General features: G+C 43.1%; 5 protein-coding genes, 1 long non-coding RNA gene and 1 pseudogene across 13 annotated transcripts in view; 3 read left to right on the top strand and 4 right to left on the bottom strand.

Moving 5' to 3' along the window:
* LOC139565767 (acyl-CoA synthetase short-chain family member 3, mitochondrial-like) overlaps positions 1 to 23,946 on the bottom strand; it is a 44,045-nt gene extending 20,099 nt beyond the window's left edge. The window contains exons 1-9 of one of the 3 annotated variants that reach the window (XM_071386304.1): positions 23,329 to 23,946; positions 21,960 to 22,104; positions 21,001 to 21,189; positions 20,046 to 20,180; positions 18,580 to 18,720; positions 17,659 to 17,739; positions 17,441 to 17,536; positions 16,103 to 16,254; positions 3,724 to 3,827 (exon numbers count right to left, since the gene is read on the bottom strand). In XM_071386304.1, the coding sequence (XP_071242405.1) occupies positions 3,724 to 3,827; positions 16,103 to 16,254; positions 17,441 to 17,536; positions 17,659 to 17,739; positions 18,580 to 18,720; positions 20,046 to 20,180; positions 21,001 to 21,189; positions 21,960 to 22,104; positions 23,329 to 23,726 (1,441 nt within the window). In that variant the 5' untranslated portion in view covers positions 23,727 to 23,946. Of the gene's footprint in view, positions 1 to 3,723; positions 3,828 to 16,102; positions 16,255 to 17,440; positions 17,537 to 17,658; positions 17,740 to 18,579; positions 18,721 to 20,045; positions 20,181 to 21,000; positions 21,190 to 21,335; positions 21,580 to 21,959; positions 22,105 to 23,315 lie in introns of those variants that run through there. The other 2 variants (XM_071386305.1, XM_071386306.1) reach the window with 2 other exon arrangements.
* A 7,947-nt stretch (positions 23,947 to 31,893) lies between these two features.
* Positions 31,894 to 77,442, top strand: LOC139565741 (protein lin-7 homolog A). 3 transcript variants are annotated; one of them, XM_071386257.1, is made up of 6 exons: positions 31,894 to 32,024; positions 42,261 to 42,379; positions 47,893 to 47,964; positions 52,326 to 52,535; positions 61,160 to 61,375; positions 75,624 to 77,442. In XM_071386257.1, exons 1-5 carry the CDS (start codon positions 31,988 to 31,990, stop codon positions 61,373 to 61,375), a joined length of 654 nt encoding a protein of 217 aa, XP_071242358.1. In that variant the 5' UTR covers positions 31,894 to 31,987; the 3' UTR covers positions 75,624 to 77,442. The 3 variants fall into 3 exon arrangements, with proteins under 3 accessions (XP_071242358.1, XP_071242356.1, XP_071242357.1); XM_071386255.1 differs by lacking the exon at positions 75,624 to 77,442 and adding an exon at positions 65,568 to 67,030 and having other exon boundaries at positions 61,160 to 61,371; XM_071386256.1 differs by lacking the exon at positions 75,624 to 77,442 and adding an exon at positions 65,568 to 67,030.
* A 918-nt stretch (positions 77,443 to 78,360) lies between these two features.
* Positions 78,361 to 81,034, bottom strand: LOC139565890 (myogenic factor 5-like). The gene is made up of 3 exons (XM_071386518.1): positions 80,482 to 81,034; positions 79,208 to 79,283; positions 78,361 to 78,866 (listed from the first exon to the last, which is right to left on the bottom strand). Exons 1-3 carry the CDS (start codon positions 80,929 to 80,931, stop codon positions 78,673 to 78,675), a joined length of 720 nt encoding a protein of 239 aa, XP_071242619.1. The 5' UTR covers positions 80,932 to 81,034; the 3' UTR covers positions 78,361 to 78,672.
* A 6,524-nt stretch (positions 81,035 to 87,558) lies between these two features.
* LOC139565675 (myogenic factor 6-like) lies at positions 87,559 to 89,032 on the bottom strand. The gene is made up of 3 exons (XM_071386172.1): positions 88,456 to 89,032; positions 88,164 to 88,257; positions 87,559 to 88,066 (listed from the first exon to the last, which is right to left on the bottom strand). Exons 1-3 carry the CDS (start codon positions 88,966 to 88,968, stop codon positions 87,957 to 87,959), a joined length of 717 nt encoding a protein of 238 aa, XP_071242273.1. The 5' UTR covers positions 88,969 to 89,032; the 3' UTR covers positions 87,559 to 87,956.
* A 16,108-nt stretch (positions 89,033 to 105,140) lies between these two features.
* LOC139565883 (uncharacterized) lies at positions 105,141 to 109,358 on the top strand. The gene is made up of 3 exons (XR_011672998.1): positions 105,141 to 105,600; positions 105,778 to 106,552; positions 107,152 to 109,358. It is a non-coding gene; the product is annotated as an uncharacterized lncRNA (long non-coding RNA).
* A 4,736-nt stretch (positions 109,359 to 114,094) lies between these two features.
* On the bottom strand, positions 114,095 to 121,997 carry LOC139565780 (small ribosomal subunit protein uS9). 4 transcript variants are annotated; one of them, XM_071386333.1, is made up of 6 exons: positions 121,572 to 121,997; positions 118,864 to 118,915; positions 117,861 to 117,962; positions 114,688 to 114,784; positions 114,502 to 114,549; positions 114,095 to 114,283 (listed from the first exon to the last, which is right to left on the bottom strand). In XM_071386333.1, the coding sequence occupies exons 1-6, from the start codon at positions 121,592 to 121,594 to the stop codon at positions 114,138 to 114,140; spliced, it is 468 nt and encodes a 155-aa protein (XP_071242434.1). In that variant the 5' UTR covers positions 121,595 to 121,997; the 3' UTR covers positions 114,095 to 114,137. The 4 variants fall into 4 exon arrangements, with proteins under 4 accessions (XP_071242434.1, XP_071242437.1, XP_071242436.1 ...); XM_071386336.1 differs by having other exon boundaries at positions 121,833 to 121,993; XM_071386335.1 differs by lacking the exon at positions 121,572 to 121,997 and adding an exon at positions 120,702 to 120,931.
* Positions 121,998 to 142,692: 20,695 nt separating this feature from the next.
* LOC139565866 (troponin T, cardiac muscle isoforms pseudogene) lies at positions 142,693 to 143,984 on the top strand (annotated as a pseudogene).
* Positions 143,985 to 144,179: the final 195 nt, after the last annotated feature.

Here is a 144,179-nt window from a genome sequence, read left to right as displayed (position 1 = left end):
CATAGGCCTATATGTTTTAATAAGGTTAGTATCACACCTCATGTAGCCTAGCCCATAGACCTATATGTTTTAATAAGGTTAGTATCACACCTCATGTAGCCTAGCCCATAGACCTATATGTTTTAATAAGGTTAGTATCACACCTCATGTAGCCTAGCCCATAGACCCATAGATGTTTTAAAAAGGATTGTATCACAACTAAAGTGGCCAAATAACTTCTTAAAGTGAAGCTCGATAATCCGCTTTACAACGGGTGTAGAGCTTAACTGACAACATACGCAGCACGTGAGTTTCAAGTTTGCGGAATAACATTTTCACTATAAAAATGCACCTTTATAATAAAAGCATTACATGCATAAAACGCATTTGTAGTCAAATGCCATTTTGAGAATGGTATTTTCCCCCTAATGAAACATTCGCGCTCAAAGCCTACTGCCGTGTGCGCATTACTGAGCTCATAATGTGAAGAAATAGCCTAATAGTTTATCAACATTTTAAGCTAAACATTTGTTGTGTCAAGCTCATTACGTAAAACAGTTTTTGTTGATGCTAGTGGTTGTATTAATTTGGGATCTATCGCATCCCACAATTGTCCCAGACTATGTTTGGAATATTTATTTATTGCACAGAATAGGTCAACTTTTGTACTATGGGTGATAGTAGATTGACATAGGCTAGTGCTTTTGCTGTTCGTTAGTCCTACTCATGTTGGCTGACGAAAAGTAAATGTAGGCAGTTCTTCCAATATCTTCAATATGGTCCTCGGAATTGGATAAGGTCATGCGCAGTTGCGTCCCCGATGTGTCTGTCTTCACTTGTAGCAAGTAAGAAAGACCCGATCACATTATAGCCATGTGAGTGAGAGGTGCTTCGGCACGCAGCCGGGAGAAGGGAATTATAATTATTATATTCAGCCCAAGGGCACAATGGCTATTGGCCACAAAAGGCATGGATCTTTTTAGGCGGCATTACGGCCACACAAAGGGGATGCAGCTGGGAAATTCAAGGCCTTATCAAGTGCTTGTCAAATTGTGAATGAGAGACTGATGAAGTGTGTATAGCCTGCGCAAAAAAACAAAGCAGAGTTCATGCCTTCCATGCAACTTTTTTGAAATCATCATTAGTCGCGTCATGCAGTGTTAGAACGTATTAAAAATCAGAACCTATAGCACAATAGTTGTATCACAACTAAAGTTACATAAATAACTCTAAATTAAGCATATAGAAGTACCTGTTTCTTTGTTAACCACGCAGCACAGAATAGCCACATATGCGTCCTCCCTCAAATTGTTTGGAGAAAATATCCTTTCTAATTTATTCAGTTTTGTTCAATTGTATTCTTTATACTATGGAATAATGTCACAGAATTCTAAGCAAATCTTGTCTTCTAAATGAACTAGTGTAGCCCACAAGCCATATGGCATAGCCAGATCAGGACCTAACAAAGACAACTTAGAGTATGATATTCTGTTCTTCTGAAATAGACTACATTTTCTTAATATCGTGTTTCTTTAGACCGGTCTAAAATAAATAATGGATTTATTGTGAAGGTGTAGGCTATATTAAATGGATTTGTTGAACTTTTTTAAAATGTAGATGTTCCAAAGGTCTACATCAGTGACTTGTAGTCTATGCATGGAAGCCAGGAGATGCTAAATGTGTTTATGTCACAGCGTATCTGTTTCACCTGTCTTTGTGATTGTCCCCACCCCCCTCCAGGTGTCGCCCATCTTCCCCATTATCCCCAGTGTACTTATACCGGTGTTCTCCATTTGTCTGTTGCCAGTTAGTTTTGTTTTGTCAAGCCTACCAGCTTTTTTTCCCGTGCTCCTGTTTGTCTCTAGTTCCTGTTTTCCAGCTTTCCCGGTTTTTGACCATTCTGCCTGCCTTGACCCTGAGCCTGCCTGTCGTTCTGTACCTTGTTATACCACCCTGGATTACTGACCTCTGCCTGCCCTGACCCTGATGCCTGCCTGCCGTTCTGTACCTTTCAGACTCTGCTTTGGACTACTGACCTCTGCCTGCCCTTGACCTGTCGTTTGCCTGCCCCCCTGTTTTTGTAATAAACTTCTGTTACTTCGAAACTGTCTGCATCTGGGTCTTCTCCTGAGCCTTGACAATTTACGTTAATTAACGGTCAATTACCGTGAGACCGGCAGTTATTTGCTTGACAATCACCGGTTGACAAAATTGAATGACCGCCACAGCTTAGGTGCAACTCAATGTTTGGAAGGTATTCCTAATGTTTGGTATACTCAGTGTATATATAGGCTTTTGAGAAAACCAAAGCAACATAATGGTCATCTGAAAAGACGAAGGAAGGCTCATACTGTATATTGTATCAACTGGAGCTGTTGCACTGTAGCACATTGGCTCAAGACAACTAACAGTGGATGATTCAGTAAAACACCAAAAGCCCCGTTTTGCGTGGTAACTCCTGTAGGTTACTGCTACTGAGTTAACAACACCCATTTCCAGGGAGGTCTGGAAGAGAAAGAGCCATCTCCCCAAACATGCTAATCTTGGCTGAGATCCAAGACAGTGTTAGGTGGATTCTCTCTCACCCGTACATTCTCAAGGTCCATGTCTTTTTTTTATTGCATATTTAACACAGAGATGTCTGCTCTTCCCCGATTAATTCCCTGTCAGGCACACAGAATAGTAAAAAAAAAAACGTCCATGGCATTCAATGCCTTTCTCGGGCCGCCTTCTCTATCACATGTAATACTGATTCGTGGGACTGGGGGTAATCGAGCCGAGGGAGAGAGGGATATTTGTACGATGGCTCGCTGCCTGGAACATGGGCTGGAATCACCCACCAAGTGGCTAATAGGGTCTTAGCGACTCTAAAGTCATTCGAATGTGACAGTGGAAACAGGGGGAAACAATGCAGTATAGCCTTGCACTCAAGACCCCAATTACACATCTCATCACCAATATAGACAACAGTGATGATGGATGATGGGTCAATTGGGAGGTATTATATACAAAATGAATCACACACTTTCACCAACAAGAAGAACTTCCCCTCCTTATCCATTGTAAAGCTACTAGACCACAGCACATGGTCTATGCATGATGAACTGTGAACTGCTTTGAAAGGACTAGTATTAATGAGGTTAGATTGAGAAGCTGATTATGTTAATTGGGTGGCTGTGGGAGCATAGTGAAAGCCTTAGGGCACTCTAGGACCATTGCAGAGCAGCCCCAAATCCTTGTGGGCTAATTCCTCTTCTTAGCACGGCACTTAGTGAAAGAAATGCCCTTTCCTCTGGTGCTCCGTATAGTAGTATAAGTGCGAAGGATGATTTAAACCAGGAGCATAGTCTATGCACTTAATCCCTGCAAGGGGCTTTCAAGGAAGAGTTCTACTGTGGAGATATAGCTATTTGTTATGCCTTTTCAAGGCCGAATTAATGTCAATGGGCTGATAAAATACTACCAAGACTGTAACAACAATTCACTCACACTGACAATTTCAGAGTACACCCCTAAAATAGAGTAAAACTATAATACATTAACATTCTCAAAAGGTGCTCAGAGAATAGAGTCCTGCATTTATAATTTGTTACAACTATTCTTTCATTCTGAGCCTTTAAATGAGATATAGGAGAGATGTTGTGTCAGATGTATTACCACAGCCGGTATCAAGAAAACTAACTATTGTCCTAGTGTAACATGTAGTGTCCATTATGATGTTCCAGTAGCGAATGAAAGTATTACCAGTCTGCCACCAGTGGTCCAGTACAGGCACTCCAAAGCTCCTTTTGGCCCAGTTCAGAGTCTCCACGTCACAGCGCTCTCCAGCCAAGAAAAGGCTCTTCAATCTGGAGGAGCAGAGAGAACAGTCAGGCTCTATAGGCCAGAACAGTGTAATAGAGTAGTGGCAGATTTATAAGGAAGCAATAAGGCCTGAGGGGGGTGTGGTATATGGCCAATATACCATGGCTAAGGGCTGTTCTTACATACGACGCAACACGGAGTGCCTGGATAAAGCCCTTAGCCGTGGTATATTGGCCATATACCACAAACTCCTGAGGTGCCTTACTGCTAATATAAACGGGTTACCAATGTAATTAGAACAGTAAAAATACATGTTTTTTGATACCCATGGTATACTTCAGCCAATCAGCATTCACAGTTCGAACCACCCAGTTCATAAAAAAACAATATAACAGCCAAGGAATGTTACGGCTAAGTGTTTTCAAGTTATAGAAAAGTGAGCTGTGCCAGTAGCAGGGTGAATAGAACAATAAACTGGAGTTTTACCAGTAGACTATAATTGCCTTACGAGTCTCAGACAAACTTGCATAAAAACGTGTACACAAAACAGCACATATTGTTCCTGTTGATCTGAGTAAAAATCCCCCTCTAGCTGTGGTTATACAGATACAGCCATGCTAATCTTCACTCAGGGACCTTGACATGGTCTGATAAAGCAGAGAAGACTTCATTTGCTGTCAAAACGTCTGAGGCCATACAGTTTCCATGGCCTCCTGCCACACATAACTCAAGGAATTCTAATTTGTATAGGCCTCAGAGGAGGCTGGTGGGCGGAGCTATAGGAGGACGGGCTCATTGTAATGGCTGGAATGGAATCAATAGGACGGCATCAAACATATGGAAACCGTTACATACTGTATATTCTCTTCCAGTCATTACAATGAGCCTGTCCTCCTATAGCTCCTTCCACCATCCTCCTCTGATTGGTCTGTTATCTGGGTTAGGGTGAGGGTCTTGGTACAATCTGAATGAGAATGGGTAGAAGAAGCAGGGTCACAGAACTCTACAGAACATCCAGAGAATCACTCTGCTGCTCTTTGCTCCGTATTCTACACAGCACGCCATTTAAATGTAAATCTCACCCGTGACACCTTGCACTCTGTTCCCTGCCCCTACTCTGGAACAATCTGACTACAGATGTTGGGAGGAGAGGGGAGAGACAGGCAGCCATGGACGGTTGGATCTGTGTGTAATTCATGCAATTCATGTAATTCTCCATATCTTCAGAGGCCCAGATTCAGCCTTGGACAGAAAACAATAGTCCCACAGTACTATACCTAACATAGTCCCACAGTACTATACCTAACATAGTCCCACAGTACTATACCTAACATAGTCCCACAGTACTATACCTAACATAGTCCCATAGTACTATACCTAACATAGTCCCACAGTACTATACCTAACATAGTCCCACAGTACTATAACTAACATAGTCCCACAGTACTATACCTAACATAGTCCCACAGTAGTATAACTAACATAGTCCCACAGTACTATACCTAACATAGTCCCACAGTACTATACCTAACATAGTCCCACAGTACTATACCTAACATAGTCCCACAGTACTATAACTAACATAGTCCCACAGTACTATACCTAACATAGTCCCACAGTACTATACCTAACATAGTCCCACAGTACTATACCTAACATAGTCCCACAGTACTATACCTAACATAGTCCCACAGTACTATACCTAACATAGTCCCACAGTACTATACCTAACATAGTCCCACAGTACTATACCTAACATAGTCCCACAGTACTATACCTAACATAGTCCCACAGTACTATACCTAACATAGTCCCACAGTACTATACCTCCCACAGTACTATACCTAACATAGTCCCACAGTCCTATACCTAACATAGTCCCACAGTACTATACCTAACATAGTCCCACAGTACTATAACTAACATAGTCCCACAGTACTATACCTAACATAGTCCCACAGTACTATACCTAACATAGTCCCACAGTACTATAACTAACATAGTCCCACAGTACTATACCTAACATAGTCCCACTGTACTATACCTAACATAGTCCCACAGTACTATACCTAACATAGTCCCACAGTACTATAACTAACATAGTCCCACAGTACTATACCTAACATAGTCCCACAGTACTATACCTAACATAGTCCCACAGTACTATACCTAACATAGTCCCACAGTACTATACCTCCCACAGTACTATACCTAACATAGTCCCACAGTACTATACCTCCCACAGTACTATACCTAACATAGTCCCACAGTACTATACCTCCCACAGTACTATACCTAACATAGTCCCACAGTACTATACCGAACATAGTCCCACAGTACTATACCTCCCACAGTACTATACCTAACATAGTCCCACAGTACTATACCGAACATAGTCCCACTGTACTATAGCTAACATAGTCCCACAGTACTATACCTCCCACAGTACTATACCTAACATAGTCCCACAGTACTATACCTAACATAGTCCCACAGTACTATACCTAACATAGTCCCACAGTACTATACCTAACATAGTCCCACAGTACTATACCTAACATAGTCCCATAGTACTATACCTAACATAGTCCCACAGTACTATACCTAACATAGTCCCACAGTACTATAACTAACATAGTCCCACAGTACTATACCTAACATAGTCCCACAGTAGTATAACTAACATAGTCCCACAGTACTATACCTAACATAGTCCCACAGTACTATACCTAACATAGTCCCACAGTACTATACCTAACATAGTCCCACAGTACTATAACTAACATAGTCCCACAGTACTATACTGTAGTAACCTGGTATATTTATGTTTACCAATAGATGGCAGTATTGACTCAAGACGGGGGTTTGCTTTCCGCTATCCGTAGCTATTTCCTATGTCTGCCTATTTAACTATGATTAAGAAAGCTTCAGGTAGTTTAAGCCAGGTGCATAAGATAATGTAAAATCTAAGTTACAATTAAATACTAAACCGTACGTAAGTCTCATGAGTCGTAATTCTAAGAAGCCTTTAAGGATACTACATATTTGGCGATGAGGATAACTATGGAGAACTGCGTTGGATTTTTTTTGCCACGAAGTTAACGGAGTGTTTGGCGTGCGACGCGGGAGGTGAGACTCAAGTGAACGGTGGAAGATTCTGAAGGATTGATTCCCTGGATACGGGTAGGACAAATTATTGACTGTGTGAGGGGAGAAACAATCGGAAAAGATGGCTTTGGCAACAATAGGCTCGCTACCACCATTTGATCCTAAAAATCAGGAATGGGAGGAGTACTGTGAAATAATGGAACATTTCTTTGCTACTAATGAAATAACTGATGCCGCTAAACAGAAATCCATACTCATAAGCGTTGTCGGTGCACAGACGTACAGCTTAATGAGAAACCTGTTGAGCCCAGATAAACCAGGAGAAAAGTCATTCATAGATTTAGTCGAACTATTAAAAAATCACTTCAACCCCAAACCCAGTGAGATAGTACAAAGATTCAAGTTTGATTCACGCATGAGAAAACCTATCGAATCAGTGGGGGAATATGTGGCTGAGTTGAGAAAACTAGCATTGGACTGTAACTATGGGAATACATTATCGCAAATGCTACGCGATCGGCTGGTGTGTGGGATTAATGATGACAGGATACAAATACGATTGTTATCAGAGCCTAATCTCACGTTTGAGAATGCACTCAAACTGGCCCAGTCCATGGAGTCCGCAAATAGAAATGCACTGGATTTGCAGGCAAGGGGCGCAACTGTGTGTCACACAGTAAAAGAGAGCAACGCTGAGCGCGTAGAATTTCAAAGAACAGAAAGCCGTGGTGCAGCAGCCAATAGAGACTGTTATCGTTGCAAAGGCAAACACGCAGCGTTTGACTGTAAATTCAAACACGGAAAGTGTTATGCATGTGGGATAATAGGCCACATTGCGAGGGCGTGCCGCAATAAAAAAAAGCCACGGGCTGCAGAAAAGAGGACGGACAGAAAACCGAATACCTCCAGACGCTCTCGCTACCGCTCTAATCAAGTGAGAGAAAGTGAAAGTGAGTGCGCAGATGCAGAGCAAGCATTCTCAATGTACAGTGTACAGGGGTCGAATATGAAGAAGGTGGAGCCTTTCATTGTGGAAATGGGAATAAATGGATTGAAGGTACCGTTTGAACTAGACACAGGATGTAGTGTCACTCTGATGAACAGGTCCCAATTCTATAGGAAGTGGAAAACCGTTGAAGTGCCTAAACTGAGAGACACCCCCATTAAACTCAAAACGTACACAGGGGAGAAGATCACTGTGATTGGAGTTGCTGATGTTCAAGTGGAATATCAAGGACAAAAGAAAAATCTGCCTCTCTTAGTAGTGGAAGGTACTGGCCCCAGCTTACTAGGAAGAGGGTGGTTGGAGGAAATAAAATTTAACTGGGATGAAATCAAACATGTCACCACAGAGACATTGACACTACAGCAGGTGCTTTCAAAGCATGAGTGTGTTTTCAAAGAAGAGCTAGGGACATTAAAAGGGGTCCAAGCTACCATTCATGTTGCTGCTGATGCTACTCCCAGATTCTATAGGCCAAGATCAGTTCCATATGCCATGAAGCCTAAAGTGGATGTGGAAATTGACAGACTCTTAGCAGAGGATATAATTGTACCTGTCAAGTTTTCTGAGTGGGCAGCACCAGTTGTTCCCATTCTAAAACCAGATGGTTCAATCAGATTATGCGGTGACTATAAGCTGACTGTAAATAGAGTTTCCTCTCTGGAGCAGTACCCAATACCCAAAGTGGAGGATTTGCTTTCAACGTTAACCGGAGGGCAACAGTTTACAAAACTGGACATGAGTCACGCATATCAGCAAGTGCTAATGGATAAAGCTTCACAGAAGTACCTGACCATAAACACCCACAGAGGGATGTTTACCTATAAACGCTTACCTTTCGGGGTGTCTTCTGCACCAGCTATCTTCCAAAGAACTATGGAGGGAATTCTGCAGGGGATACCCAAGGTAGCAGTTTACCTCGACGACATTCTTGTCACGGGAGTCACGAAGGAGGAACATCTCAGAAACTTAGGTGAAGTTTTGAGGAGGATGGAGGACGCCGGTCTCCGGCTGAAGAGGAGCAAGTGTACACTGTTAGCTGATGAAGTGCAGTACCTGGGTCACAAGGTGGATGCCAAGGGGTTACACACTGTCAAAGCTAAAGTGAGGGCTGTTGTGGAAGCTCCAGCTCCGACAAACGTTACAGAGCTGAAAGCCTATCTAGGCTTACTGAATTATTATAATCGCTTCCTCCCGAACCTCTCTACCCTCTTAGCTCCTCTACATCAACTGCTAAGGAAGGATGTGGCCTGGAAATGGTCAGAAAGACTGCAAAAGCTTCTTCCTAAGTCAAAGGTGTTACTGCAATCAGCTGAAGTGCTAGTGCACTACTCAGCAGACAGAGATCTTATCTTATCGTGTGATGCCTCAGCGTATGGTGTGGGGGCGGTGCTATCCCACCGGATGGAGAATGGTGCAGAGAAACCTATCGGGTTCATGTCAAGAACGTTGTCGCCAGCGGAGAAAAAGTACTCTCAGCTGGACAAGGAAGGACTGGCTGTCATATTCGGAATACAGAGATTCCACAAGTACTTGTACGGGAGAACATTCACTATTGTGACGGATCATAAACCTCTGATCTCGCTGTTCCATGAACAAAAGCCAGTACCACAAATGGTCTCTCCAAGAGTTCAACGTTGGAATGTGTGGCTCAGGGCCTACGAGTACAGAATCATTTACAAACCAGGTAGATACCATGGGAATGCTGATGCTCTGAGTAGGCTGCCTGTTCCAGAAATCATCAGTCAGGAAGAAGAAAATGACCAGGTTTTGATGATCGACGTGTTGGATGATACACCAGTGAACACAGCACAAATCAGGCAATGGACTTCAAAGGATGTGACGTTATCACAAGTGCATGAATTTATCCTGAAAGGATGGCCTACAGTGACAGAGCCTCAGATCATGCCTTACTACACTCGCCGCTTGGCATTGAGTGTTCGAGATGGATGTGTTCTGTGGGGTTCAAGAGTAGTTATCCCACCACAAGGGCGGGGGTTGCTACTGAAGTTGTTGCATCAGTCGCATCCAGGTATGTCGAGAATGAAAGGCCTAGCGAGGTCATATGTCTGGTGGCCAAAGATGGACCACGATGTGGAAAATGAGGTTAGCCGGTGTGAAGATTGTCAGAGTAACAGGAAGTCACCACCCACCGCGCCATTACATCCATGGGAATGGCCAGAAAAACCATGGACACGACTACATGTGGACTACGCTGGACCTTTCCTAGGAAAAATGTTCCTTGTGCTGATTGATTCTCATTCAAAGTGGATGGATGTTTACCCCATGAACACGTCAACATCGTACGCTACGATTGAGAAGTTGAGACAAAGCTTCAGTGTTATGGGATTGCCTCAAATGTTGGTTAGTGACAATGCTACTTGTTTTACAAGCACTGAATTCACAAGTTTCATGAAACAAAATGGAATTCAGCATGTAACGTCGGCCCCTTTTCACCCATCTTCAAACGGATTAGCAGAACGTGCGGTTCAGACCTTGAAGGAGGGGATGAGGAAGATGCAAGGGCCCAGCATTGAAACAAAGGTGTCAAGATTCTTGTTTAGCTACAGGATTACTCCTCAAGCTACGACTGGGTTGTCACCTGCAGAGATGTTGATGTCAAGGAGGTTAAGGTCAACCTTGGATCTCATCAGACCAGACCTGAAAATGAAAATACAACAAAAGCAATGGAATCAAAAATGGAATCATGATACCCGAGCCAAACTCAGAAGTTTCTCAACTGGAGATGATGTCTATACAAGAAACTATGGGTTTGGTCCTAAATGGATTCCAGCTACCATTGAGGATTGCTCAGGACCAGTATCTTATACTGTGATCATCGGAAGTGGACAAAGACTAAGGAGACACGTGGATCAGATCCGAGCTCGAATTCCAGTTCCATCCGGAGATCTGGATCAATTCTTAAACGAGCAGGACAGGACATTGGAACGTTCCCCAGAGTTGCAGTTGGACAAACCACCTGAGACCAACAATGCTCAACTTCCTGAGACCACCAGTCTGGGACGACCTCCTCCTGTGAAGTCTCCACAAAAGGACTTTGTTTCACCATCAAGGGGTGAAGATCTGGTGGCACCAGCTACACCACCTCTGAGACGCTCTATTAGAGAGAGACGTCCGCCAGACTTTTTCAGATCCTAAAGGAGATCATTTTTGAAAAAATGTACATAAGAATATAGCATAGCTCAGAAAGAAATTAAATTGGGTTATTAGCTTTAAAGGGGGGGAATGTAGTAACCTGGTATATTTATGTTTACCAATAGATGGCAGTATTGACTCAAGACGGGGGTTTGCTTTCCGCTATCCGTAGCTATTTCCTATGTCTGCCTATTTAACTATGATTAAGAAAGCTTCAGGTAGTTTAAGCCAGGTGCATAAGATAATGTAAAATCTAAGTTACAATTAAATACTAAACCGTACGTAAGTCTCATGAGTCGTAATTCTAAGAAGCCTTTAAGGATACTACATATACCTAACATAGGTATAGTACTGTGGGACTATGTTAGGTATAGTACTGTGGGACTATGTTAGGTATAGTACTGTGGGACTATGTTAGGTATAGTACTGTGGGACTATGTTAGGTATAGTACTGTGGGACTATGTTAGGTATAGTACTGTGGGACTATGTTAGGTATAGTACTGTGGGACTAACATAGTCCCACAGTACTATACCTAACATAGTCCCACAGTACTATACCTAACATAGTCCCACAGTACTATACCTAACATAGTCCCACAGTACTATACCTAACATAGTCCCACAGTACTATACCTCCCACAGTACTATACCTAACATAGTCCCACAGTCCTATACCTAACATAGTCCCACAGTACTATACCTAACATAGTCCCACAGTACTATACCTAACATAGTCCCACAGTACTATACCTAACATAGTCCCACAGTACTATACCTAACATAGTCCCACAGTACTATACCTAACATAGTCCCACTGTACTATACCTAACATAGTCCCACTGTACTATACCTAACATAGTCCCACTGTACTATACCTAACATAGTCCCACAGTACTATACCTAACATAGTCCCACAGTACTATACCTAACATAGTCCCACAGTACTATACCTAACATAGTCCCACAGTACTATACCTAACATAGTCCCACAGTACTATAACTAACATAGTCCCACAGTACTATACCTAACATAGTCCCACAGTACTATACCTAACATAGTCCCACAGTACTATACCTCCCACAGTACTATACCTAACATAGTCCCACAGTACTATACCTCCCACAGTACTATACCTAACATAGTCCCACAGTACTATACCTCCCACAGTACTATACCTAACATAGTCCCACAGTACTATACCTCCCACAGTACTATACCTAACATAGTCCCACAGTACTATACCTAACATAGTCCCACAGTACTATACCTAACATAGTCCCACAGTACTATACCTCCCACTGTACTATACCTAACATAGTCCCACAGTACTATACCTAACATAGTCCCACTGTACTATACCTAACATAGTCCCACAGTACTATACCGAACATAGTCCCACTGTACTATACCTAACATAGTCCCACAGTACTACACCTAACATAGTCCCACTGTACTATACCGAACATAGTCCCACAGTACTACACCTAACATAGTCCCACAGTACTATACCTCCCACAGTACTATACCTAACATAGTCCCACAGTACTATACCTCCCACAGTACTATACCTAACATAGTCCCACAGTACTATACCTCCCACAGTACTATACCTAACATAGTCCCACAGTACTATACCTCCCACAGTACTATACCTAACATAGTCCCACAGTACTATACCTCCCACAGTACTATACCTAACATAGTCCCACAGTACTATACCTCCCACAGTACTATACCTAACATAGTCCCACAGTACTATACCTCCCACAGTACTATACCTAACATAGTCCCCCAGTCCTATACCTAACATAGTCCCACAGTACTATACCTCCCACAGTACTATACCTAACATAGTCCCACAGTACTATACCTCCCACAGTACTATACCTAACATAGTCCCACTGGGGAAGTTTGTGTCTCATTAACGAGAGAGGAAACATTCACCCCCATAATTGCATTTAGTGTGCATGTGCTTGTGTGTGTGCGCTTGTGTGTGTCTGTGTATGTGCACCTTGTACGTGTCACCTTGCAATGCGAAGGTATATCAATGGCACATATATTCCTTGAAAGATGGCACATGACATCCCAGATAATGCATGATATAAATCCTGCAAATGTTAAGCAAACAGGCAGAGTCAGTCACAAGCCAAGCTTCCTGGTTGCCACAAGCTGGAAATTGTTATTGACTGAAATCATGAACTTTGTCACCCAATAAGTAAGAGTCTGCTCTGCCTGTGAGCATTGAGTTAGTGCTCCGGGCTATGTTAATAAGGGCTATGAAATGGTGCTTGCTCCATTGTGCTGTGATTGTTCCTCTGTGTGGGTTGAACGGTAAAGCTAGACGCGACTCCTACTCCAGAGAGCTCCAAACCCGCTTTTCTATTACTTTTCTGACATCTGGGGTGATGAGTGAAATTGCTCAAGCTCGCTGATAATGCTCCAAGGCCATTACAGTGCAGAGCCATTCCACGGAAGCAACTCATGTGTTGTAATAACAATAGTCATCGTGAAGTACTCAGCGAGAATGAAATACTGGGCTGAAAATGGCAATTTTGTGGTTTTGGCAAGTCTGTACCTTTCAACACTTGGAAAGTGCTACACAGGCAAATAAGATTTTCTGAAAATCAGCACACAGGAAAGTGCATCTATAATGACTTTGTGGCACTGGAGGAGGCAAGCCCTCTTACCGTGCCTTTCCAGCGCCGCTGCCTTCTTCTTTAAAAGATGTTTGCGAATCGCAACCAAATGACAGGTGCATACACCGCTACCTACTCTACTGGCGTGTGAGGCCGGTCACGAACTATCTATCCTTCCAGTGCCTTTTCAGTACTTTCTGTGTTGGGAGGCTAATGGATAATAAGTCACGTGTGTGATTGGCTGGACAATCAGCCCCAACGGGTGATTAGGCTGCTGCTGCTCACATTGGAGGGAGAGGACTAGAGATATAGTAGCAGCAGACAGTTTGAGGCTGAAAGGTAATCTTAAACTGAGAGGCTTTGTTATTTGAAGTTATACTTTAAGTGTCTTATTTGTAAGCATTTCTGTTGGTAAGTGATGTAATAAAACCTAATTTCTGTTGGTAAGTGATGTAATAAAGCCTGATTGCTGTTGGTAAGTGATGTAATAAAGCCTGATTTCTGTTGGTAAGTGATGTAATAAAGCCTAATTTCTGTTGGTAAGTGATGTAATAAAACCTCATTTCTGTTGGTAAGTGATGTAATAAAGCCTGATTGCTGTTGGTAAGTGATGTAATAAAACCTAATTTCTGTTGGTAAGTGATGTAATAAAGCCTCATTTCTGTTGGTAAGTGATGTAATAAAGCCTACGTTTGAAGCATTCACTCTGCCTCACTGACCCTCTGTACCCGGAGACCCTCTTAGCTTTGGTCCATGGCAGTGGCTTCTCCCCAGGCTCTGTCACGGGCGGCAATAGTTGTTATGGGCTCTGTGGTATATTTTAGCACAGAAATCAGTGCAATTAGCTACGCATGTGGTGTAACTGAGCTAGGAGCTGAGAAGAGGCTACTGCAGTGAGCTAATCAGAGAGAGAGCGTGATGAATATTTCATATGCTATCCACCCACATCATATTACTACCAAACTGCCTACCGATAACGGTGCCATACACTGAGGAGATACCAGCAACAACCCGTTCATAGGAGCAACCATCCACACGTGAACGAAGGCGTTTTAGTGACTTAATGCTTAATGAAGTGTTCTCAAAACGCTTGGCTTTCAAACTACTAGTTTATAATCAATTCATGAGAAAGAGGGGAAATAGAGTTGACGTTTTAATTGACATGAATTGCTATTGTATTCAACTTTACTGGATTGCGTTCTTTTTACATTCACTGAGAACATCCAATTTCCTGAGCTGTAAAACAGCTAGTGTCTGCTACACGTCTAGTGTCTGCTTCTTGACCGTTAATAACGCTGCTACTTGTTTGGTAGTAGAGGAGGGAGAAGAATATATTTGATGGTTGTCTGTTTTGTCTCCAGGCAAGGAAACACAAAGGTCAACCGGATATTCGACTACTGTCTGAGTCTGTCTGGATTCTGGAAACATCATACATTGCGGTTGTTGTGTTTGTGCATCAATTCTCTCTCAGTGAATTGCTGTAGTCTTTCACTAACCTGCTCCCTCTGGGAGAAAGACAGTCATGGAAAGATGCTGCATGGCACATGACTAAACCAACAACTGAAGCATAGTCCATCATAACAACTAGCAGAAACAATGTCATGTTATAGTCCAGGGAAAACAATTAATTCAATACCTTTGGGATTTGTGTCTCAGGACTGCCTGCAGCAGTCGAGGCAAAACACTGTTCACCAACAGCACACAAAATACCTTCAAATTCTCCACATGCAGATTATTAAATGGCAAACTATGACCCAATATGAAAACCCCTGCTTTATGACTTTGTGCAACAGGTGTGGAGAAAAATCAAAATAAGTTACCACCACTTCCCCTCTATTTTCACATTATACCTGATTGACTGATACTGTTTCAAAATATTAAGGAACCAAAACGGTATTTTCAACAGATTTATTACCAATTTAAATGATGAAATTTCCTATGGGGATAACAATCACTTCAGTCCCTTGAACCAGGCACCATCAAAGATGGCATTGCCTGGGGCTCTCTACAGCACTCAGTGATTCCCTGTGTGTTTAGCAGCGTGGCAGCAGCACAGTATTACGTAATAGGAATGAATGCCCTGCCGCTGTTTTATCCATCCTGATTAAACCTCAATCAGGTGTAAATGGGAACACAGGTTGTGAGTGATGAGCCTGGGCCTGGCAGGAAACTGCTCCAGCAGATGGACAGAGACTAACAAGAGAGTGGGCAGGCAGCGCCAAAACCTTCAGCCAGTGGGGGACAACACTGGATATGAATGTAAGGTACCCAGTCCCTGGACGTTGATAGGACTAAAGGGTAGCCCTACTTCAAGTGGGCAGAAAAGGTACAAAACAGAGCTAGCCACGACAGTTGTTGAATGGTCCATCTCTGCAGTGTTATGCCAATATGTGGGGATTGGGTGGTGAGGGTACCTGGTGAGGGGGTACTGAGCCCCTATTGCGGAATGGGTGTCCTGCTGGCGGATGGCTCGGATGGCAGTGGGCGCGGTGAACATGGAGGAACAACCATGCTCTGACAGCACGCGGAAGAACGCCCCGGCATCCGGCGTCCCAACAGGCTTGCCCTGCATAGAGAGAGAAAGAGATCCGTTACAAACCCAAACAGCCTGAGGACATAAGCCTACATGAACACGCCAATTGGGTATTGAAGTGTAGCGGTACATTCAGAGCATGCTGTTTTTAGAGGCTTGCGGTAGTAATGACTCAGCCAGCCACCTATCAAACAGAAGAACAGAACCAAGGCCATAAAGTTTTGTTCCTATTGACGTTCCACAACATTAACACTTCCACTGTGCCGAACAGAATGAATATTCATGGGAATATCTGCTGAAATGGAGACAAAATTATATTTGGAGCCCAGACAGATGGGCTGAAACTGATGAATAGAAACAAGATTACTCAATTGGGAAAGTATTGTGCACCAACAAAAGTCGCAGTGAGGAAGAGCCTACGGGCGAGCGGAAACGATATTCATTCTCTAAAGGTTCAGTCGGCGAGATTTCTCATACAGTAAGGAGACAGAGATGAGGCGTGAGAGAGACGAGGCGTGAGAGAGAGAGAGAGAGACAGATTAAAATGAGCTGTGAAATCAACAACAACAGACTCGAGGGACTTAATTTCCTCCCAGTGTGAATATCTATGACTGTGTATTGATCAGTGAGAAGACAGAAGGTCTTGTGTGGAGCAGGGTAGACAGGAGCAGTGCATTCCACAAGGCAAACGCAGCCACAGACAACAGCCTCTGCTTAAAGCCAGGCTGATGATTTCAACACCCACCTCCAATCCTCCAGCAGCCACAGAGACCAAAAGGCTAATGAGGCGGATAGCCTCCATGAGCAGTCCTACCTCCCCACCCCTCTCTCCCAACCCCTGGGGTCATTTCCCAGGGCCCAAACACAGCAGAATCACCAGCAGCTCTTCATACAAATAACTTCCACAAACCAACCTAACTGGGCCTTTTCGAGACAGTGAATATTGGTTTAATGAGGCCGGGGTAAATTTGCAATGATGATCATGTGCATGAATATCAAGAGGCCGGTTGTCTGAAACCACATATAATCATACGTCATTAGGAGTCTATTTTTCTTGTGCTCATTATCTTTATATAGAGTAATCTGCAAAGCATTTGGAATCACTGAGTGAAAGTGACAAGTCCTTGAGAAAGTTGAGTTTGTTTTTCTGGAGTTAATTGACCAATAGTGACCCGTTCACAGGTCATTATAATAGGCCTATGTAGGCTACGGTACATACCTCGTATAGAATGGTGGTGTTGCCGTGGAGGAGAGGGGCGTAGCAGATGTAGGAGTGGCCCACTACCCAGCCCAGGTCAGACGCTGCCCACCATACCTAGTAGAGAGTAGGCAGAGAAAGAAGAGAGAATCCATACTGTACTATGTTTGTGCATGCATATGGTGTCTGTTCTGTAATACAATGATAAAGAACACTGGAGATGTTTCACATGGACTTACTTCACCAGGCTTGAGGCCATAAATGTTTGCCATGGTCCACGTCAACATCACAGCGTACCCAGCAGTATCCCTGACAACGCCCTGAGGGGAAGATATAGAAAAGAGGCGAATGTTGATGCAAGACGAATGCAACAAGCTCTCAACAGGTTCATTTTTATTTTTTTATTTTACATCAAACCCTTGTATAAATCTTTCTTTTTCAATTCAACTATTTCGTGAGGCCATCTTTACGATGTATGGTAACATAACCTGTAGGAGTTCAGCTGTTTCCTCCATAGATCTCACTGGTGACTACGAGTCTGAGAACAGCAGGCCAGCGGGTGGATATTTCATATTACCTGGGCGCCAAAGACAAAGGGAGCTATCTGGAGCTGTGTTTTTCCAATTTAGAGCCACCTCCGGGCAATTTTTCAACCTCCTGCATGGTTCACCTCATATTCAGTACTACCTGTTCTGGTTTAAACCTTGTCTCATCTATCTCATGGTGGTAAAGTTTAGAAAGAACTTGAATCACATTTGCAGAGCCATGGAAAGTCTACTGCAGTATATGATACTCATCTCTTCCATTAAACTGTGAAATTGACTGGCTTCCTTATGATAAAAGTCGTCAGACCCCACTGGGCAAAAACTGTTGAATCAACGTTGTTTCCATGTCATTTCAACCAAAAAATGCAATGTGATGACGTTGAATCAACATGGAAAATGGATTGGAAAAATGTAATCATCGTAAGCGAGTGTCTTCTGCTTATTCACCCAACTTTCAACCTAAATCCAATGAAATGGTGACATTTTTTGTTGATTTCACGTTGACAACTCAACCAAATGTCAATCAAACCTAGACGTTGAACTGATGTCTGTTCCCAGTGGGACTTTACACCCCTTCCTGTAATGAACGTGTTGTGTCTAGTCAGAGTGCTGTACCTTAGGAGTTCCGGTGGTCCCAGACGTGTAGAGGACGTATAGAGGATGGCTGGCAGGGAGAGACACACAGTCATGAGGACGTGCAGTGGACATCTCCTCCTCCCAGTCCAGACTGAGGTCAGGGTGCATGGACAACTTCTCCTGTTGCAGACAATCAACCAGGAGAGATGCATTTATTTCCATGACATATTCAAGAGACACACATTCAATCATTTTTACCACGTGGACACGAAAGACAGATTAAAACAGATCCATTAGTTGTGCACAACTCAACAAGGCTTTTCCGACCACCAATGTCATACTGTTCAAGAAAAGTTTTTTTATAGTCGTCACAACTTGGGTTTTCAATTGTGCATTTTTCGATAAGTGAGCTTTCATGATGCACAACATGCAGAATTCCAACTGCCCAAAGGCCGAGGGAAAGGAGAGAAGACCCCCAAAACCTTGAGCTGCTTTGAATTGTTCTCTTCCAACAGAATAGAATCCAGTAGCAGGACCCTTCTCTGATTAATGCAGGCCTTATGGGTGGGTTTTGAATTCCACTTCTCTGGAACCACTCGCTGCCTTTTCTTAGTGATTACTAGAGTGGTTTAACATTCACAAGAGCAGCAATTTACCAACAACTTTTTTTTTTAAAGGGGGGGGGGCATCTCATATTCTCCAAAAGGGGAGGATCAGTGATTTGCTCAGACAGTTTCCATGACAACATACAACATATCACCTTAAAAGTATCCTCCCTGTGTTGCATAATCAAAAATAGCTACTAGGGTAACTGAGCATAAAGGTAACACAGCAGCAATCAGGGTGCAAAGCCCCAGTCATTGTGATACATTCCAAACATAGGTGGTACTAATAAAATAGGTGTGAAAGATTGCCTGAGCAGAGTGATTACAATATTTTGCAAAGCATTTTTAGAATGATTTCCCTGAGCACAGATTTGGCTGTTTTTATGAACGGGTTGAGAGGAAACTCATTTCAGTTTCCTGGAGTGCCAACACATTACTGGAAGTGGCTGCAGGCTGTTTTGTGGGAAATTGACTGTCTTCTATTCTACCGGTTCTGGCTGGTTTCACTCTGACCCTGTGCCAGGCTTCCCACCACAGCCTAGGGGCACATCTCAGCGTTGAGTGTGTTGCGTGATTCAGTCCCTCACGCGCAACGTTTCGCTCTCCCACCTTTGTTTCAACAGGCCGTTTAGGAGCGACAGATCTGTCGAACCATCCATAACTCCATACAAGCTCAGGGCTGAAATAATCGGATTTATATATACACTGGAACCGGATTCGTGGTCCATTCAGGAAGTAATAGCATTAGGTAAGAAATAGAGAGGATAATGTAAAACTATTGCATGTCAGCAGAGTTATTGTCTTTGGGACATGACAGGCATCTCTCTGAGAGTTGAAGTTAGTGAGTTAGGCCTTACCACAGAATAACATACTACAGTATTCTATCTCTATGGACCTCACCATGCCGGGCCGGTTGTAGATGAGGACCTTGGAGGGACTGTGAGAGCTGAGCTCCAGGGCTTTCTCCACCAGGGGGATGTACTCCACTCTCCTGCCAGGCTCAATGCCAAAGGAGGCCGTCACTATCATCTTGGGCTGGAAGACACAGCATTCACACAGTGTGTTAGTGGTGCCTCTTAAAAGAAACAAGACTTAAGAGATGTGATACAACACAGCTCAACAAATGCATTAGTCTGAAATGGACTTTAGAACATTCTGAAAGTATTGTACTATCAATATGACCGATATTACCTCTCAATTACTATCTGCACACCATGATACCTTCCTCGGGTTACTGATCAAATTTAATAAGGGATCTGAAATTACTGTCTCATTCCACATAGAATGAGTGTCACTAATATGTCCTTCATTCTAATATAATATAAAACTCAACTCTACCCAAATGCTTGAGGAGGAATCTTCAGCAATAGTGGAGGTGCTCCTCTCTGAATGTTATATAGGCCTGGAACTTAAAAGGCTTTAAGGTCTGGCTTAAATAGCTTAAAAGGATTTCAGTATATGCAATTCACCGTCAGAGTCGCATACTGGCTAATATCCCTGCCGCTTTGATGAAATCCCTCCAACAAAGTGCTTCACTTGGCTTCAGTGAGACCTTTATCTACTGCAATATTACTGTCTCTGTGACTGTGAAAGTGGGCCATCAACTCTTCTATAAACAGTCCTATAAATGTGGCATGTACATTTCACATTTAACCATTAAAACAGATCTGACAGTGGAGAAAATACCAAATAGCAAAATATATTTGAGTGCATGGTCCATTTCAAACTAAATTGAGAGAACAAAGATGTGTCATCCAGCACATCAAACTAAAGAGACACAATGTGAAGCGATGATGGTGTCATCCAGCACATCAAACTAAAGAGACACAATGTGAAGCGATGATGGTCGGCTGACCTTGGCATGGTCGATGCGGACAGACAGCTCCTTGGAGGCGAATCCCCCAAAAATGAGGCTGTGCGGGGCTCCGATCCTGGCACAGGCTAGCATGGTGAACATGGCCTGGGGCACCATGGGCATGTAGATGACCACCAGGTCGCCCTTCCACACCCCGTGTTTCACCAGGACCCCAGCCAGCCTGGACACCTGGGCAGAGAGGAGGGGAAAGGGTTCAAGCTGCTTAGGGGAGGCTATGCTATGTTACAACATACGGGTGAAAATGTATATTTAGAGGGATGTCCTACAGTCTAAATTAATATCTACAGTGTGAAGAGGTTTGTTAAGATCCTTACCTGTTCCTGTAGTTCTCTAAAAGTGGTTGAGATCCTTACCTGTTCCTGTAGTTCTCTAAAAGTGGTTGAGATCCTTACCTGTTCCTGTAGTTCTCTAAAAGTGGTTGAGATCCTTACCTGTTCCTGTAGTTCTCTAAAAGTGGTTGAGATCCTTACCTGTTCCTGTAGTTCTCTAAAAGTGGTTGAGATCCTTACCTGTTCCTGTAGTTCTCTAAAAGTGGTTGAGATCCTTACCTGTTCCTGTAGTTCTCTAAAAGTGGTTGAGATACTTACCTGTTCCTGTAGTTCTCTAAAAGTGGTTGAGATACTTACCTGTTCCTGTAGTTCTCTAAAAGTGGTTGAGATACTTACCTGTTCCTGTAGTTCTCTAAAAGTGGTTGAGATCCTTACCTGTTCCTGTAGTTCTCTAAAAGTGGTTGAGATCCTTACCTGTTCCTGTAGTTCTCTAAAAGTGGTTGAGATCCTTACCTGTTCCTGTAGTTCTCTAAAAGTGGTTGAGATCCTTACCTGTTCCTGTAGTTCTCTAAAAGTGGTTGAGATCCTTACCTGTTCCTGTAGTTCTCTAAAAGTGGTTGAGATACTTACCTGTTCCTGTAGTTCTCTAAAAGTGGTTGAGATCCTTACCTGTTCCTGTAGTTCTCTAAAAGTGATGGTCTGCTTAGTTCCAGTCACTGGGCTGTCATAAATGATGGCCGGTTGATCTCCTCGTCCGCTCTCGACATGGCGATCCACCGCATTGTGGCAAACATTCAACTCCCCCCCGGCGTACCTTACAAAGAGAAAGCCCCACATTAGAGGTAGCATATTGTCATTAAGAGCCAATAAATAACTACTGTAATACTTTCACTATAGATCTGTCAATGTTATGAAATAACATAAAGATAACAGTAAGCACAGTAGCTTAGTCTGCAATTAGAGAATGTGTATGATAAGATGAACAGTCAAAAATGACCGTTTTTCCTGCAACGTACAGGATCTATGTACAACCCCAGATCTTTTGATGAAATGGGACTCTCAACTCATTATGAGCTCTGTTGAGGTACTGAGGTGCTGAGACAAGCAGATGGTGTCTGGATTCCTGTTGTTTTAAATATGCACGCACACAGAAAGATGAGACATCATGCACAGTCGCTCTCTAGCCATATGCCTTTGGTTTTAAAACTATTACAACACTGAGGTCAATCTAGAGAGCATATGGGATTTTTACCATGCAGAATTTAAGGTTCATCTTGTGAGGTCTGCCATCAAATACTTTGGACAGCTATACATGGTTTAATGTGACCTTGGTGCACAAAATTAATTCTGACAACCATTACAAAATATGTAACAATTAAGCACAACTGCATTATATTTCACAATTGGATAGTCATAGACTACTAACTGTATGTACAGTGTACATAACGTCCACACATATAATGCTTTCAAGTAGTAGGAAAAATTCTATAGCGCCAAAGTGGTAGGTGGAGGTAGTGCTCAGATAACGTCATCGGGTCTAAAGGTTGTCTCGCGCCGAACTGCGCATGTCTCAAAGCATGTCCTTCAATATATTGATGTTTTTGACGAAAATGAAAACGTTTGTCACTTTCACAAGGTTGGGAGTAGTAATATGTTCAACTAGTTAGGTAGGACATTTGCTGAAATCTACGTTGTGCCTTTAGATTTCGAAAAAATTAACAACTAAGGAAGAGTTTTTCACCTCTTTCATTGACATCTCAAACCCAGGACTGGTCTGCTTTGCAAGCGTTCCCGGAAGTCTCGCCACTGGGTTTACACTCTGTGACCCAAGTGTGACTGACTGAGCGAATTGGACGTTACACCGAAACGACTTGCATGATAATGCCCATGTAGTTAATAGTAGCTTTTACCATTATTTTGTCGTTCACCAGCGGTTGTAAAATGACTAGTATTTACCATTATGCAACAAACCCGTATTTGGCGTTCACCTCATTGGTATCGATGCACTGAAACTTAGCAACATACAGTAAATTGTTACCACTTTGGAAATATGGCGTCCCCATTGTCCATTGTTCGGCTCCATGGCTCAAACCAGGTTACATTCTGTGCTGCTTCACTCCAAAACTGTTCAGGGTCATCCCTCGCTGTTCTGAAAGCTTCGTCGTATGCGTTGTTATTTGTTGTTAATGTTCTGTTACATTGTTGCTTGTTAGTTGTTGACAAAGATGAGAGAACTCTCAACTCACGCTGTGCAGTCGCTGTCCAGGAATTATTGAAATTTAACGGTCCCAAAGTTAGCCTTCTCTCGCTCCTGGTATTTGGAATGGCAAGGAAAGTGCAGTAACCTTTACAAGCAATACCATTCTCTGGTCTGACTTTTGCGATAATGACATTTTTTAAAGTCATACTTAATCTTGTTGGCCGAAAAAGACGCATCTCTATAGTGTTGGTAAACTAGGCTCCTGAATGTGTTTTCCTGGTTAAATCTAGTTTAGACGCGTGCTGCCAAAGCGAAAGAGGGAGCCCTTGATCTCATCCGCAGATGTATCAAGGTGTTTGTTACTTCTTCAGACGCGATAGTGGCTACAGCGTCATCAGAGGCCACTTCAATGGAAATGCAGTAATCTCAAGGATAACGAACTGGATGTGGGAAGTTGATTCAGGGGTAGTGCTGTTCTCAAGGTTAGTCAATCTTGGCAAGATTCCCTTCATATTAGTAGTGAGTGCTTGCACAAGAGAACATGCATGCACTTCTTGTTGATTTAGTCGATTTTAAGAATGAGGTAATAGGTGAAATTTGAGACAACTTCTGCAAGTTGCAACTATGCCCATAGAAATTCACAATCATTTTTATACGTTTTTCCATCAGTTCTTAGCCTACTAATAATTGATTTGGTACATTTAAGCAACAACAACATGCTCAGCTAACTTCCTGTATTTCAACACATTTTGCCATGGTGCAGAAAGAAAAATGTGCAGTTTTATAATTCTACTCTACATATTTTGTCGTGAGGCTAAGAGAACATGTTGCAGTTTTAAAGCTAATTTCCTGCAATTCTAAACGTTTTGCCATGGGTTGGGGCGCGTGCCCTGAGCTTGACCCTGCATACCTGTTTGTAATCCGGCCCTGGCTATTATGCAGGAACATCTACAAAGTATAGGCCTAATAAGAACATCGGGAGTGGTTGTAAAGTGTTACCCAGATTTTTATTTGTGAGCTTTATCAAAGGTTTCCTAATAGGTACTTTAAAGATGCGTATCTAGATTGCCTTCATAATAAGCAGTTTATAAAATACCTTGAACCATCAAAATAAATGATTTTAGTTTAACTTGAATGTTGTGAAGCCAAGAAATACATTATTCTATTATATCGTATGCTGTTCTGATACAAAATACTTAAGTACATGAACAGGGTGAAGGCATTGCAAATTCATGGAGCATTGGGCACATACAAATATTGTTAATATTAGTCTTATATTCCATATAAAAATGAGTTGCTAATGTCATGTTGCTGAATCCTCAGCTCACCAACAGATCTGAAGACAATTTGTCTGTGTACAATAGTATAACAACAACAAAAAATGTTCAGCCATTGGTGTGTTGAATGGTGTTCAGTGAGCAGAGTTTGCTGCACACTGTGTACCCTGCTTCAGGCACCTTACCAAAATGACCTTGTTTGTTTATTTGAAACACTCGGAAGTCCTGAGGTCCTTTAGGGTAAAGTTGATCTTAAATGATCTATGGAGGACTCGGATTAATGGCAAATATTGTAGTTAGCAGCTCCTTGGAAAAGCCCTGAGGGTATTTGTAAAATGGCCATATGGAGAGCAATTAAGGGAAATGATGGATGTTCCAGAAGTCAAGTCCTGTCTCCTCAAGCGCAAGAGTGAACACACTGAATGTACTTTATTATTGATCATGATTTTGTCTCACTTCCCATAGCATTTGCAGCCCCTATAGACCTACTAGAGTGAAGAGCAATGCAATGTGGGAAGTCTTGCAAACATGTTGATTGAAGTGCTTACACAAGACTTGCTTGTGCACACCTTTATCTCGTCACACTGCCTGTGTATTTCGTTCATTGACTGCTGTCGGCTCAGATGTTGTTGCCCACGTCCCCTGCACTTCATCAATGTCATCAGCGAGTCTCTGGTAATTACCCACAATGCTGCTTACTCCCCAGAAAAATACCTATCTTGAGTTGACTCTGGTACCTGGAAACAATGATTGAGCAACTCATCAATCTGGCTGGCGTTTCGGTCCAATGTGATTTACAAATGCCCTGACTAATGTTTTCCATTTGGGTTTCTCAGGCATCAATCAATACTAAACACGTAAATCTTAGACACAGCCTTTGTGGCAACCTGCAAGTAAATGAGTTCATATATCAATTCAATGAAATGTAATGAAATGCCTGGTGTCAGTTGATTCAGTTTGCATTGGCAGAACTCTATCAACAACCTGTATTTCACAGAAAAAGATCCAGAATCCAAGTAGTGGATTATAAGAGGATAAATGCATTTAAATTCAATCACTTTTGACAGAATCCCTTTCGATTTGAATGAAACCTTCCATACATATATGATCATTTTAGAAGTGCTCAGAAAGTGACTTTTTGGATCTGAATGTCAAAACATTCAAGAGATAAAGGTGCTCGAAGTTGGCACATTTTGCATACCCCACCATACCACAAGATATCCATGACCTTCCATCACTGGAAAAGATAACCAACGGTTGTGATTGATATCATTTAAATGCTAACAACAGGGTTGTCAAACTATTTTATAATTTCTGGAAAAACACGTTTTTTTTAATAAAGATAATGCTTTAACCTTTAACATCAATTATCCAAAAACGTGTGAACTAAAACATAATTCACACACAGTATGTTGTAGTTTAGAGCCTATTATACACCATCTAAGGTTTTGTGTTGTGCACGCAATCGGATGAGACACAACATGCTCTTGAAGACAGAGTGGGTGTCATGTTTTGGCTGATAAATGGGAATAAATAGACATGTTAACATTCAAACATATCAACAATATCAACAATTCCTTCTGGGAAAGTCTGGAGGATATTTCTAAGGATAACCACACAAAATGTTATGAATGCAGATGCTGTGTGGGAAGAGCCTGTCTTTTGGGAAATGGCTGTTAAAGACAAGTACACTAAATTTAGACTACCAAACGCCAAACCCCTGTTTAGACCCAATTACCATCTATTAAAAGTAAGTTACTAAATATAGTCCAGTTTGTAACATTCTCTATGAAATGGCCTTTAAATGGTGTAATTTAATATAGTGAGCTGAGCTTAGCAGTTATTGATGTATGTCCAATTTAAGGTGGTTAAATTCATTCAAATGTTGATGACAGTGGTATTACAAATACACATTTTAATCCATTTTTTTCCAAATGTTGTGTTTACTTTTTGAAAATACTAATATTAATGGACCAATATACCAACAAATCTCAAAATTGATAGTTAGATGCAAAAATGGCATTTCAGCTTGTGGTGCCTGGCCTTAGTGCAGTAAACTCTCCGTAGCTGGTTTGTCTGCATGACTCAACATGATAATGGATTTGTACAGGTTTCTGATCAGCCACTGGGATCTGCACCTCGACTGTTCTCTGCTTGCTTCTCATTAATGAATTACTGCCATGTCATCAAATGGGAGATTGTGTTTTCATGTACAGGACGGGAGTCTTTGACTACATTCAAAACCTTGGATCGTCAAAGGCTGTCAATTCTCCCAGTGGTTTAATTTGTCCAACCTGAAGCGCTCTGTAAATCCCAGTACCCAGCGATAAAGCAATACTTCTTCCTATAGTAGCGCACCTGCTGCTAGCAGGACATGTTTCATTTTCATTCTGTGTCTGGCACGGGGCATGGACGTGCAGTGGACACTCAATAATCTCCTGTAAACAGGGGCTGCACTGGGTTTAATCATAAGGGCTCTTCCATTCACCTCTCTCCCTCTCTGTTAGATATGAGGAGTCAGTGTGAGCTTGTATGGGACCGAAACGCACTCTCCACCCACTGGCTACTCATTAAGGGCAGGTTGAAGCCTATGTAAAAGTCTATATAATTATTATTTTATCGTACTGTGATTGATTTAAAACCCAATGTTACAATATGCCAGCATAAAAGTGGATTTATGAGATGATATTTGTTGTAATTACAGTGATTGTCATTTTATACCTCACTGTGTGACTGGGTTTAATGTAGCAGCGCAGTAGATGTTTAGTTTCATTAATCTAAGTGATTTGTCAGAAGTCATTTTGAAGTAGCTACTTCTGAACCATTTCCTTACAGTTTCAATCACATGACTGACTTGCTGTGACTAGGTTGGATGGTTGCCAGTTTATCCTGACACATTTTGGCTTCTCAGAGATCAGAAATACAAACTAGTTGGCTACATTTGACATTTTTAAATGTTAGTCATTTAGCAGACCCTCTTAACCAGAGTGACTTCCAGGAGCAATTAAGGTTAAGTGCTTTGCTCAAGTCTTGCAAGTCCTGCATGTTGGAGCTCGAAGCCAGGGATTCTAATCAATGACCTTTTGGTTACTGGCCGAACGATCTTAACCTCTAGTACTAGATCACGTTTGATTTATTCTCATTTGACACTTGGACGTGTTGCCTGCCTTTTCTGCCGAGACCAGGCTAGTTGAATGAAAGTTGTTGAATGCATAAGGTAAATGTCTCGTGTGTCTGTCATAGTACCACTATACAGGATATGTAGATGGCATTTCCCTCCCTCTCCATAGGGAATAGGATATGTTTTCCAGAAGAGCTGACATGCAGTGCCAGCATAACACTCACATGTTGACACTGATTTCCTCACTGCTCTCTTTGATCAGCTGTCAACAGCTGCCTGTTGGATGGATTTGAACAGTCTGGAACACCGCGATGGCAAAGCAGAATGTCAAATGAAATGTTTTATTTGTCACATGCGCCAAATACAACAGGTGTAGTCCTTACCGTGAAATGCTTACTTACAAGCCCTTAACCAACAATGCAGTTTTAAGAAAAACAAGAGTTAAGAAAATATTTATTAAATAAACTAAAGTTTTTTTTAAAGTAACACAATAACGAGGCAATATACAGGGGGTACTGGTACCGAGTCAATGTGCGGCGGTACAGGCTAATTGAGGTAATATGTACTGTACATGTAGGTAGGGGTAAAGTGACTATGCATAGATAATAAACAGCGAGGAGCAGCAGCATAAAAGGGGGGTCAATACAAATAGTCTGGGTGGCCATTTGATTAACTGTTCAGCAGTCTTATGGCTTGGGGGTAGAAGCTGTTTAGAAGCCTTCTGGACCCAGACTTAGTGCTCCGGTACCGCTTGCCATCACAAACGTAGCCAGAGCCGACCAAAAACAATGTAGTTCACCCAAAAAAAGCTACTTGCCAATGTTTCCCTGGTGCTTGTGTGTGTGCGACATGTCACAGATACTTGTGAATACAGCAACAATATTAGAAGGTGTCCTCTTGTCAAATTGATAACTCTGCTGCTTTTAATAACTAATAAGAAATTCTTGCCTGGACAGGAGTCAGGAGATCCATGCATCCATCTACTGGATCAATTCTCCCCGTATCCCTGTTGCAGATTATAGCAGGAGGAGGATGGCATCCTGGCAACCAGCTTCAGTGTATTGTGTTGTCACTGATGTTGTTACCTGCTGATTTCAGCCTCAACAACCCCAATAGCAATGTATCATTCCTTGGAAATGGGGCTTGATCAGATCATCTCTGCAACCCTGAGCCTTTTACCTCTTGGATGGTGCAGTCTGCACATAAGCAATGGCATTTGTTTGTTCCTGACTTCCTTAAGTGCTCTCTCTTTCTTTCTTTCTCTCTCTATCACCTGAAGTAGAAAGTGTCATCAATTCACATTCAGTTGCAGGGTCTTAAGAGCACTGCAGTCTAATCCCCTCCTCTTTTTAAAAACAGAAATGTTTTCCAAACGCTAGCGCAGCAGCCCATATGGATGTGAGTGCATAATCTTCCTGTGTCCTTTTTCTCACTGGCCTTAAGCCCTCCCTCCATCTCACCACTTACCACTCGTATACAATTTGCATCTGCATGCAGCTGGGTGGAGCTGCTGTGCGGTTGTGATTCGCCAGCACATATGGTCTGTGTGGAGTTGATTACAAGTGCAAGTCGAAAAGCACTTTAAGATGAAGGATACAGTATGGAATGGGTTGCTGAAATGCAATCTTGAAAAATGGCACAGCGGTACACAGTAGGCTGCAGAGTCATATTCTCTTCCCTTGTTACACTTTCCCACATTAGAATGGAAATCTACCTGAAAGTGAGATCATTGATTTTCCAATGTATACGTAGACTTCACTGAGAGTAGCCTAGACATAATTAAAAAAGAAATGGAATAATTTGAAACTTAAACATTGTTGTTTACTTTATAACTAATTGTGCACCGAAAAGTAATCCGGCTAAATACAGTTGAAGTCAGAAGTTTACATACACTAAGTTGACTGTGCCTCTAAACAGCTTGGAAAATTCCAGAAAATGATGTCATGGCTTTAGAAGCTTCTGATATGCTAATTGACATCATTTGAGTCAATTGGAGGTGTACCTGTGGATGTATTTCAAGGCCAACCTTCAAACTCGGTGCCTCTTTGCTTGACATCATGGGAAAATCAAAAGAAATCAGCCAAGACCTCAGAAAAAAAATTGTAGACCCCCACAAGTCTGGTTCGTCCTTGGGAGAAATTTCCAAATGCCTGAAGGTACCACGTTCATCTGTACAAACAATAGTACGCAAGTATAAACAGCATGGGACCACGCAGCCGTCATACCGCTCAGGAAGGAGACGCTTTCTGTCTCCTAGAGATGAACATACTTTGCTGCGAAAAGTGCAAATCAATCCCAGAACAACAGCAAAGGACCTTGTGAAGATGCTGGAGGAAACAAGTACAAAAGTATCTATATCCACGGTTAAACAAGTCCTATATCGACATAACCTGAAAGGCCGCTCAGCAAGGAAGAAGCCACTGCTCCAAAACTACCATAAAAAAGCCAGACTACGGTTTGAAACTGCACATGGGGACAAAGATTGCACTTTTTGGAGAAATATCCTCTGGTCTGATGAAACAAAAATAGAACTGTTTGGCCATAATGACCATCGTTATGTTTGTAGGAAAAAGGGGGAGGCTTGCTAGCCGAAGAACACCATCCCAGTTGTGAAGCACAGGGGTTGTAGCATCATGTTCTGGGGGTGCTTTGCTGCAGGAGGGACTGGTGCACTTCACAAAATAGATGGCATCATGAGGTAGCAAAATTATGTGGATATATTGAAGCAACATCTCAAGACATCAGTCAGGAAGTTAAAGCTTGGTCGCAAATTAGTCTTCCAAATGGACAATGACCCCAAGCATACTTCCAAAGTTGTGGCAAAATGGATTAAGGACAACAAAGTCAAGGTATTTAAGTGGCCATCACAAAGCCCTGACTTCAATCCCATAGAAAATGTGTTTGCAGAACTGAAGAAGTGTGTGCGAGCAAGGAGACCTACAAACCTGACTCAGTTACACCAGCTCTGTCAGGAGGAATGGGCCAAAATTCACCCAACTTATTGTGGGAAGATTGTGGAAGGCTACCCAAAAAGTTTGTCCCAAATTTAACAATTAAAAGGCAATGCTACCGATACTAATTGAGTGTATGTTAACCTCTGGCCCACTGGGAATGTGATGAAAGAAATAAAAATTGAAATAAATCATTCTCTCTACTATTATTCTGACATTTCACATTCTTAAAATAAAGTAGTGATCCTAACTGACCTAAGACAGGGAATTTTTCTAGGATTAAATGTCAGGAATTGTGAAGAACTGAGTTTAAATGTATTTGGCTAAGGTGTATGTAAACTTCCGACTTCAACTGTCCATCTTGAAAAATGTTCCTCATTTGCTTTAAATCTATAATAGCATTTACAACTGAAAATGTACAGGCCTATGAAATGCTGTAGCCTACAGTGTGATATGTCATCTTGTTTCAGTCCTGCTTCCTCCATTGTAGAGGATGTACCCATGGGCATGGGATTGAGCACAACCTCTATGGGGAGGGCGGTATTCCATTTTCCTTGGTTTTTGGCCACACTGCTACAGGTCATACAGTAGATTTGCCAAAGCTTTAAGCTGTAGCTGCAACAGGCATTAGTAAAGGCAACAGATATACAGAGAGAGCCCAGAGCCAGTTCCTGTCTATGCATGGGTCTCTTTTCTACAGTACTATAAACACGGGGATCAATCTATAAACCCTTTCATCATATGCAGTTCCACGCCATCATTGAAACCTGTTTATCACTTTGTGGTTACTGTAGACTACTATATCAGCCTGAGGCTGCAGGACAACAAAAATCCCCTGCCATCACCCCTGCCTATGAAATTGTCCGTGAATAATTCAATATCAAAATGTTCATATCAGCTATTCAATTGGGCTATATGTCAATCCAGTCCCATCCACTCTCAATTATTTGCATAAAGATATTTATCCCGCGGTTGTTCGGTTTGACAGGATCATTGTGTCAGTCCGATGGAGCAGCGGCGCGGGAGGTAATCCCCTCCCTTCCAGCCACTCCCACAGACGAGCTCTGTGCTCTCACTCGCCCGTTTAGCTTGAGTTGCTTCAGATGCTGCAGCTACCGTAGTCGCTCTATCTCCCCATAACAGCAGTCATGGCGACAGAGGTCCAACCGCTCACTCTGGATCGAGGTAAGACGCACAACCGTCGGATTCGCTTTCTTGTTGAATTATTTATGGTTCCCGAAACTTGAGCGAACGATGCATTGGCGGACCACATTTAAGTTGAAACTACTATATGCTATTATTTCAATTTTACATTCGTCAGCTTATATTTCTCTCTCGCTGGATACCGTTATTTGCTGGGAATAAAATGCCTGGACCGTTTGATGCGCACTCTGCAAAATTGGATAAAACGGCTTAATTAAATAATGCTGTTCAGCAATATTATAACAACTGTGTTATCAACGCACAGTATTACATCCCACTGCATATGAATAGAGTGCATTTATCTCTGTTATGTAACATTCAGTAGAATATTATCTCGCTGTATTCTTCACTTCGTGATTGGGAGAAATAATTTACTGGGCGCAGGAATCCAATCACGCGTAAATCCTTACTTCTCTGGATATCCGACAACTTTTGGATGGGTAGGCGTAAGAATAGATAACAAACAGCTTTTTAATTGGTTTATATTTTTCTTGAATCCAATGGTAACTTGGACAGTAATAAAGAGGTACAGGTCTTCACCCCATAGCATACCTGTTGTCGGCAGTGAAAAATGAATTCACCTGCGGCATTATTCTAAAAGGAAGGATGAGTCCACAATGTAGTCTACCTATAGCCTACGTCATATTTTGAGTAGTAATAGGCCTACTTGCACGCGGACTTCAGGTGATATTGCTTTCCTACAGTAGCCTGCCTGTCCAATGATAACAGATGTGTCACAGCATGATTGCAGGTCATGTGATAAAATATGATTTCATGAGCGCATCATTCAGATGTCACCATTCAACCACCACCGAGATTTCCATTGGTTCCATGTAGCCTACCTATTCTATCTGATAGCTCCTGGCTATTCTGCTATCTGATAGCTCCTGGCTATTCTTTCATTTTGATATTCAAAATGGGGACTATGGGGAAATCAGATTAAATGTGTAGCCTACGTTTTAGTCTGTAAATATGTAGCCTATAGAGTGCTTAAAACGAATCCGGTGGTGAAATGCATTAGTGTGGCTGCATGACACAAACGAAAGGGGGTGGTGTTAAAAATAGAGAAAGAGGATACATCTGGGAAAAGTAATGGGTACTTTGAATGATGGCCACAACCTTCAGTGACAGTGACAGTAGGAACAACTGTAAACGCCTTTGAATAAACAACTCACAGGAATGTAGAAGGCAAGAGGATATAAACATCTGTCTAAATTGGAAAATTACAAATGGTGACCTCTCTACGTTGTGATGAACACAGCATTGCGCATGAGTAATCGAACCTGGTTGTTATCATGAAGGATGGAATGGATGTAAACCGACCGAGGATCATCAGCGAGTGACATGTCTTTATACCCAAGCAATAATGGATAATATAACGGTTTTATTCCCATTTTATAAAAATTGTCTCATTTTGAATGATTTACAGTTAATTCAATGCTCAGTGGCAATTGGATTCATTATTGCGTGACTGCAGCAACTGAAAGGGGCTCTATATGAGTCAAACGTCTTCAGTATACTGTATATGAGCTGTGTGTGCAAGGGCATAAACATGGTACAGGGCAAAATGATAAACAAGAAGCTCTGCTCAGTTTCCTCCCACCATCATCAGTTCAAAGAATTCAGTAATTAGGGGAAGGAACATTTCTGGCATTGAGATTCTATTGATAAACAGGTCATTCATTATATGACACATTGGGGAAGTTTTTTTCTCCCCAGTTAAACTGAAATATAAATGCCAGTATAGGTTACTCAACCTTTTCCATTTTGTTTGCATAGGTAGACTAGTGAGTCAGAGCCCCTATCATTTCAGAGAGAACATTCAGGTGACTGCTGTATCCACATGCTCTGCACAGTAACATTAAGTGCAGTGATCATGTAGGGGATCATAATGATAGCTTTACAGGAGCTGTCATTGTTTTTGCACAGTCCTTTGTCGCTGCTGCCAATAGTGAAGAAACACTCATTTATATTGAAAAGAAGCCTGTTTTCTTTGTTGAAAGCAGGATGTGTTAGGAATTTGTCACAAACACACAAAGAGGCGGGAAACTCAGTGTGCTTTGAGGTCATGAATGCACTTCCTGCTTTTGTCTCAGGAAATGACTCAAACACCACTGTCCTGTGGAGAAACAGCCTGTGTTGGAACCTCCCTGCTCATGGCACCAAAGTTCTCCTTCGACGATTGATTCTCATTCAAACACTAACCGGCTCCAGGCATGCCAAGACTATTGATATTGATAGAGATACTGAGAGAGTTCTCATCAACTGTGTGCCATGAAGTCCTAATAATATCAGTCAGGCTGAGGCTGTACAGTAATCACAGTGAAATGTGTTAGTGCTCTTTCTGCCACATATTTTCAGATGGAGAGGCATTTGAGGCCTTTGTGAGCAGAATTCCTATCTATTCGCTGATTGAGCAGTGTAGGAAGACACAGATGGTCAAACAGGTTTCTGTGCTGTCTGAAATTACAGTGGATTTACTAAGAAGCCAAACATCGAGGGAGAGTAGAAGCTTGAAATCTGGAAGTCAATACTTTTTTGATGCTCTCCGTGCATGAGTTATTGCCATAATAAATATAGAACAACTGCACATTTCCTTGCAAGTTATCACTGATCCTTTGTTTGAGTCTATTCACAGGGGAGAAAGGGCAACAAACTATAGCCTATTCAGGGTCCTAAGCATGTTGTCTCACCATACTGCAGACAGGCTTTGCTTTGCTTGCAGAGGTCACTGGGTTTGTTCATTGTTGCGCAGCAACCTTCCTCTTGTACCTTGCTTTGGGTGATAACAGAGAGGAGGGATTACAGGTGAGGTGAACAGCCAGCTCAGCAATTTCATCAACGGAGAGCTATTTAGAATGGCACAGCTCTAGGTAAGCTCTCATTAGAACCACATTGAAAGGACATTTCATTTGTTTGGGATGGACATCTGCCAGGTAATCAGTCAGAGGAAGGGAGACAAAAACAAAGTCCAGTGTTATCTGTTTCTGCCTTAGACGGTCCCCATCAGGGATCATTAGCCTAAGAGTGATTTATTTTCCCTCTATAGTCAGGAATGTCACTGCAGGGCCATTTAGTGTTAATTCACTCGGCTTATGGGGGGGATTGATAAAGTGAGGTGCGTCCATTTAAAAAGCTCTCCTGTTGAGGAGCTGGCCTTGTGTCTGGCAAGCCCCTGCTGGCCTTGTGCCTGGCAAGCCCCTGCTGGCCTGTTCCTCTACTCATCCAGAGAATGAGCACAGTAGAGGTTTTTGTGTGGTAATTTCAGCGTGGTTGCCAATGGCACAAAGGATACGCGGGTCAAACTGGGAAGTGGCAGATGGCATGGCCTCTCCGGGGCAATTTATTCTGGCATGTGTAAGTCAGCCATTCTGGTAGTGACTGTTTTAGGGCACTGCTCTGGGAAACATTACATGTGGGAGTGAGGAATAGCTCAGACTAGTCTTGAATAAATCAGCTATGAAAAGTTTCTCTATTAGGACCTTAGACGTCCCAGTAGAGATGGAGAAGATGCACCTGCATTGCAGTCTCTGTTTTCATCAGCATCATATCTTAATGAGCCAGCTGAGTTAATTGGACATGCTTATTTACACCGCACAGCACATGCAGTTATTGGAAAATATATTCTATTCAGCTATGCCCTCTATTATCAACAGGGCAATTATGTGAGGATATTGGAGCACTGCCCATTTTTGCAAACAGCTCAAAATCATGTTTAGACTCTTACTCAAGTGTAGAAAGCAGTGAAGCACTCATTGTTTAATACTGCGGCATCGAAAGGCTTGGACCCCAGGAAGAGTGTAATAATCCGTGCCTAAGGCAGGACAGCACAGACCTGGTGTGTTTCAGCACAGCAGCATTGCTAGCTGCTTGTTGTGGTCTTCACATTTATTTATGACACATCCAGACTGATGGCCGCATCAGTAGATCCAGTCATCAAAGTAGAGCAGAAAGTGAACTCAGTGTACTTGAAAGGCTGACTCATTCTGGAACTGGTGACTGTTTTAGACACCATGCTGTTTATAGTTTGAACGTTGTATTTGATCAACATAATACCATAATTTCTGTGGTCGCCCGTTATTGATTAGATTTTAGGAAATCTCAAGGTAACACACAGCACAGTACTATATATTATAGATTTATCACTAAACGTCTTGACATTGTCAGTCACAGAAACAGATTCATCACTAAAAGTCTTGACATTCTCAGTCACAGAAACACATTTACCACTAAACGTCTTTACATTGTCAGTCACAGAAACAGATTTATCACTAAACATCTTTACATTGTCAGTCACAGAAACAGATTTACCACAAAACGGCTTTACATTGTCAGTCACAGAAACAGATTTATCACAAAACGTCTTTACATTGTCAGTCACAGAAACAGATTTATCACAAAACGTCTTTACATTGTCAATCACAGAAACAGATTTATCACAAAACGTCTTTACATTGTCAGTCACAGAAACAGATTTACCACTAAAGGTCTTTACATTTTCAGTCACAGAAACAGACTATAGTAGACTAATAGCTTATTAGATACGCACTATTAATTAATTGATTCCTCTTGGAAATGGCTCTTTAGAGGACACTGCTTTCAATAACACTTCAACACCACTTTCAGAATATTTCTCTCTCAAAGTTGGGCACTCTCTAAAACACCTTCATTGTTGCCTTAAAACATGAATTAGAATGAGCATAAATCTTTTATTTGTTGGCTGCCTCAAGAAATCTTTCCCACAAAGAATTCAGATATTATTTATATTGGCCTTTGTTCTATTGCTTTTATTTCTGTCTTTATTACTGTTAGGGACACATACATAGGCCCATTAGGAATGTATTCATACGTACACTGGAGGACGTACAGTATAATTTTGGTTGAAGTTGACCACAGGGATTTCAGTAAACAGTAAGTTTGCTTCACTCTCTGTTGTAATTGGAGACGGATGATAAACCTTTCAAATAGAGAAATGTGTCATTACCCAGTCAGGAGTGATTGTTGAAATAGAAAATGGTAGATGAGAGCCCTATCTGACCGCTCCAAAGAACACATCTCGTTACTTTCAGATCATCCAATCAGGCAATGGTAATGTGTTCTCACTGCTGTGTGGCAAAGAGAAGTTAAACTAGGTCAGATGTTTGGCTCGTAGCATCAATGTTCCTGACTACTCAATGCATAGCAATGTACTGGTGTTTCATACTTTATTTACTTATAGAATACTGAGGCAAGAGACATGCCTCCCCAACTTCACAGATTGAATTCATGTGAATTAGGAGTTGTATGTTTAACTTTTAACAACCATTGTTTTGTATCTCTTGCTCCCATCCTTAATTACACTTCCAATAAGAGCAGCAGTGTCACCTTGACACCTTTGTCTTCCCTTGAAAATATGTGTCAAATGAAACAGGATTTGTTTTAAATATTGCAAACAGTGCTCATGCATTGCAGATGTTCTAATGGCAACATTGATTTGCCGTTGTGTCGGCGTTAAAGCTGAACATACAGTAACTGCTCTTTGAATATTTTCATTTCGTGGAGGGGGGTCGAGTCCCACAGATGTTGCACACATCTGGACCCCTTGAGTCCATCTCTAGAGTTGGTGAAGCGCCAAGGGGGCTGAAGTCTCATTGGAGTGTGGAGAAGAGGAACGACGAGGAGAATGCTAATGACTTAGTAGTTGAGTGGATCTGTAGGCCTACAGGACTGGTATCCTGGGGCTTCACTGAGCCACGTTCTTTTAATGAAGTGGAATAGAGAGAAAGAGAGGGCCAGATCCATGCATACTCTCAAGTTCCTCTCTCAGATGGGTTGGAGTGTAAGTTAGTAAGGCAGGCCAGGATGGTGTTGGCTGACTGTGTGTTACCCTCCAGATGTACTGTAGTTATTCATGGAGCGGCTCCGGCTTGGTAACAGGCCACGCCATGTGGGCGGTGAGGGTATTCTTAGTGGTGTGTAGAGTTACTCTTACAGAGCAGTTTGCCTTTTTATTAGTATTGTAGGCTGAGGGACAGTAACACGGAACCCAAACCGGCTGCGCGCGTGCGCCATCGTGCATGAATTTATTTTGTCCCCCCACACCAAACGCGATCACAACACGCAGGTTAAAATATCAAAACAAACTCTGAACCAATTACATTAATTTGGGGACAGGTCGAAAAGCATTAAAAGTTTATGGAAATGTAGCTAGCTAGCTTGCACTTGCTAGCTAATTTGTCCTATTTAGCTAGCTTGCTGTTGCTAGCTAATTTGTCCTGGGATATAAACATTGAGTTGTAATTTTACCTGAAATGCACAAGGTCCTCTACTCCGACAATTAATCCACACATAAAACAGTCAACCGAATTGTTTCTAGTCATCTCTCCTCCTTCCAGCCTTTTTCTTCTCTGGACTTTATATTGCGATTGGCAGCTTTCATAAATTAGGTGCAATACCGCCACCGACCTCGTTCGTCTTTCAGTCACCCATGTGGGTATAACCAATGAGGAGATGGCACGTGGGTACCTGCTTCTATAAACCAATGAGGAGATGGGAGAGGCAGGACTTGCGGTGCGATTTGCGTCACAATTAGAACTGACTTCTATTTTAGCCCTTGGCAACGTAGACGCTTGTTGGCACACGCGAGCAGTGTGGGTGCAATAATTGAATAATATAGATTTCTACATTTATTTTGCAACGCTCGCGCACGCAACGCGGGCGGTGTAGTCAGGGTATAACGTTGATGCTAGTGGTGGTGTAGCTCAATATGACCATGGTTTTACTGGTCTGTGTGTGTCTACATAGCCAACTACAAGGTCAGATTAGTAAGGACTTATGGTCTCACTTGGTCTCCTAGGTGATGTGGCTGAATGCACCACGCAGGGATTTGATGTGACGCGTCATTGTAACGTGTCTTATTTGGGAGTCGTTGCAGACAAAGCTATGTGGATGTGACATAACTCTGTACCTGGATTCCCATAGTTATTGAAACAGCAAATCACCCTGGGCTGCCAAGCAAATCTTATACCCTGGGGGTTTATACCCCTTAGATCACACACAGAGGAAACCATTTGATGTCTCACTCCTCAGTCCTCACACCGTATACACAACACAGGATTTCAGCAGAAATGCCTGACGTAGGCAGCTCCTCACAGGAATGGATGGTGTTCTATTACTGCTGCATGTTCTACAACAATTATCACACAACACTATCCACGGTCTGTCCAAGACATTCTGTCCTCAAATAGCCATCTACTTATTGAAACAAATCGACATGACAGTGCTTGCAGAGGGGATGAGCTAGCAGACCAAGGGAAACAGTGTGGATGATGGGCATGATAAGTGTCACGATGCAGCAAATGAAATGCAACTGCTGGAAAGGGGAGGCTTTTGTGACCTATGACCTGTAATAACTCTAGGAGCAGGAGAGCCTCTGCTGTAGTTTAGCCCTCATCACTGGTCTAGGGGGATAACAACTGTCACATCTGGTAACAAGAGGTCCTATTTACTGCTGGTGTGTTGGCTGACTGGGCTCAGACACTGGACAGTCTGAATAGGGGAGATGGGGCATGACATTTATGGCCTCGTTACGGTATTTGGGATTTTTTTGATATTCAAATGAAGGTCTAAAATACTGCCTTTGACTGCTTGTAGCCTAAAACTTTTCCGCACTTTTCCGGACTGCCAGATCTTCTTCTCTTTCTCCTTTCAAACAACTTGATACCCGGTCGAAATCCTTCCCTTTAGCAACCAAACACGGTTAGCTTTACTTTTACAAAATAGCTTCTTAGCCTATAACCCAGTTTATTTCAAAGAATGTATTTATTTAATTCCCCAGACAGAAGTTGAAAGTCAAACTACTTGAAAGTGGTGCTGAACAGGTGGAGAATCCCAACTATTGTTTTTGATCAGTGTAGCGTCAAAGTACAAAACTGACCCCCAGAAATATCCCATCTATAAACAAAAATCTTTCAGAAATCTTCATCTTTGAAGCGTTGCTCGATGTCGGAGGCCTCGTCAGAGACCTTGACGTGGATGAAGAAATTGGTGCTAATGAGCAAATGAGAGCAGGCAAAAGCTCTCCTGATCTGGCCCTGACCTCGCTATAATGAGAAATAAACACTCATAAAACTAACTAGGCTGCTTGGAATAATACCAGCAGATTACTGGCCACTCATTAGTGAAATGCTAACTCTCTTTTTTACAGATATGGTACACAATATTGTACAACCTCATTCACCTTACTTAGGGACTCATTGGACTCTTATTCAATCTGATGGAAATTCTGTACATTAGCTACATTACCATTGTAGGGGTAATGTAAAGTAGTAATGAATACTGTTAGATCCCTCCATTCACACTCACAGGTTCAGAGAAAAGTGTCCCCTTTCCTGTGTCCGACTCCCTATGGACCAGCTCTAATTCTGCTCTCGTCTCCCCGTAGTTTAGGGTTCTTGACAAAGTCTGACAGGTCAGGCAACAACCTGCCTCTAGGGTGGACTATACCACCCACACCGAGCCTCAGCCTAGGCTTAGAGTGTTCGGCCAGTAACTGAAAAGTCGCTGTTTCGAATACCTGAGCCGACAAGGTGAAAAAATATCAGCCGATGTGCCCTTGAGCAAGGCACATAACCTTAATTTGCTATGGCTGACCCTGTAATTTGTTTTATTTCACTGCACCTATCCGGTGTATGTGACAATAAAACATATATTTTTTTGCACATCCTATAGAACATTCTATGCGATATTATCTTGGCTGACACTTGGCCATCATTACAGAAGATGCTGAGTGGAGTCATGGAGTTAGGGTGATGAATGCCCTGTAAAGATCTCCCTGACAACACTTTGTGGCTTGCAGTAACCAATCCCGATGGAAATCGACCCCACCATTTCTTCTGGTTTAATGTAATCCACGCTGGTACTCTGGGTATCATGTTCTTTGTCCATGTATACTTGTGTACTAACAGTAAATGTCGTGCCCTTGTATGTCTGTTTGACTGCCTAATACAGGCACAAAACAAACCTGCCTAAACAACCACAGTTCTATGTATGCAGTTCTCCCTCCTCTTACCTAGTTCGCCCTAGGTCTGTAAACAGTAATAGCTTTTCTGTCTCCTCTCTGCCTCACCGGGTTACACTAGATTGTCTTCCGTCTCAGTCCAGCCTCCCTGGGTTCGGCGTGATGTTTATAAACATCGTCGGGAGTGTTTACCTCATTCTGTTGGTGTTGTACAGAACGTGGCGCTAGTTCAACACCAGGGTAATAGTGTTTAAGATGACTGTTCAGAATCCTTGCACTTAGCCTCTGTATACATTTGCTATTCCGATGTAGTTGGATATTTCTTGGATTAATAAAGTAGACTCACTTAACGATTTGACATTTTTTGTTTTTCCCATCTAAGCTATATTATCAACTCCAAAACATAATCTTGCTATTTCTTCTAAGTGGGACTGTGTCACTGTGTCCGACATCAAGCTAAGTATGAAAAATCTAATATCTGTAGTTGATTACAAGTGGTTTGATCACTTTGGAGCGACTCGCTGGTCTTTGCACATGCTCAAGGGATAAAGGGTTGACAGATGCACGTTATCCACCAACTGCTTTTTATTTAGTTTCTTCTAAAACAACTGACCCAACGATTAGTCTGAGCATCACATCCCTCCTCTCCCCTTGCAGCATGTACTCTCATTTCTATAATTTTTCCTGAAAATAATCTGCTTTACTCTGGATTTTTTCAGGGGATGATAATTAGGAGTGGAGAGTTTACTAGACATAGGAGTCAAAGTCTTTAACTTAGGGCGTCATGGGTTTGTTTTAAAAGGATCTAATGACCGCGGTGCCCGGCTCCTGCCAGGATTCGCTCGCTTTGAACGAAACGATTCTCTCCCTTGAAGTCCGCCCCCCATTTTCTCATGCATGGAGCAGGCCTAATGCAAACTACGCTGGGATTGCTTTCTCTCTCTCTCTTGATCCCCTTGGCCCTGACTCAGTTTTTTTTCCATTATCCTCTCTATCGATTCGCTCCGGACTTCTTTTTCAAGGCTCTGCTGTTAATGTAATTCAATGGGGCATTTTTTCCCCCTTCTTATCCTCTCTCTCTCGCTCTCTCTCTGACTTTCTCCACCTCTCTCTACCTTTTCCTCTCTCTCTGCCTCTGCCTCTCCCTCTCTCTCCTTCCTCTCTCTGCCTCTCCCTCTCTCCTGTCTGTCTTTCTTTCTCTCTCTCTCTCTCTCTGTCAGATGTAGCCAGGGCGATTGAGCTGCTGGAGAAGCTACAGGAGTCCGGGGACGTCCCGGGTCACAAGCTGCAGTCCCTGAAGTTGGTGTTGCAGAGTGAGTTCTGCACAGCCATTAGAGAGGTGAGTCGATTCCCCTGCACCACGGCCCCACGGCCCCACGGCCCCACGGCCCCAGGGTCCTTTTGCTCCTGCCAACACAGGGAAATTGACCACAGGTGACTGATGGTTATTTTAATGAATAAATGTGGCTACACAACAATGCAGACTTTTAGGGGTGTTTTCCCAGACACGGTCAGCTCAGACACACAGACGGAAGAGTAAGAGGGCCATCAATTCTCAGACTGAGGTCATCTAGTAGGAAATGTAATCTACTAGAGGAAATGTCAGAGAGGGCTGGCCCTTTCATTGGACAGCAGGATGAGAGAAGCCTGGCCTGGGAGTCAGGCAGAGACACTGGAGCCTGGTGCTGCCTGGTGGTGGGGGACACTTCATGTCTGCCAGGAGTAGCAGCTAGGCAGCACCCTACAGACTAGGTTACAACAGCTGGCCATTGAGAGGGAAAGAGCGAGAGAAACACTTCAACCACCAACAACACATCCAGTCACCAGGGAAACTAGAGAGGATCAGCTTGGATTGGATGCCGAGGCTGACCGGCCATAGTTTCCAGTCAATGACGTCCTTGTGTGAGCTGACACTTTGCCACGGTGCAGAATGGCTCTTTCTCGTAGAGGTCTGACTGCTAGAGGAGCTGGAGAGTGAAGATGAATGGTCGTGGCCATGATGATGATTACTGTTATTGCAGAGATCGTTATCAGCACATGCTGTTATGCTGCAACATTCAACAGCTGTGGCGTTCATGTCAGTGGTTATTGGATTAACAGCCTCCCAAGACAATAAATGCTCCCATGTCTCTATGGAAGAGCAGAGAACATGGCATTTATGTGAATTGAGCAATACCTTGCCATGCGTGCTGTGTCGCATGTGTTTACAATCCAACATGCGGTCACAACCCCTGTATTCACTTTTCTAGCACATGCAAAATTTCCCATGCAAATTTTTCCATGCAAATTTTTCCCGGACAATGGATAGTGACGAGCATCGTAAAAAAACACTTCCCTGCGGCTCGCTCTTAATACCCTGACATAGCAGGACTAGACTGCTGAGCCTCTTTGAGCTGCATTGGTGAGTTAATCGTAATGTAATCACATTTGACCTCATCTGACCCCTGTTCTGTGCTGTAATATGTCTGCAGATGGGAAATCTTTGTAGTTGAGAGAGCTACATCGCGGGGATTCTAACCAAAAGGAGAGAGACTATTTTTCTTCAAAACAACTTTATTATAAGATTTGCAAAAATGAAGCAATCAAAACAACCACTCAACATTGTCACCATTGTCTGTTCCGTCCTGCATGTTTCCACACGTCTAAATTCCTGTAGATTGTTAAAACAGAATGTCACATACTGCAGTCACACCTAAACGGCTCTTATCTGTACGCCCAGACAAATGACTAAGTCACACAAGACAAGCCTGTATCACCAAAATACTAATGTATAGCAATGGACATTCTCCAAGTAAAAACAGCATAGTATGTTCAATTAAACAACATAGTAGGTCATTAAATAATTTCCTCCACAGCTATTACAGGAAGATTAAAGGTTGCTTCAGAGCCATGTATAGTTGCTCGGTATTGGGATTCAACTGCGTGTCATTTCATTAATGCAGATGACCTATTCTGCGTTGAGCTGGGGCCACCAGTTATTATAATTGAGCGATTAGATTTGTTCCCGTCATCTCATATCTGCTTGTGAAGCTCATTTCATGGTCTGATGAGCAGACACAGAATCCCACAGACCAGGGTAGCTTGATCATGTCTCTACTGTAGAAAGTCACAGGGGGTTGAAAACCTTCTTCACAGTGTCAATAGAATTTACAGCCACATGAATCAGCCTAGCTATGCGTGAGGGGGTTAGCTGGCTAACTGTTGATAGGGGAAATTGATGTGGGAGGGAAATGCCTGCTAAGGTGAAAGACCCCCAATTACAGAGAGATGGAGTGAGGAGGAGCGTTGCTCTTCCCAACCATGTCTATCAATGACATCTCGGAACCCAGGGAAAGTCCCTGAATGAGTCGTCAGAGTCAATCTGCTTTGCAAATGGAAAGGGAAGGACACCAGGGAAGACGACTGGGAGCGCTAACCAGCTGGAAATGATGGAGTTTATGATGATTTCCAGCCACTCTGTTAGCTTGACTTAAAGCCTTATGCATATCAAGAACTGGTCCTGATGAAAGTCATCCGAGAGGCCCGAGCAAACGATTCAACCACACATGAAATCGAATCATGAATTTCATTAGTCACAAAACAATGCAGGTCATTTTTCCTTGCAAAAAAAAAAGCATAGTCTCTTCCAATGAACTGAATCAATTATGTGATCATTGAGTTGTAGTAGCCTGATGATAATGGAATAGTGCAGATGAATACGGGCCTCACTTTGAATTCATATAAAGGAAAGGATTTGTGTGCCGCTCCGTGGAGGGCAGACCTTAGTCTCTTACTACATTTACTGTGGGCTGAAGGCTGAAAGCCACTTCATTTAATTATCTCTTTGTGTTTAATATTCTCTTTTTGTGTCATGCTGACAGAGCGAGGGAGGTCTGTGAACGAACAGTTATTAAATGCTGTTTCGCTTCTACCAAATGACCCCTTTAAACTCTGTCAGCTAGAGAGAGGAGAAGGAGAGCTCTTCAAGCTCTCTCTCTCTCCGTCTCATCCTTCCCCATTTTGCTCTCCGCTCCCCGACTCAGTAGAGAGAGGGAGACGGTTGGGGAGCCATGGTTACACGCATCATGCCATGCACCCTCTGGGCAGCTCTGCCCACTATCAGGCATTGTGGCGTCCTCGTAAGGCTGACGGTAGACTGGTAGTCCCCAGCCCATCAAGCACAATGAGCCTTCCACAGAGGTTAGATAGATCTGGGTTAATGAAAGCCTGCCGTGGTAAACGCCCAGTGAACCGGAGAGTCAGGAGAGAGAGAGAAGAAAGAGAGGGAGAGTATATTCAGGAGGGACAGGAAGAAAGTAGAGTTCAGAGGTAAAGATGGATGCATAGCAACAGGAGGGGGAATGAGGTAGAAAGGATGTGCAAGTCTTTCAAATCTCTCTCTCTCACTCTCTCCTCTCTCTACATCTCTCTCTCTGCCTGTTTCTCACTCTGTCTCTGTCTCTCTCTTTTTCTCTCTCACTCTCTTTCTACCTATCTGTATGTTCCCTGGAGCTTCACAACATCAACTGACGGTGAAAAGAACACAGCAATTTGTTCCATGTTGTGACTGTTTTCTTTATGTTATTGGAGATTATTTTCCCCCAATGAATTATCAGAACAGAAGGTTATGTTCATTCATTAACAGTGTTGTCCGACTGAGTTCAACTGGGTTCATTAAGGTAAACACATTTTTGTAAGTGAACTGCTTGCAAAATAATTGATTTATTTTGTTGTGAGCTTGAGGTTATTATTTTATTTTCATATCAACAATGGACTTTGTTTTTCATCAGTCAGATATACCAAGGCTTCACGAAACCACTTGTTTTATTGTTGAAACACAGATGAAGCACTTTGAAGTCGCAAAGAGGCAAGGCCTTTGTTTTGCTCCAGCTCATCATACAGAAATATTGAATGATGGTTGAGCCCAGAAAACACATGCTTTCCTTTGTAGAGAGTAGAGACATACCGAGGTGTGAGCTGATAAAAACCCTATTAGTTTCCATTCCAGAGAAAAACAATACAATGAAAACGTTTTCAATTCACTGCACAGGAAAAAAACTAAGTTGTTCTTCAAGAAGGGTTTGAGACGTTACAATTTAATTTGGTTTTCTTGTTGAGTAATTCAGCAGTAATTCAGCAGTAGTTAGTGGTACATCCAATTTGCACTTCACTAGTGGGGGTTTGTGCATATAGTTAAGCAAATTACAGATTGAAATAGCTTGACCTTTAATGTTATTCACGTGTTTCCAAGACACAATTCTCCTGACTCACAGCAAGGCATCCACTGAGACCTTGAATACACAACAGTCCATACATCTTAAGTGTATTTCAATCAGGCTCACAATGATGGATGGATGCTGTATCTTACTATGAAGAACGATGCACTGAAAATGTTTATAGAATGGACTAGCCGCAAGCCTCTTGGCTAAAACACACAAAGGATGTGGGCTAATATGAGTCACATCAAACAATTACATGACCCCGTGTGGGGATGAAGGCCAATGTCTCATGTAATGTTCAGCAATGCAACACTAATCAGAGCAGTCATAATGTTTATAGTTGTTTCTGTTGGATCACCAGAGGAAGGTGTGATAATGTCATACTGTACACTGGGGGTGGTATTGTAAATGGTGTCGATACAGTGTGTCATGTTCTGTATAGAAACAACTCAAAATAGCTCTTTTACACCTGAAATCTTTCCATTGGCTCATAATGCTGACTCCTCTTTAGAGGAGGTTAGAACACACTGTAGATGTGGAAGAGGTGTTCTGGAATAAGGTCCCAAGATGGTGTTCAATATTGGATTTCAAAGAGTCGCTCAGCTGAAAAACAAAGTAGTGCTTTTTGACTGTAACACCAGAGTTCCACTAGTGTATACACCCTTATGTTGTACTAAAGACATTGTGATTCCATAGCTGGGGCCGACATTGAGGACTTGTGAAGAGCGGAGTCAACAACCTCTACATAATCAAAACAGTTGCTTTGTGAGAAGGTGTTAAACATTGTTCACAGTTAGCCATTGTTATGTATTACTGAACAAAAATATAAACACAACATGTAAAGTGTGTGTCCAATGTTTCATGAGCTGAAATAAAATATCCCAGAAATGTTCCATACGCACAAAAAGCTTGTTTCTCTCAAATTCTGTGCACAAATTTGTTTACATCCCTGTTAGTGAGCATTTCTCCTTTGCCAAGATAATCCATCCATCTGACATGTTTGGCCCCAAGTCAGGACAGGTCCACTGAGGCCATGGCCCAGTGAGTACCAGGAGCCGGGCCGTGGAGCTGGAAACAGAAAAATCTGAGGCTTTTTGGTAAAACACCGGGCTAAATCCTCAGTGGAAATTCACCTAGAGTACCAAGAGTCTTAGCTCCACTCGCTACTCCGTTCCAAACTCCACTCTCTTCAGTTTATTTACTCAGTGCCATGTGTTCCCCACATGAGAGAAAACCAAAAGGGGTAGTAGCGCCACACCACAGTGTGCTATGAGTATTTTTTACTTACTGATGCATCACGGTTTGCTTATGCTAATTGTCGTAGGGACCAGATGTTTGAGCAGCCTTAAGGGCAGTAAGTAGCAGGAGGCAGCAGGATCAGGTGCCAAATAGTGTGCAGTTTATTAACAGTGAATGGTGGATCCAGGTGGATGAAGAAATCCACTGAATATCTACATAATCTACGAAGGTATTTGCAAAAATAAACACTCTCAAAATACAGGTTTGAATAGAAATCAAAAACCTAAGCCTTCCAACTACCAAGTCTGGTAGTCTACGACATGGACTGAACATGCAAGAGACTTGGAGAAATGTAGCAGAAAATTCAAAAGTACTGAGAAAATACACTCATGGTTTGTCCATTTTTCTCTTTCAGGTGTACCAGTACATGCATGAAACAATCACAGTCAATGGCTGTCCGGAGTACCAGGCACGGGCTACAGCGAAGGTGAGCAACATACTCTAATCTCAGACTGTATTGACCAAACTTGAGGCTGAAAGATACTGTACAATGTAGCCTAGATACATAAACACCCATAATGTATCCATCAGATGATCAAAGACTGGAGCAGTTTTGGTGTACAATGAATTACTCATTAGCAGACCTTGGATGTAAGCACTTGAGAGGTTCTACCAATGAGTCCCTCCTCTACCGCTCATTCATATTCTTTCTGAGGAGAGCTTCTTTTGTGGAGGAGAATAAAAAAAGAAGACATCTAACAGTGAAAGGGGGACAGGAAAAGAGGGAATCAAGAGGGAGGGGTGAGATGAGAGAGAGGAGTGCATCGCAGTCCTCTCTCCCAGTGTTACCAATACATCAGAGAGTGAGTGAAGAAGAGATGGGGCAATGTAGGGAGGTACGCACACTGACTGATACAGTTGGCTGCTCCTTCCAGAGACTGCTGCCCCCATCTTCTTACACGGCCTGGGCACACAGAGGCGTAGGACACAGATTGATTGACAACACTGGGCAAGCAGGATGAATAGATAACTAGGGCCGGTGTGGAATACAATTCCAAAGGGTGCTTTTTTTGTCAGCGAAACGTCATCTCTTCAATCGCAAATGCTCTGCAAAACTTTGACTATGATTCAGTCCCTTTCTAAAGGAGTAGTAAACAGGGTAACCTTTTTTATGACTTTCATCAGACTGGATTGTGTTGTGAATTTCAATCTTGGATGAAAGGTATACAAGGACATACAGTTGAAGTCGGAAGTTTACATACACCTTAGACAAATACATTTAAACTCCGTTTTTCACAATTCCTGACATTTAATCCTAGTAAAAATTCCCTGTCTTAGGTCAGTTAGGATCACCACTTCATTCTAAGAATGTGAAATGTCAGAATAATAGTAGAGAGAATTAGTTATTTCAGCTTGTATTTTTTTCATCACAATCCCAGTGGGTCAGAAGTTTACATACACTCAATTAGTATTTGGTAGCATTGCCTTTAAATTGTTTAACTTGGGTCAAAAGTTTTTAGTAGCCTTCCACAATCTTCCCACAATAAGTTGGGTGAATTTTGGCCCATTCCTCCTGACAGAGCTGGTGTAACTGAATCAGGTTTGTGGGTCTCATTGCTCGCACATGCTTTTTCAGTTCTGCCCACACATTTTCTATAGGATTGAGGTCAGGGCTTTGTGATGGTCACTCCAATACCTTGACTTTGTTGTCCTTAATCCATTTTGCCACAACTTTGGAAGCATGCTTGGGGTCATTGTCCATTTGGAAGACCCATTTGTGACCAAGCTTTAACTTCCTGACTGATGTCTTGAGATGTTGCTTCAATATATCCACATAATTTTCCATCCTCATGATGCCATCTATTTTGTGAAGTGCACCAGTCCCTCCTGCAGCAATGCACCCCCAGAACATGATTCTGCCACCCCCGTGCTTCACGGTTGGAATGGTGTTCTTCGGCTTGCAAGCCTCCCCCTTTTTCCTCCAAACATAACGATAGTCATTATGGCCAAACAGTTCTATTTTTGTTTCATCAGACCAGAGGACATTTCTCCAAAAAGTACAATCTTTGTCCCCATGTGAAGTTGCAAACCGTAGTCTGGCTTTTTTATGGCGGTTTTGGAGCAGTGGCTTCTTCCTTGCTGAGCGGCCTTTCAGGTTATGTCGATATAGGACTTGTTTTACTGTGGATATAGATGCTTTTGTACCTGTTTCCTCCAGCATCATCACAAGGTCCTTTGCTGTTGTTCTGGGATTGATTTGCACTTTTCGCACCAAAGTACATTAATCTCTAGGAGACCGAACGCGTTTCCTTCCTGAGCGGTATGATGGTTGCGTGGTCCCATGGTGTTTATACTGGCGTACTATTGTTTGTACAGATGAACGTGGTACCTTCAGGCGTTTGGAAATTGCTCCCAAGGATGAACCAGACTTGTGGAGGTCTACAATTTTTTCTCTAAGGTCTTGGCTGATTTCTTTTGATTTTCCCATGATGTCAAGCAAAGAGGCACTGAGTTTGAAGGTAGGCCTTGAAATACATCCACAGGTACACCTCCAATTGACTCAAATGATGTAAATTAGCCTATCAGAAGCTTCTAAAGCCATAAAAAAAATCTGGAATTTTCCTAGCTGTTTAAAGGCACAGTCAACTTAGTGTATGTAAACTTCTGACCCACTAGAATTGTGATACAGTGAATTATAAGTGAAATGACCTGTCTGTAAACAATTGTTGGAAAAATGACTTGTGTCATGCACAAAGTAGATGTCCTAACCGACTTGCCAAAACTATAATTTGTTATCAAGAAGTGGAGTGGTTGAAAAACAAGTTTTAATGACTCCAACCTAAATGTATGTAAACTTCCGACTTCAACTGTAGCTTCGGCCTATTGAAGGACACCACTGTATCTGATGTTGATGGAATATCAAAATACTCTTTCTAGCCTGCTCAGATCAAATGGTTTTGAGGTTGATGGTATGCTGCTATTACAGTGACGTGTCCTTTTCATTTCCCTTTAAGTATCCAATTTTTGTGGAATATTCAAGGTCCCTGTTCAACATTATAAAGTGCATAATCATAAACACGTTTTTTTCCCCCCAAAGCTTATTCAAAGGCTGTTTTGAAAGAGAGAATGTAGATCCGTCTAATCAAACTACTTTACAAATCATGAAAGAGGCCTTGAGGCTTGTACTTCACAGTGTTAAAGCAAGCCAGATTGTCCTTATGACCCTGTTTACACAAGAAAGCAATGACAACAGCATGAAGTACCTTTCAGCTTTGTCCTTGTCCATCACCAATCTTTTTAAAAGAATATTAAATACAGCCACCAGCGGAGCAGCAATTAACATAGAGCAAACTCCGTTCACTGGCTTCCACGCCCATGGGAGTGATTTCAATCGATGACATCGAAATGAGATGGTGCGCTGCTTTTGAAAGTGCCGCCCTCCTGAGAGTTTCCGTTTAGCTGAGCCGGTGCTTGTTTCAGCAGCCTCGTCTCCAAGTACATCTCAAGTACATCGCTGACCAAAGACCTGGAGGGCAGCACTCAGCACATTTCACATGAATCACTTTAATAAGTAGGAAATTGGGGGCCTAAAAAATGTGTTATAGTCCCTTGATACCTTGATACACCAGCAATCTTGAGGCATTAGCAGGGTAGATGTTATTTTAGATGCCTTTGGTGAACTGTTGCTGGTGAGCGTTTACCAATTAAAATGTGTTCCACCTGAGAACATGAGCACTTGATTCAGTTTATTACCCAGTTAATTGAATAAATTCCAGACTGTAATTCCTGGCCTGAGGATTTTATCTTTTATCTTCCAGAGATGGGAGACCACTTAGTCTATGGTGCTCCAGAGAAAAGACTGAGCTGAACTGATGGCTGATGATAATAACATTTTGTTGAAATTAAGTCATTTCCATACGGTACTCTGACATTACTTAGGCAATTTCCCAGTAAGCTGTCATTTTTCTTTGGTTCGCCCCAGACACTTTTTTTGCGGCAGCCGTATGCCACCTAGTTTCTTCCTCCCAGGAAGGGAGATAAACTTGTGAAGGTCGGTATGCCGTTAGCCAAAGAGGTGATGGTGGCATACTGAGCACAGTGCTTCCTTACCTCACAGTGGGAGAGAGAGATGGAAGGGGGGCGGAAGAGTGGAGGATCTCAAAGCTTTGGGCTTTCACCTGCTAGGGAAAACTTTTGGATCCACATATGCCAAGCTTTGAAACAGAGGCCTTTTTCCCCTGCAGTTTCCCGAGAAAGTATTGCTTAATAATAATAATGAGACAGACTTGACAGACCGGCACCTGTGGCGATGTACATCTGCTGTTCCTTTTCCAGGCTAGGCTAACAAGCTCCTGCACACTTTGTTTCAGACGACAAGGCGAGAAGAAGATTCCTCTAGAACTTGAAAGCCATCCCAAGCCAGTGGAATTTAGTAAAGCAGGCTCACAGACATTTAGTTAGTGGGGGTGAAAGTTATCTTGCGTCTTCTTCTCCAGCGGCGACAGATATGTGCTAATCCATGTTCTTACAGAGCCAGAAAACATCTCACATGGCTATACAATACATCACCATCATCGCCTTGGTTCTCACTTTGTTATTCTCAGTCCTACTGGACGTCTCTAAGCCCTGTTTAGAGAGAGAAGCCAGAAGGTCCCACCCACAGAGCGAATTTAAGTCTGTACACTTATTTGGCTGTTTGGAAATGCAATCCCAGTTCATGCACTTAGTATCGTCATTATCTAATCTATTTGTGTGGTCGACAGAATAGGAAGGAATAGGGCATGGAGTTAGTGCTGAATACACCAATAATGGTCTGATCGTTATCCTCTCTTCTGTCGCTCTCTGCAGGCCACAGTTGCAGCCTTTGCGGCCAGCGAGGGTCACTCTCACCCCCGAGTGGTGGAGCTGCCCAAGACGGAGGAGGGGCTGGGCTTCAATGTGATGGGCGGCAAGGAGCAGAACTCTCCCATCTATATCTCCCGTATCATCCCAGGGGGCTTGGCTGAGAGGCACGGGGGCCTGAAGCGAGGGGACCAGCTCCTGTCTGTCAATGGCGTGGTATGTATAGATTATTTACGATTGCCGCTAGGTCTAGTCACATAACTCTGTACCCTATTTATGATATTCTGTGAATTTGCGTCTTCTATATTACGAGTCCCAAACACAGTTGTGTGCTGTAGTTAATATTTCAAGGTATTAATTTTCTCATCTAGCTTGACATTTTTCCTGACAAACCACATCCGAGCGGGGAAGCATTTTGTCTAAACCTTGAGTCAAACTGTCACAATATGGATTGGGTCAAGCAGAGTGATTGGTTTTCTGAAGACCTAAATAAAAATAGGCCTATAGTGAGCCAGCGTCCAAGATACAGGAGCGCTATCTACGACTAAAGCAACGGGCAACAACAAAAGCTATTACAAAGCGACCGTTTTTTAGAAGCAGCCAATGTCACCGTGAGCAAAGTGTTCCAAACTTCACACGGCTTAGCGGTTTAGCCCTTCAAAGTCACTCCTTGCTGAATCCTGTTCCGTAACTGTCCATTTACACCATCAAATGGAAACCAATTTACATGGTAATGTCAGCATGTGTTTGGACATAAAAGTGTCTTCAGACAAACACTAATCAAATGTACACTTTAAAAAGCAAGCTTCATGGCCTCCTGGGTGGCGCAGTGGTCTAAGGCACTGCATCGCAGAGCACTGCTCTGTCACAGCTGGCCGTGACCGGGAGGCCCATGGGGGCGGTGCACAATTGGCCCAGCGTCGTCCGGATTAGGGAGGGTTTGGCCGGCAGGGATATCCTTGTCTCATCGTGCACTAGTGACTCCTGTGGCGTGCCGGGCGCAGTGCACGCTGACCAGGTGTACGGTGTTTTCGCCGACACATTGGATGTGCATTGTGTCAAGAAGCAGTGTGGCTTAGTTGGGTTGTGTTTCAGAGGACGCATGGCTCTCGACCTCCGTCCGTGCAGGAGTTGCAGCCATGAGACATGACTAACTACTACCAATTGGGGAGAAAAAAAGGGGTAAAAATACATTTAAAAAAGCAAGCTTCGTAAAGGATTAATTTGATTTCCGTGACATCCAGAATTGTAATGTGAAAATATACAGTGCCAGTCAAACGTTTGGACACACCTACTCATTCAAAGGTTTTTCTTTACTATTTTCTACATTGTAGAATAATTGTGAAGACATCAAAACTATGAAATAACACATATATGGAATCATGTTGTTAAACAAATTCTAATATATTTTAGATTCTTCACCCTTTGCTTTGATGACAGCTTTGCACACTCTTGGCATTCTCTCAACCAGCTTCACCAGGAATGCTTTTTCAATAGTCTTGAAGGAGTTCCGAAACATCAAATCAAATCAAATTTTATTGGTCACATACACATGGTTAACAGATGTTAATGTGAGTGTAGCGAAATGCTTGTGCTTCTAGTTCTGACAATGCAGTAATATCTAACAAGTAATCTAACAACTACCTTATACACACAAATGTAAGGCATGAATAGGGAATATGTACATATAAATATATGGATGAGCGGTGGCCGTGCAGCATAGGCAAGATGCAGTAGATGGTATAGAGCAGTACATACATATTTACATTTACATTTAAGTCATTTAGCAGACGCTCTTATCCAGAGCGACTTACAAATTGGTGCATTCACCTTATGAAATCCAGTGGAACAACCACTTTACAATAGTGCATCTAACTCTTTTAAGGGGGAGGGGTGGGGTTAGGAGGATTACTTTATCCTAGGTATTCCTTAAAGAGGTGGGGTTTCAGGTGTCTCCGGAAGGTGGTGATTGACTCCGCTGACCTGGCGTCGTGAGGGAGTTTGTTCCACCATTGGGGTGCCAGAGCAGCGAACAGTTTTGACTGGGCTGAGCGGGAACTGTACTTCCTCAGAGGTAGGGAGGCGAGCAGGCCAGAGGTGGATGAACGCAGTGCCCTTGTTTGGGTGTAGGGCCTGATCAGAGCCTGAAGGTACGGAGGTGCCGTTCCCCTCACAGCTCCGTAGGCAAGCACCATGGTCTTGTAGCGGATGCGAGCTTCAACTGGAAGCCAGTGGAGAGAGCGGAGGAGCGGGGTGACGTGAGAGAACTTGGGAAGGTTGAACACCAGACGGGCTGCGGCGTTCTGGATGAGTTGTAGGGGTTTAATGGCACAGGCAGGGAGCCCAGCCAACAGCGAGTTGCAATAATCCAGACGGGAGATGACAAGTGCCTGGATTAGGACCTGCGCCGCTTCCTGTGTGAGGCAGGGTCGTACTCTGCGAATGTTGTAGAGCATGAACCTACAGGAACGGGTCACCGCCTTGATGTGAGTTGAGAACGACAGGGTGTTGTCCAGGATCACGCCAAGGTTCTTAGCGCTCTGGGAGGAGGACACAATGGAGTTGTCAACCGTGATGGCGAGATCATGGAACGGGCAGTCCTTCCCCGGGAGGAAGAGCAGCTCCGTCTTGCCGAGGTTCAGCTTGAGGTGGTGATCCGTCATCCACACTGATATGTCTGCCAGACATGCAGAGATGCGATTCGCCACCTGGTTATCAGAGGGGGGAAAGGAGAAGATTAATTGTGTGTCGTCTGCATAGCAATGATAGGAGAGGCCATGTGAGGATATGACAGAGCCAAGTGACTTGGTGTATAGCGAGAATAGGAGAGGGCCTAGAACAGAGCCCTGGGGGACACCAGTGGTGAGAGCACGTGGTGCGGAGACAGATTCTCGCCACGCCACCTGGTAGGAGCGACCTGTCAGGTAGGACGCAATCCAAGCGTGGGCCGCGCCGGAGATGCCCAGCTCGGAGAGGGTGGAGAGGAGGATCTGATGGTTCACAGTATCAAAGGCAGCCGATAGTTCTAGAAGGATGAGAGCAGAGGAGAGAGAGTTAGCTTTAGCAGTGCGGAGCGCCTCCGTGACACAGAGAAGAGCAGTCTCAGTTGAATGACTAGTCTTGAAACCTGACTGATTTGGATCAAGAAGGTCATTCTGAGAGAGATAGCAGGAGAGCTGGCCAAGGACGGCACGTTCAAGAGTTTTGGAGAGAAAAGAAAGAAGGGATACTGGTCTGTAGTTGTTGACATCGGAGGGATCGAGTGTAGGTTTTTTCAGAAGGGGTGCAACTCTCGCTCTCTTGAAGACGGAAGGGACGTAGCCAGCGGTCAAGGATGAGTTGATGAGCGAGGTGAGGTAAGGGAGAAGGTCTCCGGAAATGGTCTGGAGAAGAGAGGAGGGGATAGGGTCAAGCGGGCAGGTTGTTAGGCGGCCGGCCGTCACAAGACGCGAGATTTCATCTGGAGAGAGAGGGGAGAAAGAGGTCAAAGCACAGGGTAGGGCAGTGTGAGCAGAACCAGCGGTGTCGTTTGACTTAGCAAACGAGGATCGGATGTCGTCGACCTTCTTTTCAAAATGGTTGACGAAGTCATCCGCAGAGAGGGAGGAGGGGGGAGGAGGGGGAGGGGGATTCAGGAGGGAGGAGAAGGTGGCAAAGAGCTTCCTAGGGTTAGAGGCAGATGCTTGGAATTTAGAGTGGTAGAAAGTGGCTTTAGCAGCAGAGACAGAAGAGGAGAATGTAGAGAGGAGGGAGTGAAAGGATGCCAGGTCCGCAGGGAGGCGAGTTTTCCTCCATTTCCGCTCGGCTGCACGGAGCCCTGTTCTGTGAGCTCGCAGTGAGTCGTCGAGCCACGGAGCAGGAGGGGAGGACCGAGCCGGCCTGGAGGATAGGGGACATAGAGAGTCAAAGGATGCAGAAAGGGAGGAGAGGAGGGTTGAGGAGGCAGAATCAGGAGATAGGTTGGAGAAGGTTTGAGCAGAGGGAAGAGATGATAGGATGGAAGAGGAGAGAGTAGCGAGGGAGAGAGAGCGAAGGTTGGGACGGCGCGATACCATCCGAGTAGGGGCAGTGTGGGAAGTGTTAGATGAGAGCGAGAGGGAAAAGGATACAAGGTAGTGGTCGGAGACTTGGAGGGGAGTTGCAGTGAGATTAGTGGAAGAACAGCATCTAGTAAAGATGAGGTCAAGCGTATTGCCTGCCTTGTGAGTAGGGGGGGAAGGTGAGAGGGTGAGGTCAAAAGAGGAGAGGAGTGGAAAGAAGGAGGCAGAGAGGAATGAGTCAAAGGTAGACGTGGGGAGGTTAAAGTCACCCAGGACTGTGAGAGGTGAGCCATCCTCAGGAAAGGAGCTTATCAGGGCGTCAAGCTCATTGATGAACTCTCCAAGGGAACCTGGAGGGCGATAAATGATAAGGATGTTAAGCTTGAAAGGGCTGGTAACTGTGACAGCATGGAATTCAAAGGAGGCGATAGACAGATGGGTCAGGGGAGAAAGAGAGAATGTCCACTTGGGAGAGATGAGGATCCCAGTGCCACCGCCCCGCTGACCAGAAGCTCTCGGGGTGTGCGAGAACACGTGGGCAGACGAGGCGAGAGCAGTAGGGGTAGCAGTGTTGTCAGTGGTAATCCATGTTTCCGTCAGTGCCAAGAAGTCGAGGGACTGGAGGGACGCATAGGCTGAGATGAACTCTGCCTTGTTGGCCGCGGATCGGCAGTTCCAGAGGCTGCCGGAGACCTGGAACTCCACGTGGGTCGTGCGCGCTGGAACCACCAGGTGAGAATGGCGGCGGCCACGCGGTGTGAAGCGTTTGTATGGTCTGTGCAGAGAGGAGAGAAGAGGGATAGACAGACACATAGTTGACAGGCTACAGAAGAGGCTACGCTAATGTAAAGGAGATTAGAATGACAAGTGGACTACACTGTGTTCAGGAAGTTAAGTTTACGTTGCAAAAATAAAATAAAATCTTATTGACTAAAATGATATAGTACTGCTGGCGGTGAAGTAGGCTGGCTAGCAGTGGCTGCGTTGTTGACTTTGTTTGAACGTGTAGCTGGCTAGGTAACCTCGACAATTTCTCAAAAACTACACAATTATCTTGGATACAAGGACAGCAAAGACAACTATGTAGCTAGCTAACACTACGCTAATCAAGTCGTTCCGTTGTAATGTAAGTTGTAGTGTGAGTTTCTACAGTGCTGCTATTCGGTAGAAGTTGGCTAACTAGCAGTGTTAGCTAGCAGTGTTGACTAGGTAGGAGACGGCAGCGCAGGGCGGTGGACGAAAATAGCTGGCTAGTTAACCGAATAATTACTCAAACCAACTCTAAGCTACACAATTATCTTAGATACAAAGATAGCAAAGACAACTATGTAGCCAGCTAACACTACACTAATCAAGTCGTTCCGTTGTAATGTAATCGTTTCTCCAGAGCTCCAGAGCTGCTATGTTGCTATTCGGTGGCTAGCTGGCTAGCTAGCAGTGTTGACTACGTAACGTTACGAAAGTAGCTGGCTAGTTAACCGAATAATTACTCTAACCAACTCTAAGCTACACAATTATCTCAGATGCAAAGAGAACTGTGTAGCCAGCTAACACTACACTAATCAAGTCGTTCCGTTGTAATGTAATCGTTTCTCCAGTGCTGCTATGCTGCTGTGCTGCTACTCGGTGGCTAGCTGGCTAGCTAACTAGCAGTGTTGACTACGTTGTTACGTTCGGACGAAAATAGCTGGCTAGCGAACCTCAATAACCCCAATAACTACTCAATTATCTTTGATACAAAGACGGATATGTAGCTCGTTAAGATCAAACAAATCAAACCGTTGTACTGTAATGAAAATGAATGAAAATGGTAAAACTACCTGTGGAGCGACGCGGAATTGCGACTGCACGCTCCAAACCGGAAACCGTAGTCGCATATGAGATGAGTGATGTAGGATATGTAAACATTATTAAGGTGCCATTATTTAAAGTGACTAATGATAGGTATAGGCAAGATGCAGTAGATGGTATAGAACAGTATATACATATGAGATGAGTAATGCAGGATATTTAAACATTATTAAAGTGCCGTTATTTAAGGTGACTAGTGATACCTTTATTAAGTCCATTTATTAAAGCGGCCAGAGATTTGAGTCTGTATGTTGACAGCAGATTCTCTATGTTAGTGATGGCCGTTTAACAGTCTGATGGCCTTGAGATAGAAGCTGTTTTTCAGTCTCTCAGTCCCAGCTTTGATGCACCTGTACTGACCTCGCCTTCTGGATGATAGCGGGGTGAACAGGCAGTGGCTCCGGTGGTTATTGTCCTTAATGATCTTTTTGGCCTTCCTGCGACATCGGGTGCTGTAGGTGTCTTGGAGGTCAGGTAGTTTGCCCCCGGTGATGCGTTGTGCAGACCGCACCACCCTCTGGAGAGCCCTGCGGTTGTGGGCGGTGCAGTTGCCATACCAGGTGGTGATACAGCCCGACAGGATGCTATTGATTGTGCATTGGTAAAAGTTTGTGAATGTTTTTGGTGACAAGCCAAATTTATTCAGCCTCCTGAGGTTGAAGAGGCGCTATCGCGCCTTCTTCACCACGCTGTCTGTGTGGGTGGACCATTTCAGTTTGTCCGTGATGTGTACGCTACGGAACACTTTAAACTTTCCACCTTCTCCACTACTGTGCAATCGATGTGGATGGTGGGGGGGGGGGGGGGGGGAGTCCACGATCATCTCCTTTGTTTTGTTGACATTGAGTGAGAAGTTATTTTCCTGACACCACACTCTGAGGGCCGTCACCTCCTCCCTGTAGGCCGTCTCATCATTGTAATCAAGCCTACCACTGTAGTGGCGTCTGCAAACTTGATGATTGAGTTGGAAGTGTGCATGGCCACGCAGTCATGGGTGAACAGGGAGTACAGGAGATGGCTGAGAACGCACCCTTGTGGGGCCCCAGTGTGGAGGATCAGCGGGGTGGAGATGTTGTTTCCTACCCTCACCACCGCCCATCAGAAAGTCCAGGACCCAGTTGCACAGGGCGGGGTCTGTTGCTGAGCACTCGTTGACTGCTTTTCCTTCACTCTGCAGTCCAACTCATCCCAAACCATCTGAATTGGGTTGAGGTTGGGTCATTGTGGAGGCCAGGTCATCTGATGCAGCACTCCATCACTTTCCTTCTTGGTCAAATAGCCCTTACACAACCTGAAGATGTGTTGGGTAATTTTCCAGTTGAAAAACAAATGATAGTTCCACTAAGCACAAACCAGATGGGATGGCGTATTGCTGCAGCATGCTGTTGTAGCCATGCTGGGTAAGTGTGCCTGGAATTCCAAATAAATCACTTGCAGTGTCACCAGCAAAGCACCATCACACCTCTTCCTCCATGCTTCACGGTGGAAACCACACATGCAGAGATCATCCCTTCCCCTACCCTGCGTCTCACAAAGACATGGCGGTTGGAATGAAAAATCTCAAATGTGGACTCGTCAGACCAAAGGACAGATTTCCACTGGTCTAATGTCCATTGCTCATGTTTCTTGGCCCAAGCAAGTATCGTATGCTTATTGGTGTCCTTTAGTAGTGTTTTCTTTGCAGCAATTCGACCACGAAGGCCTGATTCACACAGTCTCCCTTGAACAGTTGATGTTGAGATGTGTCTGTTACTTGAACTCCGTGAAGAATTTATTTGGGCTGCAATCTGAGGTGCAGTTAACTCTAATTAACGTATCCTCTGCACCAGTAGTAACTCTGGGTCTTCCTTTCCTGTGGCGGTCCTCATGGGAGCCAGTTTCATCGTAGCTGTAAGGGGGTGCGTACTGGCGGCAGAGAAGTCAGACGCAGGAGAGCAAAAACTGTGTTTCCAAACGGTGCAGTTTAATAACAAAACCCACCGGAAAACATAACAATCAAAAAATGGGTACATAACCCGAATCACACCAGGACAGACGTGCACAAGCACTTACAATAAACAATCACCGACAAGGACATGAGGGGGAACAGAGGGTTAAATACACAACATGTAATTGATGGGAATTGGAACCAGGTGTGATGGAAGACAAGATAAAACCAATGGAAAATGAAAAGAGGATCAGCGATGGCTAGAAGGTCGGTGACTTCGACCGCCGAACGCTGCCCGAACAAGGACAGGGACCAACTTTGGCGGAAGTCGTGACAGTAGTGCTCTATGGTTTTTTACGTTTTCCGGATTGACTGACCCTCATGACTTAAAGTAATTATGGACTGCCATTTCTCTCTGCTTATTTGAGATATTCTTGCCATAATATGAACTTGGTCTTTTACCAAATAGGGCTATCTTCTATATTCCAAGTGACTATCTCATGAAGCTGGTTGAGAGAATGCCAAAGCTGTCATCAAGGCAAAGGGTGGCTACTTTGAAGAATCTCAAATATATATATATTTTTTTTTTTATTAACTTTTTTTTGATTCCATATGTGTTATTTCATAGTTTTGATGTCTTTATTATTTATTTTGAAAATAGTAAAAAGAAAGAAAAACCCTTGAATGTTGCTTGGTCCTGTATATTACTCTGGGCTTGAGGATGAAGTACTAATTATACCAATATGCAATGCTTGTTGAACTAAGTAAAAATACATTTGACTTCCAGTTCAAACCTAATTGGTTGTACCCATTTAGAAACTGAAGCTGCTGCTGTGTAACTGTGTCATTGTTGCTTACATAAAAGTCTTGGCAAGGTTTCTTTAATTCTCTGTCCATGCCAATTAAGAAACTGAGGCAGACTTCAGAGACCATATCACTACAACACTAACACATTGCCACCACATTTCTTAAATGTGCTGAGTCTCTTCTCTCTCTCATTCTCTTTCACTGTATCTCCCCAGAGTGTGGAGGGGGAGCACCACGAAAAGGCGGTGGAGCTTCTGAAGGCAGCCAAGGACAGTGTGAAGCTGGTGGTACGCTACACGCCCAAGGTCCTGGAGGAGATGGAGGCGCGCTTCGAGAAGCTCCGCACGGCCCGCCGCCGCCAGCAGCAGCAGCTCCTCATGCAGGCTCAGCAGCAGCAGAACCTCACTACCCAGCAGAACCATTTGTCGTAGGTGAGGCTTTTCATTGCTTCAAGGGTGGGGGACCGTAGCCTGGTGCCAGATCTATTTGTACTGTCTTGCCGACTCCTATGGGCATTATCACACCAAAAATGACTGTAGGTGTTGGCAAGACAGCACAAACCAGATCTGGGACCACCGAGGAGAAGGAGTTGGACCACACGGATGAAGATAACAGCTGGTACAGTAAGAAGACCAGTACTCTAAACTGGCCATATCTTCACCAAACTATGATTTCATTTAGATTTATACTGTTTTAAGGATCTGACAGGGATTTTACATTTCAGTCATTTAGCAGACGCACTTATCCAGAGCGACTTGAGTGTATACATTTTCACACTTGTCCCCGTGAGAATCAAACCCACAACCATGGCGTTGTAAGCGCCATGTTCTACCAACTGAGCCACACGGGACTCTTTAGCACCTCAAAGGTTTTTGGGGAATAGGGTGTACTGAAGGACGCTGGCATTGTCTGGAGATACACATTGCACCATTGAAAGAGCAACAGCATTTAAAACGCAACGAATGCCTTTGAAAACTGCCTATGTGGCATCGATATGAGTCAGAAACAGTTATTCTAGTGTCCAAATTGACTACAAAGTGTGTGGAACAATTGTGTGTCACAACGGGTAAATGAAGGATGGGTTTTGATTAGACTAAGTACATTTGCCTACTAACATGGGGTGAACACCTGCAGTGATTGCTCTCTATTCAATAGCATACATTGAGACAGACCTGCCCAGCACCCTGGCTTTGTTTACATAAGACAGCATGTTGTGCATTTTTTTACTTGAGAAATACTGCAACAAACACCTTAATCAGATGTAAAATTGCACAACTTAAACATCCTTAGCAAAAACGCCCAAATGTAATTACAGATTTCTTGAGTTATCTTCGATTAATTCTTGGGATTTTGAGGAAGTGAAATAGGCTTCTGCATCTACAGTGTCTCATGGGGGACAAACATCATTAACCAAGCGTGGAATCGGTCCGGAAACAAACCTCCAAGACTGAAATCTTGTTTTTCTAATGAGCAACAGAAAAACAGAAGTGCCAATCGGCATGTTCAGTGGTTCTTTAAAACCCATTGTGCTCTTTATACCCAGAGAGAGTACCAGAGAGGCTCCTGTCAGAGAGGCTCCTACTGCACAATGATACCAGGCCTTGTCCTTCGGGTAAAAGTTACAGAGGATTACATCAAGCGTTTAAATTTTTCATTAAACATTTGCTTGCAGCACACATTAAGTTCCTGGAATGAGCGCTTAATCTATTTCAGGGTGTTTGTTAACGAAGCAGTTGCAATCCCCTGTACAGTCATAACCGTCTATGTTGTGTCAGTAATTCAGCTGCGTGGCTTGTGAATTATTTGAGATATGGCTGAGCAAATAAGAGCTCATGCTCATGGGATGCTACATGTTTTATAACACATACCACAGAGGAAACTTTACTTGGCTGTTACGCTCGTCGTTTGAATGACGAGACCAAGGTGCAGCGTGGTAGGCAAACATCTTACTTTTATTAAAATGAACACCGAAAAACAACAAAATACAAAACTAACATAAAGTTCTGCAGGCTACACAGCAACTATACAAAATCAAGATCCCACAAACTAAGGTGGAAAAAAGGCTGCCTAAGTATGATCCCCAATCAGAGACAACGATAGACAGCTGCCTCTGATTGGGAACCATACCAGGCCAACATAGAAAATACAACATAGATTGCCCACCCATGTCACACCCTGACCTAACCAAACAGAGAATAAACCCGTAAAACCAGACTCTATGGGGGAGGGTCCGGGTGGGCATCTAGCCTCAGTGGCGGCTTCGGTTCGGGACGTAGACCCCGCTCCACTCGCAGATCCCTCCGCTTCCATGGAACCGGACCGTGGATCGTCGCCGGAGGCTCCGGGCCATGGATCATCGCCAGGAGGAACCGGACCGTGGATTGTCGCCGGAGGAACCGGACCGTGGATCGTCGCCAGGGACTCCGGACCGTGGATCGTCGCCGTAGGAACCGGACCGTGGATCGTCGCCGTAGGAACCAGACCGTGGATCGTCGCCGGAGGAACCGGACCGTGGATCGTCGCCGGGGATTCCGGACCGTAGATCGTCGCAGAGGGCTCCGGACCGGGAACCCCCGCTGGAGGCTCCGGACCGGGAACCCCCGCTGGAGACTCTGGACCGGGAACCGTCGCTGGGGGCTCCGGACCGCCGACCGTCACTGGAGGCTCTGGACCGCCGACCGTCGCTGGAGATGCCGGACCTTGGATCGTCTCTGGAGGCTCCGGGCCATGGATCATCACTGGAGGCTCCGGGCCATGGATCATCACTGGAGGCTACGGGCCATGGATCATCACCGGACTGGTGTCACACTCCTCAGCACGCCCGCTCTGCAGCGCTCTCAACGCCAACACTTCTCTCCGTAATCTTTCGTCGAGTTCCTCACTCGACTCCCTGACTGGCTCTGGTTCACCCCTCGGCTCCGCCGACCACTCCGTGTGCCCCCCCCCCCAAAACAAATTGGGGGGCTGCTTCTCGGGCTTCCGTCGTGGTTGCGAACCCCGGAGTCGTCGTTGATCCTCCTTCGCTGCCTCGGCCTGCTTCCATGGCAGGGTCTTGTCCCCTGCCATAACCTCCTCCCATGTTCATGATGTCCTCCACTCACTTTTCTCCCGGGACCAGGATCCCTGCTCCTCCTGGCCACGCTGCTTGTTCCTTTGCTGGTGGGATCTTCTGTTACGCTCGCCGTTTGAATGAGGAGACCAAGGTGCAGCGTGGTAGGCGAACATCTTACTTTTATTAAAATGAACACCGAAAAACAACAAAATACAAAACAAACGTAAAGTTCTGCAGGCTACACAGCAACTATACAAAATCAAGATCCCACAAACTAAGGTGGAAAAAAGGCTGCCTAAATATGATCCCCAATCAGAGACAACGATAGACAGCTGCCACTGATTGGGAACCATACCAGGCCAACATAGAAAATACAACATAGATTGCCCACCCTAGTCACACCCTGACCTAACCAAATAGAGAAAAAGAAGGCTCTCTAAGGTCAGGGCGTGACATTGACTGCATCAGTGCAAAGTTGAGGCAGACTTATGGTATACAAATATACCCCGTCATTGCTTGGATTGCTGGAGGTGATAAAGCAAAAATAACAACAACTCTGAAAATAGGTAGTAGTATTACTAAGCCTGTCTGGGCCACATCACAAAAGACTTAACACCACCTGCAGGCTAAGGGATCCTCAGTGGCACTGATCGTTTGATACTAACCCTCCTCATGTAGCCCTCGTTTAGCTCGGGGAGGTATGTGAGAGCTTGTAGACCTGTGCAGTAGAGGCATGAGGTGTGGGGACTGAGCAGGGATCATGTTGTATCAACCCTGGCATGCTGACTACAGGGCTTTGCCACAGTGGCCAAGAGACCGGTGGCCAAGCAAGCAACACGCACCGCGGACAGACTGCTAGGTGGCAAGCACCATGGGATTGCATGGAATCTGTTCGTCATGTAGCCTTCCTCTCTGATACACTGCCCGGCCATTCTGTCTCTCTCTCGCATACCTGGCCAGGCTGACCAAGGCCGAGGACACAATAGGCTCTGCTATATCTCTGTTCTCAGTAGTAGTGGGAATTCCACAGACATGTAGCCATTTCCTGCTGTCAAATGACCTAGTGGCCTCATAGGTGGAATGTTACTCATATTTTTCATAATTAATCAACTTTATTTCTAAAACCTGACCGAAAATCCGGTGTTTTTATGTCAAACGGTTTTGTTATATTTCAGTCTTCTGTGATGTATATTAAGTGTAATATTGGGATGCAAACTCAAAATGTAATACATTTAAACTCTTTATCTGACATGGTACAGATAAGTCCATAACCTCGTGTGTGAGGTGTATGCTTTTGTTTCAAAGTAGATTTGTTTAAGACTACCAAGAAACACTCTGCGTGACCCTGATTTAGCCCACTGCAGTAAAAGGTTAATTCACAATCATTTTTAATTGGCTTTTCACAGTTCAATGAGCTTTTCGCAGTTCACAGCAGAGTACACTACACTTTTTTGTAATTTATTGTACCAGAATATGAAATTAGCATCCCACTTTACTGACCTGTCAAAGTACTGACTTGTCAAATGGTTTCAACCATTGTTCTCAGCTTTTCTTACACCTATCCTTCACAGGCTGTTCCAAAAGAAGAAGAAGTGAAGGACACTGAAAGGAAGTTTCTAAGTCCATCTCTGTGCGGAGGATCCCGAAGGAACCACCTGGTAGAGGAGAATATGATACTGTTAAGCAGTGAAGACTCTCTCTCCCCCTTCAATGTACTGCCAACAGAGTGAAGCACAACTGAAAGATATGTGTTCTGAAATGTAAACAATGGTGCTTGTGACTTGAGAGATTGGAGGCTAGCACTGAAACTCATCCTTTTAACTTTTATTTTGTTTGTGTTCATTTTAAGTTGTCCTCTAACAGTTGAAAGTTGTAACCCTCCACAATGCTCCTTGTCATTTGTGATAGTTTACTTCTTTCTGTTATATATTTTGAATTCATTTCACTTGTTTCCTGACTTTGGTTTTGCTATAGCTTTGTACAGTGATATTTCTATGTCTATTGTTTCTTCTATGGGAGCTTGTCTGTGTGTGAATGAACATTGCTTTTTTTGTGTCCAACTTGTCCTGCTTTGGATAAACGTGAACTCTTTTTTTACCTTATATATATTGCAGCGAGAAAATATTTTGTATGGAAACTTGTAGATTTAGCAATAACAGACTTTCGTTGGTTTTACATTTCACATAAAAGTAATGATTAGATATATACAGTATGTGGGAAAGATACAAAAGTTAACAATGTAATACTAGGTCAACTGTATCTTATGCACTGTGTGTCATAAGGCAGCTTCTGCCATTAAAATCAAACGGCTGTTAAAAGAGAAGAGACTGTGGAATGTTCTAGTCGTCTTATCAATAAGGGACCTCTGTTATAAACTCTCTCTTTCAACCCTCTACCTATAGTCTGGCGTAGTATTCTCATGACAAGTAACCATATTTAAGTATAACATGTTGCACTGTGGATTCATTGAAGCTATTAGAAAACCAGTTGATGATCGACACTGATCAAAAGTGGTCTTGTATCTGTAGTACTGTCAGACAAACATTACATTGGATGGTTTTCCTAGTAGCAAACTCTAGTATGTATTTTCTATATAGGCCTAGTTCCTTTGTGGGTGGGTATTGAAGTAGTGCAAGATCATTTAACATCCATACTGTGTGCAATGTGCCATCCTGATAGTCCAACCAGATTGGGCTGTGAACGTGTTTTGTCCCTCAACTTTTGAGCAGTTCATCTTGCCTCTGACAGATCCCTTTTGTACATTTACTCATTCTCTTTCTTATTGCCGACTTGCATTTTTTAGGCTGGACGTACTGTACTTCCTGACTGGACGTACTGTACTTCCTGATTCAACGTACTGTACTTCCTGATTCGACGTACTGTACTTCCTGATTCAACGTACTGTACTTCCTGACTGGACGTACTGTACTTCCTGATTGTACAGAAAAAAAGACAACACCAAGTGATATGCAATTGTTATACATATTATATTTGTATAAATAAATATATGTGCTTGTGTACAATGATGACTTAATTGACCCCGAACTGCTTCTTCTTCTACTGTGTCTATTGTGCTTGTCTGAAATCTGGGGTAAGGGGAAGCAGGCTACAGCTAACTCCTGACCCCTGTCTGTTTGAGCTGTGAACAGGAGTTACAGGGCAGCAGTGTAGCACTCTTCCAAAGCAATAATGGTCTCTCAGTGATTGGGTCACTGGTTCTGACACTGCCTTCCACTGACAGGTACTGAGATGAAGTGCCTGTGGATGACGCTTTTACATTATAATTCCCCCTTGAATTTAAGCATCGATATAAACCCAATCGCCAATGGATGTCAATACAGAAGGCAGACACTGAAACTAATGCCGGAACTCAGTGGTCCTTGTAAGATGGCGGAAGGAAACTCAAGCTGAGGATGTGGATTTGCTTGCACCGGCTACACTGACTATATAGAACATAGTGTGTATCGGCCTACTATTGTGTTTGTCAAAGGGAACATGTATTTTTTACACGACTAGACAAACCAGGCTGTGTGTGCTATTATAAACTTGGCTGAAGCTGTAGACCGTATACCACGATTATGACAAAACATGTAATTTTACTGCTCTAATTACATTTACATTTAAGTCATTTAGCAGACGCTCTTATCCAGAGCGACTTACAAATTGGTGCATTCACCTTATGATATCCAGTGGAACAACCACTTTACAATAGTGCATCTAACTCTTTTAAGGGGGGGGGGGGTTAGAAGGATTACTTTATCCTATCCTAGGTATTCCTTAAAGAGGTGGGGTTTCAGGTGTCTCCGGAAGGTGGTGATTGACTCCGCTGACCTGGCGTCGTGAGGGAGTTTGTTCCACCATTGGGGTGCCAGAGCAGCGAACAGTTTTGACTGGGCTGAGCGGGAACTGTACTTCCTCAGAGGTAGGGAGGCGAGCAGGCCAGAGGTGGATGAACGCAGTGCCCTTGTTTGGGTGTAGGGCCTGATCAGAGCCTGAAGGTACGGAGGTGCCGTTCCCCTCACAGCTCCGTAGGCAAGCACCATGGTCTTGTAGCGGATGCGAGCTTCAACTGGAAGCCAGTGGAGAGAGCGGAGGAGCGGGGTGACGTGAGAGAACTTGGGAAAGTTGAACACCAGACGGGCTGCGGCGTTCTGGATGAGTTGTAGGGGTTTAATGGCACAGGCAGGGAGCCCAGCCAACAGCGAGTTGCAGTAATCCAGACGGGAGATGACAAGTGCCTGGATTAGGACCTGCGCCGCTTCCTGCGTGAGGCAGGGTCGTACTCTGCGAATGTTGTAGAGCATGAACCTACAGGAACGGGTCACCGCCTTGATGTTAGTTGAGAACGACAGGGTGTTGTCCAGGATCACGCCAAGGTTCTTAGCACTCTGGGAGGAGGACACAATGGAGTTGTCAACCGTGATGGCGAGATCATGGAACGGGCAGTCCTTCCCCGGGAGGAAGAGCAGCTCCGTCTTGCCGAGGTTCAGCTTGAGGTGGTGATCCGTCATCCACACTGATATGTCTGCCAGACATGCAGAGATGCGATTCACCACCTGGTTATCAGAGGGGGGAAAGGAGAAGATTAATTGTGTGTCGTCTGCATAGCAATGATAGGAGAGACCATGTGAGGATATGACAGAGCCAAGTGACTTGGTGTATAGCGAGAATAGGAGAGGGCCTAGAACAGAGCCCTGGGGGACACCAGTGGTGAGAGCACGTGGTGCGGAGACAGATTCTCGCCACGCCACCTGGTAGGAGCGACCTGTCAGGTAGGACGCAATCCAAGCGTGGGCCGCGCCGGAGATGCCCAGCTCGGAGAGGGTGGAGAGGAGGATCTGATGGTTCACAGTATCAAAGGCAGCCGATAGGTCTAGAAGGATGAGAGCAGAGGAGAGAGAGTTAGCTTTAGCAGTGCGGAGCGCCTCCGTGACACAGAGAAGAGCAGTCTCAGTTGAATGACTAGTCTTGAAACCTGACTGATTTGGATCAAGAAGGTCATTCTGAGAGAGATAGCAGGAGAGCTGGCCAAGGACGGCACGTTCAAGAGTTTTGGAGAGAAAAGAAAGAAGGGATACTGGTCTGTAGTTGTTGACATCGGAGGGATCGAGTGTAGGTTTTTTCAGAAGGGGTGCAACTCTCGCTCTCTTGAAGACGGAAGGGACGTAGCCAGCGGTCAAGGATGAGTTGATGAGCGAGGTGAGGTAAGGGAGAAGGTCTCCGGAAATGGTCTGGAGAAGAGAGGAGGGGATAGGGTCAAGCGGGCAGGTTGTTGGGCGGCCGGCCGTCACAAGACGCGAGATTTCATCTGGAGAGAGAGGGGAGAAAGAGGTCAAAGCACAGGGTAGGGCAGTGTGAGCAGAACCAGCGGTGTCGTTTGACTTAGCAAACGAGGATCGGATGTCGTCGACCTTCTTTTCAAAATGGTTGACGAAGTCATCAGCAGAGAGGGAGGAGGGGGGAGGAGGGGGAGGAGGATTCAGGAGGGAGGAGAAGGTGGCAAAGAGCTTCCTAGGGTTAGAGGCAGATGCTTGGAATTTAGAGTGGTAGTAATTGGCTTTAGCAGCAGAGACAGAAGAGGAGAATGTAGAGAGGAGGGAGTGAAAGGATGCCAGGTCCGCAGGGAGGCGAGTTTTCCTCCATTTCCGCTCGGCTGCCCGGAGCCCTGTTCTGTGAGCTCGCAATGAGTCGTCGAGCCACGGAGCAGGAGGGGAGGACCGAGCCGGCCTGGAGGATAGGGGACATAGAGAGTCAAAGGATGCAGAAAGGGAGGAGAGGAGGGTTGAGGAGGCAGAATCAGGAGATAGGTTGGAGAAGGTTTGAGCAGAGGGAAGAGATGATAGGATGGAAGAGGAGAGAGTAGCGGGGGAGAGAGAGCGAAGGTTGGGACGGCGCGATACCATCCGAGTAGGGGCAGTGTGGGAAGTGTTGGATGAGAGCGAGAGGGAAAAGGATACAAGGTAGTGGTCGGAGACTTGGAGGGGAGTTGCAATGAGATTAGTGGAAGAACAGCATCTAGTAAAGATGAGGTCAAGCGTATTGCCTGCCTTGTGAGTAGGGGGGGAAGGTGAGAGGGTGAGGTCAAAAGAGGAGAGGAGTGGAAAGAAGGAGGCAGAGAGGAATGAGTCAAAGGTAGACGTGGGGAGGTTAAAGTCACCCAGAACTGTGAGAGGTGAGCCATCCTCAGGAAAGGAACTTATCAGGGCGTCAAGCTCATTGATGAACTCTCCAAGGGAACCTGGAGGGCGATAAATGATAAGGATGTTAAGCTTGAAAGGGCTGGTAACTGTGACAGCATGGAATTCAAAGGAGGCGATAGACAGATGGGTCAGGGGAGAAAGAGAGAATGTCCACTTGGGAGAGATGAGGATCCCAGTGCCACCACCCCGCTGACCAGAAGCTCTCGGGGTGTGCGAGAACACGTGGGCAGACGAGGAGAGAGCAGTAGGAGTAGCAGTGTTATCAGTGGTAATCCATGTTTCCGTCAGTGCCAAGAAGTCGAGGGACTGGAGGGAAGCATAGGCTGAGATGAACTCTGCCTTGTTGGCCGCAGATCGGCAGTTCCAGAGGCTGCCTGAGACCTGGAACTCCACGTGGGTCGTGCGCGCTGGGACCACCAGGTTAGAGTAGCAACGGCCACGCGGTGTGAAGCGTTTGTATGGTCTGTGCAGAGAGGAGAGAACAGGGATAGACAGACACATAGTTGACATTATTACGTTTACGTTACGTTACGTACAATTACGTTGGTAACCAGTTTATATTAGCAGTAATGCACCTCTGAGGTTTGTGATATATAGCCAATATACCACGGCTAAAGGCTGTTTCCAGACACTGCCTTGCATTGTGCCTAAGAACAGCCCTTAGCCATGGTATATTGGTCATATACTACACCTCCTTGGGACTTATTGCTTAATTCTACTTCCCTCAGATAGAATCAAAGGAATATTTCCATCAGGAATGTCTAATTCATAAACAGCGACTCATCCTCGCAATCCATCTATCTATTTAATCACCTCTTTTCTCATTCCACGGCGCTAATGAACTGAGTAGTGAGGATGGAAACGCAAACTCGTAATTAGGCATCACTGATGAGAGATCAGTGAAATATGTTCATATCTGTCATTCTTATTCTGTAAAATGAATAGATCTCAGCTTGAATTAATCGTTCAGTTGGCTACACACTACAGAGACCTTCATATAGTCTAGAGGGCTTGTGTTGGAGAATGTACAAGCTACAGAGACTGGGCCATGTCGTGGTTACTGACATTTGAGCCCTCAGGAATGACATTGCATTATATGCATCTAATCTCATCTTTGTGGACATATGAATCCTGGCTACAAGTCATTTCCATTAGCACAACCTTTAAATTAATCAGATTGATCTGATGAGTCGAATGCAAATTAATAACAGCATAGCTGGCATATGTATTCACTGTATAACACTGTAAGGAATTCAAACTTATATGGCTGGTGTGAATTGATGTATGTCTGTGTAATGCTGGAACACACCACTTACTTTATAGCCAGGTGAAATCACATCCTCTCTGTCTCCGTGACAACATACTTCCAGATGCAGGTGTGTGTGTGTGTGGGGGGGGGGGGGGTCAGACTTTACTCTATAGGGTGGGGGCATTGCATGTGATGTGATACCCTGTTGGTCTGCCGTGGCAACCTAGAGGCAGAAAACGCTGCCTTTGTGCCACAGACATTTGGTGGTAGGTGATAAAACAATACTTTGTATGATTCCCCATGGAAGCAAATGAAGAAGAAAAGGCCAAGGATACTATCTGTAGGATAAACTACAAAGGTTATGTAGTGTTAACATAAATTATGTTACTATACAGAAGATTAGACTGAAGCCTATAGTATAGTAGTCTGTCTGGCACCAGGTCTAGAAGTCTTCCAGTCACACCTCGCTGTGTAGTCACATGGGTTGCGCGTTAGCCATGCTAATAGTATAGACCAGGGGTATTCCGACCCAAATCGACCTATTCAAGTCTTACCTTACGAAGTCCGGACTACTGCTGGTTTTCTGTTAATGACCTCATAGTTAATTGCACCCCCCTGAGCCGTATACTACAAAGTAGGATCAGTGAGTTAGTCAGCTAACTTTGATAAACAATCACAAATAACTATTGATTTTCTGGGCTTATCCTTCCCCCCCCCCAAATTGCTGGCTAACTCATTGAGATGAGATAGGTGAGATAGGGTGCAGGCCAGGCAGCAGGCTGTTAGCCAACCTGCCAGCTTAGTGTAGTCTGCCACTAGCACAGTCAGTGTAGTCAGCTCAGCTATCCCCATTGAGACCGTGTCTGTGCATTGATCTAGGTTGGGCAAAACTAAACATGGCGGTGTTCGCCTTAGCAATCTCACTAGGATAAAGACCTCCTCCATTCCTGTCATTATTGAAAGAGATTGTGATATCGCACATCTAAAAATAGGGCTACTTAATGTTAGATCCCTCACTTCCAAGGCAGTTATAGTCAATGAACTAATCACTGATCATAATCTTGATGTGATTGGCCTGACTGAAACCTGGCTTAAACCTGATGAATTTACTGTGTTAAATGAGGCCTCACCTCCTGGTTACACTAGTGACCATATCCTCCGCGCATCCCGCAAAGGTGGAGGTGTTGTTGACATTTACGATAGCAAATTTCAATTTACAAAAAAAAAATACTGCGCTTTCGTCTTTTGAGCTTTTAGTCATGAAATCTATGCAGCCTACTCAATCACTTTTTATAGCTACTGTTTACAGGCCTCCTGGGCCATATACAGCGTTCCTCACCGAGTTCCCTGAATTCCTATCGGACCTTGTAGTCATGGCAGATAATATTCACATTTTTGGTGGCTTTAATATTCACATGGAAAAGTCTACAGACCCACTCCAAAAGGCTTTCGGAGACATCATCGACTCAGTGGGTTTTGTCCAACATGTCTCCGGACCTACTCACTGCCACAGTCATACTCTGGACCCAGTTTTGTCCCGTGGAATAAATGTTGTGGATCTTAATGTTTTTCCTCATAATCCTGGACTATCAGACCACCATTTTATTACGTTTGCAATCGCAACAAATAATCTGCTCAGACCCCAACCAAGGATCATCAAAAGCTGTGTTATAAATTTGCGGACAACCCAAAGATTCCTAGATGCCCTTCCAGACTCCCTACACCTACCCAAGGACGTCAGAGTACAAAAGTCAGTTAACTACCTAACTGAGGAACTCAATTTAACCTTGCGTAAAGCTAACTAAAAAGCAGCATTCCCCAAGAGGATGGCTTTCACTTCAGCAGTGACAAATTCATGAACTTCTTTGACGAAGAGATCATGATCATAAGAAAGCAAATTACGGACTCCTCTTTAAATCTACATATTCCTCCAAAGCTCAGTTGCCCTGAGTCTGCACAGCTCTGCCAGGACCTAGGATCAAGGGAGACACTTAAGTTTTTTAATACTATATATCTTGACACATTGATGAAAATAATCATGGCCTCTAAATCTTCAAGCTGCCTAATGGACCCTATTCCAACTAAACTACTGAAAGAGCTGCTTCCTGTACTTGGCCCTCCTATGTTGAACATAATAAATGGCTCTCTATCCATCGGATATGTACCAAACTCACTAAAAGTGGTAGTAATAAAGCCTCTCTCGAAAAAGCCAAACCTTGACCCAGAAAATATAAAAAACTATCGGCATATATTGAATCTCCCATTCCTCTCAAAAAAATGTGCTGTTGCACAGCAACTCACTGCCTTCCTGAAGACAAACATTGTATATGAAACGCTTCAGTCTGGCTTTAGACCCCATCATAGCACTGAGACTGCACTTGTGAAGGTGGTAAATTACCTTTTAATGGCATCAGACCGAGGCTCTACATATGTCCTCGTGCTTCTAGACCTTAGTGCTGCTTTTGATACCATCTATTCTTTTGGAGAGATTGGAAACCCAAATTGGTCTACATGGACAAGTTCTGGCCTGGTTTAGATCTTATCTGTCGGAAAGATATTAGTTTGTCTCTGTAGATGGTTTGTCCTCTAACAAATCAACTGTACATTTCGGTGTTCCTCAAGGCTCCGTTTTAGGACCACTATTGTTTTCACTATATATTTTACCTCTTGGTGATGTCATTCAGAAACATAATGTTAACTTTCACTGCTATGCGGACGACACACAGCTGTACATTTCAATGAAACATGGTGAAGCCCCAAAATTGCCCTCCCTGGAAACCTGTGTTTCAGACATAAGGAAGTGGATGGCGGCAAATGTTCTACTATTTAACTCGGACAAAACAGAGATAGTTCTAGGTCCCAAGAAACAAAGAGATCTTCTGTTGAATCTGACAATTCATCTTGATGGTTGTACAGTCTTCTCAAATATAACTGCGAAGGACCTCGGCGTTACTCTGGACCTTGATCTCTCTTTTGACGAACATATCAAGACTGTTTCAAGGACAGCTTTTTTCCATCTACGTAACATTGCAAAAATCTGAAACTTTCTGTCCAAAAATGATGCAGAAAAATGTATCCATGCTTTTGTTACTTCTAGATTAGACTACTGCAATGCTCTACATTCCTGCTACCCGGATAAAGCACTAAACAAACTTCAGTTAGTGCTTAACATGGCTGCTAGGCCGTGAACCAAAAAATATGATCATATTACTCCAGTGCTAGCCTCTCTACACTGGCTTCCTGTTAAGGCTAGGGCTGATTTCAAGGTTTTACTGCTAACCTACAAAGCATTACATGGGCTTGCTCCTACCTATCTTTCTGATTTGGTCCTGCCGTACATACCTACACGTACGCTACGGTCACAAGACGCAGGCCTCCTTACTGTCCCTAGAATCTCTAAGCAAACAGCTACAGGCAGGGCTTTCTCATATAGAGCTCCATTTTTATGGAATGGTCTGCCTATCCATGTGAGAGACGCAGACTCGGTCTCGACCTTTAAGTCTTTATTGAAGACTCATCTCTTCAGTAGGTCCTATGATTGAGTGTAATCTGGCCCAGGAGTGTGAAGGTGAACGGAAAGGCACTGGAGCAACGAACCACCCTTGGTGGTTCCCCTATCTCCACTAGGATTCTCTGCCTCAAACCCTATTACAGGGGCTGAGTCACTGGCTTACTGGTGCTCTTCCATGCCGTTGGTAGGAGGGGTGCGTCACTTGAGTGGGTCGAGTCACTGACGTGATCTTCCTGTCCGGGTTTGCGCCCCCCCCTTGGGTTCGTGCCGTGGGAGAGATCTTCGTGGGCTATACTTGGCCTTGGATAGTAAGTTGGTGGTTGAAGATATCCCTCTAGTGGTGTGTGGGCTGTGCTTTGGCAAAGTGGGTAGGGTTATATCCTGCCTGTTTGGCCCTGTCCGGGGATACCGTCGGACGGGGCCACAGTGTCTCCCGACCCCTCCTGTCTCAGCCTCCAGTATTTATGCTGCAACAGTTTATGTGTCGGGGGGCTAGGGTCAGTCTGTTATATCTGGAGTATTTCTCCTGTCTTATCCGGTGTCCTGTGTGAATTTAAGTATGCTCTTAAAGTATGCTTTAAGTATGCTCTCTCTAACTCTCTCTTTTTCTCTCTCTCTCCCTCTCTCTCTCTCTTTCTCTCTTTCTCGCGGAGGACCTGAACCCTAGGGCTATGCCTCAGGACTACCAGGCCTGATGACTCCTTGCTGTCCCCAGTCCACCTGGTCGTGCTGCTGCTCCAGTTTCAACTGTTCTGCCTGCGGCTATGGAACCCTGACCTGTTGACCGGATGTGCTACCTTGTCCCGGACCTGCTGTTTTCAACTCCCTAGAGACAGCAGGAGCGGTATAGATACTCTGAATGATCGGCTATGAAAAGCCAACTGACATTTACTCCTAAGGTGCTGACCTGTTGCACCCTCTACAACCACTGTGATTATTATTATTTGACCCTGCTGGTCATCTATGAACATTTAAACATCTGAACATCCATGTTCTGTTATAATCTCTTCCGGCACAGCCAGAAGAGGACTGGCCACCCCTCATAGCCTGGTTCCTCTCTAGGTTTCTTCCTATGTTCTGGCCTTTCTAAGGAGTTTTTCCTAGCCACCGTGCTTCTACAACTGCATTGCTTGCTGTTTGGGGTTTTAGGCTGGGTTTCTGTACAGCACTTTGATATATCAGCTGATGTAAGAAGGGCTTTATAAATACATTTGATTGATTGATTGATCCTGCTGTGTAGTATTTATGTATTTAACCTTTAAACCTGGTGTCCCAAGTTTAAATCAGTCCCTGATTAGAGGGGACTTTTTTATGGTTTGAGGTCCAGGTTTGAATTTGAGGGGTATATACTATTATTAACTAGACAACTAGCTATAGCCTAAAATCCCACTGTGCACACACTGGTTGAATCAACGTTGGTTAACCAATGTAGAATAGACTTTGGATGGACATCTGTGCCCAGTGGGATAAATCAACATGGTGTCTAGATTACTCACTCAAAGGTGGGTCCTCAATGTAAGGGCAATAGTTAGCCTTCATAATGACAAAACCATTTGAATGATATTGTATTGATGTGATTATGAATCACTTAATGTTAAATTATGTTTAATGTAAGAGTCTGGCAGCTAGCTAATTATATTGTATTGATGTGATTATTCACTTAATATTGTTAAATATATTTAATGTAAGAGTCTGGCAGCTAGCTAACCTCCTCATAGCCGCCTCATAATTTAAAGGAGGGATTTGCAGTGAGCATGAGGACAACATTGGCTCCACTTGAGCACGTGGGTTTTGGAGTTTTGAAGGAGCCTACAGAGAAATTGAATTGTTAACTGTCCACCTTTCATCCCAACATGTCCTATTAAAAGAGCACAATGTCTGTCAAATTGAATTGGATCACCCTGTTCCAGGAGAACTTTCCTGCATTTCAGGAAATGTAAAACGTGTACTATATATGAGGTTTAAAAAGACTTCTGACGTCTGTAATTTACACTATAAAATCTCAGACTTGATTTTCCCTTATGAAAAAAGTATCAACCCCTACAAAAATGTCTGTTAATTATAATCCACATAATAATTCACATTTCCTGTTGCTGCAGAATTATTTTCCTGCTGTAGTAAACGGAGTAAAATGAAGATCCTATATCTGTATCAATTTGTCAGGTAGTTATTGTTTAACTGGAATATGACACAAACAATATCACAGCCTACTTATTAGATAAGCAATTAAAAAAGCTCTGGAGTCATGTGAGCATGACAACTGACATCTCATAGTCAAGTATTAGAAATACCTCCCTCTTGTGGTAATAGTGTATACTCAGTACTGCAAATACGGGCTTTGGCTCTTGTGAGAAATGCCAGAGTACCTCACATTAGAGTGATTTGTGTCAGGCTACGTTTAGTCCTTACATTGTCCAGGTTGGAAGACGAATCAAATGGAAATAGATGAATGATATCCTAATAATAAAGTACTTGATGCAAATTCCCCCCTGTTGTAACCTTGTCATACTATCTGTTGATGTGGAAACAAAGATTATATATCTTGTCATCTCATGACGTCACATGCCTGGTGCATGAGTGATTTATGAATATATCCAAGGTTTAGCCATGGAAAATTACTTCAATGCGTGGGGAGCTTCGTAGCCAGCGGTGTGGCTTACTGAAATAGAAGCCCTCGCTGGTATGCCTGCTATGCCACAGAGCCATCTAGCATAGTGCCACAGAGGCAGAGCTAGTGTTTAACTACTAGTATTAGCCACTCGCCACTGAGTCTCCCCCTCTGGTGTCACAATAGGAAGGTGCTTGTCATAAACATGAAGACTTGAGTGTCTCTCGAAGGTTGTGTCACGACGAGACAGGTTTCTATGTTTTCACATGGGCAGACTGTGTGCTGTACTGCCATGGGGCAAGTGATATAGGAGTTACATAATCTGTTGGTTACTCTCAAACCCAAGTAAAAAAAACTGCAGTGACACATTCGATTTCACTGTGTTCTTCTATTATAAATGTGTTATAAAAGTGAGGGAAATCCTTTTAGCCTAATGGGGTCACAATACAACAGGAAAAAGACTGTAACACTTTGATTTTATGAGCTATAGGCTTTGATGAGACGCAACATATGATACTAGTAACCCCTTCCCCTCCCTTACACACAATTTCAAGTGTTACGTTCAGGCCATTTGTTCAAAGCGATGGTGTTTAGGTTGTAGTTAGGGATGTTAACAATGAGAAACATTTGTTACTGAAGAAAAAACAGGTACACAAACACTCTCTCCTCCCCTTCCGATCTCCACCCGCCACACCAACACTCTGACCAGGAATGGAATGCAAGCTACTCTTTCTTCTGTAGTCACTGCATTTGATGGATTAAACAACATTTACACCAACAGATGTGGGAACTCTAGAATTGTTGAAACGTTTATTGATCATGAGAAACGTGAAGCTAACAAAGACAATAGCTTAAATACAACTTGTTTGAATGATGCATAGGCCTATATTAGGACAGACACATGAAAAGGATCAATTAAATATGTTACATTTGGTATAATATTGTTTAATATAAATGAACATTTACAGTACATATTTACAATCTTATTTACAATACAAAAGTTGGCAGGTGTTGATCGATCTTAGCCATCACCGAAATAGGAAGTAAAAGTGGTATGTGGTTGAAGATCAGGGCCATCAGATTATTTATATTCTAATGCAGGTTTTCTTCACAACACGTGGTACACGGGTCTGGTCCCGGGGCTTTCTGGAGTGCAAGGCTGGGAGTCGGTGCTGGAGGGCGAGAAGGTAAGCATATCTCTGAGCCCTGCTGGGGCACTGGCATCCACCGAGGAGAGGCGATCTACTATGCTAGACAGGCAAGCCAGGCTGGAGGCACCAGCACCTCTCTCTCCAGAGCTCACTGGACAGGACAAACAGGGGAAGGACAAGGTCAGTCAAGACAATAAGGGAGCTATCTTATGGATGAGATCAGTTAACTACCATGTCCCATTGAATCAATTTATGTGTATGGTGAACTTAAATGGATAGGCAGAATTATTCACGTAACTTGGAACATAATTTGTGTCTTTATAGTACGAATCAAAACGAATGAATGTAAACCTGGCAAGTTTTACAATACTCAACATACACAGGTGGTAGCCAGACCATAGCCTAACATAAGTCCATTACGTGTATTCATTATACTATGTCAATAGTTTAATATTACATAACAAAGAAAACATATTAATCAATGTGTCTTACCATTCTTAGTGTAGCTGTAGTTGTTGCCAAAGCTTGTGTTCATCTGAGGCCACACAACAGGACTGTTACAGTCAACCTACAAGGAAACAAACAGAGCAAACTGACGTTAGCACAGCAGTCATGACAAAGCACGTGATATTATTCCCCTTTCTACGTTTCAGACATTTTGAAGTGTCTGAAATGCATTTTCCTCAACTGGTGCACAATAAAGAAAGCTACTAATAAAAACATACAAATATGAAATAATATTAAAATATAGGTAAATAATGTAATCCTTGGTCATCTTGCCAGACTGATAAATCCACAGTGTTCCTGCCTGTCTGGCTAGGGTTCTTTATTTCACAGCCACCTCAGGGCCAAAGTTGCAGGCTACTCCCATGATCTGCCCGGCTCTAGCCGTGGCGAATCGATTGTATCAGTGGAAGCAACACCAGTTTGTGCAAGATGACACTTTGTCCCAGTAAATCTGCAGAAAATCCTGGCAGCGGCGGAGAACATGCAGTCAGGATGGAATGCAGAAAAGCACAGTCTTTCCTGCCAGACTTCAGTAAGGTGGATTTAGCAGGGTTTATTAGGCTATAACGTGTCCAGCGGTGGGAAAGCCATTACTCCATCCACCATCATAAAGATCCATTCTATTATTTAGCATTGCATCACCCTTTTAACCACTGTTTTGTAGAGCTGATTCTAATCTTGACTGGCCAACTGAGAAGGTATCATGCATGCACTGGGGTAATGTACATGCACCAAACACACCAATAAAAAAAGGATAGCATTTCCATGTGAAACGTAATGCATCATGCATGTATAACACTGCAAAAGAGCTGTTTGCATTAATGATGCAGCCAAAGAAGATGAAATGCACAAGGGAATATTGTATTTGAGATCCCCCAACATCACAATCAGTGCAAGTCTATTCAATAAACATTCTACATTTGAAGTGAGCCTGTTCCCCTTCAGATCCAGGGAGATACTCTAAATGCAAATTAGTATTACAATATGCATGCTCAGAGACATCGGGAATTAAGCTACTATGGTAGAGTCCCAAACAAAAGCTTTTTAACTCAAGATCTTGGGAGATACAACAAGACAGAGGCTAACAGCAATGTGATCCACCATTCAAATAGAGTACTCTGAATTAGTCCAAAGAGGGAAAACGTTGCAGCAGACACTGAACTAGCAGGACCTGATAAAACCTCTGTGTGCTGCACAGAGATGAGGAGACAGTGAGAAAAGCTGTATATGAGTCCGTGTGTGTCTGGTCTCAGTCTCACCATGCTGTCGGAGCAGCTGGACGAGGGGCTCCCAGGCTCTGAGCTGCTCTCCCCAGGAAGGCCGTAGTAGTTCTCCACATGCTCATGGAGCAGCTCCTGGAGGCTCTCGATGTACTGGATGGCGTTGCGCAGGATCTCCACTTTAGGCAGCCTCTGGCTGGGGTTGGCTGAGGTGCAGCGCCTCAGAGCCTCGAAGCCGTGGTTCACCTTTTTCAGCCGGCGTCGTTCCCTCATGGTGGCAGCCCGACGCCGGTCCACCGTGCTGGACTTACGCTTGCAGGCCTTGCAGGCCCACTGAAGGCAGTGACCCGCCTGGTGAGGAGCCCCAGGGACCCGGACGTGCTCGTCTTCCTCTGAGCCGTCCAGTTCCCCGGGGCCGAAGTCCAGGTCCTCTGGCGAGGAGGCACAGGCGCTGTCATAGAAGACCTGGGATGGGGAAAAGACATCCATGGCTGGGCTGTTGTTGTGGTTGAAGAGAAGAAGGAAATAACTCTCTGCTTTGGGAGAGCAGTGGGGTGAGAGAGGAGACCTCTGAGTGATATGAGGGGGCTGCTGCCATGGGGCCCCCCTTATATGCCCCCAGTCCACAGCCCCAGGCCTACATTGGCCAGATCTAATTACCATGCCCCATTGGCCCAGGCAGGCTGGGGTTAGCTCAGCTCTCCGCCCCACCCGCTCCCTCACCCCCAGTACCCTGCAGAGTTCCCCACATCTGCACTCCCTGGTATTTTCCCACTCATTACACCACTACATGGCCCTTTTCTGTTAAGAAAGACCTATTCTGAGTAAAAGTAATGGTTGGTGAACACCAATAGTTGAACAGGTAAAGAGGAGAATAACTTTACCTCTTAGATCCGACAAAATAGTACTTTTTCTATACCAATTTTTAAATATATACACTACTAATATTGCAATGAGCCAACACTCAAAATCTTACACATATGTAAGTGTGATAATAATGGAGATTAGTTTTGTTTTCTAAAACTGAGCAATAGCAACGAGGTGAACCATGTACAAGAGTTTGCAGGCCAATTTTATGCTTGAGACAAATAGCAGCGTTACAGATGCAGCCCAGCTGCAAAGGGAGGTGTAACATTTCAAATCCCGATCATTCACATTGCAGCGGTAACTCCTCTAACCGGTCCTAACTCATCATTGAAGGTGTCATACACGGGGTGTCCGTGTTTGTTAAAGCTCATTAAATAGGTAATTGAGCAATTAACACGAGGGCTTCAATTCTTGAATAATTTGCAAGACCTAGTTTACTGTCATAGTCAAACATACACCATTTTAAACCTAATTATAGCCATGTCAAATTATATTCAAAACAGATAGGCCTATACATTTAAACATGTACATATACAGTGCGGTGAAAAGGTATTTGCCCCCTTCCTAATTTCTTATTTTTTGGCACATTTGTCACACTTAAATGTTTCAGATCAAACAAATTTAAATATTACACAAAGATAACCCAAGTAAACACAAAATGCAGTTTTTAAAGTGATGATTTTATTTATTAAGGGAAAAAAGCTATCCGAACCTTCATGGCCCTATGTAAAAAAAGTAATTGCCCCCTAAACCTAATAACTGGTTGTGCCACCCTCAGTAGCAACAACTGCAATCAAGCGTTTGCGATAACTGGCAATGAGTCTTTCACATCGCTGTGGAGGAATTTTGGCACACTCTTCTTTGCAGAATTGTTTTAATTCAGCCACAGCATCTCAATCGGATTCAAGTCCGGACTTTGACTAGGCCACTCCAAAACCTTCATTTTGTTTTTATTAAGCCATTCAGAGGTGGACTTGCTGGTGTGTTTTGGATCATTGTCCTGCTGCAGAACCCAAGTGCGCTTCACGAACTGATGGCTGGACATTCTCCCTCAGGATTTTTTGGTAGAGAGCAGAATTCATGGTTCCATCAATCACAGCAAGTCGTCCAGGTCCTGAAGCAGCAAAGCAGCCCCAGATCATCTCACTACCACCACCACCATCACACTACCACCACCATGTTGGACTGTTGGTATGATGTTCTTTTTCTGAAATGCTGTGTTACTTTTACGCCAGATGTGACGGGACGCACACCTTCCAAAAAGTTCAACTTTTGTCTCGTCAGTCCACAGAATATTTTGCCAAAAGTCTTGGGGATCATCAAGATGTTTTTTGCCAAAAGTGAGACGAGCCTTTATGTTATTTTTGGTCAGCAGTGGTTTTCGCCTTGGAACTCTGCCATGGATATCCATTTTTGCCCAGTCTCTTTCTTATGGTTGAGTCATGAACACTGACCTTAATTGAGGCGAGTGAGGCCTGCAGTTCTTTAGATGTTGTTGTGGGTTCTTTTGTGACCTCTTTGATGAGTCGTCGCTGCGCTCACTTTGTAATTTTAATCAGTAATCAGGCCTGGGTGTGGCTAGTGAAATTGAACTCAGCTTTCCAAAAATTGTGATTAACCACAGTAAATTCATGATTTAACAAGGGGTGGCAATTACTTTGTCATATAGGGCCATGAAGGTTCGGATAGCCTTTTTCCCTTAATAATAAATAAAATGATCACTTACAAACTGCATTTTGTGTTTACTTGGGTTATCTTTGTGTAATATAAAAATGTCTTTGATGATCTGAAACATTTATGTGTGACAAATGTGCAAAAAATAAGAAATCAGGAAGTGGGCAAATACTTTTTCACAGCACTGTAATTGTTGCACCTGGAAAGGTCTCAATGTCTAATAATGTATAGTTTGAGGCCACTCTTAAAAGACCTGTATCGCATTGTATCCTTGATACATTTTACTCAATAAAATTAGAAATCTGGCATTACAATTGTGTTAACTTTTAAAACATTCGGCTTGTAATACATGTTAATAAGCATGCTATATTCATTATTTAAGCTGCGTCTCGAAAGAGGCGGCTTGCGCCCGAACCACATGTGCATAGCCTAATTACGCATGAGAAACGAACTAGAACAAACACTGATGAATAGCCATGATGAGCTAGCTGCCTGTTTCAGTCGTTGGAGTAATTATTCGAGCTTTGTGTTTGTTGACACCCTACAAGGATACAATGTGGATATTTCTCACAACGTGTCAAAACGTTTGTCCTCCTCTATCTCTGGGAACCGCGCACACCTAAGAAAACACTCGAGTACCTGCCACTGAATTGCCGTCCGAGTTTGTATTGCGCACAGCTGAAGAAGACATTGGCATGAGCCTGGCCCTCGATGCTGCCGTTGAGATCAAAGGCTATATTGACTGTGAACAATCCCCAACAATATGGACAACGAGAAAACCTGGCAACAACCGACAGTTAATTGAGCCTATAGGATACGATTGCACCAGCATATGGTGTTAGTGGCGACACATCTAGCAGAGGCCTATGCGCTGCTCCAGTCGTTGTACACACTCACTCTGGCTCTGTGATCTGAAGTGCTAGTGGTGTCTCTTGGGAACTAGGGGGTTTGTTTTTTATCGCCTCTATTCCAGAGTTGTTGTCAGGGGTCAGAGGCAGAGTTAAGTGTAGGGCATTAGCTGGGATTTAATGTCCCTTTTCCCTCACGTGTGAAACCCGTATTTCTTCTAAACTTGCTGAAGCTTTGATTTCATGTGCTGTTGTGCCCCTCTTATCAGGTCTCCATAGGGGTCATATATCAAATGTTCCATAAAGGTTTATTTACCACAGATTATATATGCCATAGATGGAAACTTTTTTTTTCTTTCTGAAAGATGTGGAGTATGGTGACAAATCATCTCAATTTTGTCTGATGAACAACATGTTTCAGACTGATACAATAATTTAAATGACACTTTATATAATCCTTCATGTAAAGTATTTCACTTTTCCAGTTAACCAATGTTTGTTTTTATATATGGTGGGAAGCCCATTTCTTAAAGTAACTGTCTAGTGTTTCCAGATTTCTATGAAATATGACCAACAGTTAGTTACAATATGAGTGAAATAGTTTTCCTTCCAAAAAGTGTAATTAAGTATGTTAAAAAGCAGCTTTACTGTGTTGGAATGGTGTGGGTGTACCTCAGCAATAGAATGTTGTGGGCATATACCGGTCATTACAAATATTCATGTGAGCATAAAAAAGATTCATGCGAGTAGACCGCCGATTGGCCAGCTCATCCTCCTTTAGACCACTGATTGGCCAGCTCATCCTCCTCAGGAGTATGACATCATACTCTATGAGGAAATAGCAAGCATTTTCTAAATGGTCTGTTTGAGATAGAAGTTTGAGGTGGGGTTGTTGAAGTGTTTTTTTGTCCAATTTAGGCTTTGGCCACAAATGCGAGTATTGGATGAGTCAACAAGATTATTTGGGTATGAGTAAGATTATTTCGGTATGAGTTAACAGAATATGAACTTTTAAAAGTGAGACTTTCACTGTTACTTTAATGGATGCATTAGATCATATCACATGACAAGGGTTTTTGATTGGCAACACCACTTGTCTGGCAGGGAGCTGCAGTGTGCTGCCAACTACAATGTTGCAGGGAATCATTTCATAGCAGGATATTCTAGGAAAGCCAGATAAATCAAGGCATTTCTCCCAAAGGCTGATCCTTCCCTATAAAATCTCCCCTTTCATCGGCCTTGACTTTTTAAACACATCCTTCACAGCAAAATCCATTTCGATAGCATCATAAATGACAAGGAAATCTCTGTAAAATTGCAGGCCGATGTTGTCTACTAACAAGTCAAATGGTGATAATACAACATACTGTAGTTATCCTCCATTTAAAACACCCAGAGAGAGGATTAAACAATTGAATCTCTAACACCTAACTTATAAAGACTGTATTATACATAAATAAGACAGTAATCATAGACATTAGTATAGGAATCACATCTATTAAACCCCAGACTGATCAATTTGCATCTAAATCTTAAAATAACAGGTCCCAAGGAAATTACGTCCCTCTCAACATAAAGGTGGTAATTGCTATTTTCCCAAGGTTTAGGTCTCAATGTTGAGCAGGTGGTAGATTTTGGTAAAACATATCAATGATATTATCCAAAAACAAACAGTAGATTGACAAAGTCATTTAGGGGGATCTGGGAGAGCCTTAGAACTCATTTGGAAGGAAGACGCTGGACACTTCTCATGGACACTGGGAAACAGGCCCACAAACTCACTGTGAGAAAGCTGCTTCGATCCCATTAAAACAACATTACTGTGGGGGCTATCTAGTTTCAGTTTGGTTCAGTGAGAGAATCAGAAGTAAAAGGAAAGATGTGAAGGGACTTTGAAGTACAGGCCCTATATCCTTTGATAGTACTTACTGTATCAGGCATCACTGAAGTGCTCATTAAATCTATTTTTAATCGCACTAGGAATAGGAGCATGGGTGCTTTGACATTGTGATTTGGATAAATGTTGGTACATTGGATATGCAATCTGCTGTTTTGAGGAATCACCCAAAACGTACCCTACCCTAAAGCCTTTTACGCCTTTATACAAAGACTGTAAGGTTAATCAATTTGAATGTACTCCGCGGCAATACAAAAACAACACCCCACAGAGACCCTAGTGCATCTCTACTATGGCCTCTTTTTCAAATGACTTGGATGAGTCACTAATAAGTTGTGTGTGTGCTTGGGGTCATGAGGCAGTGTGAGGTGTGTGTGTGTGTGTGTGTGTGTATGCTTACATTTGTGTGAGGGCTGAGGGAAAGGCAGACAAAACAACCTGGACTCGGGTGGACGTAACATAGTAAACAAAAATCCGGGACACTGAAATTAGGATGATATTTTACGTTTGGTATGACATGTATTAATTTCTGGATGTTCATCATCCATTTCTTATTATATGTTACAAATTACAATTCGTATGATATTTTACGGATTACATTTCATATGATAAGTTATGAATTGCAATTCGTACAATATGTTTTGAATTTACAATTCTTATGATATGTTACAAATTCCAATTTGTTGTGGCTAACATTATGTTACGCCTAGTCTATGACACCAGGCTGGACACACAGGGGTCAGCAGGGCAGTGTGTCAGCCCCAGAGACCTTAGAGGGAGAGGAGCAGTGCTCACTGTGATGCAGGGTTAGGTCAGCACAGCAATGCACTGTGGGATCATAAACAAGTAGGCCTCCCCAAGTCAACATGTAGGAGAAAGAGATCATCATGTCAAACATACATTCAGGGAGTCCCGTATAAACTATGTGTAAACGTTGTGCTAATGTGCATGATCAAACAAGTGATCATGAATTAGGACCTAATAGCTGGCTGCACCGTTGCCTCCTGACCAAGTTTCCATGTCGAAGCATATCTGACTTTAGAGGTGGCAAAATAATAATAATAATAGTAAAATAATAATAATAATAGTAATAATATTTAATAATATATATTTATTAAATACATTATTTTCCGACTGGCGCCGACTTTGCTAACTACTTTATGAGGGAAAATATGCTTGCTACGACTGTGAAATGTGGTTGTCTCACCTAGCTATCCTAAAATGGACACACTAATTGTAATTCGCTCTGGATAAGAGCGTCTGCTAAATGACTAACACGTAAATGTAACGCTACTGAAGTGGACCAGGCTAGCTCTCTGCCAGCTGGAACAAAGAAAAGAGCCTAGGCTATTTCAGGTCCCGTTGGATTTTATGGTCTTCTAATACCCATGAATACTGGGGGAACTTGTGGCTGATGCTTGCATGTACAGTGTCATATCTCTATTCAAATTCCACATGATCAAGTGGGTTAGTGGGGACATTAGGGATATCATCGGATATCATTATGAGACCTGAAAGGTATGGCTGCAAGTTTGTCACATAATAAGAATGAAATGACCTGCAAAGAGGTTGAACACAGTATGACCTACCTTAAGTACCAATACAGCATAAATGAATCTATAGTATTTGGAGTGAGTCAAGTCTAATTAAAAAACTGGTACGACATAGGATAATTCAAAAATTAATACCTGAGGTATAGTGTACAAAATGTCATTTGTTTTTATATCAAAATGTGTAAAAACAAAAATTGCCTTAAAATATCTGACAAGTATTTAAAATAAATAATGAAGTGATTAATTAGTGATGAACAAAACAAAACGCGTAGATGCCTTGTAAGATACAATGCTTACAATTTATTTGTTGGTCAGTTCATATATAAATACTCAAATACAACAATGAATCTCTTGAGGTTGTGTTTCTGCCTTTTATATGTAAAATAAATTAAGTTGTTAATATATTATAAAATATTTACAATTATCAAATGTCCATTTGGAAATAAAATATTATAGTTCCATTGTTGTCATACTTTAGAAAGAAAATATTGACCATTCATACAATTTAAAAGAAAACAGTGACTACAAAATGCCCGTTAATTTGTACAAATGAATATAAGTAAATGGAAACTAAACCATATGAATAAAGTAGTGAAAATAATTTCGAAATAGACAATGGAAATATGAAATGCTGACGTCGCTTATTCAGGCTACAAAATTCCAATAAATCATGCATTATTTTTCTGAGACTTCTTCGTTGCAAGTCGGTTTCTCTTCACTTGAGATGCTGTCAACGATTGATGACAGGCGAAGAAGGCTGGTGGACGCTGAAGACTCCGTGAAACCTGAAATATAGAAATCAAATATATAAGATGTACAATCAGTTGATGAGTTGCAAAAGAGCAATTTAGATCTAATTTACTGTTCATAATTGGCACCAACCTTCTCTCTGATTCGTCATTGGTGCATTGGAATGATCAGCTGAGGTCTGCCAGTTTTGACAGTTCTTCTTCCAATGGTACTCCTTATTGGACGCCTTCATGTACACACACATGTATTAGCTTAAGTGTCTACTAACACACGTGTAATTATACAAAGTAGTAAGCCTACAAGCATAATGCACAGTAAAATATTTCTCATTATGGAAATGTTTCCTTTAAGTATAAAGCAAATTATTGTACGCATAAAGTGACATAAAAAATGCAGATGCAAATACTACTCAAATGAAGCTTACATGGTGTTCTTTCACGTTATAGTTATATGAGCCATTTTGGGGCGTTTTTTCTTGCTCATCCAGTGTATGCAACAGGTCCTGCAATTGCTCGATGTAGTTTATGGCGCTGCGTAAAATCTCCACTTTGGGCAGGCGCTGGTTCGGATTGGGCACGGTCTTTTTCTTCAACGCATCGAATGCTTCATTGATCTTCTTGAGCCGCCTTCTTTCCCTGAGAGTGGCCGCTTTGCGCCGGTCGGTCGGTGCAGACTTTCTTTTACAAACCTTACACGCCCAGACGAGGCACTGTCCCTCGCAGTGCGGCTGAAGACCCGGGGGTGCGAGGACATGCTCCTCTCCGCTGCTGTCACATCCAGTCTCGGACGGATCCCCCCCAGGTGACAACGGGCTGTCATTCCCGTGGTACAAAGGGGACACCCCCGCCATGTCCAAGTGCTGCAATGGTCCATGATCTCCCTCGAGATAGCGCAGATCGTTGAAGAAATAAGCGTTGGTCTCAAAGAGGTCCACCATACTGTTGTACCCTCGCACGGCCTATGTTTTGACAGTGGGACACTGCATGGCATTTAAATAGCCCAGTGACACAAGTCACCAGGCTTATATATAGAATGTGAAACTCTATCCAACGCTTAGCTGTCGCAGTGCATCAACCTTTTTTTCTCAATGGGGTTTTTACTACCAAGCGAGTTTGTGTAGAAAATAAATAAGCGTTAACACCTCTCAATGAAAGTAAAAACGTCACTTAAAACTTATGACAGGTGTTTTCAATATCTGTTTCACAGTGAAACGGTAACATTCTCAACCTACAAGATAACTGTCAATGTAATCTTCAGGCCCTCCCCAAGAAGTTGGCTCCCCTAAGTGGAACATATATTGGCCCTCAACTGACTTGCAAAGTTCCAAAAACATGTTCATACCTAATAATAATAAAGTATATTCGTTCTTGTTGACTAGTCCTATCAAAACCTTTCAACTTTTAAGCTCAATTCCCAATCTACTGTAGGCTGAAATTCTACAGTATAGATTATGACATTTCAAAGAAACATATCCTAGACAGCGAGAATGGTTAAGTGCAGTTGTAACTTGTGGCATGTCCCATCATAAATAGATATGAATGTGCAGTCAAAATGACACACGTGGTATCTAGGCAGTATAAATAGATCTGGGACTCATTCATCTTAAATCCATAAAATGGATGAAAGCCTTCTCAGTGGTGCTATGTGGCCTTTGACATTTTTCTCTACGATCGGCAAAGTCGGCTTCTCAGCTGGTACTAGTGGTCGCTGAGGGCTCCTGTTTCTGCCTGGAGATATGGTATCCATGACATGTGCCAAGAAATTAGCCAAGTATATTTTTGTCACCCTTTTGGCCACTGTTTACCATTTATAGTCTCAGCGTTGGGGTTACCTGAACATTTATGAAACTATTATGTGCGTGTGTGTGCCGTGCATGTATATGTGTGTGTGTGTGTGTGTGTGTGTGTGTGTGTGTGTGGGGTCACTTAGAAATGTCCTTGTTTTTGAAAGAAAAGCACATTTTTTGTCCATTAAAATAACATCAAATTGATCAGAAATACCCAGTGTAGACATTGTTAATCTTGTAAATGACTGTTGTAGCTGGAAACGGCAGATTTTGTATGTAAAATCTACATAGGCGTACAGAGGCCCATTATCAGCAACCATCACTCCTGTGATCCAATGGCACGTCGTGTTAGCTAATCCAAGTTTATCTTCTAAAAAGGCTAATTGATCATTAGAAAATCTGTTTGCAATTATGTTAGCACAGCTGAAAACTGTTGCTCTGATTAAAGAAGCAATAAAACTGGCCTTCTTTAGACTAGTTGAGTATCTGGAGCATCAACATTTGGGGGTTCTGGCAGCTTCCTTAAATAGTAACCGCAAAACACAAGTCTCAAGGTCAACAGCGAAGAGGCAACTCCGGGATGCTGGCCTTCTAGGCAGAGTTCCTCTGTCCAGTCTCTGTATTCTTCAAATCAAATCAAATTTTATTGGTCACATACACATGGTTAGCAAATGTTAATTTGAGTGTAGCGAAATGCTTGTGCTTCTAGTTCCAACAGTACAGTAATATCTAACAAGTAATCTAACAATTCCCAACAACTACCTAATACACACAAATCCAACAAGTAATCTAACAATTCCCCAACAACTACCTAATACACACAAATCTAAAGGGGGAATGAGAATATGTACATGTAAGTATATGGATGAGCGATGGCTGAGCGGCATAGACAAGGTGCAGTAGATGGTATAGAATACAGTACAGTTGAAGTCGGAAGTTAATATACACTTAGGTTGGAGTCACTAAAACTCATTTTCAACCACTCCACACATTTCTTGTTAACAAACTATAGTTTTGGCAAGTCGGTTAGGACATATACTTTGTGCATGACACAAGTAATTTTTCCAACAATTGTTTACAGACAGATTATTTCAGTTATAATTCACTGTATCACAATTCCAGGGGGTCAGAAGTTTACATACACTAATTTGACTGTGCCTCTAAACAGCTTGGAAAATTCCAGAAAATGATGTCATGGCTTTAGGAGCTTCTGATAGGCTAATTGACATCATTTGAGTCAATTGGAGGTGTACCTGTGGATATATTTCAAGGCCTACCTTCAAACTCAGTGCATCTTTGCTTGACATCATGGGAAAATCAAAAGTTGAAGTTTAAAGAAGGCCAGTTTTATTGCTTCTTTAATCAGAACAACAGTTTTCAGCTGTGCTAACATAATTACAAAAGGGTTTTCTAATTATCAATTAGTCTTTCAAAATTATAAACTTGGATTAGCTAACACAATGTGCCATTGGATCACAGGAGTGATGGGCCTCTGTACGCCTATGTAGATATTCCATAGAAAATCTGCCGTTTCCAGCTACAATAGTCATTTACCACATTAACAATGTCTACACTGTATTTCTGATCAATTTGATGTTATGTTAATGGGGGAAAAAATGTGCTTTTCTTTCAAAAACAAGGACATTTCTAAGTGACCCCAAACTTTTGATCGGTAGTGTATGTGTGTGTGTGTGTAATATCATACTGTATGATAAGCAGTGCATTGAGTACATTCCAGATCAGTGTGTACTATACTGTTGTGCAACCACACTTGGTTAAACCTTATGGATGTCCCATGGATGTCACACTCTGTGCCTCGGCTCCAGTTACCTTGTTGTGGAAGCCTGAGAACTAGGTACTCCTTTCAAGTCAGGGCTCTGGAATCCCTGTCAGTCAGTGAGACATCTCTCTGGCCCATGTCAAGTCATCTCTTCTAAACCCATTTGGATAAGATATCCCTGACATAAATGACCCAAATTAAAGTTGATTTCAATTTCTATTGAAATATTGCCCATCAAATACACAATTTCTTCTACATATTGTATCCGTGACCTTTACCTTAGCATTCGGATAACCTTAGAGGAATGAAAGTTAACCCTGTTATAGACCAACCATCAATCCATGCCTCATCCACTACACTATTCTATTGTTCTACAGCTCTGTTCCAGCCTGTAAATGTACTCATCCCTCCCAGTAACTGACACTTTAGGGAGCGCTCCTAATCCTGCTGGGGTTTCGGGGATCGTTGATCATTCCAACATCCTCCTGGGATCAGCAGCTGCCCATCCAGGACAATAGGCCGGTTGGTTCTGGCCTGTTCAATGGGACTATTCTACTGCAGTCAGGTCAGGCCTTCTTTCACACAACCCCAGGGAGTCTGAGCTGAAGGCCATGGTCAAGGAGAAGCTGCAGATCCACTTCACAATAGATGATAAGTATGTTTATAGGAGGAGAATGGATTGTGTGGATGAAATTAACTCAATTTCAGAGGTAGTGAAGATGTGAAAGTTAATTATGTAAATGAAGACGTGATACATTTCAACAGTAAGTAGTAGAGGAAGCGCTGTCGTCTCGATCACTGGGTATACAGTATATGGTGAGCATTTCATGACATGTATGCCCATTCCGTCTTGTTTACAAGGGTCTGGCGGAGCAGTCACATGTGGAAGCCAATATAGATTTGATTGGTTTCTTGGTGACAGATCACCAGATCATGTTGGTTCCTGTCTTGGAGTTGAGGGCAGTTTCTCTGCAGAGATAGACTGCACACAATAATACCAATTTGAAAACCCCATTTTGTAAAAGGGGAACGTACTTTTCAGCTGGGGCAAATTTGCTGATTCCACATAATTTCACATCATTAATTTGACTGTTAATTACCATAGAAATCATGATTGTACTTTTACCCCTTTTTTCTCCTCAATTGGTAGTTAGTCTTGTCTCATCGTTGCCACTCCCCTACGGACTCAGGAGAGGCGAAGGTCGAGAGCCATGCATCCTCCGAAACACGACACTGCCAAACCGCACTGTTTCTTGACACACTGCTCGCTTAACCCCGAACCCAGAAGCACCAATGTGTCGGAGGAAACGCAATACAGCTGGCGACCAAAGTCAGCGTGCCTGCGCCCGGCCTGCCACAAGGAGTCGCTAGAGCACGATGGGTCAAGGACAAGGACATCCTGGGCGGCCAAACCTTCCCCTAACCCGGACGACGCCGGACCAATTGTGCGCCGCCTCATGGGTCTCCCGGCTGCGGCCGGATGCAATATAGCCTGGGATAGGACCCAGGTCTGTAGTGACGCGTTGTCTTAGACCACTGCGCCACTTGGGAGGCCTTAATACAAGTTAAAACTTTCTTGGTTGAGTGAAACTGTGTGACATTTCCATTCTAGAAAAACAAAAACAAATCACAATTCCCGCATCTAAAACACAAGTAGGAGTTTCAATCAACATGATGTTAGTTGAGCCAAGAGACTCTAGTATCCTTTATCAATGTACATACAAAGACAATAAACAAAGATCTCTTGCTAAGCTGGTTCCAGATAATTGGGTGAATAAAAACAGTGTTCAGACCCTGTAGATGACTTCACATTGACATTTTAGTCATTTAGCAAATGTTCTTATCCAGAACGACTTACATTCATCTTAAGATAGATATGTGATATATCTAAGATATTGGTTCACACACTGTAGTATGCAAGTGCGGATAATGGGACACAGACCCGTTTCAGTGCTATAATGAAGGTTCAGTTAGTTGTGAAACAGTCATTTACATGTCCAGTGGCCTCCTGTCTGTCTGTTCCTCAGGACGGAACAGATGTGGCTTGGTGGCTGTAGAGGACAGGAGGACACAGGGTTGGAGATACTTCACTAGCCTCCATAAAGGTCTGTGTTCTCTCCATAGTCTCCTCTCATTGTCTATCGGAGACCAAATGGTGTCAGACAGAGTTCTCTGCTAGCTGATGTTGATGGTGTAGATGGGGACTTGATCCTCTCAGGCCTGGCACTGTGGTGTCACCCCGGTGTCCTGCTCTCCCCAGGGCTACTGTGTATCCTGCAAATGCCCATAAATCGCCGCCAGTGTCAAGGGGGTGACGTTTCAGCTGTCAGGGAGAATCACGGGATACCCTGCCAAGAAACCCAAAGCGCAGGGCGGGTCTAGCTTTCCTGGTGAAGGGGGACGGATACAGAGAGAAGTCGAGAGGGACTGCGGGAAGACCCAGAGAAGCAACAGGGGCAATCTAGTCAACAAATCTTCAGGAAAACAATGTGAAAAGGTTACAAAGCTGTGTTTTTGAACTGATGACATTGTGACATTTTAGGTGGTTTTGCTCCTGTAGTTCAACCTCAATCAGTCAACTGACTGTTTCTGGAGTAAAAATCCAATAACTGCCCTGTAACTGAGCATGGTGTTGCATCACTCGACGTAACAGAGATAATGTAATGAGTTCAGAGTTGACTGTAGGTCAGTCGCTCCGGAGTGAAGTTTCCTCTAGGTACAGATCTAGGATCAACTACACCACCCCCAATCCTAACCTTAACCCATAGTGGGGTAAATGCAAAACTGACCCAAGATCAGTGTCTATGGGCAACGTCACCTTACTCCTGGTCTGTCAGTGTTTGGAGGTGTGATTTACTTGGCTTCAGGGCCCCTCTCTGAACTATGATAAACTTTAACCTACAGTACGGTGTGTTGTGTACAGGGAAATGCTCACCTCGCATGGCATTCAGAGACTCCATCTTCTTCAGAGGTTAATAATTGACCAGGTACATCGACAGGCCTCTTCCTCGACATGTCAGGAAAGCCCCCACTACATGCCCAGAGTACTGAGAGAGAATATCATATAACAGGAAAACATGACTGTTACTTAAGGGACGCACGCACTCACATTTTCACACTTTCTACAACGTGATTTGAAACTTTCAACCGTCAAGGCATGCTTCCCTTTCACCAGGTCACGTTACTGGAATATTCTAGTGTATTTGTTGAGCTGTTAACAGTAACCTCGTGCTGCTGTCCTCTTCCTCCTTATGCAACATGGTCAATAAGCCCAGTATTAGACCTCACCAAAGACATGGAGGAGATTGACTTACAGGAGGATATAAATACACATGACAATACCCAGAGCTGGGCCTGTTGGCACATTCCAGCTAATGTGGAAATTTACGAGAAATCTACTGAGAGCTCAACTAATGACTGAGGTGGGACGTTTACACTCGGCGTTGGTCCAATCTACTCTCTCTCTTTATCTGCATTGGTCAAATCCGCTCTTTCTTGCTCTCCCTTCTCTTTCCCTGTCTCTCTCCCTTTCTCTCTCTGTATTAGCCCTACCCTCCCTCCCCACTCCCTCTCTCTTTATGTCCATGCTGGTCAGGGCATTAACAAGATGTTTCCACATAGTCTGTATGTTCTCTGAGTGTCAGTTAGTGAGAAGGAGAGATCCGGAGGGGTGCCTCATAAACAGGCCTGAAAATTAGGCCTGAACTTTGGGGACTTCATCCCTCGCCAACCCCTGTCTCCCTGCTTGACCGGACCTCCTGGCTCAGACAGACTACACAATCATTGGGCTGTTTTAGAGGATGCCAGAACCCAGCGTGACTGACACACCGTATATTACCCAGCAGTCTCACACGGTCACACCTGGGATTTGACTTAGCCAATGAGAGGTTAAGTAGCCTGGTCATGGACACGATGACAGTGCCTCACCTGGGGTCATGAACCTTTGACCTCCAGGTCATCAGCCACATCGGCTTGGTGACTAGGCTCGTTAATGTTTGGGAAAGAGGCCCCATCTCACAATGAGGATACAGTATGTAAACCAGGATGTGTTAGGTAGCATTTAGATGCTATAATTTATAAATACACCTTCTATCCTCTTTATCCATTGACCGTTTACAGTTTCCTAGTTTCATAATTCATATACATCGTCAACGGTATCACAAACCTGTCCCATGAGATATTGTCATTAAAATACGTTGTCCTCACGTTGCCAGGGGAGACAGAAACCGGAGACACGTTGGTTGCAGCGCTTCACATTGACAGGTCATGTTTGTAGAAGTCCGTTCTCTCCTCTTCTAAATGGCCTCAAGCCCTGGATGTATTTCACCCCAGATAAAACCCCTGCCCGTCTGTCCCCCTAGGAGGCTCAGGAGGGGAACCGGTCCTCTCAGATACTGTCTGCACAGATACCAGGCTGCAGTTGTGTGGGGACTAGTCTTAAAGCCTAATGCTGGTTCTGAATGGAGGGGAATAGGCAGGATCAGGGTCTAACAGCTGCCCTGCTCAGCTCATAAGAGAGATTGGAGCCAGAGCTGGAGTACCGCCAGTCATCTCTGCTATCATTAAGGGCCTAAAGCACTACACAAACATGGGCTCTCCTCCCTGACCCAGCCCAGCTATGATGCAGCGTCCCCCAGGGACTCTCAGGGCTACTGCCCCGTCTGTGGCCACTGATGATAGCATCTCTTCCCAACAACAATCCTAAGCCACGGTGCCTGGCTCCCTCAAACACAGACCCATGTCAAGTGTACTAGAAAGCGACAACAGTGGCCCAGCCAGCGACGCGGGGCCAGGGCACACTGTTTCTTAATGCAAAGCAAACAGACGGGTCTTCTCACTGGCGACCGTGGCAGCGCCGAGAGCTCTGGGTCATCATCGGGGGCTTGAGTTTCAAAGCAGAGGGGGAAATAATGATGCCATCTGCATTCTGCCGGGTGGACAAGGGGGATTCAGTTCAAAGAGCCCAGCGGCTGAAGTGCATCAATTAGCGAGGGAGAGAGGCTGGCGCAGGCTCCACACGCTGCTAGCTAACTCTCTATGACCTCACAATCACAGCATTACATTATGAGGCTGAATCATGAGAGTGTTGCAACCTGGCCACGGACCGATCATCACAGACCCACACAAACGGTGTGTTACTGACGGACTGGCTCATAGAGTTGTTCCCTGAAGATGGAGGCTAACAATAACAAGCAACAGAACACAACAGGCTTATGGACGGAGGACGAGAGGAGGACATGTGTTACATGTCTTTTGACAATCCACATCACAGGTTATGTCTCCTTCGACAGTGTGGACAGGACTCAACAGCTTGTCACTTGACAGACAATACTGATTTAGTATGGACAAATCACATTCCTTGGGGATTAATTCTGTCCTCATTCAGCAGAGTGATGGATTGTGGGTGTTAGCCAGTGGCTTGTGTGTATCCAGACACGGTCACTCATGGGGACTTAGAGGGGGGTCATTGGGTGCTGGCCTTGACCCCCAGACGAGACAGAGGGGCAAAACGTTAACCCCCTACCCCCACCCTGGCCTCTCTTACAGTTGAGACGATATGTGTAAAACACATAAAACTAATATATGTCATGAACAGTACTGAGAAAGTTTTAAAACAAAGGGCATCAGCAGAGCACTTTAATGAGACTTGGGTGCTTTGTCGCAGTGTGCTTCAATGTAAACGGCTGTAAATGATCTGGTGAGACATTGCTATCATTAATATCACTCTGCCGGGGGGAATGATGATGTAGCCAGCGATAAGACCGAAATAAATCCAATCACCAGAGAACGTGTGACGGTCGCCATAGCAACCACCGAGACAATGGCCCCCAATATTAGTTTTTCTAGAAGTCAGTAACCCAGTATACCGTTTTGGTTACAATGAAAATCAGCCCTAATGTAGGCATGGGATATAAAGCAACAACAGGCTTTGTAGAATAAACTCACAGGCTCCAAGAGAAACTAATAGGATATTGACAAATGTCAGTGTTAGAGACTGAGTAGAGGGCTACCGCTGTCTTGTGTAATTGGTTATATCGGGTCCATGTCATTAAAACAACAGCTACTAGGGCAATGAGGCTTTAGTTGAATGGATGCTAGAATATGATAGCCATAAAGCCACTATTGGTAAAGAACAAAGTCATGTCTCCTAAAGCAGTGTTAGAAGTCTTTGAAACAGAAAACCCTTTTTTTATATTTTCACTCAGGGTACCTCACTCAGGGTACTCCATTCAGGGTACACCACTCAGGGTACTCCATTCAGGGTACCTCACTCAGGGTACTCCATTCAGGGTACACCACTCAGGGTACTCCATTCAGGGTACACCACTCAGGGTACTCCATTCAGGGTACACCACTCAGGGTACTCCATTCAGGGTACACCACTCAGGGTACTCCATTCAGGGTACACCACTCAGGGTACTCCATTCAGGGTACACCACTCAGGGTACTCCATTCAGGGTACACCACTCAGGGTACTCCATTAATTTTGAGTCGACTAACTTCTACAGTGTCCCAAAGGCAAACTAAGCATTCTGGCTTTGAAGATTACATCTTTTAGTTGGACCAAATTCTGATTTTGAGCCTCCATTACCAAAATATAAAATGGTGTGAAGCATGACATGAAGATCAAACGAGGAAGTTAATTATTCACTTTTACCATGATTTATAGATTTATTTGTCTCTCTGTGACATGTGACCAGTTCCCAATAGGTGGGTTAGCTGACAACGTCACAAAAACAATGCACACGCCTCAATGGGGCAGAAGTCAGCATGTTGTTATGATTCTAGATGGCCAGACTGCTAGCAACAATGACAAAAAACTGCCACGTGGGGAATTGTAAGTGGCTAGTCTCAGCTATTTTCAGGTGTTTTGACTGATTTCATGTCAATGCTAATATGGCAAAAATGTGTTAGCTATACATATAACCAACAACTGTAATGATGTATTTGAGAGACAAGTACTCATTGTGCATTTGTATTTATGTTTTCAATAAACATTGGAGACTTAATATACAGTTTACATGCTGTCAACATTCTAAGCCAACCCCATCTGTTTTGCCCTATAGTTGCGCTGCTTGTGCACACCAACTCGTCTATAAGTATAAATGACCCTGCACTAAGATGTTCATCCCTCTAAATCCCTGTCTAAAAAGTCTGGTATGCTGGTCTGCTCTACCTTGTGATGGCTATAAATGTAATCTGAGTTATAATTGATCCATATAATGGTGATAAATGGCTAAGTGCTAAAGCCCAGCCCATCCAGATGTGTGGTCCACCAATAGTAAGAGTATCCCTGGATTCCCACATTTGACACTCACATGAATTACGCTCAACAGGTTGCTCTGGAAGGGCCTAGGGAGCCAACCTGCATGATCTAACTTTACTGTCCAAACACAGGACGTGGTAATTGGGTATTGATGATGGCGTGGCGAGTGAGCGAGTGAGGGGAGTGTGTGTATGTATGTGTGTGTGTGTGCAGGCTTGCATGTGTGTGCTTGCCTGCGCTGGCGGTGTGTCCGTCTGTCCGTCCGTCCGTCCATCTGTCTGACCGCGTGTGTGTCTGTGGGAGGTATGCTGTGCTGTAGCCAGGGCCAACTGCAGCAGGCATGGTAGGCATTCCTCCCTGATGGTGAGTGTTGTTGTTGGCAGACAGGTCCTCCTGGATGGTGAGTGTTGTTGTTGACATACAGGTTCTCCACGTGCTGCAGGAAGGACCTCTTGTAAACAAGTCTGAAAACAAACAAGACGAGGATAGGATGGATCAGCTATCCCATCTCTTAGCTGTCCTAGAGACACACACACATACACACACAAACACACTGCACCATCACACCCGCATTCCACTCATCCTGGATGTCACCCCCACCTGTTTTAATACTGTAAAAGCTCTAGTGTTACTGTGGTGGATGTTATTAGATATAGTGTTACATATGTGTGTATAATTTAAGTGTAGGAGGGTGTGTAGGAAAATGGACGACAAGGAATTATATGGACAGGTGATAATAGGACTGCCATGATAGTGAATACTGGGACTGGGTCTAGTACAGGGTGCAGAGGAGAGACAATGGAAAAGCCTCATTCTCAGCACGTTCACAACTCTTTTATTATTTTGTTCTTCCACCGAAGCAGTCGTCTATCGAACGGAAATTCACACATGAAGATACTTAAGTGTGTTTTAATGTTGTTTAGCAATGTAGCAGAAATCTTTTAAAAATCTGATTCAGACCCCAGCACTCCTCCAAGAATATTCCTTGCCGCTGAGCTAACAGAAGAAAGTCACCGCCAGTACTCTGCAGAGATAAAATCAATACACGAGAACAGAGAGTATCTTTTTACAGCAGCTTCACAGAGGATCCCCAGCGGTGGCTAAAGGTGATGGCTGTCCTTAATGACTTAATCCCAGGTTCAGTCTCTCTGGCCGTGGCCCTGCTGGCCCTGGATCTCTGTGTTCTCTCTCTCTGTGTTCTCTCTGTGTTCTCTCTCTCTGAGCCCAATGCTGACCTCACTGTTTGGTTTCCAGGGCCCGTGGGGCTTCGGCGGGGCCTTACTGCAGGGCGTGCTGAAATGCTGACGTGCAGGCCCTGGATCCACGGGGGAGCGCCGGCCCGGCTCCTGTTACCGGTGGGTTTAGTCAGGCTCCGCTGATTTATGTGTGGAACGGTAGCAAGGGGAGAGCAACGATTCTGGAATCAGAACATTGCCTACTACCCCCCCCCCCACCCCCCCCTTCTCCACTCCCCTGTCAATGGATTTCACAATTTTCACAGAGCACACTGACAGACACATAATTCATACACACACACACAAGCAAAACACGCACGTATGCACTTTCAAGAACTTCTCAGGGAGGTGACCGTGTCACTTGAACACCCTGGCATTACATGTTGGACCTCGGGTAAGATGCTTATCTGGCATCACATCATGTCAAAATACAACAACACACATCACCAAAACATGAGACCACATGCCAATGAAATACTATTATGGTCCACTTTTGGGGCATGGGATGCTTGGTTGCACTATTGGTCTGATACCGCCTGTCAGTATGTGGCAACCAATGGCTGTGTTTCTTAGCATCTGTAACGGCATTGTCAGGAATGTGACACCTAGTCACAGGACCCCTGCAAACTTCAGATGTGAATCTTTCTTTAAAGTATGATGAATATCACAAATGTTACTTTACTTTGCTGGGGTGTGTTCATCTAAAATCACAGTTACTATAATAGACTGCAACATAGATGCACAGAGGCTTTATTGAGGCAGGTATCTGAATGATAATGACCATCCTCCTGACAAAGGGGATATACATTGAGTGTACAAAACGTTAAGAACACCTGCTCTTTCCATCACATAGACTGACAAGGTGAATCCAGGTGAAAGATATGATCCCTTATTGATGTCACTTGTTAAATCCCCTTCAATCAGTGTAGATGAAGTTAAATAAATAAATATAGATCAAGGGGAGGAGACAGGTTAAAGATGGATTTTTAAGCCTTGAGACAATTAAGACATGGATTGTGTATGTGTGCCATTCAGAGGGTGAAGACAAAATATTTGAACGGGGTATGGTAGTAGGTGCCAGGCGCACCTGTTTGTATCAAGAACTGTAACGCTGCTGGGTTTTTCACACTCAACAGTTTCCCATTTGTATCAAGAATGGTCCACCACCGAAAGGACATCCAGCCAACTTGACACAACTGTGGGAAGCATTGCAGTCAACATGGGCCAACATCCCTGTGGAATGCTTTCGATACATTGTAGAGTCCATGCCCCGACAAGTTGAGGCTGTTGTGAGGGCAAAATGGGGGGGGGGGGGGGGTATTAGGAAGGTGTTCCTAATGCTTGGTATACTCAGTGTATTTTCATATGAGACCACACAACAGGATCCTGGGTGTGTGGCAGGTCGTTTGTAAAGCCAGCGCTTGTTGTAGCTTACATTTGCATGGGTGGTGCTGCAGTTCATTTGTTGTTTCACACTGTTTAGCATTGATGGGGTGGAGGACCACCACTCAGGCTCTAGGCTGACCCTCAGTGCTCGGGGCAGGGAGACAGGTGGTCCCCCCACACACACACACACACACCACACTTCCAGCCTGGGAGGCCATCCAGAGACCTCCAGCAGACTACCCTGTCGAGGTGGATTAGGCAAAGATCGCAACAACTCAGAGTTACGAGGGACAACAGCATGCAACAAGCCTGTGCCATAATAACTTGTTTTGTATATGAATATTTACCTTATTCTAAGAGGGGCAAAATCTGAATAAGCAAAAGTTTTGATGGTAACTTGGACATTAGCTTCAATGTAGGTGGTTCTAGCATCTTACTGCTAACAGAGACATAAGGGCGCTGCACACCCTTGTGGTGAAGGTTGAACCACAGACACCTAGCATAAACAATGCCTAACCTGGGCTGTGTTTTATCCCCATGCCCACCCACAGTTTACAACAGCGGGGGCGCTGAAACCGTAGTGCGAGCTAGGGTCCATCTGTAGCCACTCTCGCTAACTCGCTAATCAGCGTGCCCAGTCATCACAGGCCCTGGCTCCAACACACTGGGAAGAACCTCCTCCCTGGCTCCAACCGAATTATCAAAACACAAACCCGGTAACGTTAAGCTATGAATATACATCGCTTTAATAGTGCATCAACATACTGCCAGTGCCAGCGATGAAAGACAACACTCCTCTGTCTGTGTGAGTTAATTTTCTGGGTTCAGACGTTGTTTTTATGAGACAGAGCTAAAGAGATTTGTAGCACCGTGGTCAGTTGACATTCTTAGTGAGTGAGGAGTTCATTTGGGGGGAATGCTTGTGTTTTAGTCATCTCTTCACGGTTCTCACATGAAGAAGTAATGAGGGTCAGGGAGAGGATGAGACATAGGAGGGATTGGAGCGGTCTGGAGTGCCCCTGTTGTGCTCTCAGTTCGGACACACTGACGCCCCAGACAGACTGCTTGTATATCATCACTGTTTTGGGCCTACGCCTTTCAGAGGAACACCACAGAGGAATGTGCATCTCCACACTGGAAATATGTAGTCTGTGTAGGAATGGAGAATAGGCCATTTAAATATTTTTTATTGTCAAATACATCAGATAATTGTATCTTTGCCAATTCTATCTTCAGGTCTTGAGTTACGTTTTCTAAAAAGAGGTGGTTATGGTTTAAGATCTTAAGATTCCTGTGGAGTGAATTTGTGATTCTTCAAAAATGCATAAAATTATAATATTACCTAATTTCATGGCTAGTCAATCATTGTACTTTTATTCCAAGTGACCCATCACTTATACGTGCGTTACAACAAACAGATTTAAAGAGGGTTGGGTAGATGTCGTTATTGAACGGAGACCCTGTGATGTCATCTCACCGTGTGGACCCCAGGGGACCTGGATTCAATAACAACCTCCTGAAGAGAGGCTTCTGACTGCCACACAGCTAGCCTCTTCTCACATACTACCCACTGGGGTAAAAACTGGTTGAATCAACGTTGCTTCCACGTCATTTCAACCCCCAAAATTGGAAAACTGATAGAATTTTGAAAAAAGTAATCAACGTAAGGGAATATCACCTTTTTATCACCCAACTTTTTACCTAAATCCAATGACATGGTGACATTTTTTGTTGATTTCATGAATTCACATTAGTTGATAACTCAACCAAATGTAAATCAAAACTAGACGTTGAACTGACGTCTGTGCCCAGTGGGTAGCTACCACCATGGTCCCAGAGGATCAGATGGTAGTAGAGGAAAGCGATCTGAGACAACCTACACAACCGTTCAAATGCTGATGCTCCAACTAGTCTAAAGGTCAGTTTAATTGCTCCTTTAATCAGAACAACAGTTTTCAGCTGTGCTAACATAATTGCAAACAGATTTTCTAATGATCAATTAGCTTTTAAAAAATATAAACTTGGATTAGCTAACACAACGTGCCATTGGAACACAGGAGTGATAGTTGCTGATAATGGGCCTCTGTACGCCTATGTAGATATTCCATTAAAAATCTGCCGTTTCCAGCTACAACAGTCATTTACAACATGAACAATGTCTACACTGTATTTCTGATCAATTTGATGTGATTTTAATGGACAAAATGTGCTTTTCTTTCAAAAACAAGGACATTTCTAAGTGACCCCAAACTTCTGAACAGTAATGTATATCAAACACAACCATCTTCTATGTCTACCTTCAGTCTCTTTGCAATATTACCCCATTGATTTGACCAAACAAAACAAACATGATGAATGAAAATGAAACATATCTTATTTTATAATTTAATCAGGATACAACTGGATTGAATGACAACTGTCTCCTTATGCTGCAACTGAAACTGGGTAACAATTTGGCTCGATCAATGAGGGACCCTATTCAATAATTCCCTAAGATTTGTATGGGGGTGGGAGAGTGGTGGTGGTGGGTTAAAGGGGCAGGAGGGCAACCTGTGTCAACACACTGGGGTTGTGCTGGGTTCAAGCCCCGAGAACCTGAAATCTCCTCCTCCTCTTTCTCCCTCTCCTGCTCCTCATCAGATTTCAGCTAGACCAGCCTATATACATACACCCCACTGGGCCACAGTCCCACCCTCCTCCAATCCCTCCCTCTGCCCCTGACATACAGTATGGAGGAGTGATTGACGCACACAAGGTCAAATCAGCACCTTTGACCTTTCTCTACAGTACGAAGACACTCTTTGAATATGTTGCAATAGAGAGGAGACATCTGAAGGAGTCCATTTTGAACTCAGACTGGTCTTACCTCGTCTCCAGCGACAGGTTATGTGACATTTTGCCAATGCACGGAAGGTGAAATCTTTCAGTATGAAACAGAGTCCAGAATGCATGGAATTCCAAGGCCTTACCCTGCATGACACACGAGCGATTATAGAAATGATTTGCACCCATCTCCTGCTCTATATCACCTCGAACCGTCCTCGTTCACTGTGGAGGTGAAGCTAGGGTTACATGTCAAATAACATAGCATTCCGATCAGCTTACCATACAGAGACATAGACCATCCTCCTAATTGAGACAATGCTAGAGGAAGAATGGTTTTATGTCGGAGTTGAAACGACCTACTGAAAAAAAGATGCATACCTGGGATATTGGGTCCAGCACTATACCATACCCCTTTAAATATGGGACTTCTCTGTTTCCCATATCATTTCTCAGCAACACTGAGCCTGCTATCAGAATGTCACTTCTCTGTTGATTCTTCATTGAGGGCTTGATTCATGCTCTGGAACCAATAGAGATTAAGTGGCCTTTTAGACAGGCCAGCACACAGTCACACAGCAGATTAACTCCTATTGATTTATCGAGATTTACCTCAGCTAAGAAAACAGCTGGCACAGGGACAAATACCAGAGTTTGGCAAGGCATAAATCCATCAGAAGAAACCTGGCTCATTTGTTAAAAAGGATGCCTATTGCGGAATAGGTGGTTGGAGTCCGTTGGTCCCCAGTGGTGGCGAGTATATCCGTAGCTAGACTGCTGGTTATGTATCTGGTTGTGTATATTTTGAGACTCGTTATCACTATCACCACATTAGCCCCCCGAGGTGCAACCCATGTCTAGGGGAAAAATACATATTGTGGTACTAGACAACTCATTTCTGACTACAGCAGTGTACAAACTAGCAGCAACAAACTCAAACCAACCCAGGGATATAGCAAAACATGTCACAGTTGGTTGCATAGTGTGATAGCGTCATCGGCCTGAATCTAATACAATCATGGGCCAGTCAGTCTACATCTGTAAAACAGAGTTAGCTTCACATCTGAAGTGAAATAGAAAGGTGAATGCAGGGATCAGGTTGGTTCCACCAAGCTAATCATAACCACCATTGATAATGTAATCAGTGTGTTTGTGTGTGATCGATCAGTATCTTTTGATAAGGGGTCAGAAGCTGATCTACGCTACTATGCCTGTCAATGGGGCGCTGCCGGCAAAGACCTCACCTCCAGCCGCACTTCTTGTCTGGTCGTACATGGGGAGAACAGATTTAGGTACGTTTTGTCTGACCTGTTCAAACTTCAACATATATTGTTTGTGTATCAGATATTACCTATCCCTAACTGCCATTGGTAATAGAACAGTGATAGTGTGTATGTGTTCACAGATACATGAGATGCTGGCACTTAACACATGAGGTGATTACTAATAATACAGTTGTGTGTTCACAGAAACATGTATGGAGTCAGTACATGGAGACTTGCAAGAATGATGTGATGAAGTCCAGACTGATAAATGGGCTTGATACTGATGTCCCTGAATGAAGAGAGACCTGGCATTAACATTTTACTATACACAACCTTTACTTGTATTGTATCAGTCAATATGGGGTGGGAGAAAACCTGTGTATTCTGCACCAGGATCAGGAAACTCCTGTAGTATATGGGACACCACTCAGGAAGGCATGACCACTCTGACATGTTTGCCAAGGCAGCCCCATTTACCAGACAAAATGCCGACAAGCACAGTATCTGTATTGGCTGGGAATAACAATGAAAGGTGAAAGGTGCGCATTGTTATATTAGCAGAACATAATATAACAATATATTATGGTGAGGGGGGGGGGTTGACAGATGGGTGTGTCTTGATGGTGGCAAGGACACACCCAAGAAACACCCACATCAAACCACACCCCCAAGTTTGGCTTCTGTCATGGCCACCAGCATTTATTGAGCCAAAAAACTAGGCCAAATCAGTGGGTGCATTTTCCCTTTAAAGACATCCTCCAGTGATTTAAAAAAAAACTTTCATGTTGTGATATCCAAAGTATAAATAAAGTACACACACTAAAGGGTAAAAAAAAAAGTTTTGCGCAAATGTGTGTTTTTAAGACAACTGCAAACTTCAAGGAGTTGGTCCAATGGGAAGTCATGATGTCATCGGCCTCCACCTTGCTCGAGGAACAACAGAGGAGCAATAGAGAACAAAAGAGGAAAGCCCCCCCAGGTAACTGGAGTGACACTAAGATATTCAAACCATAACCCAATATAAGAGTCCTTCAGTGGTTTGTTCTCTTTGCTAGTATCATGGGCCTGTCTTCACTGGCTACCCCATATTAACTATTGTTCACATAGCTCCAGGTAATAGTCTGAGAACAGCATTATCAGAAATGTAAAAGCATCAGAGTCGTCCTGGCATTCATCCAGAACACCCAAATGACCACCAGTTCTCTGTTCCTGCTTATATTAACGTTAGTCATTTAGCAGACGCTCTTATCTCGAGGGACTTACAGTTGGTGCATTCATCTTGAGATATCTAGGTGGGACAACCACATATCACAGTCATAGTACATGTTCCTCAATAAAGTAGCTATCAGCAAAGTCAGAGCTAGAAAAGGGGTGGGGACTCAAGTGTGAGTGTTAGTTCATGAAAGTGTTTTAAAAAAAAAAATGTATTCAGTCTTTTCTATATGAAGTGAACTCATCTCTTTCACCATCTCCCTCTGGCCCTCATAGCAATAAATAACACCACTTTCTCTGTTTCCCTCTCTCCCTTCGTCCCAGAACAGCTACTGTTCAACTGATGTATGTCTTTTACTGTGACAGGTCCTCAACCACCGGATGTAGTATCTCCTGTGATCACCCCAGGCCTCGGAAGACCTCTTCAACTACAACAGGAAGCAGTCATACGACCAGGTCACGACCCCTCTTATAACACCATGAGTCAAGCGGAGCCCACCCCGTGAGCCGCAGTGGAAGGTTCCGGTCTCACTGAGGAGCAAGGTGTGGAAGGATTGTCAGGGGAGGAGAGGGAGACATAGTCAGCGCATCAGAATGAGGAAAAGAAAGAGGGGGAAAGAAAGAAAGAGAGAGAGAGAGAGGAGGAGAGGAAACATCTGTCAAATAGCAGCCTGTAACATCATTACACACAAGGCCCACCGGCTCACCTAACGGCCACAGCTGGGTCTAATACAGCCTCCATCCACAGGGTAAACTACTGTGTGACCCGCCATAGTCAGAACTATGTACACATCCAGCCAGGAGGCACCAGGGAGGGGATGATGGTGATGCCTAAGCCCACAATCGAGACTCATTGGGGAAGTGTCTTTGACCGCACTTCATCTTTTGCATTTTTTTGTTTTTGAACAAGAGGAGAGAGGCAGTGACTGAGGAGTGTGAGAGATAGATACTGAGAAAGAGAGAGAGTAGTCTGCCGCATGTGTTGGATGTTAATAAGATTTATTTAACTGTGTTTTCTTTTAACAAGCGAGATTTACACTCTCATTAAACTCTTCTATAGAGAATTGGTGAATGATATAACGCTGCTGTGTGATGTTGATGTATTTCTCACTGGCCTTATCACACACCGGGTAATTCTAGAACTATCTGCTCCTTTACAGCATTATAGGGTCCTTCGGCAGGGCATGCAACCTAGTTGTCTGTGCATCCTGCTGGAAGCATTAATTGCATGGTCAATCCGTATAGGGCTTTTCAGTCAAAAACATCGGTGATCTTTTGAACGCGTTGGGGGCAAAGAAACAACGGACCCCCATTCAGTGAAATGAAGTGGGCAGAGGGGCCATTTGCACGTAGAGCTTGGTAAAAGAGGGCATGATTTGTTAACATAATTGTAATCCAAACCCAACCTTAATTTACTTGTTGTGACACACTGAGGTTCCAAACGTATCCTATTTACACACTGTAGTGAAGTTTGACACCAGAATAAATATTTCTGACTCATATTGATGCCACATAGGCATAGGGATTAGTTGGTTTTTAGTAGAGGGTCTGAAATGTCATATTCAAACAATTGTTATTCAAACACCTTTACAACCTGATGGGAATTTAAGTTGTCTTTATTTTTCCTGTGAATGACAGTTCTGACCTACACATGGCCTACCGACAACTGCCATGTGCCGATTTAGGCATATTTTTAAATCAGGAGCTGATGGGTCAAGGATGGGGTATCAGCGTCCCCAGAGATCTTATAAATCTGAGTATTCTTCCGGAAGGTAAAAATGGGCCGTTCTCTGTCTCCAAACTGCCTAATCCCAGCACTTCCTCTCCTCCGCTCCTCTCCCCCTGCCCACAGTGTAATGCATTTTCTGTAACTAACAGCCGTTGTTTCCCGATTGTCACGCTCCCATCCCTTTCTCCAGGAATGTGTATGTCTGTGTGTGTGTGTGTGCAGGAGGGGAGAAGAGGAGGGGCCATTGGTCTCTGGTTGCGCAGGGCTCTCTTGTGGTCTTGGAGCCATGGACACCTAGGCCAGAGTGAGAGAGGGAGAGAGCGAGAGACGGAGAGAGCGAGAGAGAGGGAGAGAGAGGCTAGGAGCTGGCAGAGTATCTGGATAAGCCATTACTTTTTACACCACAAACCTCCCCTCCTCCTCCCTCCATCCCCAGCTCTGTGATGACTCTGGCAGGCATGGTGCTGTAACTGGGCCCCATTACGCCTAGCCCCCCCCCTCCTGGTTGAACAACCACCTCAGCGAAAGACAAACACTCGGATGTCAAGTCCTCTCGTGCTGGCAGCATACGGTGCCTTTCAACAGCCTTTAGGGCGTTTAATTAAGCATGTCCCTTATCTGCCCAGAGCCTGACAGACACAGAGCCTCAGGACCTGCAGGGACCACACTATGTACAGTACTGTAGGCACAACAGCACACCATGAGGACTTTCTGCAGTTAACCCTAAATACCATTCTGATGATTTGATGCCAGTTTCTCCCATGTATTCCCATTACCCTCAATCATTATGTGAGCATGCTACTGTCATAATGTTTGTGTTAAAAACATAAATGATTTCAGATCAGTGTTTTCCAGTTTCTCTGTGCTAAAAGCTCTTGTCTTAGTGTGGTACTGGTGGCAGGGTCTCCTGTCTGTGTGGAGTGTAGTCCAGTCAGTATGTTATGTCTACAGAGGGCCTGAGCAGGCTGTCTGACCCCTCAAGAGCCCTGGTGCTTTTGGGGATCATCACAGGTCCAGGCCTCTCTGTCCCGCCAGCCCAGGGGATGGGGGTGATTCTGGGTGTACGGGGAACCCTGTGACCCTCAGCCTGGGTCGGGTGTCAGGGGCTCACACTCTGGGGAACACAACCTGACCCCCTGTCTCGTTACACATGGGGCTCCACTCCAAGGCCACGTTCAGTGCCACCACACTGCCCAGACCGTGTGTGTATGTGTGTTTGAGAGAGGGACAGAGCGATAGAGAGGGCCGTTAACAAAAGCTGAGCGATGTGAGTGCAGTGGGACTAATTCCACTTTAGTTCAAGTCTAGGGGTAAATACATTGGGAATGAGTCAATGCTGGCGAGCCAAAGTGTGACTAATTGCTCAGGGTCAATAACTCCGGGCCTGATTCTGTCTGGTTTCAGACCCAAAAACACCCCGATGTGCTGGTGTGAGCATGGGAGGGCAGGCCTCTGTGTCTGGAACAAAACCGTTGAGATGAATCAATCATCGGCTCAACATTCTGTTCTGGCTCTATTGTTCAAAAGCCCACTAAAAAGGATTGGTCGGCGACTCTGGGTGATGGCGAGTGGAGTAAGGAACAATATGAAGGAAGCTACAATTGAAAACACAGCTTTTTCCTGATGGAGGCCAGGGCTCAGGCAGGTCTGTGGGGGCAAATGCTATTCAACGACAGGTGGTTGCTGCCATTTCAGCCAAGTGCTTATTTTTTAAATTACAAAATACTGTGTTCCTTCACAAAAGCCAAGGTCAAAATAAGAAAATGCCAACTCTTCTCTACTGGGCCTGTAAAAAAAAAAAAGGCTAATCATTGCGAAAATGTTCCATGCCTGTGTTTTAGGAAGCTCCACACAGGTATGATCTGACACGGCTTACCGAATCACAATAGCCTGCTCTAACAGAAAAAAAGGACATCTGCTTTGTCTGTTCCACCCAGAAAATAACAGTGTCCAGTGCTGTTGTACCCTGGCTGAATATAGCCTCCCCCTCTCCTCTTGTACATTTTAGTAATTTATCCAGAGCAACTTACAGGAGCAATTATGGTTAAGTGCCTTGTCCAAAGGATTTTTCACCTAGTCAGCTCGGGAATTCGAACCAGCAAACTTTTGATTACTGGCCCAATGTTCTTAACCTCTAGGCTACCCCCCCCCCCCCAGCGACAGTCTGATAGGGGCTAGGGAGAGAGCGATAGGAGCTAGGAAGGGAGCGTGGCACAGTCCCTCATTAACACTCCCAAGCCCAAACAGTGGCGTGTCGCTTGGCTAAGCTACATTTCCTCTCCAGCCAACCCAGCATCTGTTTGTGTGTGCTACTGTCCTGTGATCCCAGGCTCTCTGACACCCTGCTCGGTCAATTGTTATTTACTCACCCAGGGCAAAGAACCCCAAGGGGGGAGAAATGCTAATGACTATCCTCTCTCTTCAAAGTAGGCCGCTGATAGAGAAAGTGTGTGTGTGGGGGGGGGGGGGGGGGGTAGTGTGACGACAAAATGCATCCTGGACCAACACCTCTATTGTTTGCGTGATTAGTTGAGGCAAAATGAGGTGTGAACAGAGGAAAGCCAGGTGCACCAGTGTGTGTACAAGTGTTTAGTACCCCCGTGTGGTCCACACTGTACCTCAACAAGGCCTCTTCATAAACGACATCATCTGGACATCATCTGGTTTTTACCTAACAAGTTGAATGATTAAATATCATTACATATTCTACAACTCTCAAAGTAAATATTCTATAATTGCCATTGCATCCCAATCCCAAAAGGAGTTAAGAGCTACTGTATATTACCGCGGGTTCTCTCTGTGCTAATGTCAACGACCAGAGCCAGATAGGGCCGTAGAGGAGAGGTTAGGGCCACAGGGATCCAGGAGCAGAGAGTAAACAACAGTAGCAGTGGCTCTCCCTGCTGGGTTGATTATTGGAGTGCAGTAAATAGGCCTGCCCATTGCCTAGACAGAGACAGCACACCTGAGGCTCAGCTCAACACCGCTCACCTGGGCATCTGCACTGGTTGGTATACACTTTAGATGGAGGCAGCAGCAGAACAAACATAATGTACGGTTCAGTAAAAAGACTGCACAGGATGTATCTTAACCAGTGACTGAAAACAGAGGTAGGCCTACACCTTCGGTATATGTTTACCAGCTATATTTAAATCAGGAAAAACAAGACCAAGACCATATGCCGTTTGCTCTGTTGTGCTTCATAGTCAACCAGCCACAGATGTTACAGCTTCTCCTGCAAATGTGTTAATGCACAAAACCCGAAGGACCTAATAATACCATGTGCACAGGAATCAAACAATCCCACATGCAGTACACTGCTCCTTCCAAAAGTGAGTATTTTTATCTGCACAGGCACAATGTTTGTGGCAGTCTTTGTTCATCACCAGAGAACTCCATGGTCAACCCATGTCTGTTTATCTGTTGACCATAGTAGAGACTATATAAAATAAGACAATTTAACTGACTTTTAGGAGCAACTATACTCTGATCTCTTGATTGATACATTTTTCCATCACCAAAACTCCTTATGGATAGCTGATCGTTTCCCCGTGAGGGGCTCATGCTGAGGAAATTAAGTTGTGAGTGAATCAATGATCAGAATAATTGAGTTGAATGAACAGAAGAACCTTGTGCTGTGTGGAACAGGCAAAGTTTGCCTCGATTTTGAGCTGTTAACATGTTTGTGTGATTGGATTCGTACTTTGTCACACAGCACCCTCTGCTGGTGAAAAGGGAGCAGTTGAAATCAGAGAAATTGAGGTTAGTTACCAACAAATCTGCATCTGTCCAATCCATTCCACAAGTACAATAGAAACTAGTATCAAATCTAGAAACATGTTGCAGACAGGAGTATATGTACCCAATATACTGGAGGTAGGCCGTTGTTCATTCTAGGACTAGGTGGAGGAGAGAAAACAGACTGAGCACTGAACAAGACAACTTGGTCCATTCAAAATTAATGTATTTAACTAGGCAAGTCAGTTAAAGAACAAATTCTTATCTACAATGACAGCCTACCCCGGACTAATCGCAGACGATGCTGGGCCAATTGTGCGTCGCTCTATGGGACTCCCAATCACGGCCGGTTGTGATTCAGCTTGGAAACAAACCAGGGTCTGTAGTGACACCTCTAGCACTGAGATGCAGTGTCTTAGACCACAGCCCCACATGGGAGCCTACAATAGGCATGTGTACACCGAACAAAAATATAAAACACAAAATGCAACAATTCCAACGATTTTACTGAGTTACAGTTCATATAAGTAAATCAGTCAATTGAAATAAATTCATTAGGCCCTAATCTACAGATTTAACATGACTGGGCAGTGCACAGCCATGGGTGGACCTGGGAGGGCATAGGCACACTCACAGGGGAGTCAGGCCCAGCCAATCAGAACACCACAAAAGGGCTTAAGACAGAAGTATACCGGTTTCATCAGCTATCCAGGTGGCTGGTCTCAAGATGACCCGGTAGGTGAAGCAGGATGTGGTCTGCAGTTGAGGCCAGTTGGACGTATTGCCAAATTCTCTAAAACATTGGAGGCAGCTTATGGTAGAGAAATGAACATTAAATTCTCTGGCAATAGCTCTGGTGGACATTCCTGCAGTCAGTATGACAATTGCACACTCAAAACTTGAGACATCGGTAGCTTTTTGTCCCCAGCACAAGGCGCACCAGTGTAAATATCATGCATTTAATCAGTTTCTTGATATGCCACACCTATCAGGTGGATGGATTATCTTGGCAAAGGAGAAACACTCACCAAAACTCCACTAAAATTGATTAGAACTTAGTATTATTTTTGGAATGACAATTCCAAGTTAAAGATTCAACTGAAATACACAATGCATAAATAGTTAATTGTGAAATGGCCCCAAGCTGAAAAGATCACTCATGGCCACTGTAGGTATTCACGTGTGATGACAGGAAGAAGACCCGTGGCAGATGTGGGAAGAGATGCTGAAGTTAATTGGGTTTTCATTTGGTGGCTGTAGTTCTGAAATACCATTTAAAAACAGTCGTAGCAAAAGCACGTACAGGTCAGGTACTCATTAAGGAGCAACATCGAGGGCTGTAAAGCCAAATAATGTGAAATGTAATGGTGCTCTGCAAAGATGTTAAGGAGAAAATCTGAAGCAAGCATAACATACACCTGCTATAATGCTTATTCACTTCAGCCATTTCAACATCCCAGGTCTAGTCTAGCAATTAGTTGAATGTATTTGGGTGAAACCCAGACGATAGTGTTTAACTACTAAAAAGGTAGACAATAAAATGGCACTGCCACGAGCAGCACCGCAGATATTGAGGAGCGAGATGCAAGATCGCCCTCATAGGTCACCATCTGCACAGGTTCACTTCACGCCATTCACAGCGTGGCAGCCACGGGACCAAAACAGCTGAGAAGTTGAGCCTCATGCTTCAACGCTCTTGGTTGTGGAAATGTACCCCATATGCCGTTTACTTTCTGCATCTACGTCCTATCGCAGTCTACCTTTAAAACACTTTCCAAGTAGTGCTTGATGGTCATTAATGAAACTATTACATCAAGCAAGTTTAAAGAAATAGGCCAGAAATATTTTCTCCCTCAACTTTATTACATGGAAATGTACAGAGAGGTTAACGGTAAGATTTCTGGTAGCGGGCACGGGCTCCTGGTCCACCAAACTTCTTGGACTCGCAGCGACGAGGGTCGGCAACCAGCAGGGTCCTGTCGTACTGGATCAGGATGTCCTTGATCTCCTTCTTGGAGGCCTCATCCACATCTGGCGGGAAATTAACAGGTCGGATTAGTTAGTGAACCATTTTCTTGACCAAATGGAAATGCAGAAATCATGCATCATCCAAAAGGGAGAAAATCCAACATTGCTTCCTGCAAAAGTTAGTCCAAAGTAACACTCAAATATTTTATCAGCAGAGGCAATATTCCATTGAAAACAAGATTATGGATTATTTTGTGTTTACAGTTAAATTATTCTCTTACATTTCTGGTAGTATGCGACCAGGGCTTTGGAGATGGACTGACGAATAGCTGCAAGGAGAAGACGACACAACGTAAGACAAACAGCTATATTCTATCAAGTACAGTGATTTCAAATCAAGACATCAGTTTCTACTGAGATATGTCTAAACAGAAGTAGAGCAGCTTCCAGTTGTAAAAACAAGTCACCGTAGATCTGTGCGACATGTCCACCACCCTTCACTCGGACTCGGATGTCAACTCCAGCAAAACGCTCCTTGCCCAGCAGCAGCACTGGCTCCAGCAGCTACAACAGAGAGAAACTTAGTCAAGGACGCACACAAGGTCTATATATCCTGCAGACACATGCAGCAAGTAAACAACCAGACATGTTGAACTTGGGCTTAGTAAACCAACAGCAGCTCTATAAGAAGCCACATTACACATACATGAAATAGTTAGCAACTGTTTCCTAAGGGACAAATTCACTAGAAGGGGACTGGTCCAACTCAAGGTGTCAAAATGCACCCCCTCACCAACAAAATGTTTCCCCCCTCACACAACCCTCCACTTGTACAGTAAAATAAACGGAACCCCCCCCCCAGAATTAACTCAAAATAATGTTTACGACAAATGGCAACCCTGTGTTCCTAAACGTGGATATTGACTGCCACTTCACCATGCATTTGTGGCACAGTCGATGCTACAGGTCTATGAGCCAGAAGGTTGGGGGTTCGCCGACTACCAGACAAGCTCTTCTATCCCTGCCTGTCACATTACACTAAGATCAGAGCCAGCTGCAAACAATCAGCTAGGGGTAAACACATTCAACACTTTGAAGCCTTATTTATAAGTATTTAAAATAGTGCCTTTGGAAAGTATTCAGACAAATTGACCTTTTCCACATTTTGTTACATTACAGCCATATTCTAAAATGGATTAAATACAATTCTCAGCAATCTACACACTATCCCATAATGACAAAGCAAATTTCTGCAGCATTGAAGATCGCAAAGAACACAGTGGCTTCCATCATTCTTAAAATGGAAGATGTTTGGAACCACCAAGACTGTTCCTAGAACAGGCTGGCCACCTGGCCAAACTGAGTAATTGGTGGAGAAGGGCCATGGTCAAGGAGGTGATCAAGAACCCAAGTCACTGACCGAGATCTAGAGTTCCTCTGTGGAGATGGGAGAACCTTCCAGAAGGACAACCATCTCTGCAGCGCTCCACCAATCAGGACTTATAGTAAGAGTGGCCAGACGGAAGCCACTCCTCAGTAAAAGGCACATGACAGCCCACTTGGAGTTTGCTAAAAAGGCACCTAAAGACTCAGACCATGAGAAAGATTATCTGGTCTGAAACCAAGATTGAACTCTTTGGCCTGAATGCCAAGCATCACCTCTGGAGGAAACCTGGCGCCATCCCTATGGCAAAGCATGGTTGTGGCAGCATCATGCTGCGGGGATGTTTTTCAGCGGCAGGGACTGGGAGACTAGTCAGGATCAAGGCAAAGATGAACCGAGCAAAGTACAGAGATCCTTGATGAAAACCTGCTGTAGATGGCTCAGGACCTCAGACTGGGGCCAAGGTTCACCTTCCAACAGGACAATGACCCTAAGCACACAGCCAAGACCACACAGGAGTGGCTTCGGCACAAGTTTCTGAATGTCCTTGAGCGCCCCAGATAGAGCCCGGACTGGAACCTGATCTAACATCTCTGGAGAGACCTTAAAATAGCAGTGCAGCAACGCTCCCCATCTAACCCGACAGAGTTTGCGAGGATCAGGAGAAACTCCCCAAATACAGGTGTTCCAAGCTTGTAGCGTCATACCCAAGACGCAATACTGTAATCGCTGCCAAAGGTGCTTCATCAAATTACTGAGTAACGGGTCTCATATATCCGGGTTTTATTTGATAAATTAGCAAACATGTCAAAAAAAACAGTTTTGCTTTGTCATTATGGGGTAGTGTGTAGATTGATGAGGGGAATAAACAATTTAATCAACTTTAGAATATGGCTGTAATGTAACAAAGAGGGTTGAATACTTTCCGAAGGCACTGGTATATGCTACAATTTTTCTACCAACAGGTTTCTGTGCCAATGTATCACACAACCAATATACAAAGCATACCGACTTTGGGTACTTCAATATCATGGTTAACTTTCAACACCTCAATAAAGACTGCCAATCTCGACAAATAGAAAATACATCCCTCCCTACCTTGTAGGCTTAGCCAGTATAGAAGGCGTGACAAACTGAATGGCATTAAACTTGTTTTGTAACAGATATCCCTTCCAATTCATCAATTGGCCGCTGCAGTTTGGATTATGCCAGTAAAAAAAATATACAGAAAAAGATAAGTGACCGGGAGTGCACAATAAAGACGAGTAATTTAAATTACAGATAGAGATGACAAAATGCTCAACATCTAGATGAGGGGGGAGTTTAAGTACAATTCTTACAAGCTTGTTAGACTGGTAGCTTATTCTTTAGACATTTGGGGCTGCTGGTGAACCATGTGCAGGTTTCCATCCAATAGGGTACAGACTTATGTGAAAATTCTAAAATCGTCATAAAAACAATGCCATTTCAGTTTCCCTTATGACAATATGTAGCCGGAAAACATACCAGGGAAAATGTTAAAATGTACCGGACATCCAAATGCATTCAGGTCCGACCTGGCACAGCCAGCGCCATCAATAAACAAGGGATATTGGCCAAATGAGAAAACGGCATTCCGTGTGTTGCGATGTGTAGCATATGCCAAACTTTATACACTTTTTTGTATTGGTTTTAAGGCTACTTTCACAGTTCAGCTGTCAGATTTGAGCACTAAATGTATCAGGGCATTGCACGCATAGGCGTCATATATATATATATACCACATTGGGGTTATTCCTAAAAGAAGTTTAGGACTAACCCCAGAAGAGAGCGAGAGATATGCCGGTGGCATGCTATGACACCAACATGCATTTCTTTATGGCAGAAGGCTACTGCATCTACAGATAAGACTGAAAGGGGGCTTATTCGTTAATTTTCAAACAGAATATATATATATTTTTTTATAAAGATTTAGATTATGGGGTAAAACTCTGGTAGGCCTGAGTGTTCCTCACCTCAAGTTCACCTGTCAGTCAGTTGGCGCGCCACCTCATATCATAGGCCTGCATTAGCTAAAGCTTAATAATAGCCACACCATACAACACGTTTTTTTATATGGTAATATCAAAAGTCAAGCCATTATTCATAAAGAAGATACGAGCAGAAGAGCAAATGTAAACCGGGGGGGGGACTACCCTCTCCTGTTCCCAAAGCAGCAACCAAAAAAATCCCTTCTTTTGGACAACAGTCAATTTCAATCTGCCTTTAAGGACTCACCTTGTACTGGAGAGTGGCTGGCTCAATCATCTCGAGGGGTCTGCCATTCACCTTGATGAGGCCATTCCCCCTCTTGCAGTGAGCAACAGCGGTGGCTGTTTTCTGCAAAGAGATGTGACCTTTATTTAACTAGGCAAGTCAGTTATGAACAAATTCTTATTTACAATGACGGCCTACCCGGGAACAGTGGGTTAACTGCCTTGTTATGGACAGAATGACAGATTCTTACCTTGTCAGCTCAGGGATTCGATCCAGCAACCTTTCAGTTACTGGCCCAACACTAATCACTAGGCTATCCGCCGCCCCAAAATATACAGTAATGTTCATAACCATTTGCTAGGTTTTCGCTAATTACATGTGCACTTTTCTATGAAGCAGGGGTGGCTAAACAGAGATAGTCCTTAACGTTAACATTACAAATAAATGTTTAACACCCCCCAAAAAGCCATTCGGGTGATTGCTGATCAATAGTACTATTATAAGCAACACTAATTAGCCAGCCAATGTATTAACCAAACACTGAGGTACATCATGAGGGATGAGTGGAACAAGTCACGCAACTCGCTAGCTACAGTACAATTAGTTAAAGACGATGTCATAAAAAATAAAAACGACTCCAGTTAACTAATGCAGTATTGTGGCATAATAAATCAGCAAACAAACGTTAGTTACCTCACTACAGCAAACAATTGGGGTTGATTTAGCTGGACAACATGCTTTCCGGCATAAAATTAGCTAACTGATTAACGTAACTAGCAGGCCGCAACATTTGTAGCTATTCATATCAATAATGTTATGCCACTGGCTGCAATCAAGGCACATTTAGACGTTTGACAATAAAGTTGTCAAATTGACGGTCACTTGCATTTCCAAATGTAAATTGTGTGGGGGGGGGGGGCAAATACACATTTCTGGCCTGTTTGGCTAACATGGCTGAACTAGCTAGCTAACGAGTTTGTTGGCTCAACAACACACGTGGAATAAATTCAGATAGTTTACTCACTTTGCGTCCGAAAACCTGGACAGATTGCAGAGGACCTTTGGCCGGCATGTTTCTGAAACAATTAAATCACAATGATTACCTTCAAAAATAATTAATAGATCACATTTTTGCATTTGTAACTGAGCTCAAGCGGTAACATACCGTCTTCAGCTTTAGTGCCGTACGAAAAGACCGAAAGGGGGTTTCACACTTCGAAAAGCAGGGGCAGTAGCACGACAGTTTATGGCTCTGCAATGCATTTACGACAATTGCAGGCAGAGAGAAAGAGACGATAATCTGGTCTGAAACATCTCTACAAATAATTTTTATTTTGTAGCAACAAAATGTATCACGTATTTTGGAAAATTAAGTAAAATATTTGTATTTGACATGTTAAATTAATTCAGTCATAATGTCAATTTGGCCCATGAATTTACATTTTTGCTAAATAAAAAATGCATGGCCCAAATAAATTTACATTGTCTGAATTAATTATGGTTGAATTAATTAAACATTGTCTGTCAGAAAAAAAATACATAAATACGGTGTGACTGAAAAATATTTATGTCCAGAAGAGGTCACTGTACGAACACGTTTTTCACAGAGGATGAAACAAATTGTAGATTAACTCTTTCGTTTCCCACTTACCGCACCACAGAGGCGCTGCATTTCAAACACATTAACAGACACACCCTCCTCCATTTACCCTCGCGTTTTGCCCTTGGGGGAAACCCCGAGACCATCTCTGCCGTCCAAACAATTAGCCAAGCAAGGGAAGTAGGCAACGTAAGCCCTCATACAACTCCGTCCCCCCATGGACGCTGAAACGCCCCATAATTCAATTCGCGATGATTTTAGCGGATGTACAAAGTCAGCCAAACTTAAAACCAACATCAATATGGAGAAGTCAACATACAGGTGTAAGTAAAGCAAATGTAAATAAGTTAGACATTTTGCTACTAATGCACCTGATGGCACAAACACGTAACGTAAAAGTAATTATGTTTTTGTTTGGTTAGTGTAATAAATACCATTTAATATAACACAAGCATATCCCTATTACATTGTTATAACTAACTTCTTTCAAAACAGGGTTTCTCACAAACTCATAAAGCAGATACTGAGACCCACACACACCCAGAGACAGATGGCTGACATAGACCTTTTATAAACACTGACAAGAAAAGGGTGCTTGGTACTGTATTTCACGAGGTACTGAGACACACACATACCCAAGGACAGAGGGCTGACGTAAACCTTTCATAAACACAGATAAGACAGGAACATCTACGCACACACAAAAACTCCTCTTCAGTCTGAACATTTTACAGAGATACACAGAAATGTCAAAATAGGAACATCTACGCACACACAAAAACTCCTCTTCAGTCTGAACATTTTACAGAGACACACAGAAATGTCAAAATAGGAACATCTACGCACACACCTTATCTCCTGTTTTAGCTGAACATTTCTGAAGACAAAGAACTCTACTCAGAGCCAATGGGACAGTGATACTAGCCTGAAGGAGACCTCGCCCAACTCATCAGAACCAACCAGAGGACCAGAACTTCCAGACTCAACCTACTTTCTGTACTGTATAAAATGTATATGCACTCTGTTATCTGGGCTTATTTCTGCAAGTTCCATATGAGCTAAATGAATAAGTCCGTGCACGCTTGTACCAGATATCTTTACTCTTAAATAAAACTGTCACTTGTCATACAATTTACCACCTTGTCTGAATCGATCCTTGACCGGCTCACCCTTCTCCATATCCAATTATCAACATTAGCTTTTGGAAACTATCTAGCGCATACAACTTTCCCTGACATCACACATAGTAATTTTCGATTTACCTGATATTGTCGGATGGCTAGCATGCGTTGTCTTCTAGCCAAGATATGAAATGCAGTCAAATGACTGTAGCGCATATAAAGCACACAGACAACAGTTCCATGATCACTGAAAACAACCGTGGGACGAACGAGTGGCACATTTCCGGACAAGGGCGGTCAACTCAAATTAATTTGAGGGCTGAGGGGAGAATGTGTGTCTTACGTGTTTAGAACGCAGAAAGGGTTTCCCAAAAGAATCAAGTTATCATTAGAGCCTTTGTAGGAGCATCGTTAAATCTCCGAGCTGTTTCCCAAAACCATTGCACTTAAAAGCTCTTAATCTAACGCCTGGCACAGACCACTTGTAGAAAAGGTAACGTTAAGTGCCTTTTTTTGGCCTAAAAATATGACATGATTTTTCTATGACCGCGGATAACTTCAAAACGAAGTTGACTACAAATACAAAGTTGCCAATGTTTTTGCAACTGATCCAAACAGGCATGTATAAAGACATGATTCAAATTAATTTGTAGCATTAGGTTAGCTAGCTAACATTGCCATTACATCGCCTACAAGCTGATCGGGGATTTCTAGATGACCAAGTTGCAGAGAGGCGAACTGGCATAAACCTTTTAATTGTTTCAATAAAAAAACATATAGACACAAGCGTCAACTAGATATTTACATTTTGATTTACGTATTTCAAAATTAATTTAAACTTGGTATCAGACCTTTTTTAGACAATCGCCATAGAATTTTTTTTTTGTCGGGAATGGGCATCCATATTCCTAGTTGATCACCAAACATTTCTGGGGGAAAACAACAATGATAAAGCCAAAAGGCAGAACAGTACGAAGATAGGCAAACTGCTTCCCCAATAGAAATACCCACCGCCACCTGAAATCCACGATCATGCAATGTTGGCTTGCTAAGCTAATACGCAGAAACACATCATCAGGTTTGTCTCGTGCCGAACTGCCGTCAAATCAAAGGCACTCCTTCAATATAAAGTTGTTGACGAAAACGTGTCAACTTTCATGGGGTTGGAGTAATAACATGTTCAACTACTTAAGACACTGGCTCGAATATAGGTTGTCTTTGGATTAAAAAAAAAAAATAATAAACTAAGGGAGAATGTTTAACTTCCCAAACCCTGGTCTGCTTGGTAAGCGTTCCCAGAAGTCTAGAGATGTTACGCCTCGGTTTAGAAACTCTGTGATAAAGCCTTGCGTTCAGTTTTTTCTTCTTATTTTTTTCCCCCGTGATGTTGGCGGTAGGTGCACTTGATTATGTGGCCCTATCGCCGGGAAGGCAAACATTTTCGCATTTTGAACCATTTCATGTGTCTGAAGGTAGTACTCCGCCTACCTGGCAGCCCAGAGCTCAAATCAAGAGCACCTATAGGTCTAACGCTGGCCAATCAGATAGATCAGATCACCGTGTCTGCTCAGTTTCCTCGAGCCATAGACTGTAAAAAGAAGCCTCGAACACATAGCAAAATTGATACTTGACATTTTAAAAACTGACTAGAGAGAGACTCAAAGAATACAGCAAAGAGCTGCTGTTTTTGAGTAAATTCATGGTTAAGTTGTTATTCCTATCTGTCAACACTTTGTTCAACACTTATGAGCCATTAAATGTGCGTTCTCCCTACTTCCTCTCGCTTACAACCAGCACTTCAGCTACAATGAATGAGTATAGCAAAGTGTTTCGATAAGCTTGTATTGTTATTATTAGCGGCTTGTCTTTTTTAATCTCCAAGACTATTTAACTTTCTCTGGTCATAGGATTAACAGCATTAATTGGTGCATGAGGCAGAAATAATGCAGTACAACTTGAGTTTTGCCATTAGCTGGAAGACTCCCTTTTTCTCAGCAGAGGGAGAGAGGAGGGACTGTGAGTTGGGTGAGAGGAAGCCTCACCCTGCCCCCTCCCCTCAGACACATGCAGGCCACCAGTCCAGTAAAAAAAAATAGAGAGTACCAGTCAAAAGTTTGAACACACTTACTCATTCAAGGGTTTTTCTTTATTTGTACAATTTTCTACATTGTAGAATAATAGTGAAGACATCAAAACTATGAAATAACACATATGGAATCATGTAGTAACCAAAAAAGTGTTTAACAAATTAAAAAATATTTTATATTCTTCAAAGTAGCCTCCCTTTGCCTTGATGACAGCTTTGCACACTCTTGGCATTATCTCAACCAGCTTCACCTGGAATGCTTTTTCAACAGTCTTGAAGGAGTTCCCACATATGCTGAGAACTTGTTGGCTGCTTTTCCTTCACTCTGCGGTCCAACTCATCCCAAAGCATCTCAATTGGGTTGAGGTCAGGTGATTGTGGAGGCCAGGTCATCTGATGCAGCACTCCATCACTCTCCTTCTTGGTCAAATAGCCCTTACACAGCCTGGAGGTGTCTTGGGTCATTGTCCTGTTGAAAAACAAATGATAGTCCCACTAAGCGCATACCAGATGGGATGGCATATCGCTGCAGAATGCTGTGTGCCTTGAATTCTAAATAAATCACTGACAGTGTCACCAGCAAAGCACCCCCCACACCATCTCCTCCATGCTTCACGGTGGGAACCACACATACAGAGATCATCCGTTCACCTACTCTGCGTCTCACAAAGACACAGCGGTTGGAACCAAAAATCTCAAATTTGGACTCGTCAGACCAAAGGACAGATTTCCACTGGTCTAATGTCCATTGCTCGTGTTTCTTGGCCCAAGCAAGTCTCTTCTTCTTATTGATGTACTTTGGTAGCGGTTTCTTTGCAGCAATTCGACCATGAAGGCCTGATTCACGCAGTCTCCTCTGAACAGTTGATGTTGAGATGTGTCTGTTAATCTGTGAAGAATTTATTTGGGCTGCAATCTGAGGTGCAGTTAACTCTAATGAACTTATCCTCTGTTTCTCTTCTGTTTACCACTCATAACTTGTCATAGCACAACTGATTGGCTCACACGCATTAAGAAGGAAAGAAATAACACAAATGTATCTTTTAACAAGGCACACCTGTTAATTTAAATGCATTCCAGGTGACGACCTCATTAAGCTGGTTGAGAGAATGCCAAACGTGTGCAAAGCTATAATCAAGGCAAAGGCTTGGTACTTTGAAGAATCTCAAATATAAAATATGTTTTGATTTGTTTAACACTTTTTTGGTTACTACATGATTCCATATGTGTTATTTCATAGTTTTGATGTCTTCACTATTATTCTACAATGTATAAAATAGAAAAAATAAAGGAAAATCCTTGAATGAGTAGGTGTGTCCAAACTTTTGACTGGTACTGTATATATTATGCTCATTCAACTGTGCCTCACAAGTAATACAACAAATTATCTATCAGGGTTCGTACAGTCATGAAATTCCTGGAAAAGTAATGGCATTTTGAAATGTTTTTTTCCAGGCCTGGAAAAGTTTTGCAAAATGATAGAAGTCATGGAAATTAATTTAATAATTTCTGTTAATTTATTTAGGAAGAGTTTTTAAATATTTTATCAATCAAATACAAATCTAGATATCAGCCAGGATCAGAATTACACTTTAGCACAGGGATCATCAACTATACTGAACAAAAATATAAATGCAACATGTAAAGTGTTGGTCCCATGTTTCATGAGTTGAAATAAAATATCCCATAAATTGTTCATACGCACAAAAAGCAGATTTTTCTCAGATGTTGTTGACAAATTTGTTTACATCCTTGTTAGTGAGCATTTCTCCTTTTCCAAAATAATCCATCCACCTGACAGGTGTGGCATATCAAGAAGCTGATTAAACAGCATGATCATTACACAGGTACGCCTTGTGCTGGGGACAATAAAAGGCCACTCTAAAATGCGCAGTTCTGTCACACAACACTATGCCAAAGATGTCTCAAGTTTTGAGGGAATGTGCAATTGGCACGACTGCAGGAATTCACACCAGGGTCTTGAGCTGACTGCAGTTCGGCGTCATAACCGACATCAGTGGGCAAACGCTGCATGATGCAAACGGTGGTCACCAAATACTGACTGGTTTTCTGATCCACGCCCTACTTTTTTAAAGGTATCTGTGACCAACAGATGCATATCTGTATTCCCAGTCATGTGAAATCCATAGATTAGTGCCTAATGAATTTATTTCAAATGACTGATTTCCTTATATGAACTGTTACTCATTAAATTCTTTAAAATTGTAGCATATTGCTTTTGTATTTTTGTTCAGTGTAGATTCATTCACAGACAATTTTTTCTTGAGTGGATGGTCCAGAACATAATTACTAATCATTTGTAGACTGCAAATTGACCGCAAGCATCCCAAACAGATATCATATTTTGCTAAAACCTAATAATTTCAAACTTGCAACTTGTTTACAAAAAAAAACTTGGGGGCCAAATAAAACCACCGCCAGTTGGGGAACCCTGTAGTAGACCAATAGCCACGGCTTTGACCGAAAGCAAAATATAGGCTAACAGCAATGGTGAGCGGAAGTTCCAGAACTTTATTAAATCTTCTCCCAGTAGACATAATGGAGAGATTGGCCATTTGGAATTTTGGGCAAGTTCGAACTTGTTTTTGTGTGCAGATTAATATATTAGTTCGATTAAAATGTTTACATGCTTTGCAAGAAGAACGATTTCCATAATAATCCTGTTTACATGGACACATCTGAAATCAGGCTACCTGATGGGACTTTGATAAATGCTGAAAAAAGACGCATATTGTTAGGATTTATGTTTATGCACTATAGCCGGGTAGCATATAGGTTGAAAATGAATATTGTTTTGTTACACACACACACACAATACAGAGGAGGGTGTGTGTGTAGGTGTGTAAGGACTGACCACCACAGGCCATAAAAGCTGTGGACAGTCTGGAGAGGGGAGGGGTGCATCACTCTGGGCCAACCAGGGTGGTGAAGAGACTGTTCAGTACCATATTAAGAATTGTTTGAGTGAAGAATCGAGGGGGACACAGGACGGAGCTGCTCTACCCAACAACCAGATGTGGACAAGGAAAACGCCAAGGGGCTTGGACAAGTTCGGGGGCCCACAAAGGAGGAGCAAGAGTATTAACCATGCTAAACCTCTACTATGATAGGCCAACTGGACAAGTTGAGAATAAAATTGTCATAGTATAAAAACTACTATTTGAGTACATTCCACAGTTCTCTGATCTACCCTGCGCGGAGATACAGTGAACCCGTATATACGAAAATTGCATTTACCATTTATCGTTTGAGTTTAATTAAAATACTTAAAATATATTCGGTGACTATGAATCACATTTTGTCCTGATGCCAGATTTGAACTGACGCAAATCTCTTTCAATACTTTTCAGTTTTTCAGAACTGACTTCACTCGCGCAAAAGAGGTTAGCTGGTGCTAGCACATGCGCAGATCCAATACACTGCTAGAACTCCGATTTAAGGTGTTTACATGTCCTAATAATTAGAACGATTGCTCAGAAATCTAGGCGTGTGCTAACTTCGATTATGACCCAATGCTGAATCAAGATAATCAGAGTAATGATTAACTCGGCCTATTGCCGTAATCAGTTTAACATTGAATCATTAGTCTGCATGTTATCATTCTCAGTATCTAGCTAATAATGGGGGCCTCAAGGAAAAGAATGCGTAGGTGTGGTTTCTTGTTCCATTCCGCTCCTGGGCCCATGTTTAGGTTACTGGTGTTGTAATCTTGCAGCTTGGTCTACATCTCAGGCTCGTTTCATTCTAATTTTGCTTATGCATAGGCCTAAACCCCCCCAGATTAGAACGTTCACTTGAAGTTGTCATACACGAGATAGCCTACCAATGAAGAATAAAACATATTTCTCATGCTGACTCGGACGAGTTGGTGAGTGTAGGAGCGATGCAAAGCAAACCCATAACATTTGTTCTCCACAATATCAAGAAGAGTCTGAGAATTTGCTTTCTTATGCATCTTGCTAATATTCCTTTAGGTATCAGAGTCATATCTTACAATGGCCGCCCAACAGTGACTCGGGGACAACACGCAGACTTGACCTGTGAGCTCATAGAGACAGACGAGCTCATCCAGATCTCATGGCAGAAGAGTACCAGGGGTTACCTTGCCAACTACAACTTCTTCCTCATCCTCATCACTCCTAGCTATGGTCCATCACATGTCAAAGGGCGGGGGGACAGGGTGGGCTTCATTGGGAACACCACAGCACTGGTGGGCTCTGTCCGACTGGGGTATGTGTCCCTGACTGATGAGGGCGTCTACACCCGCATCTTCACTGTGTTCCCCAGTGGGCCATACAAGGCAGAGATCCACCTCAATGTCCAAAGTAAGAGGTTATTTATGATGTATTTCCCCAATGGAATGAATCGTTTCATACAATTTTGTTAAGGGTGTTCCTTTACCTGCTATCCAAGGGTTCGTTTTTAAACTATATAAAGACATACATTCATATTAGGTCAATGTGTTTATTGTGTTTTCTTCCCAATAGTTCCTCCTGTGATTTCAGTTGCTGTGGAGACTCTTCCCGTGGTTTCTGAGGGGAAGGAGAGCATCTTGGCCACATGCACAGCGGCTACCGCCAAGCCCCCCGCTGAGGTACAGTGGAGCACGGCCAGTGCAAGACAACCACTGAGTCTGACAACCTCAACCAACACTACACTGATCCCAGACGACACCGCCACGGTGAGGGTCCACCTGAAGGGAGAGCCCTCCAGAGTCATGCACCAACAGGAGGTTCAGTGCCTGGTGAACCACACCACTCTGAGCCAGCAGAAGGCTGTTCCCTACGAGCTAGATGTACACTGTGAGTATTCTGAATGACAACAGCCGCAGTGTTTCTACTCCATATTAGACACAACAGTAACAACTTTTTGCCTATTCTACAGACCTTCCAAATTCGGTCAAAATCATCCTTCATGAGAGCGCACCCCAGGCACCAGCGTTTCAGTGTTTAGTAGACGCCAACCCCCCTCCAACAGAGTTCACATGGAAGAGGTCAGTTGTTCACAGTATTTCATTTCCCCCAACCCATTTTCTAAGGATCAGTGTCTACATCTATGTTTTGCTATGTGTCTTAGACTGAATATATCAAATCTCAGTGAGACTGGGGGCTTGTTGGAGTTAGTGAAAGTGGGCTCTGACTTCAGTGGTCTGTACAGCTGTGAGGTGTCCAACCCATACGGAGCAGCATCTGGTTTCCTGTATGTGCATAAAGGTAATGACGTATGTAACTTAGCCGTCTTGACATTTAATTTATTTATTTGAAGCATACATTCTGCAGAACTTGAACGTACACTGCCTGTACAAAACATTAGGAACACCTCCCTAGTATTGAGTTGCACCCCCTTTTGCCCTCAGAACAGACTCAATTTGTCTGGGCATGGACTCTACAAGGTGTCGAAAGCGTTCCACACGGATGCTGGCCCATGTTGACTCCAATGCTTCCCAAAGTTGTGTCAAGTTGGCTGGATGTCCTTTGGGTGGTGGACCATTCTTAGCGCACATGGGAAACTGTTGAGCATGAAAAACCCAGCAGCGTTGCAGATCTTGACACACTCAAACCGGTGCGCCTGGCACCTACTACTGTATCCAGTTTTAAAGGCACTTACATATTTTGTCTTGCAGATTCACCCTCTGAATGGCACACATACACAATCCATGTCCCAATTATCTCAAGGCTTAAAAATCCATCTTTAACCTGTCTCCTCCCCTTCATATATACTGATTTAAGTGGATTTAAGAAGTGACATCAATAAGGGATCATAGCTTTCACCTAGTTAGTCCGTCATGAAAAGAGCAGGTGTTCCTAATGTTTTGTACACTCAGTGTATATTTCCAGCTCTGTTTTCAACACAAAATGATGTTCCAGTATTGTTACTTATAATATTTAAGAAAGGTTAGATTGTTGGAAAGTAAAGGTTCTGTTTTTCCTATTTGCAGTTGATTAGCACTCCATTGCACCAGTAGCCTTGTGGGTTTTCCTCCCCATCCTCCTCTGCATTGGAACTGTATCTCTCTGGACGTTATTTTCCAGAGGACCCCTGAGAGAGAGGTAGCATTGTACAACTTCAGGACAAACAGTGTACACACACCTTTATTGACAAGTATCATTATGTTCTGCTGCTGTATCTAAAATTAAATTTACAGTGCCTTCAGAAAGTATTCACACCTCTTGACTTGTTCCACATTTTGTTGTTACAGCCTGAATTCAAAATTGATTAAATTTAGATTAAAAAAAAGAAAAAAAGCAGAAATTGAATATCCCTTTGAGCTGGTTATTAATTACACTTTGGATGGTGTATCAATACACCCAGTCGCTACAAAGGTACAGGCGTGCTTCCTAACTCAGTCGCCGTAGAGGAAGGACACCGCTCCTGGATTTCACAATGAGGCCAATGGTGACTTTAAAACAGTTACAGAGTTTAATGGCTGTGATAGGAGAAAGTTGAGGATGGATAACAACATTGTAGTTAATCCACAACACTAACCTAATTGACGGAGTGAAAAGAAGAAATCCTGTACATAATACAAATATTCCAAAACATGCATCCTGTTTGCAACAAGGCACTAAAGTAGTACTGCAAAAAATGTGCAATGGAATTACATGTTTGTCCTGAATACAAAGTGTTATGTTTTGGGCAAATCCAATACAACACATTACTGAGTATCACTCTCCATATTTTAAAGCATATTGGTGGCTGCATCATGTTATGAGAATGCTTGTAATTGTTAAGGACTGGGGAGTTTTTCAGGATAAAAAAGAAACAGAATAGAGCTAAGCACAGACTCTATCCTAAAGGAAAACCTGGTTCAGTCTGCTTTCCACCAGACACTGGGAGATGAATTCACCTTTCAGCAGGACAATAACCTAAAACACAAATCTACACTGGAGTTGATTATCAAGAAGACAGTGAATGTTCCCGAGTAGCCGAGTTAGTTTTGACTTAAATCTACTTGAAAATCTCAGGCAAGACCTGAAAATGGTTGTCTAGCAGTCATCAACAGCAGCCAATTTAACAGATCTTGAAGAATTTGGAAAATAATTATGGGCAAATGAACCCAGAAAGACTCAGGGGTGTGAATACTTACATAAATGAGATATTTCTGTATTTCATTTTCAATACATTTGCAAAAACTTCAAAAAATATGTTTTCACTGTCATAATGGGGTATTGTGTGTAGATGGGTGATAAAAATATATACAGTGGGGAGAACAAGTATTTGATACACTGCCGATTTTGCAGGTTTTCCAACTTACAAAGCATGTAGAGGTCTGTAATTTTTATCATAGGTACACTTCAACTGTGAGAGACGGAATCTAAAACAAAAATCCAGAAAATCACATTGTATGATTTTTAAGTAATTAATTTGCATTTTTTTGCATGACATAAGTATTTGATACATCAGAAAAGCAGAACTTAATATTTGGTACAGAAACCTTTGTTTGCAATTACAGAGATCATACGTTTCCTGTAGTTCTTGACCATGTTTGCACACACTGCAGCAGTGATTTTGGCCCACTCCTCCATACAGACCTTCTCCAGATCCTTCAGGTTTCGGGGCTGTCGCTGGGCAATACGGACTTTCAGCTCCCTCCAAAGATGTTCTATTGGGTTCAGGTCTGGAGACTGGCTAGGCCACTCCAGGACCTTGAGATACTTCTTACGGAGCCACTCCTTAGTTGCCATGGCTGTGTGTTTCGGGTCGTTGTCATGCTGGAAGACCCAGCCACGACCCATCATCAATGCTCTTACTGAGGGAAGGAGGTTGTTGGCCAAGATCTCGCGATACATGGCCCCATCCATCCTCCCCTCAATACGGTGCAGTCGTCCTGTTCCCTTTGCAGAAAAGCATCCCCAAAGAATGATGTTTCCACCTCCATGCTTCACGGTTGGGATGGTGTTCTTGGGGTTGTACTCATCCTTCTTCTTCCTCCAAACACGGCGAGTGGAGTTTAGACCAAAAAGCTCTATTTTTGTCTCATCAGACCACATGACCTTCTTCCATTCCTCCTCTGGATCATCCAGATGGTCATTGGCAAACTTCAAACGGGCCTGGACATGCGCTGGCTTGAGCAGGGGGACCTTGCGTGCGCTGCAGGATTTTAATCCATGACGGCGTAGTGTGTTACTAATGGTTTTCTTTGAGACTGTGGTCCCAGCTCTCTTCAGGTCATTGACCAGGTCCTGCCGTGTAGTTCTGGGCTGATCCCTCACCTTCCTCATGATCATTGATGCCCCACAAGGTGAGATCTTGCATGGAGCCCCAGACCGAGGGTGATTGACCGTCATCTTGAACTTCTTCCATTTTCTAATAATTGCGCCAACAGTTGTTGCCTTCTCACCAAGCTGCTTGCCTATTGTCCTGTAGCCCATCCCAGCCTTGTGCAGGTATACAATTTTATCCCTGATGTCCTTACACAGCTCTCTGGTCTTGGCCATTGTGGAGAGGTTGGAGTCTGTTTGATTGAGTGTGTGGACAGGTGTCTTTTATACAGGTAACGAGTTCAAACAGGTGCAGTTAATACAGGTAATGAGTGGAGAACAGGAGGGCTTCTTAAAGAAAAACTAACAGGTCTGCGAGAGCCGGAATTCTTACTGGTTGGTAGGTGATCAAATACTTATGTCATGCAATAAAATGCAAATTAATTACTTAAAAATCATACAATGTGATTTTCTGGATTTTTGTTTTAGATTCCGTCTCTCACAGTTGAAGTGTACCTATGATAAAAAATTACAGACCTCTACATGCTTTGTAAGTAGGAAAACCTGCAAAATCGGCAGTGTATCAAATACTTGTTCTCCCCACTGTATATTTCATAAATTTTGAAATCAGGCTGTAACACAAAATAATTTTGAATAAGTCAAGGGGTATGAATACTTTCTGAAGGCACTATGTGTTCTTTGCAGAGACATGGCACTGTTTTTTTTGTAGTGGAGAGGCCATCCAAAATCCAGTAAAGGTAAGCCGTAAAGAACTGCAGGATTCTTCAGCTTGTGAGTCCGTTGATGTTGAGAAACAGAAAGGTGCGGTTTGATAAGGATTGTGTAGATTGGGTAACATGAGGGGTTTCTCGATGTTAAAAACAGGGCCATGTTTTGTTTTGGTGCTCTTTTTTATGTTTACATGTTCTAGCTAGCATCTAAACTGTTTAGAAGTCCACAGCACACTACAATACACAAGTGTGAAGATGATTTCTATGGGAATTGATACGTTTTTGTTATGGTCTTGACTGTTTATGTAAAACATTTCAGACATTTTGCAATGGTAAAACTGTACCTTGACATCTGAGATTGTATTAGGCATAAGAGGATACAGCATTAATCATTTGAATAATAAAAATTCCTCAAGCTAGTTTAAATATCACTGTATTCGTGTAGGCCTATTATGTTATACAGTACTGTGTTGGAATTTAGCAATTACTTTGGTATAAAATAGCTACATGGTTTGATCATTTGAGGGCACCATTTCCTTCATTTCTAGTGCAAAGTATTTTTTGTGTCGACCTGTTGGAGGTGTAGTATATAATATACAATATAGTATACTAGGTCTGACAGATCTATGCAACAATCGTAAATGGGATCTATTTATAATATAATTTAATTAGAGGCTGACAAAGTACTACTCTGGAATGCCATACAAAAGAGATGATAATAATCTGTTTTAAAGACAGGTAAGCTTCTAATTTTAATAGGAACAATACTGTAACACATAACTAACAATACTGTAAATTAAAAGACACATTTCACTAGTCTTTATACTGAAGAGTGGGGAGGCAGTATGGCTATTTACAGCCTAGTCCTGGTCAATTGTGCCTCTCCTTGCTCCTATTGATAGACACAGTTGTCCCTTGCCATCAGTGACCAAAAGGCTTCATTTTAAATCAGACCACCACCTGCTACTCATAATTGACCAATCAGCAGGGTTGACGTTTGGTACATTTTTTCTTTGGGATGGAGGGTTCCTCTTTTGTTCATTGAAATTTGTCAATTGGCAAATAGTTAGGTATGGAGGACTGGGGGCGTTCCCCTAGAAATTGAAGGGCTTTAGTCCACAAACGGTTGAAATGTTCTCTCAACCCATTTAAACTGACATCTGTGTTGCACAGGATGCTTGTTCTGATGCTATTACTATTTTAATATGAGGCTCCGTACTGGCCTTAATAATACTGTGATCTTAGTTGTGGGTACTGGCTGGCAATCTTCAGGAGTGAGTCTTAGTTGTGGGTACTGGCTGGCAATCTTCAGGAGTGAGTCTTAGTTGTGGGTACTGGCTGGCAATCTTCAGGAGTGAGTCTTAGTTGTGGGTACTGGCTGGCAATCTTCAGGGGTGAGTCTTAGTTGTGGGTACTGGCTGGCAATCTTCAGGAGTGAGTCTTAGTTGTGGGTACTGGCTGGCAATCTTCAGGGGTGAGTCTTAGTTGTGGGTACTGGCTGGCAATCTTCAGGAGTGAGTCTTAGTTGTGGGTACTGGCTGGCAATCTTCAGGAGTGAGTCTTAGTTGTGGGTACTGGCTGGCAATCTTCAGGGGTGAGTCTTAGTTGTGGGTACTGGCTGGCAATCTTCAGGGGTGAGTCTTAGTTGTGGGTACTGGCTGGCAATCTTCAGGGGTGAGTCTTAGTTGTGGGTACTGGCTGGCAATCTTCAGGAGTGAGTCTTAGTTGTGGGTACTGGCTGGCAATCTTCAGGAGTGAGTCTTAGTTGTGGGTACTGGCTGGCAATCTTCAGGAGTGAGTCTTAGTTGTGGGTACTGGCTGGCAATCTTCAGGAGTGAGTCTTAGTTGTGGGTACTGGCTGGCAATCTTCAGGGGTGAGTCTTAGTTGTGGGTACTGGCTGGCAATCTTCAGGAGTGAGTCTTAGTTGTGGGTACTGGCTGGCAATCTTCAGGAGTGAGTCTTAGTTGTGGGTACTGGCTGGCAATCTTCAGGAGTGAGTCTTAGTTGTGGGTACTGGCTGGCAATCTTCAGGGGTGAGTCTTAGTTGTGGGTACTGGCTGGCAATCTTCAGGGGTGAGTCTTAGGCTGTGGAGTGCAGGGACACTTTCAAAATCCTTCCGTTCTCTGTCCCCAAATCCTAGCCCTTAGTCCAAGGCCTGTACTCTGCCATTTTGCTGTCCCCTTCTGAGGAAAAGGCTACATATTCACTAAGAGAAGCAATCTTCCACGGCACAGTGGTTTATTGGAATGCTCAGGGTTCATGGGGGACACCCGTGGACAACGCACAGCACCTGTCTCCCCCTGTCAATTATCTCATACTAAAACCACATTTGTCCTTTTGCACTCCTTACTCAAGGGCCGGATATTTAAGTGCTGAACACTATGTATTCTATTGTTGCCGTCAGTGCCCGAGAAGTAAACATTAAAAAAGCAATTACTTTGTAATCCACTCGACCCTGAAAGCTGGAGTCTTCCATTGCAAGAATGTTTTAATTACATTCCGAAGTGGAGACGAGACAGTGGTTAGGAATTGTTCTTGTTGGAAGTTGTATTTTTAGGGCCCATCTTTCCTTGACAGGTGTTTTCTGTCAGCACTCAAGGATGATCAGTTGAAAGCTTGCGCTCAAAGTATTTACTATGGTAGGGTAGTCTTTGGCTGGCAAACTGGAAGATATTTATTTTTTCACACAGTGCAACATGTAAATGGAACAGTGGTCAAGTATTTCTTTATAGTTTCTTTGTTATTTATTAAAATGTATTTTAAGGGCAAATTGATGTACAAAGACAGAGATACACATTTGAGGTGTCAATTAGCAAAGTGAACATATTTAAAATAGTTGTAGGAAGGACGTAAATCTTCAGGGTATATGAACATATTATACACAGCTTTGGTGGTCTTGCAAAGGTGTAATTCATATATTGTAATGATGTGCTTTGCTCTTGGATGTGCTCACCGGTAAGCTCTGTAAGTCACAGTGGAAAAAACGAGACTCTAGATGAATGTACTTCGGTCAAGATGATGTGGTTATGACGTAATGGCATAAGTGAGGTGACCCCAATTACATTGTCTGGTGTTCACATTCTAATAATGAAGTGCTACTTTATCTGGCAACAAGCCTTTTCAACGGTCTATCTTTGGTGCATGACCCATATATGTGCTTGATATATCACTGTATGTGGAACATAAGAGACCATTCATTATATATTTATTGATATAGTGACCATTCATTATATAGTTATTGATATAGTGACCATTCATTATATAGTTATTGATATAGTGACCATTCATTATATATTTACAGATATATTGACCATTATATAGTTATTGATATAGTGACCATTAATTATATATTTATAGATCTAGTGACCATTCGTTATATATTTATAGATATAGTGACCATTCATTATATATTTATAGATATATTGACCATTATATAGTTATTGATATAGTGACATTCATTATGTATTTATTGATATAGTGACCATTCATTATATATTTATAGATATAGTGACCATTCATTATGTATTATTATATCTCATTATATTTATTCTATCTCAAGGCCATCAGACTGTTAAACAGCCACCACTAACATTGAGTGGCTGCTGCCATACATGTAAAACATGTATCACTAGCCACTTTAAACAATGCCACTTAATGTAATGTTTACATACCCTACATTACGCATCTCATATGTATATACTGTACTCTATACCACCTACTGCATCTTGCCATCTTTATGTAATACATGTATCACTAGCCACTTTAAACAATGCCACTTAATGTAATGTTTACATACCCTACATTACGCATCTCATATGTATATACTGTACTCGATACCATCTACTGCATCTTGCCTATGCCGTTCTGTACCATCACTCATTCATATATCTTTATGTACATATTCTTCATCCCTTTACACTTGTGTGTATAACGTAGCTGTTGTGAAATTGTTAGGTTAGATTACTCGTTGGTTATTACTGCATTGTCGGAACTAGAAGCACAAGCATTTCGCTACACTCACATTAACATCTGCTAACCATGTGTATGTGACAAATACAATTTGATTTGATTATATTTTTATTGATATAGTGACATTCATTATATATTTATTGATATAGTGACCATTCATTATGTATTTATTGATATAGTGACCATTCAATGGGTATTTATTGATATCGTGACCATTCATTATATATTTATAGATATAGTGACCATTCATTATATAGTTATTGATATAGTGACCATTCATTGGGTATTTATTGATATCGTGAGCATTCATTATATATTTATAGATATAGTGACCATTCATTATATAGTGACCATTCATTATATATTTATTGATATAGTGACCATTCATTATATATTTATATATATATTGACCATTATGTAGTTATTGATATAGTGACATTCATTATATATTTATTGATATAGTGACCATTCATTATATAGTTATTGATATTGTGACATTCATTATGTATTTATTGATATAGTGATCATTCATTATATATTTATAGATATAGTGACCATTATATATTTATTGATATAGCGACCATTCATTATATAATTATTGATATAGTGACCATTCATTATATATTTATAGATATAGTGACCATTCATTATGTATTTATTGATATAGTGACCATTCATTATGTATTTATTGATATAGTGACCATTCATTATATATTTATTGATACATTGACCATTCATTATGTATTTATTGATATAGTGATCATTCATTATATATTTATAGATATAGTGACCATTCATTATGTATTTATTGATATAGTGACAATCATTATATAGTTATTGATATAGTGACATTCATTATGTATTTATTGATATAGTGACATTCATTATATAGTTATTGATATAGTGACATTCATTATGTAGTTATTGATATAGTGACCATTCAATATATATTTATTGATATAGTGACCATTCATTATGTATTTATTGATATAGTGATCATTCATTATATATTTATAGATACAGTGAACATTCATTATATATTTATTGATATAGTGACCATTCATTATGTATTTATTGATATAGTGACCATTCAATGGGTATTTATTGATATCGTGACCATTCATTATATATTTATAGATATAGTGACCATTCATTATATAGTTATTGATATAGTGACCATTCATTGGGTATTTATTGATATCGTGAGCATTCATTATATATTTATAGATATAGTGACCATTCATTATATAGTGACCATTCATTATATAGTTATTGATATAGTGACCATTCATTATATATTTATATATATATTGACCATTATGTAGTTATTGATATAGTGACATTCATTATATATTTATTGATATAGTGACCATTCATTATATAGTTATTGATATAGTGACATTCATTATGTATTTATTGATATAGTGATCATTCATTATATATTTATAGATATAGTGACCATTATATATTTATTGATATAGCGACCATTCATTATATAATTATTGATATAGTGACCATTCATTATATATTTATAGATATAGTGACCATTCATTATGTATTTATTGATATAGTGACCATTCATTATGTATTTATTGATATAGTGACCATTCATTATATATTTATTGATACAGTGACCATTCATTATGTATTTATTGATATAGTGATCATTCATTATATATTTATAGATATAGTGACCATTCATTATGTATTTATTGATATAGTGACCATTCATTATGTATTTATTGTAACGGCAGTCCTCCTCCTCTTCATCTGAAGAGGAGGAGCAGGGATTGAACCAAGGTGCAGCGCGTTGAAATGACATGAATGATTTATTAAATAAACAAAACGAACAAACACGAAAACGAACTATACTTGAAAATGATACAAAATAACAAAACGAAAGTAGACAGACCTGAACAACGAACTTACATACAACGTGAAGAACGAAATGAACAGGAACAGACTACATGAAATGAACAAACCGTAAACAGTCCCGTATGGTGCAAACATCGACACAGACACAGGAGACAACCACCCACCAACAAACACTGTGAACAGCCTACCTAAATATGACTCTCAATTAGAGGAACGCCAAACACCTGCCTCCAATTGAGAGCCATACCAGGCAACCCTAAACCAACATAGAAACAGACAACATAGAATGCCCACCCAAACTCACGTCCTGACCAACTAACACACAAAACTAAACAGAAAACAGGTCAGGAACGTGACATAACCCCCCCCTCAAGATGCGTACTCCGAACGCATCACCAAAAAGTCCAGGGGAGGGTCTGGGTGGGCATCTGACCACGGTGGTGGCTTAGGCTCCGGGCGTGGTTCCCACCCCACCATAATCAATCCCCGCTTCCTTAGCCTCCCCACAATGACCACCCTCCAAATAACCCCACCTAAATTTAGGGGCAACACCAGAATCAAGGACAGCTCTGGGACAAGGTAGCTCAGGACATAGGGATAGCTCAGGACAGAGGGAGAGCTTAGGAGAGAGAGGTAGCTCAGGAGAGAGAGGTAGCTCAGGATAGAGGGGCAACTCCGGACTGAAGGGCAGCTCCGGACAGAGAGACAGCTCTGGACTGAGGGGCAGTTCAGGATTACTAGCCGCTTCTGGCTGAGGGACAGCTCATGGCTGACTGACGGCTCTGGACGCTCATGGCAGGCTGACGGCTCTGGACGCTCATGGCAGGCTGACGGCTCTGGACGCTCATGGCAGGCTGACGGCTCTGGACGCTCATGGCATGCTGACGGCTCTGGACGCTCATGGCAGGCTGACGGCTCTGGACGCTCATGGCAGGCTGACGGCTCTGGACGCTCATGGCAGGCTGACGGCTCTGGACGCTCATGGCAGGCTGACGGCTCTGGCTGCTCATGGCTCTCTAACGGCTCTGGCTGCTCATGGCTCTCTGACGGCTCTGGCTGCTCATGGCTCTCTGACGGCTCTGGCTGCTCATGGCTCTCTGACGGCTCTGGCTGCTCATGGCTCGCTGACGGCTCTGGCTGCTCATGGCTCGCTGACGGCTCTGGCAGATCCTGTCTGGCTGGCGGCTCTGGCAGATCCTGTCTGGTTGGCGGCTCTGGCAGATCCTGTCTGGTTGGCGGCTCTGGCAGATCCTGTCTGGTTGGCGGCTCTGGCAGATCCTGTCTGATTGGCGGCTCTGGCAGATCCTGTCTGGTTGGCGGCTCTGGCAGATCCTGTCTGACGGGCGGCTCTAGCGGCTCCTGTCTGGCGGACGGCTCTAGCGGCTCCTGTCTGGCGGACGGCTCTGTAGGCTCATGGCAGACGGGCGGCTTTGCAGGCTCATGGCAGACGGGCGGCTTTGCAGGCTCATTGCAGACGGATGGCTCAGACGGCGCTGGGGAGACGGATGGCTCAGATGGCGCTGGGGAGACGGATGGCTCAGATGGCGCTGGGGAGACGGATGGCTCTGGCCGGATACGGCGCACTGTAGACCTGGTGCGTGGTGCCGGAACTGGAGGCACCGGGCTAAGGATAAGCACCTTCCTACTAGTGCGGGGAGCAGGGACAGGGCACACTGGACTCTCAAAGCCCACTCTATACCTGGTGCGTGGTACCGGCACTGGTGACACCGGGCTGAGGGCAAGCACATCAGGATTAGTAGGGGGAGAAGAAACAGTGTGTACAGGGCTCTGGAGACGCACAGGAGGCTTAGTGCGTGGTGCCGGAACTGGAGGCACCGAACTGGATACACGCACTACAGGGAGAGTGCGTAGAGGAGGAACAGGGCTCAGGAGACGCACTGGTAGCCTAGTGCGTAGTGTAGGCACTGTAGGTACTAGGCTGGGGCGGGGAGGTGGCGCCGGAAATACCGGACCGTGCAGGCGTACTGGCTCTCTTGAGCATTGAGCCTGCCCAACCTTACCTGGTTGAATGCTCCCGGTCGCCCGACCAGTGCGGGGAGGTGGAATAACCCGCACCGGGCTGTGTAGGCGAACCGGGGAAACCATGCGTAAGGCAGGTGCCATGTATGCCGGCCCGAGGAGACGCACTGGAGACCAGACGCGTTGAGCCGGCCTCATGACACCTGGCTCAATGCCCAATCTAGCCCTACCAGTGCGGGGAGGTGGAATAACCCGCACCGGGCTATGCACACGTACAGGAGACACCGTGCGCTCTACTGCGTAACACGGTGTCTGCCCGTACTCCCGCTCTCCACGGTTAGCCTGGGAAGTGGGCGCAGGTCTCCTACCTGCCCTTGGCCCACAACCCCTTAGCCCCCCCCCAAGAAATTTTTGGGAGTTACTCACGGGCTTTTCGGGCTTCCGTGCAAGACGCGTCCCCTCATAACGCCGGTTCCCTTCTCCGGTTGCCTCTGTTCTCCTCAGTGCCTCCACCTGTTCCCATGGGAGGCGATCCCTTCCAGCCAGGATCTCCTCCCATGTGTAGCAACCTTTACCGTCCAATACATCGTCCCAAGTCCATTCCTCCTTCTTTCGCTGTCCCTTACTCCGTTTACACCGCTGCTTGGCTCTGGATTGGTTGGGTGGTTCTGTAACGGCAGTCCTCCTCCTCTTCATCTGAAGAGGAGGAGCAGGGATTGAACCAAGGTGCAGCGCGTTGAAATGACATGAATGATTTATTAAATAAACAAAACGAACAAACACGAAAACGAACTATACTTGAAAATGATACAAAATAACAAAACGAAAGTAGACAGACCTGAACAACGAACTTACATACAACGTGAAGAACGAAATGAACAGGAACAGACTACATGAAATGAACAAACCGTAAACAGTCCCGTATGGTGCAAACATCGACACAGACACAGGAGACAACCACCCACCAACAAACACTGTGAACAGCCTACCTAAATATGACTCTCAATTAGAGGAACGCCAAACACCTGCCTCCAATTGAGAGCCATACCAGGCAACCCTAAACCAACATAGAAACAGACAACATAGAATGCCCACCCAAACTCACGTCCTGACCAACTAACACACAAAACTAAACAGAAAACAGGTCAGGAACGTGACATTTATTGATATAGTGACCATTCATTATATATTTATTGATATAGTGACCATTATATATTTATTGATATGGTGACATTCGTTATATATTTATTGATATGGTGACATTCATTATATATTTATTGATATAGTGACATTCATTATGTATTTATTGATATAGTGACATTCATTATATAGTTATTGATATAGTGACATTCATTATGTAGTTATTGATATAGTGACCATTCATTATATATTTATTGATATAGTGACCATTCAATATATATTTATTGATATAGTGACCATTCATTATGTATTTATTGATATAGTGATCATTCATTATATATTTATAGATACAGTGACCATTCATTATATATTTTTATAGATATAGTGACCATTATATATTTATTGATATAGTGACCATTCAATATATATTTATTGATATAGTGACATTCATTATGTATTTATTGATATAGTGACATTCATTATATAGTTATTGATATAGTGACATTCATTATGTAGTTATTGATATAGTGACCATTCATTATATATTTATTGATATAGTGACCATTCAATATATATTTATTGATATAGTGGCCATTCATTATGTAGTTATTGATATAGTGACCATTCATTATATAATTATTCATACAGTGACCATTCATTATGTATTTTTATAGATATAGTGACCATTATATAGTTATTGATATAGTGACCATTCATTATATATTTATTGATATAGTGACATTCATTATATATTTATAGATATAGTGACCATTCATTATGTATATATAGATATAGTGACCATTATATATTTATTGATATAGTGACTATTATATATTTATTGATATAGTGACCATTATATATTTATTGATATAGTGACCATTATATATTTATTGATATAGTGACTATTATATATTTATTGATATAGTGACCATTATATATTTATTGATATAGTGACCATTCATTATATATTTATTGATATAGTGACCATTCATTATGTATTGATAGATATGGTGACCATTATATATTTATTGATATAGTGGCCATTCATTATGTATTTATAGATATAGTGACCATTATATATTTATTGATATAGTGACTATTATATATTTATTGATATAGTGACCATTATATATTTATTGATATAGTGACCATTCATTATGTATATATAGATATAGTGACCATTATATATTTATAGATATAGTGACCATTCATTATGTATATATAGATATAGTGACCATTATATATTTATTGATATAGTGACTATTATATATTTATTGATATAGTGACCATTATATATTTATTGATATAGTGACCATTCATTATATATTTATTGATATAGTGACCATTCATTATGTATTGATAGATATGGTGACCATTATATATTTATTGATATAGTGGCCATTCATTATGTATTTACGGATATAGTGACCATTTGTTATGTATTTATTGATATAGTGACATTTATTATATATTTATTGATATAGTGACCATTCATTATATATTTATTGATATAGTGACCATTCATTATATATTTATAGATATAGTGACCATTCATTATATATTTATTGATATAGTGGCCATTCATTATATATTTATTGACATAGTGACCATTCATTATATATTTATTGATATAGTGGCCATTCATTATGTATTTACGGATATAGTGACCATTCCACTATTAAACTATTTACGCTTCACTCTAAGCTGAAATTAGGAAACTTCATCCCTTTGATTATTTGATCACTATGACTAATTTTATGGGTGTACTTACTATATACTGTGTCTCTCTTTTTCTCCTTCTTGATGACCAAGTGTATAAATAACCCCATAGTATATGAGTAAGAACTTGACTTGATACTTACAGCAAACATGCTGTGACCGTGATGCATGCATTCGATTGTGGGCTTGAAGGAGAGCACAGGTTTGAGTGGCACCTGAGTGCATCTGTTGTGCGTCTGAAATAGGGCACCCCGATTGTCCTTAGAAAGGAATGATGGGCAGAGTCTGGGGTCAGGGTTCAGGGGAGGGGGCAGACTTGTTGAAGGAGAAAATAGACTCCATTCCATCTGTCTGAACATTTCTGCTAGACAGTGGGGTTTGGACACATGATCAGGGTAAAGCTTTAAAAGAGCCCAAGCAACCGCGCCCGAAAGTTCATTTCACTTCCCCTTTTGATTGTTTGACACAAGTTGGTCTCTGAGTATTGTGTGTGTGTCTCCGCTGGTCTTTCTTCCTTGACTTCTTGACTGTCTCAGAGGCAGGCTTTAACATCATGTCTGACACAGTGGATATTGTGGAGGAATACGAGGAGGAGGAAGAGGAGGAAGAAGTAGAGGAGGCACCTGAGGTGGAAGAGGAGGCTGAAGAAGAGCAGGAGGAGGATGAGGCAGATACGGAGGATGAGGTAGATGAGGAGGAGAGGGAACACGTTGAGGGGAGCGAGGGGGAGACCAAGCCACGGACAAAGTACATTACCAACATCGCTCCTCCCAAGCTGCCAGACGGCGAGAAGTTAGACTTTGATGACCTCCACCGCAAGAGGCTGGAGAAGGACTTCAATGACCTGCAGAGCCTGATCGAGATGCACTTCTCCAGCCGCCAGAAAGAGGAGGAGGAGTTAGTGGCCCTCCGCAGCCGCATCGAGCGCCGCCGTGCCGACCGTGCTGAGCAGCAGCGTGTGCGCGCCGAGCAGAACATTGAGCGCCAGGCCCGTCTTGCTGAGGAGCGGACCCGCCGGGAAGAGGAGGCCAAGCTCCGCGCCGAGGAGGATGCCAGGAAGAAGAACGTCTTCTCCAACAAGGCGTTCGGCGGCTACATACAGAAGGGGGACGTGAAGAAGGGCAAGAAGCTGACGGGGCGCGAGAAGAAGACCAAGGCTCTGTTGGAACGCCGCAAGCCCCTCAACATCGACCACCTCAACCAAGAGAGGTTGGCAGAGAAGTCCCGCGAGCTCTGGCAGTGGCTGCGCCAGCTGCACGCTGAGAAGTTTGACCTGGCCGAGAAGCTGAAGAGGCAGAAGTACGACGTGAACGTGCTGCGGAACCGCGTCAGCGACCACCAGAGGGGCTCCAAGGTGGCCAAGGCGACCCGCGGGGCGAAGAAGTTACGTTAGTCACACAGCAACGACCCCAACATTATCAGATTAGTCTCGCTGTCTTTGGACCGTTTTAGGTACAACCACCTGCTTCTGCTTTATCATATTGCCTGAGTTTGTTTGTTTGGGGGGTTTCTACAGTATAACGTTAGCTAGGTTTTGCACAGGCTGTAACTTTCTTTGTTGACTATAGTTGTCTGATGTAAACATTTAATATGGTTCACGAGGAATATGATTACTGATATCGTATTCCCAGATAAAGCTAAATGTTTGAATATTGTTAATACAGTTTTGATTGATCATTCTAATAAAATGTGTAAATGTTTGATGCAGTTCTGGTCGTTATTCTACCTAAGCAGTCTTTGTAGCTGGTTAGTTAAATTCCTCTCTTTCTACTGTGAGGGTTACTGAAACAGTCATATGCAAGCCAAAGGATAATGTACTACATTGCAAAATGTTTTTTTTATACATTAACATACATACACCTCATGAATGTTTATTTGTTTGTCTTGGTCCAATT

This window comes from Salvelinus alpinus, chromosome 37 (genome assembly GCF_045679555.1).
Source record: "Salvelinus alpinus chromosome 37, SLU_Salpinus.1, whole genome shotgun sequence".
NCBI classification, from domain to species: domain Eukaryota; kingdom Metazoa; phylum Chordata; class Actinopteri; order Salmoniformes; family Salmonidae; genus Salvelinus; species Salvelinus alpinus.
Note: the sequence above shows the minus strand (reverse complement) of the source record. Positions and strands in the feature narration are given on the sequence as shown.

What these genes read in the sequence shown, in the direction of transcription:
- LOC139565741 (XM_071386255.1), top strand. Translation starts at nt 31,988, where the DNA reads ATGGCGACAGAGGTCCAACCGCTCACTCTGGATCGAG. An exon ending in AGGCACGGGCTACAGCGAAG is followed by an intron (nt 47,965 to 52,325) that starts GTGAGCAACATA and finishes CGCTCTCTGCAG; the next exon opens with GCCACAGTTGCAGCCTTTGC. An exon ending in TCCTGTCTGTCAATGGCGTG is followed by an intron (nt 52,536 to 61,159) that starts GTATGTATAGAT and finishes GTATCTCCCCAG; the next exon opens with AGTGTGGAGGGGGAGCACCA.
- LOC139565890 (XM_071386518.1), bottom strand. Translation starts at nt 80,931, where the DNA reads ATGGATGTCTTTTCCCCATCCCAGGTCTTCTATGACAGCGCCTGTGCC. An exon ending in CCAGCTGCTCCGACAGCATG is followed by an intron (nt 79,284 to 80,481) that starts GTGAGACTGAGA and finishes GTTTCCTTGTAG; the next exon opens with GTTGACTGTAACAGTCCTGT. An exon ending in CTACAGCTACACTAAGAATG is followed by an intron (nt 78,867 to 79,207) that starts GTAAGACACATT and finishes TGTCCTGTCCAG; the next exon opens with TGAGCTCTGGAGAGAGAGGT.
- LOC139565675 (XM_071386172.1), bottom strand. Translation starts at nt 88,968, where the DNA reads ATGGTGGACCTCTTTGAGACCAACGCTTATTTCTTCAACGATCTGCGC. An exon ending in ATAACGTGAAAGAACACCAT is followed by an intron (nt 88,258 to 88,455) that starts GTAAGCTTCATT and finishes GTGTACATGAAG; the next exon opens with GCGTCCAATAAGGAGTACCA. An exon ending in AATGACGAATCAGAGAGAAG is followed by an intron (nt 88,067 to 88,163) that starts GTTGGTGCCAAT and finishes TCTATATTTCAG; the next exon opens with GTTTCACGGAGTCTTCAGCG.
- LOC139565780 (XM_071386333.1), bottom strand. Translation starts at nt 121,594, where the DNA reads ATGATCGTGGATTTCAGGTGGCG. An exon ending in ATCGTGGATTTCAGGTGGCG is followed by an intron (nt 118,916 to 121,571) that starts GTGGGTATTTCT and finishes TAATTGTTTCAG; the next exon opens with AAACATGCCGGCCAAAGGTC. An exon ending in CAGCCACTCTCCAGTACAAG is followed by an intron (nt 114,785 to 117,860) that starts GTGAGTCCTTAA and finishes TCTCTGTTGTAG; the next exon opens with CTGCTGGAGCCAGTGCTGCT.